Raw genomic sequence first — 144,179 nt, forward strand, 5'->3', positions numbered from 1 at the left:
TTTTCTTTTTGTGGGCTTCCCTGGTGACTCAGTTGGTAAAGAATCTGCCTGCAGTGCAGGAGACCTAGGTTCAATTCCTAGGTTGGGAAGATCCCCTGCAGTAGGAAGTGGCAAACCCACTCCAGAATTCTTGCCTGGAGAATTTCATGGACAGAGAAGCCTTGTGGGCTACAGTCTGTGGGGTCACATAGAGTTGGACACGACTGAGTAACTTACACTTTCACTTTTATTTCCATCTGTAATGAAAAGGTATTTAAATTTTGTACAGTTAATGACTTCAGTTAGTAATTGAAACACTTGTGAAAACTTGAATTTAAGTTTACTATCTTTTCATTATTTACCTTTTGTTTTGTTTTGTTTAAACGTAATATTTTTATGATTGTACCACAATCACCAGAACTTCATTTGATGTCTCAGATATCTTTAATCCATTATTTGGTATGTGATGAATGTTTGGTATAGTTTGTATGTTGCTAATGGCTAATGATATTATCCAACTTTTCAGTGCTTATTGGTTACTTAGATATTACTTTTGTGAAGTGTTTGTACACATGCTCTAATTTTCTGTTGGTTATCTGCTTTTAATAATGGATTTGGGACTTCTCTGGTGGTTCAGTGGCTAAGACTCTGCACTCCCAGTGCAGAGGGCCTGGGTGTGATCCCTGATCAGGGAACTAGATCCCATATGCCGCAACTAAAAGATCCTGCGTGGTGAAAATCAAAGATCCCATGTGCCAAAACTAAAACTCAATGCAGCCAAATAAATAAATATTTAAAAGTAGGCTTGAAAATGTGTCATGTTAATAATCTACAAAACAGAATTGATTATAGCAAAGTTGTATTTTTTAAACTTTTATGTGTTGAATTAAAATTATAAATGGAACATTTTTTAGTTAAGAGAATATATACATATATACATGCACACCCACATACACACACTTTAGCTGTATCATATGTTGACTTTCTTCTGCTAACATTGACATTTTATCAAGGTCTCTGTAACATTTCTCTTAAGCTAACAAATGAGTTCTGTGACTCTTGTTTGCTTATAAAAATGTTAAAATTAAACATAAATGTGAGAGGACTTCCCTGTCACCTCATATTTTGTCTAGTAAAAATGACACAAAGAATATTATACTTTAGAAGCATTAGTATATATTTAATAATTCTAAAAGTATAATTTAGTACAACTTTGCAGACTATTTCAGGTTATCATACATTCAGATAAATTTATCTTCTGTATTTAAACAAAAAACTTTTTTTGTAAATGATCATGGAACATTTTTTAATGTATTTTAGTTTCCTCTGTAATTTAAGTTTATGTCAGTTTTTCTTAAGGTTTAAATAAGAATATACATAAAAATTAAAGTACAAAAATTAATTTCCCCATCTTTAAGTTGAAATATCAGCTCTATTTGTAAATACCTATATTATGCAATATAACTTCTTTGTAGTAATAGCCAAAACAAAACACATATTAGCTCCAGAAACATTAAACCCAGTATGATGAACACAATGTATAAGAAAATAAAAATAAATGGAAACTAATATTTATACCATATTTCATAATGGATATGAAATATCTTTCAGATATCTTTGGAACTATTGATACTTTGTGAGTAATGCTTTTCAACTCCCTATATATAGTTCAAAACCTCTAAAAATACAATTTCATTCCATTATCTTTAAATCTTGTAAATTGTACAGTTCAGTGGAACTGCAAAATTTATTTCACCATACACAAAGTATAATAGTTAATCTATAGTTAATCTGGTCTGACTTAATAACGTGTATGTGTGGATGAGGGAGAAAATAACTCTATTGTTGAAAGTTCAAAAAATGTATGATACATTATTTTTATAGTTCTTTTAAGTAATATTCGGTGTCTATTAGATAAAATTGTGTGTACATTATCATACACACAATGTGTACCTTTCCTCTTTCTTCTTTTATAATTTCAGTGACACAACCTTTGAAGAATATCAACTGTCTGTAGTGACCATCTGACTTATAGGTCAAGATGAAATCCTTTACAGTAAAGAGTTGATATTGATAATAATCATAGCCAGACAATCATATCCAATCAAATCCAGCCTCTGCCTGGAATTTTCTTTGACATACATAGCTCAACTTCTTCCGCATTCTTAGTGAAAACAAACAAGTCCCACAAAATTTTCCATCTGACTCACTACAATAAGCCCACTAGTTTTGTTTTCTTCCTCATCATTTTTATCCCAGTTACATCCATATGGGCCATGACGCTGGTGCATTAGTTCTTAATTACAAACTCACAGTTTCTGAAAGACCCATGACTCCTTATTCTAAGCAGACTACCAAGGTTCTATGGTGATATTTGTGTACCAGATTATCATATGTAAAGCTTCTAGACATCCACTTCCCTCATTCTAACTTAAAGAGCCAGATCAGTTATTATCCCCCCTTTCTGGGCCCTTGTAGTCAATCAGTTTAGTTGCTCAGTCGTGTCTGACTCATGGGGTCTGCAACCCCATGGACTGCAGCATGCCAGGCCTCCCTGTCCATCACCAACTCCTGGAGCTTACTCAAACTCTTGTGCATCGAGTTGGTGATGCCATCCAACCATCTCATCCTCTGTTGTCCTCTTCTCCTCCCACCTTCAATCTTTCCCATCATCAGGGTCTTTTTCAATGAGTCAGTTCTTTGCATCAGGTGGCCAAAGTATTGGAATTTCAGCTTGAACATCAGTCTTTCCAGTGAATAGTCAGGACTGATTTCCTTTAAGATGGACTGGTTGGATCTCCTTGCAGTCCAAGAGTCTCTCAAGAGTCTTCCTCAACAACACAGTCCAAAAGCATCAATTTTTCGGTGCTCAACTTTCTTTGTAGTCCAATTCTCACATCTGTATATGACTACTGGAAAAACCATAGCCTTGACCAGATGGACCTTTGTTGTTTTGTTGGCAAAGTAATGTCTCTGCTTTTTAATATGCTATCTAGGTTAGTCATAGCTTTTCTTCCAAGGAGCAAGCGTCTTTTAATTTCATGGCTGTAGTCACCTTCTGTAGTGATTTTGGAGCCCAAGAAAATAAAGCCTGTCACTGTTTTCACTGTTTCCCTATCTATTTGCCATGAAGAGACTGGATGCCATGGGACTGGATGCCATGATCTCAGTTTTCTGAATGTTGAATTTTAACCCAGCTCAGTTATTATTCTGAATAACATTTCTGAATGTTGAGTTTTAAGCCAGATCAGTTATTATTCCCCCTTTTTTGGCCCTTATAGCATCTTGCCTAATATAACATCTTTTATTATCCCTCTTTGTGCTTCAGACTATGTAGGTGGAAAATGGGACTCACATTCACATCTGATTATCTTTATCTCTCTTTGCTTTTTTCCTTCTCAGCCCTCAGATATCAACACATCAGAAAAGGACTCAATCTCACTCCAACACAATCAGACATAATGAAAAATGTAGATGATACCTACCCCTATACTCACAGGGCAGAACTGACTGAATGGGTAAAATATAACTAAAGTCACCCAAGAAAATGAACCGTGAGCTAATGGTATTTTAATTTATTTTATCTGATAAATATATTACAGAGATTAAGAAACTACCAATATTTGAAGATCACCAATTTAATAATTACATCCTGGAGAAACATGTCTTTGGGTATATTTAAACATATTATATTAGTTAGTATTCATTTACAGTAGAGTAATTACAAATGTTATTACAAATATTATACATGCTAAAACATTGTCTGAAAAGGTAGGTTTGCAAATTTTATTATAAAATGAAATATCCAAGCATGATTATTTTACCAAGAAAACTTATAAAGCAGTCTTAAAAGAAATTTGTATATTTCATATGATGAATGTTATTTATTCAAATAATTATTATTTAGACTAGGAAATTTTAATGAGCATATATATATATATATATATATATATATATATATATATATATATTTACAATTGACCCTTGAACAATTCAGGTTTGACCTGCACAGAACCACTTATAGGTGGATTTTTTTTTTATTAAATACATGCTCCAGTACTATATGATCCATGTTAATTTGAATTTGCAGATGATGAACCACAGATACAGAGGGTCAGCTATAAAGTTATACCCACATTTTTTACTGCTGGGAGGGTCAGATCCCCTATACATGAAGTTACTCAGAGATCAATTAGACTTCTGTATATCTGTGACTATTTCAACGTGCACACATAAGCACACACAGGTATATTCATATTTTCTGTATGCACACCCACGTGTACACACACACACACACACACACACACACACACACACATAGCTTGCTTTTGCAATTTATTTCTTTTAAATGGGCTGAATCAAAAAGCTATTAAGGCACCACAGCATATTTTCCAAACTGACGTATATCACAGGGAACACAAGAAATTTGATTATTCACAAACTGAAGTCTGTACAGTGTCACATGTTTAAGTGCTTGATAAAGTTAGAGTATTTGCTCTTTTTAATTTAAAAATTTTTAATTTAAAATATTGTGTTATTTTCAGGTATACAGCAAAGTGGTTCAGTTTAGCTTATATATATTCAGATTATTTTCTATTATAAGTTAGTATAAGATACTGAATATAGTTCACCCTGTTATACAGTAAATCCTTAGTGATTATTTATTTTATGTATAGTAGTTTGTATCTGTTAACCTCATTTTCCTAATTTGTCCCACCCCACTTCCTTCTCCCTTTGGTAATCATAGGTTCGTTTTCTATATCTGTGAATCTGTTTCTGTTTTGTTTGTAGATCCATTTTTTTAAAATTATTTTTTTAATATTCTACATATGAAATAATATACGGTATTTGTCTTTCTCTGACTTACTACACTTGATATGATATTCTCTAGTTCTATCCATATTACTCTAAATGGCAATATTTCATTCTTTCTTATGGCTGAGTATTATTTCACCACATCCTCTTAGACCAGTTATCTATTGATGGGTACTTGGAGTGTTTCTGTGTCTTGGCTGTTATAAATATTGCTGCTATGACATAGAGAACAGACTTGTTGTTAACAAGGAGAAGGGATTGGGGAAGGATGGATTAGAATTTTAGGATTAGCAGATGCAAACTTTTATATATAGAATGGGTAAACAACAAGGCCCTACTGTACAGGAACTATATTCAATTTCTAAAATAGACTGTATTGAAAAAGAATATGAAACATTTTATGTATGTGTGTGCATATATATATGTGTGTGTATATATGTGTCTATATAACTGAATTTGCTGTATGAAATAGATCAATACAACATTATAAATCAACTATACTTGAGTAAAATAAATTAAAAATAGTACTCCTATGAACTCTGTGATACATTGATCTTTTCAAATTAAGAGGTTTCATCTTTTCTAAATGTATGCCCAGGTGTGGGATTGCTGGATCACATGGTAACTCTATTTTTAGTTTTTTAAGGAAATTCCATACTGAAAGGAAGACATTCTAGTTTTATTGAGATGTATTTGGCTTGTGCCACTGTATAAGTTAAAGGTATACAATATACTATTTTTAATACATACATTATGAAGTGATTAACACAGTAAGTTTAGTGAATATCTGTCATCTCACAGAGATACAAAATTAAAGAAATAGAAAAAGGTTTGCCTTCTGTTGAGAGCTCCTAGGATTTACTCCTTTAACGATGTTTGTATATCACATACATCAGTGTTATTATATTTATTATGTTGCACATTACATCACTAGTTCTTATTTATTCTATAACTGGTAGTTTGTACTTTTTGACTGCCTTCATTGAATTCCCCCTCAGTCCAATTCTTGATTCTGGAAACCACAAATCTGATTAATTTTTCTATGAATTTACTTTGTCTGTATTTGAAGTAAAACTGACCTATCAGCACACAAAGATATTGCATAGTCATTAACTATATTTCCCCACCCTGATGCTGGGAGGGATCGGGGGCAGGAGGAGAAAGGGATGACAGAGGATGAGATGGCTGGATGGCATCACTGACCATGGACATGAGTTTGAGTGGACTCCAGGAGTTGGTGATGGACAGGGAGGCCTGGCATGCTATGATTCATGGGGTCACAAAGAGTTGGACACGACTGAGTGACTAAACTGAACTGAACTGATAGTGTGAGAAAGTAGCTCATTTTATAATTTCACATGTATCTGTCCAGTTTTCCAAAACTGTTTATTTGAAAGGCAGTCTTTTCCCCATTTTATATTCTCTCATCTTTTCTATCATAGATTAATGATCCATACAAGTGTGAATTCATTTTTGGGCTCTCTCTTCTGTTCCATTGATAAATGTATCTGGCTTTGTGCCAGTTCCATACTGTTTTGATTCCTGTATCCTTGTAAGATAGTTTGAAATCAGGTAGTGTGATACCTTCAGATTTGTTCTTCTGTGTCAAGATAGTTTTACTCAACCAGGGTCTCTTGTGTTTCCGTGTAAAATTTAGAACATTTTGTTGAAGTTTTATGAAAAATGTTTTGGTATTTTGATAGGGACTGCAGTGAATCTGTAGACTATCTTGGGTAGTGTGGATATTTTAACACTATCAATTCTTAAGCATGGTGTACCTTTCTATCTGTTTGTGTGATTTTTGGTTTTTTTTGTATGTATCATATTTTTCTGAGTATATATCTTTTACCTCCTTAGATTTATTCTTAGGTATTATTATTTTTGAGTGTGATTATAAGTGGGATTGTTAGTTTCTCTTTCTGGTAGTACTGGCAGAAGTACTTGTCACTTGTTAAGCACAAAATTTATATTTTTCAGTAACATTTCAGAATATCCACATTTAAAATTGAAAAGTAAAATCATTTTATACTTTTCTATAGCTATAATTAAGATACTATTCTTTCTTACAACTTTCTTCTAGAAAATTTTCAGTCATTATTCTTTTATCTAAATATATATGTTGCAGATAAATTAATTCTGAATTTTATTTTGTTTAATAAATATACAAAATTGCATTGGTGATAAAATAGCTTACAGTTAGTAAAATTTAGTCATCACCTGTGATCAGTGACAATATCTTTTTAAATATGACCTATTTATTTCAGTCATTTAATCAAAGACAGATTAACATTTTATGTATAAATAAGTATCCAAATTTAATTTGTCCTGTTAGGTTATTGATAAAATAGAACTATCTAGAATAGAAGTATTTCATATTTTTAAACTGAATATGTAATTAAGAAAGAAAAATGTATATTTATGTGTGTGTTTTTATAGTACCCTGTGAAACTAAACCTATAATTAAATAGTTCTCGTAAATACAGACCTTGAGATTGTCTCGTTTGCATAAAGTTAGGCTTTATGTGTTTTGAAGTGAGGAAACATTTTCATATCAAATAAGCTCCTACATTGGAAAGTCAAATTGTAATTTGTATCCACTGTGCTATTTTGAAGCCACAGAGGAGGAACTCTTAGAGATAAATATTTCTATGATTCTGTAGACAATTTTTTAAAATACTGCATTTGGCTGCACTCAAATATTTGAGGAATTTTGTGAGAAAATGAATGTCTAGTCTGCTTGTTCACATAGAGTATAAAAGGAGGAATTAAACTAGCATGTGGGGATAAAAGGAGAAACATTTTTCTTGCAAGTGGTGAGGAATTTTCAGTGATTAGAAGTAGGCAAGGACTTTATGCCCATTATTCCTGAGAGTCTAATTATCTTTGCTTTGTGTCGAGTTTGTGCCAAAGAGCTTTGAAAACCCCCCTTCTCATATGATTCTGTTAATAATATCAGAAATACTGAGGTTTAAGGATGTCTTGGGTTAAGATGGGACTAGCATAAATAGGGAACTCTAGGTACACAGGCAGTGAGTGCCCTTTGAACATCTTGGAGCTTAATTCTGGCACTTTGATGATGACAATAATTTTACCAAATTTAACATTCAATCCAGACAGTGACACATTTCCTCACGTGTGCTTTGACAGCTAATGGCTATATCTGTAATGGTACCAAAGTGGAAACGCACAAAATAGTTAAGGATAGAAATACTAATTGGGGCATTTTAAAATGAGAATATTATTATTATTATTGAAATCTATAGGCTTCTTTAGCCCCTGACTACACAAGGAAGAGTGAAATGAAATGAGAGGTGTCAATTATGTGTTAGTAAATGACCTTCTCTGATAATTCCATTTCAAATTTGACTTGTGAAATGTTCTAAAAGTCACAGTAAAGAAGTCTCTGAGGACAGAAAGGATACTTTTGTTTGGAGATTCTAACTGAGGAAATAGGTCCTCTTTTAGCTGAAGTGATCATGTCAAATTAAATATTTCATTTTAGGCAAGGAAGCAGACAGAGTCGTGACTGCAGAAGAGGCACTCAGCCAGTCAGATCATTTGAAGCGGTATAATAGATGTCACAGCCAGCTTGTCCTTAGATCACATATGTCAAAGGGTATCTCCATAATTTTAGCTGCTGGACTCACTATAATACCTCTGGCAAATTAAATCAAATGCTCTCACTCTCCGTGTATTCATTTTGAACCAATATGAAAACTGGCGGAGATAACAGAGATAGATTCCACAGAGTCCCATTATAGATGTACCATTAAATGAAAATAATTAAATACTTTCAGTGTCATGCTTCTTATTCTCTCACTTGACTCTCTGCTGATATATTGGGAACTGAGTGCTAGGGTAATTGCGATCATATTTCAAATGAAATAGTTTATTTGAAGCCATGAACTAATTCGATTAAAAACTTTATTTTAAATATATGTTTTCTTTGCATGGGGCATGTTTGTCACCTTGCACTGAGATTTTGTAAGGGAGCAGTAATAAATATCTAGAGCATCTTGGACCTGTATGCTCGGTTTATTTCTTCCAGCCTAAAATTCTGAAGTGTTTACCTTATAATGTGAGTTGTAACAATACCAGTATAGTTTGAATTTCATACAATACCAATATTTAAAAGAAACCAATGCTTTTTAAAATATTGCAGCAATTGGGAAAGTTAAAAAACGGCTACTATTAGGAAACAGGTGAGCATATGACTAAATGTTCATAATGTGTACATATATGCACACTATGTATGTATGTTATTTATTTACATAGTATTTACTTGTTTTAATTGAGAAATCCAACCAGTCTATCCTAAAGGAAATCAGTCCTGAATATTCATTGGAAGGACTGGTGCTGAAGCTGAAACTCCAGTACTCTGGCCGCCTGATGCGAAGAACTGACTCACTAGAAAAGACTCTGATTCTGGGAAAGATTGAAGGCAGGAGGAGAAGGGGACAACAGAGGATGAGGTGGTTGGATGGCATCACCAACTCAATGGACATGAGTTTGAGTGAGCTCTGAGAGCTGGTAATGGACAGGAAAGCCTGGCTTGCTGCAATCCATGGGGTCACAAAGCATCAGACATGACTGAGCTACTGAACTGAACTGGTCAAATTTAAGTGTTCAGTAAATGCTATTGACACCAATAATTATTACCATTACCATTAGTTCATTGAAGTTTCAAATAAGCAATGGAATTTAATTTATTTTCTTCTAGTGAACAGGCATATGAGAAAATTGAGGAAGAAAAATTTAAACAGACTTAAGGAAAGCATCTAATTATTCATAATGCTTAGACCAAAACATAGTTGTTTTTCTGATTCTGATCTCTATGATTTTGTTTTTTTTTTTGCTGTGTTGTACTATGTAAATTCTAAGTGCACTAATATAGGTTATCTCACCAAGCATGATAGGTTTCCTCTAGCTGCATTTAACATATTGTGTGACCTTGAATTTCCCTTAATCATGGACTGCAAGGTCAAATATGTATATATACCAGATTCTCATCTGTGATAGACACAGCTCTTTGTTCCATGTCCATGATCTCTTTCTTTACAAAGAGAGCAGTGTTGTTGTTCAGCATGATATTCAGCCCAGCTTAGAAAAGCCTAATTTTTATCCCAGGACTGTTTTTTCTGGTGGTGAGAGTATAACACCAGAAAGAGAAGAACAAGGAGGAGCAAAAGAAGGAAAGATACACTGAGGAGGACAGGAGCAACACCCTCTCATTCCCCAGATGAACATCTTCTTGGGTAACAATTTATCTGTGCTTGCATTAACATCATAAACACCCTTCACCACCACCACCACCTACATAAATATAGGGAGAAATGGCAGGACTTAAACAGGTAATAAGCAGCTCATAGCCCCATGTTTTGCATGTCTAAGAAAACACCAGCTGTATTTGTTGAACTTGAGTTACCCTACCCAGATTCACTCAAAGGAACTGTCTGCTGTTTGAAGGGATCAAAAGAACAAGTGTGTTTTGGTCAGAGCCTCAGATCAAGGAGATGAGTAAGGGGGTAAAAGGACAAGCAGAAAATGCAGGAAATGAGAGAGTGTAACTCCAGTGAACTGTCTAAAAGTTTCCCTGTAAAGAAACCAGTACTTGAGCATCAACTATACCAAGTGCTCACCAAAGAATTGATGATTTTGAACTGTGGTGTTGGAGGAGACTCTTGAGAGTCCCTTGGACTGCAAGGAGATCCAACTGGTCCATCCTGAAGGAGATCAGTCCTGGGTGTTCATTGGAAGGACTGATGCTGAAGCTGAAACTCCAATACTTCGGCCACCTTCTGTGAAGAGTTGACTCATTGGAAAAGACCCTGATGCTGGGAGGGATTGGGGGTAGGAGGAGAAGGGGACGACAGAGGATGAGATGGCTGGATGGCATCACCGACTCGATGGACATGAGTTTGAGTAAACTCTGGAGTTGGTGATGGACAGGGAGGCCGGGTGTGCTGCGATTCATGGGGTCGCAAAGAGTCGGACACGACCGAGCGACTGAACTGAACTGATACGTAGTGCCTTGAATATCAGTCAGTGTCACTCTGAGAATCAATAGCATGCTAAAGAAAGAATACCACTAAATGGTAGATTAGTGAAGACCTACATACTGTTTTGCTCTTTGCATTCCGACATCTCAGTTTTAGAGAAGGAGTGAAAAAGAGGAGTGAAAAGGAGGTAACTTGAAAGCACTGTGGTTCCCAGCATTCAAGATTCTAGGTCAGGTCATCACAGAAGAATGAAAGAAGGATATGAGCTTCAAATGAAGATGGGAATTGAATTGGACTGAGCTTGAAAAACACAAAATGGCTGGCAAGATACAAAATCTGATCAAGGTACTGTTAGAGTGTTGGACAGGGAGTTTCAGCATAGCATGTACAGAAACAGTGATTGAAGAAAAATAAAAACTACTATGCATAATTTATATAGTTGAAACTGCTAAAATAGAGGCAGAAAAATGTAATTTGAAATTAACTAAACATATAAAAATGATTTAATCATGTCATACCTCCTCACAGAGAGTTTCAGGTAAAACACCATGTATAAGGAACCAAATAATTATTTATTGAATGCAAAGAAGCTGGGAAATAACATCAAGTAAAAACAAAGAGAGAGAAACTAAGAAACTGTGAGACAAGTAAAGGCTAAGGAGTTAAACGATGGCTAAATATAACGTGGTGGATTAGCATGGATCTTTGATGCAAAGCAGAATATTAATGGAAAACTCAGTGGAATCTGAATGAAGAATGGAGTTAGGAAATAGGAATATTCTAATACTCATTTCTTACTTTTGATTAATGTACCTGTTACATTGATGTCAGCAGCATGAGGAAGTGATTGGAGAATAACAAAAATCTCTGTATTATTTTTGAAAGTTTTTAATAAACCTTAAATTATTCTAAAGTTCTAAGTTTATTTTTAAAAACAAAAATTTTAAATGATAAAGAATGAATACAGACAGTTCACAGGAATAAACCAGCAGCAATAGGGAAATGAGATGAACTTCATGAATAAAAACATTTTGGTAGAATTCAAGTAAAAAAAAGTATAAATTAATCATAATTGCAATAACCAAAATAAAATAGAAATTATTTTAAAATATTGCCCATTTCTGTTTGTCAGCAAATTCACATTTGGGAACAGTTTATAAAACACCTGCCTAGTACTTTTGAAAAGGATCAAGTTCATTAAAAACAAGGAAGGTCTTAGAAAGATGGTAATGATAACCCTATATGCAAAACAGAAAAAGAGACACAGGTGTACAGAACAGAATTTTGGACTCTGTGGGAGAAGGCGAGGGTGGGATGTTTCGAGAGAACAACATCGAAACATGTATATTATCTAGGGTGAAACAGATCACCAGCCCAGGTTGGATGCATGAGACAAGTGCTCGGGCCTGGTGCACTGGGAAGACCCAGAGGGATCAGGTGGAGAGGGAGGTGGGAGGGGGGATCGGGATGGGGAATACATGTAAATCCATGGCTAATTCATGTCAATGTATGATAAAAACCACTACAATATTGTAAAGTAATTAGCCTCCAACTAATAAAAATAAATGAAAAAAAAAAAACAAGGAAGGTCTGAGATGAAGAGCCTATAGAGACATGTTGATTCAGTGTAAATAGTATTCCTAGATGGGATATTGGAGCACTACACCATACAGTGAGTAAAAAATTAGGAAATGTTAATAATCATAGGCCAGTTAACAATAGTGTATCAATATTGGTTCAATAGTTCTGATAAATTGCCATAGTAATATATATGATCTTAACAACAGTGGGAACTAGGTGTGGGGAATATGGGAACTCTGTACTATCTTTGCAACTTTTCTGCAAATCTAAACTCTTCTGAAATAAAAATTTATTTTTATAGACACTGATTTGTGGTGGAAGAGGCCACACACACACATGCACACAAACACACATGCATATGTACATACATAGAAACACATTAAACATAGTCATTAAAAAAGATTTAGAAAGAAATATGCTAAATTATTAAACTATCTCTGTGAGAGAAAAGTACAAATTATTATTTTTAATGTTTTCTTAGTGATCTGTAATGACCACAGATTATTGTTATTAAGCTCTTATTAAGTGCAAATATTTCAAGGGACTAAATTAAAATAGAATTAGAAAAGCAAACTTCTGTTAGATCTTTATATGGCCAAGTGGTTGACATTATCAAATAGATTATTCTAAACTAGTGCCCTGAGTGAGAAAAGTAGAGGAGTTAGGAAGAGGAAACAACACATTTTGCACAATGATCTGTATCAGGCAAAACTGCAGATTATATTGCTGCTTAGGAGATTTATCTTAAGTAGTGCAGATTTAGAATGCACTCACTAAGAGTATTTAGTTGTGCCAGAGAGAACATATTTGATTCAATAGCTGAAGGTAGAAGAACCATGTGTATAGTAGGTTTACCTGTAGTACATTCAGAGAGCCAACGTAATATTATGTTCCCAGTCTTCCAGTGTGTAACTAGGATACATACACTTAACATCTAAGAAATCCCTCACATGTGTTACCTGGTTGGGAGATTAATAAGAGTCATAGTAGGAAGAGCCAAATGAAATTCTCTGAAGTTCCAGGTCCCAGCCAAGAGAGTGAATCAAAAGTAGAAATTGAAAGATTGATGCCATCTTCAAAATTTAAAAAGGCAGGAATTGGTACTTCATTGTAGTTTTAGTTGCATTTATCTAATAGTTAGTGATAGTGAACATCTTTTCATGTGCCTGTTGGCCATCTGTATATGCGTGTATAAGTGACTATATCTATATATACATATCTATATATTATATATATGGATCATTTTTCTGTACTCCTGAAGCTATTGTAGCATTGGAAATCAACTATATTTCAATAAAAATATTTTAAATAAATTTTTTTAAACAAGAGATTTGGGAAAAAATAAAAAGATAGGCAGTAGATCCTGTTATTCACTATCTCAGTTACCTATTTGATCCATAGGGGTAGAAGTGAATCATGGTGTTTGTGGACTTTGAAATATCTTGATTGTCAGCACTCAACAGAGCCTCTGGCACTTGGCATTTCTGTCGTTTATCTTTCAAATTAGGTGTTTCTTTTTTTGGTTTGGTTTGGTTTGGTTTTCAGTCTCCAACAATAAGTATGACCAGAAACAATAGACTTTTATGTAGCAAGGAGAGCTGTCCACATTCACTATCATGGCTTTATAAGCCATCTTGATTTCTGCAATAATGTGATTGCTATAATAAAGTAATAACCATAAACTTGATCATCTTGTCATTCACAAAAAAGTACACATAAAAAGTTCACATAATCATGACACTAATTGGATCTGGTGAGTAGGGAGTTACAAGTGCTCTATATGAAAAAGTAAAACAGAAGTATGCTTGATAGTAAAGCACAAAGACTGAGAGACCTATCACATTTATGAATTTTTAAGTATCTAATCATATGAGGCAGAACAGGATATCCTGTTAACATTTGATCATGTTGTAGCCCATACCACTAAGAAAAAACAATCAGTTTTCTGAGACATTTTTGAGATGATGAAAGAAACACTAAGGACATTGGATGAAATATACTGCTCAAAAAAATTGGATGACTAAAGTCTGCAAATTTTGGGTGGACCTAAAGCAAGAGAACTCTTCAGAATCTCCAGGCTGTGCTTAAAGCTACCATCTACTGAAGCCAATAGATACAGATAATGAAATGACAATACAACGCTAGCATGCTAAATAAAGTGCCTGGCAGGTTCCAATAGGATTATCATAGCATAGAAGGGCATGCCTTCACAACAGAGAAGTACTCAATAATTTGAAAGCCATCTTTTGGCATTCTGTTCACCCTGGAAGGAACTGAAAGCCTGTTGACTATAGCATGAGAGGACTTTGTGACTAGAACTACCCCATTATGATATTTGTGTTACAGAAGCAATAAATCAAACAGTCATGTGGACTGTGCAGCAATACAGCACATGACTGAATTGTAATATTCAAGATCAGCCAACACAGATCCAGAGGGCATCAGTTATATGGATCTAGACCAAAATACCTGTCTGTCCCCTACTTCTGTTGAACTCATTCCTCTCATCTTATAAGTACATGTACTCATGCTGGATTTTCTACAATGAAGTGTCAGAAAAAGAGGAGACCTAAACAAAGCCCTGCCACACAACTGTGTTAGCAAAATACTTGGTATTAGCTGCAATCCCTTTCAAGGATCCCTTGAAGGAGAATAGTGAACGGAAATTTTTCCAATACGAAAAGTGAACTTAGATGTTTGTTTTGTTTGAAAAGAGAAGTGACCAAAGCTTTATTATATATATTGTGATTCTAAGATAGAGGAGATCTATCTTCTATAGAGGAGATGGTTGAGTTGGTTGGTCCTTGAACTAAAAGAAACTAAGTCATAATTCCACATTCCAATGCTTGGAGATGATGCATGTAGATGAACATCTTGGGGTATTCACAAAAGGTCCAGATCTTTCTTAGATCTTCAGACTTCATGTTAAGGGTCACCAAAAAACTTATGTGCAGAGGAGACACTAAACAGTCAAATGGAAGAATATTTCTTGTATGTATACCAACTAGTATCTTTGTTTGACCACTCTGGGCTGCTGCAATAAGTTCATGAATACACGGTTATGGTGACATTGTTAGAGGCTGTACATTTGTTCAAAAGAATATAACTCCAATTTCCAAAGCTGCTCTAGCTACTACTGCTGCTGAAGGGCTTATATTCTAGCAGTAGAGACTGACATTTAACAGACACTGACATTTAGTGTCATAATATATGTGCTAATACATACATATGTAATATGTTAATACAAACACACACACACACACACACACACACATATATATATATATATATATATATATATATATATATAATCAATAATGTAAGGTGTTATGGTCCTAGGAAGGATGCACCGTATATGGTCTAACACCCAAGTGATGGAAAGATATTATCTCTTTTTACTTACAGAATTTATATTTTCAATCCTTAAACTTTGCTGTATTAGGTACTGATTTACAAGAAGAGGGCTGTCTACATTGAACACAGGGAAGAGATACATCAATTTTTTTTGAGGTTACTTATTTTTTAATTGGAGGATAATTGCTTTACAATATTGTATTGGTTTCTGCCATACATCGACATGAGTCAGCCATTAGTATAATATGTCCCCTTCCTCTTGAACCTCACTCCCATCTCCACCACCCCCCCACCTCCCACCCCATCCCACCTATTACAGAACACTGGTTTGAGCTTCCTGCATCATACAGCAAATTCCCACCGGCTATCTGTTTTACCTATGGTAATATATATAGGTTTCTGTGCTACTAGCTCAATTTTTCCCACCCTCTCCTTCCCCCACAGAGTCCACAAGTCCATTCTCTATGTCTGTGTCTCCATAGTTCCCTTGCAAATAGATTTATCAGTACCATCTTTCTAGATTCCATGTATATGTGCTAATATATGTTTGTTTTTTTCTCTTTTTGAGTTACTTCACTCTGTATAATAAACTCTGTGTTCATATACCTCACTAGAATTGACTCAAAAGGATTCCTTTTTATGGCTGAGTAATATTCCATTGTATATATATGAACCACAGTTTCTTTATCCATTCATCTGTTGATGGACATCTATGTTGCTTCCAAGTCCTAGCTATTGTAAATAGCACCACTGTGAGCATCAGAGTACATGTGTCTTTTTCAGTTCTGGTTTTCCCAGGACATATGCCCAGTAGTGGGATTGCTAGGTCATATGGTAGTTTTAAATTTGAAGCTGAATATCATTTGGCATTTGGACTAGAAGAAAAATAAAGTCAACATATTGGCAGGGTTGGATCACCCAGATAACTGCAAAGAGCTTTTGTCTCTGTTTCTTTCTCTCCCCCACTGTCTCTCTCTCTATATATATATATTTATGTATACATACCCAAACACACACACATAAATGATATATATATATATATATGTATATAAAACACTAGTAAATATAAGCAAAAAAGGCAAATAAATATATTTAAAAGATTAGAAACAATCTACGTTCTCTTCAATAGGTGATAAATCTGGTTCAGTCTATGTTATGGCACATATGAGATGAGAAATTCTACATAGTTAGACAATTTTAGAAAATTGATCTACATTCTCATAGTGAAAATATAATGGGGTAATATATAATGCATAAAAAAGTGAGATGTATTTTGATCTCTGTAGGAAGTATAGGTTAAAAAGAATATATGTGTTTGTATATGTAGTTACATTTTAGAAAGTTTTAACAGGAAACTAGACAAAGTGATTTTGCATTTTCCTGGAGTGGAGAAGCCCTGTGACCTGGAGCCTGTGGTCTGAAACAGATTGGAGACATACTTCTTGTTGTAGAGTTACAATTTTTTTTTTTTAAGATGCATGAGCTTTATTTGTCACTAAAGCACATAACTCACTCATTCTATATATCAGTAAGAATAATCATTAAAAGCAATTTAGCTTGTTAAACTGTGGGAAAATATATTCAAGGAAAGATTAATAATCCTGATAAAATTTTTAATTAAAGGAAAAATTTGAAGTGATTGGAGTTAACATATATTTCATGATATTTTTCAATCAATTAGAAAATATATAACAAGGTAGATGCTAAAACATGGAAGAGGAAGAGATTAAATTTGGGAAGTAGATGGTGTACACAGGATGTGGTAGACTATGACAGCAATTCATGAAAATACCCATGAGATGAATTCTTTTCACTTCTGCTTTGGAACACAGATAGGCAAACGACTAGCGAGAATTGAGTGAAGAATGTATAACTGGCATTTGGTGACCCTACTCATGAAAAAAGTAGGAGAAATAGAACTGCTAAATCCTTGGACTTCCCTGGTGTTCCAGTGGCTAAAACTCTGTATTCCTAGTGCAGGGGGCTCGGGTTCAATCCCTGCTCAGGAAACTGGATCCCACATGCCTCAGCCAGGAGTTTACATGCCACACCTAAACATTCCCTCATGTCAACTCTTTTAAAAGATCCCACATGCTACAACTAAAGATCCAGTGCAGCCAAATAAATAAATAAATGGATATTTTTAAAAATGGACAAATCACACTGATTTTAGAGTGATCCTGATTACATTTCACCAAAAACGGTGAAATCATAACTGAGCTTCCTCATGTATTAGATAAATGTGATACTCACTCTGTGAGATATTGTGTTTTGTTTTGTCATGTTGTTTGTTTGTTTGTTTTTAATAATGCTGTCCTAACTCAGTTTTGAGGCCCTGGCTAGAGGCTAGTCAGCATCTTGGGCAGCTCACTGATTAAAATCACATCCCAACCTATTCAAATACTGGGTTCCCATATATGGGGCCACTGTGTACCAGTTCTGTTCCCCCTGGGCCAGAATTAGGGCTAAGCCCTGTGTCCTGGAGCCCATAAGATTATCCAAATTAGCCAATCCATAGGAAGCCCACAAAACCTAATTAACTCCACTGGCTACTATACATGAGCTGTTCTAAACAGCTGCAGCTTGCTGTTATCCTCTCCTCTGGGTGCAAGCCCTGGCACCCTTCACTTGTTCAGAGTTGCAAGTAACAAAGAGATCCTTTTCATCTATGTGAGTGTAATAGTCTGATCTCCCACCATCAAAATTATCTTTAAATATTATAAAACACTTTCATAAACGAATCCTGTTCAAAAATTAATAGCTTTAAGCTCCTTTACCTTCCTGGGTACATCTTTAGAAAGTCCCGTATCATAAATATTTTTCATGTCTTTGCATATCTGAACTTAGGGTTTTTTTTAAAGCTAAATTATCCCCAACAAGAAAATATTTTAAATATCAAAACTTTGATTTTTCTCTTTTCCTTAATGATATTTTTGAAATTTAATCACATATAATAAAATAAATATATATATGATTTACAGAAATACATATCTGTAGTACACAAAGATTATAATTTAATTGTACATACCATATGGTTGTGTTTGTTAATATATACAGCATAAGTATACAATAATGCTAAATGTTCAATATAAATTCACCTATCACATGGGGCTTCCCTGGAGTTCCACTGGTTAAGACTTTGTGCTCCCAATGTAGGGAGCACAGGTTGAATCCTTGGTCAGAGAACTGACATCCTGCATGCCACATGATATGGCAAATAATAATAATAATGTATTGCAGTTTGATATTATTTAATTCATTGCTTGTTAAAAAGGAAAAATATCGTTAAATTATTTACAGTGATTTTTCTTCTTTAAGAATCTTTTAATTTTCATGCCTAATGTGTTGTTTTTTACTACTTTTAAAAGTGAATTATTTTCATTCCTTATGAGTGAAGACTCAGAAAAGAATATTTGTTTTATTATGAGAAACTTTTGTAAAGAAAATGCTGACACTTTTCTTTTTTTTTTTTTTTTATTTTTCAGTGGGTTTTGTCATACATTGATATGAATTAGCCATAGAGTTACACGTATTCCCCATCCCGATCCCCCCTCCCACCTCCCTCTCCACCCGATTCCTCTGGGTCTTCCCAGTGCACCAGGCCCGAGCACTTGACTCATGCATCCCACCTGGGCTGGTGATCTGTTTCACCATAGATAATATACATGCTGTTCTTTCGAAACATCCCACCCTCACATTCTCCCACAGAGTTCAAAAGTTTGTTCTGTACTTCTGTGTCTCTTTTTCTGTTTTGCATATAGGGTTATCGTTACCATCTTTCTAAATTCCATATATATGTGTTAGTATGCTGTAATGTTCTTTATCTTTCTGGCTTACTTCACTCTGTATAATGGGCTCCAGTTTCATCCATCTCATTAGAACTGATTCAAATGAATTCTTTTTAATGGCTGAGTAATATTCCATGGTGTATATGTACCACAGCTTCCTTATCCATTCGTTTGCTGATGGGCATCTAGGTTGCTTCCATGTCCTGGCTATTATAAACAGTGCTGCGATGAACATTAGGGTGCACGTGTCTCTTTCAGATCTGGATTCCTCAGTGTGTATGCCCAGAAGTGGTACTGCTGGGTCATATGGCAGTTCTATTTCCAGTTTTTTAAGAAATCTCCACTCTCCGACATAAATCACAACAAGATCTTCTATGACCCACCTCCCAGAATATTGGAAATAAAAGCAAAAATAAACAAATGGGACCTAATGAAAATTAAAAGCTTTTGCACTACAAAGGAAACTATAAGTAAGGTGAAAAGACAGCCCTCAGATTGGGAGAAAATAATAGCAAATGAGGAAACAGACAAAGGATTAATCTCAAAAATATACAGGCAACTCCTGAAGCTCAATTCCAGAAAAATAAATGACCCAATCAAAAAATGGGCCAAAGAACTAAACGGACATTTCTCCAAAGAAGACATACAGATGGCTAACAAACACATGAAAAGATGCTCAACTGACACTTTACTTTTCATATTAAGCTTTCTCCTTTCTACTTTTTTTCATAAAGGTGAACCATTATATAGTAAAAATATCATAACTTTGTAGTGTGGAATCTAGATATTTGCAGTAATGGACAATACTGAGACATTCTAAACAAAAGAATAAAAGCATGTTGGTTATCTATTATACTCATGATAGTCTTTGAATTTTGCAGTACTTTGTCAGATGCAATATTTATATTTAAACAGTAGGTATGCATATCTTTAAATCATTTTTAAATAACAGCAATAATAATGCTACTATGTAGCTACTATGCATAAAAGAATGTTGTTTATAATATGCTATATTGTCTTCAAAACAGGTTCAGAAGGCAAATATTATTTTTCTCTATCACTGTACCTGATAAATATTTACAAAAGAGAGTAGACCCTTACACACCTAGGATTCACTAAATTTACAGGGTTATTCATAAATGTGATAATGAAAATGAAGGAGGAACCAAAAGTTATTAACAGAGATCCTATGTTCATCTTTATTTCACATCCTCCCTAAAATTAGGCTTGCGTGTGACTGAGTCTCTGCCAGTGCCAAGTAGGCAGAGATATGTAAGCATGTTTCCTTTCTGGCCCTTCAGTCACCTCATGTCTTCCCTCCCCAGACATGGTGGCTGAAAGCCACAAGTTCCTAACAGCTGTTAACTCACATGAGGAAGACAACCAACCTAATGCGGGTGAGAAAGTACATTCATTTTATTAAATCATTGAAAGCAAATATTTTATTTATTACACATCTTCTACCCTAGCTAAACCATAACAGTAATAATAGTTGCTGAACAGAGACTGTTTAATATATGTGAGGTTTTGTGCTAGAAGCTACTCTTCCCTCTTCTTGCTAGTTTTACCTTAAAACATCCAGTGGCAACTTTATTTAAAGACCACATGCCCTGAAGAAAGTTCCATTCATTTTCTGCCTCTCTGTATATTCTTCTTTTCACAATGAGAGTGACTTAACTGATGGTAGATAATTCCTTTTTTTAGTTAATTTTGTGTATAGTGTTTGAGAAGGATTAGTGAAGTTTCGCCCCATAAATATTTAGCTTTGTTTCCAGTACCGATTATTGAAAAAAGTTTCCTTTCATCTATGAATTGCCTTAAAACATATGTAGAAAATCATTTGACTATACATTATGGCTCTGTTTCTGGAATAGCTATTCAGTTCTGTTGATCAATAATGTGTATTGTTATGCCAATATCCCATTGTATATATTAAAGTAGTTTCACTAATTGTAGAGTGAGATAATTTAATTATTCTTAGTTCTTTTAAAAAATGCTTCAGCTATTTAACCTCATTTATATTTCCATTTAAATATTATCTATATCTTGGGAATTTCTCCAAGATGCCACTGGTATTTTTTAAATTATATTTAAGCTATAAATCAGGTTTTTGAGAGTTGATATCTTCACAGTTTTGAGTCTTCCAACTCAAGAATATAGTCTATTTATTTATTTAGATGTTTTTGTCTCAGTATTGTGATTTTCATTGTACAGATTTTTAATCTAATTTTTAGCCGTTTTTATGTGTGCATGATATTTTTGATTCTATTGTAATTCTATTGATTCTATTGTAAATCTATTTTTCAATTTTATTTTCCTATTATTATTGCTTTATAAAACATTTGTTGATTTTTGTGTATTTTCTTGTATTCTAAAATCTTACTATTTTTTAAATTAGTTCTAGTATTTATTTTGCAGATTTCTTATAGTTTTCTGATAACAATCATTTAACCTATATCTGGAGATAGTGCACTTCTAGTATTTTTATTTCTTATTTTGCCATAATCCAATGACTAGAACTTCTAGAAAATCATTGACTAGAGTTGGTAAGATTAAGAAGTATTGGTCTATTTCTGATGTCTAGATGAAAGCATTCAACATTTCAGTATTAAGTATTATGTAAGTAGATTTTTTAATTAATTTGTTTTTTATTTGAAGAATAATTGCTTTTCAGAATTCTGTTGGCTTCTGCCAAACATCAACATGACCTAATGTGCTGTGTTCAGGTAAGTAGATTTTTCATACTTGCCATGTAATAAGAAAATTCTCTAGACCAGATTAATGGAGTGTGTAGCCTTTCCCTTCTTCAGGTGATCTTACTAACCCAGGGATCAAACCCAGGTCTCCCACATTGCAAGCAGATTCTTTACCAGCTGAGCCAACAAGGGAAGCCCAAGAATACTTGAGTGAGTAGCCTATCCCTTCTTCATTGCAGATGGGTTCTCTACCAGCCGAGCCAGAAGGGAAACCCAAGAATACTGGAGAGGGTAGCCTTTCCCTTCTCTAGGGTATCTTCCCGACCCAGGAATCAAACCAGGGTCTCCTGCATTGTAGATGGATTCTTTACCAACTGAGCTATCAGGGAAGCCCAAGAAGAAAACAAGTTTCTTTCTATTCTAGTTTTCTGAATATTTTTATAATGAATATATGTTAATTTTTCATGTTAATTTTCACATATATGTGTACATAAGTGATGTACACACAAAAAGATATATATTGCATGTACAAAACATCATACATTTGTGTGTACAAAACAGCAAAGATATATGTTGGGATTTTACTCATTTTCTCTTGAACACATTAAGTGACTTTGCTTTAGGGATTGTTTTCAATACTAGAAGAATTGGTTCTATGTACATATTTTTTTCTTTTCAGCTGTGCACAATGTAATAGGCACATACTCTGTACACTTTTAATATTATTCTCCATCTGTTTCTGAAGTCTAGACAGTAAATAATACAATGAGAAGGTAAATGGAAAACTTATAATGGTCTCTTCCACCTCCCCTCTAAGTTGATTCATTTTGCTCAACTGAAATTTTATGCTCATTGATTAACTCATCTCCCCATTTCTCCCTTTCTCCTACCACTGGCAACCCCCCTTCCACTCTTCAGTTCTGTTTATCTCTGGATTACAATATTTAGTCTATTAAAATTAATATAGTTTAATTTGCATACATTTTTATCTACCAATCTGTAATCTGTTTTCTATTTTTCTCCCATCTGTTCTGAGTTCTACTATTCTTTTCCTGTCTTCATTTCTATTATTTAAATATTTTTTAGGTATCTTTTATTCACCTGTTGGATTTAGTTATTTGTTGCTATTTATTTACCTGTTGCTTTAGTTATTTGTGTTTTTGTATTAATATTTGTCCCAGGTATTACAATATGCTTAGTCTACTTAGAGTTAACTTAAAATTAGACAATTTGTAATCATACAGGCCTGATTTCCAAATTTTTCTCTGATGAGATAGTCATATGCAAAATACAAGATAATACTATGTTTTTTGCAAAATTAGGATAATATAATGTTTGCTTGCACACTTATATTTTAAAGATTTTAGGAGAGAAAGTAATTTTTATATTTATAAATGTTTACACAGATATTTATCATCAGCAAAAAAATTCCCAATTTCTGTGTCTTGTGAACAGTGACCAATTACAATTTTGCAGGACTATCTTTTCAAGGTTGGTAGTATAGAGAAAAAAAGACCAAAACAGTGGTGAATCATGCTTACTGCTCGTTATAAAACATTTGTGTTTCTTAGCTCAGGATTCCTCTCCTTGATCTCAATTTGCTGCATATGCAAACAGCCATAAGACTTGCTGAATAGCCCCACTGGGACTTAAGAGGGCGGAGAACTGATTCAAATGTACTCAGCTACGGTGCTTGACATACTGTGAGTAATAAAGCATTTTATCTCTGACCCAAGAGCACCTGTGTCTTCGGCCAGTCTCCACAGAACTACGGCAGGCTTGTTACCTTAAAAGTGTGACAAGTGTAGTAAATCTCTGATCCTTAACAGTTGTTGACAGTTTTGTCATCAAGAGGAATTGATCCCAGAGATATTGCTTTCTGAAAGTGAAAGGGCAAAGATTCTACATTCCAGATTCAAGGGAAATGAGATTTCCTAGAGTTAAGCCACATTGAACATCACCAGTCATGTGTTGGTAGACTTGGCATCATTTTTTCTCTTTTAGAGGAATTGAAAGAAAAAAAATCCTTCTTAGCCCTAGCCTGCCTCACTCGTTAGCTTGCTCATCATGGTTTCCCCTTGCGTGCATTTGAGTTTGTGGCCTTGTATTCAGCTGGACAATTCCATCCTTCAGCTTACCTTTCAGGTCTCAGCTGAAATGGTGCTGCCTTGGGAAGCCTTCCTTGATCTCCTACACTAGCAAGCTCAGGTCCTCTGCCTGGGTCAGTCATCATCACAGGTATCATTGTAATCACTTGTCATAAATGCTGTCATCCAGATGTTGGGTGATTAGGTAGAGTATCTCCTACAGTCCTATGGGTTAATGAACTAGAGTTGAATTAGAGTATAAAGACTGTACTTTGAGAGGTAAAACTGAATGAGCTTTTCCAAGGACACATCAGTTTTTCAAAAGCCAAACAAGAGATGTTATGATGACCACAGGGCAGCAAGCTCTGCTGTCACAGACAGTGCGTTTTCCCATCCCACAAGGTGATGTGGCTCCTGAATGAACCAAAGAATCCTCAAAACTGAAATAAATAGTGTCAGCAATGATACAGAGTTTGAGTGGGTTAAAATATTATTAATAGAAGTGTGTTTGCTTATTTATGAGTAAGAGCTGCTCAAAACTTAAATTGAATGCAGAATATTGTTGACAGACATGAAGTCACCCTTTCCTTTCACCCACCCAAATTCTCATGTCAGGTGCTTTCTTGAGTGAGTGAAAGTCACTCAGTCATGTCCAACTCTTTGCAACCCCATGGACTATACAGTCCATGGAATTCTCCAGGCCAGAATACTGGGAGTGGGTATCCTATTCCTTCTCCAGGGGATCTTCCCAACCCAGGTATTGAACCCAGGTCTTCCCCATTGCAGGCAGATTCTTTATCAGCTGAGCCACAAAGAAGCTTCTTTCTTAGGGGTAGCATTAAACACTTCCTATCCCCAGAGGAGAGTAAAAGTCATATCCATCTCTTCCACTGACCTGGGAAACTTCAGGGACATGAGAGGTCCAAATTGCTATTACTCTGTTGACACAGGTAGCCAAGTTATCATCCTACCCAGACCCACAAAAGAAGGATCCTCCCATAGTCTATTGATGAAATTTGAGTAAAGTTCACGAAGAGGAAATAAGTTAATATGACCTTATGCTTGGAATCCTTTGGGCAAATCAGTATACTTTTTTTTGTGGCTTCCATGTTTAAATGCATATTAGCAATTGATTTATTAAATAATTGTACTTCCAAATGCCATAAGTACGAAGTGATTCTATCAGACAGAGTCCCATGTACAGAAGTGCTAAGGGAAATATTCCATAGCAGTATTTTAACTCCTCAACTTTTCGGTTGTTTATAACAGGTGGGCAGGATTTAAAGCAAGTGTTTTTACTCTCTAATGTTCAAAGTTTTGGTGGTTGTTTTGTTTCAAAACAAAATCCTCAGTTTCAAAGTTCCTGACTAAGATGTTACAACATTTCTTCCAGGAGAGTGGATGATAAATTCTCACAGCATTTAGGGTTGTATTTATGAAAGAAAGTTTCTTGAGCCTGTTCACAAGATTCAATTCAACTGGCATGCATCAGAAAACAGTTTTCTTTTCAGCCTCATAAAATCAAAATTAGATCCAACAATGTTTTGCACTTTTGGGATCCTGAAGACACTATGCATTCTTCTGCTATTGCTTTTGTTTCTCTGGAGAATGCTGACTAATGCACACCAAATGTGTTGTTCCAGAATTCCATTCTTGCCTAGAAAGTAGTTCTTAGTTATGATGGAGAAGGATCTGGGCATGTTTCACAGTGGTTACTCCTTTTTCTCTGCCAGATACATGAGCAAATATTTCACAGATCCTCATATTAAGAATGTAGTAAAATTCTTAGAAAGAACACCCATAAAAGAATGGGACCCTCAACAGAAGCAACCCTCAGGATGTGTCCACTTTGATACCAGTTCATGCTTAGCCTCCAGGAATTTATCACTATCAGAAATTTATCAGACATTTCCGTGTTCATGCTAATTCATGGCACCAGGGACTTCTATTCCAGACAAACAGATCGTGCCTGCTGTAACACTCTGGATGCTCCTTCTCTTCAGTTTTAAGCCTGGCAACTTGTCCCATGACTTTGTTTCTTTCATAGGCCAAAGAAACATTGTTGACCTTCAGTTTGTCCAGTTTCTTCTTATGAGAACAGGAGTGATGACTTCCAAACCCCTTTGGTGTTGTAGCTGAAACCAGCAGCCCTCGGTGAAGGTTTTACTATAGACATCGTATTTTACAATTATGAATTCTTTGTTTACCTCTCTTTAAAAATAGTTTCTTTTTAGGAGGTCCCCTGGAGTAGAAAATGGCAACCCCCTCCAGTATTCTTCCCTGTAAAATTTCATGGAAGAATAGCCTGAAGGACTACACAGTCCATGGGGTTGCAAGAAGTCAGACATGACTGAGTGCACACACACACTCAGATATTTCTCTCTTTTTAAAAATAGTTTCTTTTTCTGCTAGTATTTCTTTTCATTTCTTCTAAGGGTATTTCCTTTACTTAATTGTGTGAGTGTATATATAGCTGCATTCAAGTTTTTGACTAATGTTTTCAACATGTGGATTATGTCGGTTGATTATGTTTCCCCTGGTCCTGGATGGTCAAGTCATTTCACTTTGTATTCTGGACATTGTGATGTTGTAGACTGTAGACTATGGGTTTTGTTGTGTTCTCTCAGAGGGTGGTAATAACTGTGTTGAGTAGGAACTTAGTAAGGTAAAAATTGCAAACTCTTGTTCATTTGTGGTGGATGGCAGTTCAAATCTTAGTTCAATTTTTTGAGATTTAGTTTGTCAGCATGAATGATATAATATGAGGTTTAGGGTTCAGCTAGTGAACTGGCAAAACTTAAACGGAAAAATTAGAGTTCCCTCTTTCTAGGATGGCTTTCTCAGATTTTTGCTGAAAGGGTTGACCCTTGCTCTGTCAACTGATTTCTTAGGCCAGAATGATGATGGAATCTTTATTGAATTTTCAGCCTTCAAGCCCCTTTTTGCCTCACACCAATCCGTTGGGCCAAAGCTCCCAAATTCAGAAATTCATCTTTGCCTTCTTCCAAGTTTCAACTCCTACATAAAGTGACCTTGCCTTTGTGCAGTTTGTTTTTTATTTTATTTTGTTTTATCAAGAATATATAATTATTCTTCAAAGAGAGATTTCCCCATCCTTTTGAATATGGTACCTTTGACAGTGCAAGATTTATTATTTCAGTTTCATTCATATTATTGTTTATGAGTTGCCAGTATGTTTTTGCCTTTGAATTATCTGGTGGATAATAGATGGTCATGTACATATGTGAGATTTGCACCGTAAAGAAGGGTGAGAGCTGAAGAATTGATGCTTTCAAGTTGTGGTAGTAGAGAAGATCCCTGAGAGTCACTTGACCGCAAGGAGATCAAACCAGTCAATCCTAAAGGAAATCAACACTGACTATTCACTGGAAGGACTGATGCTGAAGTTTAAGCGCCAATACTCCAGCCACCTGATGAGAAGAGCCAGTTCATTGGAAAAGACCCTAATTCTGGGAAAGATTGAGGGTAAAAGGAGGAAGGAATGGCACAAGATGAGACAGCTAGCTAGCATCACTGACTCAATGGACATGAATTTGAGCAAACTCTGGGAGATAATGGAGGATAGAGGAGCGTGGTATGCTGCAGTCCATGGGGTCACAAGGAGTTGGACATAACTCGGTGACTAGACAACCATGACATCTGATAGATACTTGACTTAGAGCTTCAACTTAGAAAAGTGAAACCCTTTTTACTTAAAATCTGGTATTTATGCAAAAGGTTTTCCATGCCTACTTGGAAGTATTTTTATAATTAAAATTCATTGTCTTTACATTTATTGATAAATGTCAGTTACATTTTTATTGTAAACTGTTGTCATCACTGTCATACTATATACTTGTATTTTTCATTGAGGTACTATTACCTCAAGTGGTAAAAGTTGATATGTTACTCTTTGCATTGTTGTATGACAGTCTGCAAAAAAAAAAAAAAAAAAAAAAAAAAATGAGCCAGTAACTATAATACAAAAATTTTAACTAGGTTGGTGTCACCTAATCAGGAGGAGGAAGAAATGAGATGTATCTGAAAAGTGATGGCTTATATTGCTTCAGTTTGAGCACTACAGGAAATATATATTCAGAGCATACTTTTGAAAAAAAAGTTGATACCATTCTTTGAAGGTATTATAAGAAATATCTCTTCCTGCATTAAAAATAAAACAGAGTTAGGAGATAGTCAATATAAAATTTAATTTCTTTCAGATTTTGAATTATGATCATTCTGACCTCAGTAAGTAATTCTGTACATACTTAATTTTATGATTGAATCTAACAATTCATAGGGGTCAAACTCTGCATCAAAATATTAGGACTATAAAAATTCAAGCTGTTCATATATTGACTAATAAAGAATATGGATTAAAGTCACAGTTACTGCACATTTTATAACTGTGCTTATAGCGGTTACCTGCAATGAATCAGTGGCATGTCCTCTAGGAAATAATGTTATCATTCAGTCGCTAAGTTGCATCCAGCTCTGTGACACCATGGACTGCAGCATATCAGGCTTTGCTGTCTTTTACTATCTCCCAGAGTTTTCTCAAATTCATGTCCATTGAGTCAGAGATATCATCCAACCATCTCATCCTCTATTGGCCCTTCTCTTCCTGCCCTCAGTCTTTCCCAGTATCAGAATCTTTTCCAGGGAGTCTGCTCTTCACATCAGGTGGCCAAAGTATTGGAGCTTCAGCTTCAGTGTTAGTCCTTTCCATGAATATTCAGGGCTGATTTCCTTTAGGATGGACTGGTTTGATCTCCTTGTTGTCCAACAGACTCAGTCTTCTCCAGCATCACAGTTCAGAAACATCAATTCTTTAGTGCTCATCCTTCCTTATGGTCTAACTCTCACATCCATATGTTACTATTGGAAAAACTGTAGCTTTGACTATATGGACCTTTGTTGGCAAAGTGATATCTCTGATTTTTTTAATATGTTGTCTGGGTTTGTCATAGGTTTCCATCCAAGGTGCAAGTGTCTTTTAATTTTGTGGCTGTAGTCACTGTCTGCAGTGGTTTTGGAGGCCAAGAAAATAAAATCTGCTGTTTCCATTTTTTCCCCATCTGTTTGCCATGAAGGGACCAGATGCTGTGATTTTAGTTTTTTGAATATTGAGTTTAATACAGCTTTTTCACTCTCCTCTTTCATTAGCTCCTCTTCACTCTCTGACATTAGGATGGTATCATCAATATGTCTGAGGTTGTTGATATTTCTCCTGGCAGCTTGATTCCAGCTTGTGATTCATCCAGCCCAGCATTTCACATGATGCACTCTGCATATAAGTTAAATAAGCAGCGTGACATTATACAGCCTTGACGTACTTCTTTCTCAATTTTATTGAAATTTCATTTCTATATAATTATAGAAATAATTGTTGGCTACATCAAAAGTTGATCATTTAACTAAAATAAATTTTGTTAATATAACTATAATATTACATTTTTGTATTGCCAATATTGGATTTCCCTTCTTCCTTGCTTTAGATTTGTTTTCATAGTGCAAAGATTTTTACTTATACATTTTATCTATTTTTCCTAATTTTAAAATAAATAATTATTGTCCACATGAGTAGAAACAAGTAAAGAACATTCTTATCAGGTGGGGATTTCTATGCACTTGTTGTTGTTGTTTAGTTGCTAAGTCATGTCTGAATCTGTAACCCCATGGACTACAGCACACCAGGCTCCTCTGGCCTCCACTCTCTCTCAGAGTTTGCTCAAATTCGTGTCCATTGAGTCAGAGATGAAAGCTAACCATATCATATGTGGCCCCCTTTTCCTTTTGCCTTCAATCTTTCCCAGCATCAGGATCTTTTCCAATGAGTTGTCTCTTCACATCAAGTGATCAGAGTATTGGAGCTTCAGCGTCAGCCTTAATCCTTCCAGTCTGGACTGATTTCCTTTAGAATTGACTGGTTTGATCTCCTTGCTGTCCAAGAGACTCTCAAGAGTCTTCTCCAGCAGCAGGGTTTGAAAACATCAATTATTTTGCACTCAGCCTTCCTTATGGTCCAGCTCATATGAACTGTACAACTTTAAATCATATCCCAAAGCTATATAGATAGAAAAAGCTGTTTGAAAATATACCAACAAATTCTTAAATTGAGTGATACACCAAAAAAGGCATATTAGTTGTGAAAGAGACAGTTTTGAAAGGGAAAAAAAAGAAAAGTAACGCGCGATATATTATTTCAGAGACTGCTGCTGTTCTTCTTACTCTAACGTTTTGTATCTAATGGTTTGATTATGCACCCATTGTTACATTATACAGCTACTCTTCCAGTTGATAATTGAAATCATGTTAACTGAACACGAAAACAGAAATGTAACTTCTCCTTTCTGATATATTAATGCTTGTAATGAAAAACAGTGTCCATATACTATGAAAAGATTTTTCACTCTGGAAAAAAGGTATAGTTTTAAAAATCCATAACATTTTAAATTGAAAATTGAATTGCTTCTGCATAGTTCATTATAAAATACCACCATACTGATCTTCATACTTTATTTTATTTTAATTCAGTTCAAGATATTTGTAAGATAGATTTTAGAATCCATTTAAAGATATTTCTATGAATAACTGTCATTTAAAAAAAATCCAACAACGTGGTAGATGCAAATGTATTTTTTTCAATTTTTATTGCAGTTATAATTAATTTTGAGATGAGATGATTGATTGCCTATTTGTGGATTTTTTTCTTATCAGCTAGCTATTAAGTAACATACAGACCCTAATTATGTCATTTTGTTGATTAAGCCATTTGTAAATACTACTTGATTCAAATACAGGTAAATTACCATCTTTTCTTTGATCAATAACAACCATTTCAAAGGTTAACGGGCATTGTATATATACAGATTTATTAAGTTCTTCATAGTATCTCAGCCAAAAAAAGTACTAATAATATTTTACCATATAAAATTTAATTTTTATCCAAGATCTTAAAATATTGTGTCAGTAAATTGCTAGGAATTCCTACATCTTTAACAGTTTCTGGTGAAGACCATTTTCATCAAGTAAAGGACATCAGATTGTTTCTGTTGCCATCTATGGCAAGTAGTGGGCTGAATCTGATAAAAGTTAGTAGTCCTATTTCTGTGAGCTCCTTGCAGCTTGTTCTCAGTATCAGATACTTATAGTGCTGACATTTCAAAAGCACAGATGGTGCAGAGGAAGTCCTCAGACGTCACCAGAGGGCGGTTTTCAAATCTCTGTCACCGGTTTAAAGAACTACAGCTTTAAAGAAACAAAACTTTTCACTAAGCTTCTGTTTGTAACTCAAAATAAGTTACCTTCCAAAACACCAAAGTCACAAATGCGCTGTGCTCTGCTCAGTCGTGTCCGACTCTTCGCGACCCCAGTGGACTGTAGCCCGCCAGGCTCCTCTGTTCATGGGGATTTTCCAGGCAAGAATACTGGAGTGGGTAACCTTTCCCTTCTCCTGGGGATCCTCCCAACCCAGGAATTGAAGCGGAGTCTTCTGCATTGCAAGTGGATTCTTTTACCGTCTGAGTTACCAGGGGAACCCAAGTCATAAATATTCTACCTTAATTTGTATAATAGCTACACCATATACTTACTGTGATTCAGTGAAAATACTTAAAATTTAAATGATTGTACCAATATATAGATATTTTCTGTAGGAAGATTTATATTTCCTTCCATGGCTAGAGGGCTTTCCAAGTGGTGCTAGTGGTAAAGAAACTGCATGCCAATGCAGGAGAGGTAAGACAGATGGGTTTGATACCTGAATCGGGAAGATCCCCTGGAGGAAGACATGGCAACCCACTCCATTACTCTTGCCTGGAGTATCTCATGGACAGAGGAGCCTGGTGGGCTACAGTCCATAGGGTCTGGGTCACAAAGAGTTGGATATGACTGAAGTGACTTAGCATGCACCATGGCAAGATAATTTTGTAACTCCCCATCATGAGCGTTTCACTATAATAATACTTTGCATTCGTGGTAGAAGTTTACCTATTAGATTTTATTAGCGCTTCCCTGGTAGCTCATCTGGTAAAAAATCCACCTGCAACACAGGAGACCGTGGTAAGGAATTCCTGGGTAAGGAATATACCATGGAGAAAGGATAGGCTCCCCACTCAAGTAGGCTTCCCTGATAGCTCAGTTGGTAAAGAATCTGCCTGCAGTACAGGAGACCCTGGTTCAATTCCTGTGTTGGGAAGATGCCCTGGAGAAGGAAAGGCTACCCACTTCAGTATTCTTGGGCTTCCCTTGTGGCTCAGCTGGTAAAGAATCCATCTGCAGTGCAAGAGACCTGTGTTTGATCCCTGGGTTGGGAACATCCCCTGGAGAAGGGAAAGGCTATCCAATCCACTCCAGTATTCAGGCCTGGAGAATTCCATGGACTATATAGTCCATGGGGTTGCAAAAAGTTTGACACAAGTGAGCGACTTTCACTTACACTTTCACCCACTCCAGTACTCATTCTTGGGATTCCCTGGTGACTCAGACATCAGAGAATCTGCCTGCAATGCAGGAGGCCTGAGTTCTATCCCTGGGTTGGGAAGATCACTTGGAGGAGGGCATGACAACCCACTCCAGTATTCTGGCCTGGAGATTTCCATGGACTGTATGGTCCACGGTGTCACAAAGATTCGGACATGACTGCCAGACTTTCACTTCACTAAGAATTTTCAGTTCTTTTATGTTTTCTTTTTTAAAGGCTACTGTGCCTAGTTTAGTGTTGGGCATATGAATGGTACAAAAGACATAGTCACTGAATGTATGAATCAATGAATATTTGATGAATTAAGAGATTAAAATTTTGTATATTAATGAGAAGGAAAAAGTATAGGAAACAGATTTAACTAGAACTAAAACAAACAAATAAACATGAAAATCAGAGAAGTAACTGAAGTCTTCTGTTTCTCTTATCAGTGTGATTAGTCTTTCATTAAAATAAAAATTACAAACTTTGTTTATAATTATAGGAAAGAACATGCACAGAAATCATAGAAAAATATTATACCGTCTTACTACACTGCATTATATTAAACAGATATTTCTGTTTTTTTCAAAAATTAAACATGTCTAATAATGCTCATTTCCAAATCAATACTATTTGTTAAAAGTAAATACATTTATATAGGCACATATCATATGTTATCACTTACATGTGGAAAGTAAAATAGGATACAAGTGAACTTACAAAACAGAAACAGAGTCACAGACATAGAAAACAAACTTAGGATTATTGAAAGGGGAAAAGGAGTGGCGGAGAGATTTAAAGAGTTTGGGATGAGCAGATACAAACTGTATAAAATAGGTAAAACAACAAAGTCCTACTGTGTAGGGCAGGGAAGTATATTCAACATTCCATAACAAAACACAACAGAAAAGAATATGAAAAAGATTTTGTACACAAATAACTAACGACTTTGCTGTATCCTAGAAACTAACATGATATTGTCAATCAACTATACCTCTATTTTAAAAAGTGTTAAGATCCAACTCTTCCAGGCATTTTCGCAATAGTTTTTATATTATCCCTGTGTTTGGAGGCAGTTCCCCATACAGCTATATGATTTATGTGTATCTTTTAAAGAAGTATACATTCTATAAAACAGCAGTAAATCACTAAATAGCTTCTAATATATTATTATTTCAGGAGAGAAAAACTTTTAAAGTTAATAAGTTCAAAATCATTGCACCATTTATTTTAACTATTAGTGTTAAAACCATATGGTACTGTATTGTTCTGATAATTAATTCTGTACTGAAAAATAATAATTATATAAACAAAAGTAGTTTCTTAGCTCTATGTTAAATTTCACCTTTAATTAAGATGATATTTTTAGAATGATAGATGTGTAGTATTCAATATTTAAATCATACAGTAAAATATATGGAAGAATACGATCATTCTGTGAAATTCGACCTTCAGAAATAATCATGTTTGACATTGTGATGAGCTTTATTCCAGATATCACTACATGTATTTGCATAATACCCTTTTTCATGTATTTTCATAGCTGAGATAATAATAATGTGTTTGTATAAATGTGTATATTTGTATTCATATATGCATAAATAATCATTTAAAGATTATCTAATCATATTATTTATTAACAGAGGCAATGGTTTGTATATATTTACATAACTAGTCTTCTCTTCTTGACTATTCAAGATGTCTTCAAATTTTTACTATTATAATAAAAGATTTGGAGAAATTATTTTCACACAAATACTTTTTTCACATTACAGCCATATGTACCAAGAAAACTTAGAAGTAGAATTGGTTAATCAAAGATAATAAATATTTTACACTAGATAATTAAAACTAACATTCAAAAAAGTTGTATAAAACTGTGCTATAACAAAAGTAATGACATTCTGTTGGCTATGGATTTCTTTCCAAAACCAAACTATCTCATTTTATTTAAAGCTTTAATTTTGTCCTTTAGTAAAATTTTATTCCATTACAGATTTTAGATATGTCTTGTTTTATTTACTCTAATATAATTTTTTTCAGCCAATGAAATATATCTTCTACTTGTGTTATTCGTGTTGTGCTCAGGTGCTAAGCTGTGTCCCACTGTTTCAGACCCCGTGGGCTATAGCCTATCAGGCTCCTCTGTCCATGGGATTTCCCAGGCAAGAATACTGGAGTGGGATGCCATTTCCTTCTCCAGGGCATTTTCCTGACTCAGGGACTGAACCTGGATCTCCTGCATTGGCAGGTGAATCTTTACCAGTAAGCTGCCAGGGAAGCCCGCAAATAGTGTAAATAGGAATCTTGCAAAGAGAGAAGGAAGAGAACATCTTTGTCATCAGAATAACTTCTCAGCACATTTACTGTTATTAGAGCATGCTGAACATTACGGACTAATTTGTACTCTGCTTCTAGACTATGTTTATAGAGCTATCCCATCTTGCTTTAACAAAGCTTTTATATTTATGTTAGGTATGTTAAAATCTATTTAATTTTCTATGCTTCAGATGAAATAGTAACGCATGCTAAAAATATGTATAATGAGAGAGTTGATGAGATACAAAAGGCTTACTAAAGACATTTAAACTCATAGTTGTCAATAAATCTCTGAATGTCTTGTAAATTCTCTCTTGGCTTAAGAAAGGTTAATAAACTCAGACTTTAAAATATTGGAAGGACAACCTAAGTAATTATTTTATGAGACTTACTTCAACCCCAGGTAATGGTATAGAAAATATAATAAGGTAATTGATCTTTTGGAAGAAGGAACTGATAAATTGAATGAAAAGTTGTCAGCACATGTTTCTAAGACACAGTTGCAAACTAATGAAATAAATCAATTTAAACAGAGTAATTGATAGGTTGACAAGGACAGTGCGCCATGTTTAATGTAACAAGGTTAAAATCAAACTGTACACGCTGTTCTGTTGCCTGCCTCTTTCAACAAACAGTGCATCATGAGCATCATTCAAAATGAATTTCTATGAAAGAAATTATGAGGAAATTACCTTAATTACAGGAAGTGCACTGATTCTATCATAAGTTTCCTGTAATATATCTTTTTCCTCTGGATATTTCTAATTATATATTTTTTCTTATTTTTTCTCAGCTTTCTGAAAGTCTAAACTCCTGGTCTATGTATTTCATAATACTTTCAATAAAACTTCCTTTTACCATATATCCCAGTTTTACAAAGCACAAAATATTATGCATTATCCCATTATAGGGCAAACAGCTTTTTTTTTTTTTTTTTTCCTGTCTGTATACAGGACCAAGAGCAAATCAGAATTTGCTAATACCAGAAATACAGTTTTGGTAAACTGATGGGATGGGTAGATTTTGGGTCACTCCACTCTATTAAACTGTATTAAAAGAGCTCTTTGTAAAACAACAAAAACCTACTTATATATATTAAGCATTATAGTTGTCCTAAAATTGCCAACTGAGAGAAAAAAATATGAAGACCTAGTAACACATTTAAAAGTGAACTTTTTTCTTTCTAAATTTTGGTCATTACAATTGTCATTTATTTCAACTCAAGCTTTCTTTTAAGTCATTAAAATGCTAATATATCCTTGTTCTCTATATAGTTAGCTGTAAGCTTTTTGATAAATAAAACTAATATTCCAGAGAATACCCTCAACTCTGCATTCACTCATTCATTCATTTAAAAAAAACCTTCTAGCTCTCAAGCACAGTTTTTTGAAATATCAGATAGGAATGTTAAGTGGAGCTAACATTCTAGTTGCCAGAGCTAGTCAATAAACTAATAAAAAATTTAATTTCAAAGACTAATATGACAGAATAAAAATATAAATAATAATAGATTATGTGCCTATTTTTATAAGAGTAATCCAGGGAGGCAGTTGCATTGAGCAGACACTGAATTAAGTTGAAAACAAGTTAGGGAGCAGCTTACTTCTGGCATGAATAACAGCAAAAACAAACTTACTACTATGGTAATTAATTTGTTATTAATAATGAGAAGCAAAGATATAAGACCTCTAAAGTAGTGAGTTGAGAGTAAAAAGTACAGTTGGAAATGATTTAGTGGAGTAGACTTGGTCAAGTTAACATATATAGATTTATAGTTTTAGTGTTGTTATTTTTAATGAGAGCAAGAATTTGGATTTTGTTTTGATGTGATTAAGAGTTTGTATGGTAATCATGTGTTTTGATTTATGGTCATATAAATATAAGTCTAATACTGCCAATAATATGTGGAAACATACTGTGATAGAGAATGATGACTATCATTTTGGATACTGTTATCATAATCCAGTGAGATCAGTTTGGATACATTAAGAAGATATAACCCAGAAGATTTCTTTATGTACCTAAGTGAGTATGAAAGAAGAATAAAGATCAACGTCAAAAATCACAACAAAATTTTATTGGCACAATGTGCATTTAAGTGACATTTACTGAGGAGAGTACCATTTACAAAAGATTTAACAGGGGAGGTAATCAACAAATATTTATTTACATGACATTTGAACTTTTTCTAGTCCATCGATAGACTTTTTTTAATAAACCTTTTTAAAAGGTTTTTTTTTTTAAATAATTTTATTTATCTATTTATTTTACTTTTGGTTGTACCAGGTCTTTGTCGCTTTGTGCAGGATTTCTCAAGTTGTGGCTAGTGGGGCCTACTCTTCATTCATTATGTAACTACAGATTTTCAGGGGCTGGAAATCATGCTTTCCCTTCTCCCTATGAACCCAAAATCTACCTATATAAAGAACTCTTTCGTTTATTAGTGGTATTAGAAGAATTTTATTCCCTTATCAGATATCTAGCATCCTTTGAGATAATTTAAACCACTAGAAGCATCTCGAAACCTTGGACAGTGTTTCCATTGCAGTTTCTCCACAGTTGGTTAATCTACTTATTGATTTTCTGTAGTTCCCTTTGTGAGTCCACGACTTCCCTAGAAATGCTCTGTAGACCTGTTTGATGGGTATCTAATGCCTTATTTGTTTATTCAGACTCATCATAATAGGCAGATACAATGTAAACTCTCAATTAGATGGAAAGAGCAGGTAAGAAGTTCTCTTCAAATCTTCACTCTCAGGATGGTGTGTATTTGAATAGGGGAAATAAATAGAATAAAAGATAATAAAAATAATATGTATTTATAGTAATATTTGAGAAATTTCCCATTCATATATAAAAATGTGCCTCTTTGTCTTTTTATCTACATTGTCTCGGCACAAAGTTGGTTTCAGTTATAATTTAAGTCCTCTAGTAACCTTTAGGGCTTCCCTGTTGACTCAGGCAGTACGAATCTGCCTGAAATGTGGGAGACATGGATTCGATCCCTGGGGTGGGAAGATCCCCTGGTGGAGGGTATAGTAACCTCCTCCAGTATTCTTGCCTGGAGAATCCCCACGGACAGAGGAGCCTGGTGGGCTACAGTCCATGGGGTTACAAAGAGTTGGACATGACCGAGCAACTAAGCACAGCAGAGTCACCTTCAGGATGATGAATTAAGAATATATGCAGTTTATTACAGATCCTCACCCCTGTACCCTGAACTGGATTTGAGTAAGCACTACATTCTCAAAAAAAAAAAAAAAAAAACTTTGCAGTAATATGGAGTAAATGGTAGTATTCTAACCAACCCCCCCATAGATGACAGATGTATCCCACTGGTTGTTTTTGTTGTTCAGGTGCAAAGTAGTGTCTGATTCTTTGCCACCCTATGAATTGCAGCACACCAGGCTTCCCTGTGCTTCATTATCTCCCTGAGATTGCTCAAACTCATGTCCATAGAGTTTGTGATGCCATCCAGCCATCTCATCCTCTGTCACCCCCTTCTCCTCTTGCCCTCCATCTTTCCCAGCATCAGGGTCTTTTCTAATGAGTTAGCTCTTCGAATCAAAGTACTGGAGCTTCAGCTTCAGCATCAGTCCTTCCAGGGAATATTCAGGGTTGATTTCCTTTAGAATTGACTGGTTTGATCTCCCTGATGTCCAAGGGACTCTCAGTGTTCTCCAGCACCACAGTTTGAAAGCATCAGTCCGTCTGCCCTCAGTCTTCTTCCCACTGGTAGAATAAATAAAATCTGTTACAAAGTTCTGACTAGTTCTTGGTTAGAATTTGGTTTGAATAATTCACCAGATAACTATGTTGGATTATCTAAATAAAGAAACTGAGATTTACTGATTTCGAGGTATTTTCCAGGATACAATTAGGCAGAGCTTGAAACTTGCATGACTGATTAATATATAAGGTGGCCCATTGAAATAAAGAATTTTCTATTTAATAAAGCAGTCATATTTTGTGATAACCAATTATGAATTTATTTTCCAGCATTTCATCTATGTATAAAATAATTGATTTAAATATTGCTACATAGAGAATAATTTTATAATGCACTTATTAAGTTAGATGCATTTATTATTTGTATAGGCTTTTTTATTTTTGGAAAAGAAAATTTAGTTATTTTAACAGAACACATTTACATTTCCCTATTAATTTTGTGTAGAACTTAATAAATTAACTTTTCTTTATTGTGTGGAGTTGGGTATTTAAATAATTTGTATTTTAGTGTGACTTGCCTCCTTGTTTTATGTCCTGTTAATATGGTGTTGTAAATCTAAAAAGGATTTATTTTTCTAACATAGTTTCTGGAATATGCTGTTTCCACATACCATAATTCTAACCATGTGAATTTACCATGACAAATCTTTTTAACATTCCTAACAATACTGTAAGTAATGGATCATGACAAAAATATGCTTCTAAGGAAATGCTAACTTTCTCGCATAAGTATATAATAAGGATCTTCTTTTTCAATGAGTTCTTTTATCACTTTTAAAGAAAGTAAAATTGCTAGTTACTCAGTCATGTCCAACTCTTTGCAATCCCATGGACCATGTAGCCCACCCGGCTCCTCTGACTTTGGAGTTCTCCAGGCAAGGATACTGGAGTGGGTTGCCATGGCCTTTTCGAGGAGATATTCCTGAGCCAGGGATCAAACCCAGGTTTCCTGCATTGAAGGCAGACTCTTTATCATATGAGCCACCAGGGAATTCCCAGCACTCATAAGGGTGTTTATAATGGTTCGATTCATTTGAATAATGACAGACTTAAAAGCCAATGATATGGGAAAATGGCACTGAAACATGTAAGTTATCATATGTGAAATGAATCGCCAGTCCAGGTTCGATGCATGAGACAGGGTGCTCAGGGCTGGCGCACTGGGATGACCCTGGGGGATGGGATGGGGAAGGAGGTGGGAGGGAGGGTCAGGATGGGGAACACATGTACACCCATGGAGGATTCAAGTCAATGTACGGCAAAACCAATACAATATTGTAAGTAAAACAAATAAATAAATTTAAAAGAAAAAGAATACAATGATATTTTTTCTTCTAAAAGAACTCAAGTAAGTACTCTAACCAGTTCCTTTTATCTATAGACAAAAAGTCTTTTACAACTTTTTTTTTCACCAAAAGCAATGCTTCATGTGATATCAAACATTTCAGTTCATGTTGATAGTGGATTGAATTAAATATTATTGTATTTAGAAATAATTATAAGGATGTGACATATAGAGAAGTTAAAGAAATGTAAGAAGAAACACCTTAGGATCAAAGTCAGTATTTCTAATACGAATATTTTCTAATGGAATATGGATTGTGTGATTAGCCTGTAATCCTCATTTTACCCTATAGAGTAGACATCTTTGTTGGCAAGGCAGATGATTGAACTCATTAACAACCTGGCCGGAGTTGGGGCAGGGGGGATGTGGGGGAAACAGTGGAAAACTCCCAAGTCAGTTTTTACATAAAACATATAATAAGATTAGAAATGGGGAAAATACTTATGAATGCTGCTTTTGCCCTCCTGGCATTTTCCCATACTCCAAACAGCTTTGTGCATTCCCAGGTTGAAACCATAACTATGACTAGAAGGACCTTTGTTGGCAAAGTAATGTCTTTGCTTTTTATATGCTCTTTAGGTTGGTCATAACTTTTCTTCAAAGGAGTAAGTGTCCTTTAATTTCATGGCTGCAATCACCATCTGCAGTGATTTTGGAGCCCAGAAAAATTAAGTCAGCCTCTGTTTCCCCATCTATCTGCCATGAAGTAATGGGACCAGATGCCATGATCTTAGTTTTCTGAATGTTGAGCCTTAAGCCAACATTATCACTCTCCTCTTCCACTTTCATCAAGAGGCTCTTTAGTTCTTCTTCACTTTCTGCCATAAGGGTGGTGTCATATGAATATCTGAGGTTATTGATATTTCTCCTGGCAATCTTGATTCCAGCTTGTGCTTCATCCAGCCCAACGTTTCTCATGATATACTCTGCATATAAGTTAAATAAGCAGGGTGACAATATACAGCCTTGATGTACTCCTTTTTCTATTTGGAACCAGTCTGTTGTTCCATGTCCAGTTCTAACTGTTGCTTCCTGACATGCATATAGGTTTCTCAAGAGGCAGGTCAGGTGGTCTGGTATTCCCAAATTTTTCAGAATTTTCCACAGTTTATTGTGATCCACACAGTCAAAGGCTTTGGCATAGTCAGTAAAGCAAAAATAGATGTTTTTCTGGAACACTCTTGCTTTTTTGAAGATTCAGTAGATGTTGGCAATTTGATATCTGGTTCCTCTGCCTTTTCTAAAACCATCTTGAACATCTGGAAGTTCACAGTTCAGGTATTGTTGAAGCCTGACTTGGAGAATTTTGAGCATTACTTGCTAGAGTGTGAGATGAATGCAATTGTATGGTAGTTTGAGCATTCTTTGGCATTGCCTTTCTTTGGAATTGAATGAAAAGACACCTTTTCCAGTCTTATGACCACTGCTGAGTTTTCCAAATTTGCTGGCATATTGAGTACAGCACTTTCACAGCATCATCTTTTAGGATTTGAAGTAAATCAACTGGAATTCCATCACCTCCACTAGCTTTGTTTTTAGTAATGTTTCTTAAGGCCCACTTGACTTCCCATTCCAGGATGTCTGGCTCTAGGTGAGTGATCACACCATCGTGATCCAGAACTTAAGAAGCAGCAAAAATTCAAGTTTTGCTTGTAAACAAATTAACTTTCACAAACAATAATAATAATCTTGGAATTAAGAAAACTAAATATGGTTATTTAACCCTATAAATTGCAAATAGTTGAATTTCCAGTTTAAAAGATAGCTAGACATTCAAACAAGAAACATGAAATATTAGGGGAAAAAAGAAACTCACGTCCAAAAATGAAAAGCATGTTAGATTAGCAAGCAATTGCTGTAAAACAAGATCAGTCCTTTAAGGAACAACATGATTATAATGAGTGGAAGCTGAACAATAGACACGCTAAAATGAAAAACTGACTGGATAGAGAAATTTGATAGAGAAAATGGGTAGAGATATTCACTGGATTGAGAAATTTGAATAATGTAAGAAAGTATGGCTGATTCATGTCAATGTATGACAAAACCCACTGAAATGTTGTAAAGTGATTGGCCTCCAACTAATAAAATAATATTTAAAAAAATAAAAAAAGAAAAAAAGAAAAAAAAAATATAAAAAAAAAAAAAAAAAAAAAAAAGAAAGTATCAGTTGAAAGTATGAATTGAGAAATCAGTGATCTGAAGGCATACTAACAAGAAATTATGTAGCAAGATTAAAAATACATAGACAAGAAACATATAATACTCGTGGTTAATAAAAATGGAACAGGTCTATAGATGCTTCAGGCAACAAAAATTAAGAATATATTATGATAAATAGCATATCTGATAAATTTGTCAGATCACGTGAAGTAAGTTTCTAGAAAAATAAAATCACCAAATTGCCCCATGAAAAAGAAAAAATAAATAAATATCTTGTTTTTCAAAATTATTTTATAAATGATTTTACATTTATGAATAATGTATAGTTTTATTATAACTATTTACAATTTTATTTATATTTGTATTGTAAGAATATAATGTAACTATTTGAATTCATAAATTTATAAATCATAAGTCATCATTTTTATAAATAATATAAATTATTAAATTATTGCATTAAATATATTTTATGTGTCTATTTTAAACTATTTTCAGAAGATGTGATTGTTGCCTAAAATATTCATAAATATCAGCATTATAATGAATAAAAGTATGACAGTCATGAAATTGCTGTACAAAATTTGCTTATATTTTTGACATTCTGGAAAGAGACATAAATAATATTTTAGATTGATGCAATTTAGAGTAACAAGTATGGATTATCTATATATAAATTTTAACAATGATGTACAGCAGCTCTATGGAAAATGTAAAATTCTAACAGATGTATCAAAGAAAATATAACTAATGTATTTATTATAGCATACTAATGATCTTACCACTAAATATAGCAATATCAATTGCTATCAATTATTTGATAGTGTCATTGAATCTAAGCCAATAGATAAAAATTTTCATGGAAATCAGCAAACATCTTCCAACATATATGTTGTTATAAGATTGGATTCTCTTTTGAAATATCCAGATAGATTAGAAAATTGTAAAGCTTTAGTTGTATGAGTATGGTTTCTAGTATAGGGATAGAAAAAGCTATATATATACATACACACAGACACACACAGACACACACACATATATATATATAATTTCTTTAGAAACTATTGGATAACTTGGGTTACATAAATTTCACACCTTTGGTTCTTTTTTTTTTTTTTTTTCTTTTTTTTTGTAACTCTGAAAATTATTGGCCATCTATAGCAGGCTGTCTTCAGAAATCCTGTATGAGCCAGTTCAGATTGAATCTTAATTCCTGATAGTTGTTAAAACTAAATCAAGTTAAAAAATTAAGTCCACATTTAGGAAATATCTTTTACCTTCATGCATACAAACTAATATAAATAGAAAGACATTCTCATAGAGTTGTTCCTTGACTTTCAAGACTTATATTTGAAAGAATGCTCTTCCTTACAAAGTGAATATATGGTGTGGCAACACCATGTTAATAAAATGGAGTTGTTTCAAAGTTTACATTTTTTAAAATGCAGACCACTTTGTTATGCTCTCTCTTTTACCTAGTTTTACAAGATTAACAGTATCTAAGACATGATAGGCTTAGAATTTTTTTTTTTAATTTTTCAGTGGGTTTTGTCATACATTGATATGAATCAGCCATAGAGTTACATGTATTCCCCATCCCGATCCCCCCTCCCACCTCCCTCTCCACCCGATTCCTCTGGGTCTTCCCAGCCCACCAGGCCTGAGCACTTGACTCATGCCTCCCACCTGGGCTGGTGGTCTGTTTCACCATAGATAATATACATGCTGTTCTTTTGAAACATCCCACCCTCACCTTCTCCCACAGAGTTCAAAAGTTTGTTCTGTACTTCTGCGTCTCTTCTTCTGCCCTGCATATAGGGCCATCGTTACCATCTTTCTAAATTCCGTATATATGTGTTAGTATACTGCAATGTTCTTTATCTTTCTGGCTTACTTCACTCTGTATAATGGGCTCCAGTTTCATCCATCTCATTAGAACTGATTCAAATGAATTCTTTTTAACGGCTGACAGTAATATTCCATGGTGTATATGTACCACAGCTTCCGTATCCGTTCATCTGCTAATGGGCATCTAGGTTGCTTCCATGTCCTGGCTATTATAAACAGTGCTGCGATGAACATTGGGGTGCACGTGTCTCTTTCAGATCTGGATTCCACAGTGTGTATGCCCAGGAGTGGGATTGCTGGGTCATATGGCAGTTCTACTTCCAGTTTTTTAAGAAATCTCCACACTGTTTTCCATAGTGGCTGTACTAGTTTGCATCCCTTTTCACCACACCCTCTCCAGCATTTATTGCTTGTAGACTTTTGGATAGCAGCCATCCTGACTGGCGTGTAATGGTACCTCATTGTGGTTTTGATTTGCATTTCGCTAATAATGAGTGATGTGGAGCATCTTTTCATGTGTTTGTTAGCCATCTGTATGTCTTCTTTGGAGAAATGTCTGTTTAGTTCTTTGGCCCATTTTTTGATTGGGTCATTTATTTTTCTGGAATTGAGCTTCAGGAGTTGCTTGTATATTTTTGAGATTAATCCTTTGTCTGTTTCCTCATTTGCTATTATTTTCTCCCAATCTGAGGGCTGTCTTTTCACCTTACTTATAGTTTCCTTTGTTGTGCAAAAGCTTTTAATTTTCATTAGGTCCCATTTGTTTATTTTTGCTTTTATTTCCAATATTCTGGGAGGTGGGTCATAGAAGATCTTGCTGTGATTTATGTCAGAGAGTGTTTTGCCTATGTTCTCCGCTAGGAGTTTTATAGTTTCTGGTCTTACATTTAGATCTTTAATCCATTTTGAGTTTATTTTTGTGTATGGTGTTAGAAAGTATTCTAGTTTCATTCTTTTGCAAGTGGTTAACCAGTTTTCCCAGCACCAATGAATATAGTAAAGTTGCAGGATATAAAATTAACACACAGAAATCCCTTGCATTCCTATATACTAACAATGAAAAAACAGAAAGAGAAATTAAGGAAACAATACCATTCACCATTGCAACAAAAAGAATAAAATACTTAGGAGTATATCTACCTAAAGAAACAAAAGACCTATACACAGAAAACTATAAAACATTGATGAAAGAAATCAAAGAGGACACAAACAGATGGAGAAACATACCGTGTTCATGGATTGGAAGAATCAATATTGTCAAAATGGCTATTCTACCCAAAGCAATCTATAGATTCAATGCAATCCCTATCAAGCTACCAACGGTATTTTTCACAGAACTAGAACAAATAATTTCACAATTTGTATGGAAATACAAAAAACCTCGAATAGCCAAAGTAATCTTGAGAAAGAAGAATGGAACTGGAGGAATCAACCTGCCTGACTTCAGACTCTACTACAAAGCCACAGTCATCAAGACAGTATGGTACTGGCACAAAGACAGAAAAATAGATCAATGGAACAGAATAGAAAGCCCAGAGATAAATCCACAATCCTATGGACACCTTATCTTTGACAAAGGAGGCAAGGATATACAATGGAAAAAAGACAATTGCTTAGAATTTTTAATTCTATCTGAGATCATTCGCAATCAGTAGTTTTAGAATATAGTCCTCTTATTAAATGAATTATTGTGTCTGATTTTATATAAGAATGAAATATAGCCATTTGCAGCAACATGTAGGGACCCCTTAGAGAGCATCATACTAAGTAAAATAAACCAGATAACTACAATCATATAATATACCTTTATGTGGAATCTAAAAAATAGTGAAAATGAACTTATAAATAAAACAGAAACAGTCCCACAGACTAGGAAACAAACAAGGTTTATAAAGGGGAAAGGTGGGGAGGGATAAATTAGTAGGAGTTTGGGCTAAACGTATACACACTACTATATTTAAAATAGATAACCAACAAGGACCTACTGTATGACACAGACATATACTGAATATTTTTATAGTAACTTATATGGTAGCGCAGTGGTGAAGAATCTGCCTGCCAAGATCTGGGTTTGATCCCTGAGTCAGAAAGTTCCCTCAAGGAGGGAATGGCAGCCCACTCCAGTATTCTTGCCTGGAAGTTCCCATGGACAAGGGAGTCTGGTGGGCTGCAGTCCATGGGGTTGCAAAGAGTTGGACATGACTCGGTGACTGAACACCAGCACGTATGGAAAAAGAATCTGAAAAATAAAATATGCATATGTATTCATATATATAAAACTTTGCTCTACACTTGAAGCTAAAACAACATTGTAAATCAACTATACATCAATCACTTTTTTAAAATTTTGAACAAATCTATGTAAAAATAGAAATTGAAAATATAGGAGATACACATACTGACTTGAAGGCACATGATACTGAACTGTAAGACATCACTTGATTATTTTCCCTCATTTTTCTCCTTTTCTTTATAGATTTGAAAAAAATAGCAAAAACGGAAACAGATAAAATGTTTTAAGTTAGACTAGCAGGAATCAGGGTATCAATAAGATAGAGCCATGCCAGTTTAAGAAGAAAAAAAATTTTACTGAAGAAAAAGATCTCATTTATAATTCTTCTAAGAGTTAAGTGGAAGACGCCTCTTGGCTTTGGATATTTGGTTGTGGGGAAAGGTGGATGCATCATCGATAATTTTTATGGTTCATTAAAATTAAGTCATCCATATTATCCTCTCTCTGTTGGTTGCACTTAGAAACAGTGAGGTACAGGAAAGAACTCACTTTTACAGATTATAGATTACAGACTACTTCTGCTTATTTCTATATTTTTTTCCTTTTGATCTCTGCACTAATTTCTTCAGATACTTTACAGCAGCACATGTTTGGAAAAAAACTTTCTAATGAATTGTTGAGCTAGTCAAGAGTAGGGGTTTTCAAAAGTGTACACTAAGACTAAATGATCTATCTAGATTGTACAACATCCTTTTGTATGACAAAATACTTTTACTTGTTGTCATTATAGCACAGTTATTATCAATTACATAGATATATGATTTTAGTTAAATAAATATTACTTCGGCCTAATAGACCCTGATGCTGGGAAAGATTGAGGGCAGGAGAAGAAGGGGATGACAGAGGATGAGATGGTTGGATGGCATCACCGACTCAATGGACATGAGTTTGGGTGGACTCTGGGAGTTGGTGACGGACAGGGAGCCTGGCGTGCTGCGGATCATGAGGTCGCAAAGAGTTGGACATGACTGAGTGACTGAACTGAACTGACTGGGGCCTGATATATTATCTTACTAACATTTTTATACCAAAAATAATTTTGACACGCTGAAGTATCTTTTTAATAGAATGAGTAAAGTAAGAAAGCATTTTATTATATATCACCTTCAAGAAAGTATTGTAATTTTTCATTTTTATGTGTTTAGCCTTATAAAGGGTTATGTGATGACATAAACTTCTTTGACTGAAATCTAATTCCAGTTTACACTTAGTACATAACATATCTCAGATATATAGCAGCATAGAGTATGTGACAACTTTTCTCTTCTTATTTAAACAAAATTGTGTCAAATATTGACATCCAAAATACAGGTATGAATTTATCTAAAGGTAATGATGCCATCTTCTACTTCAGTGTATAATCTTTCCTTTTTGCTTTCTTTAAATAGCTTCATAGTTCTCTGATTATTAATCACAGAATTTTGATTATCAATCATAGAATTGAGCAAAAATAACTAGGCTCAAAGTTTTACGTGTCACTGGACGTGACATCTCTCTGTTTCATCAATTAAACCTTTGTGGTGATATCTAACAAGCATGCTGTAAATTGCACATTTAATCAATTCACTAGATTTACACAACCTGAACACCCTAGTGTAACCAGCAACCCTATCAATAAATAAATCTCTACTAGCAACATGTTGTACACTTCCTGCTCCATCTTGGTCACTAAGCACTCCCTCAAGAGTATCATTATTAACTTGTAACATCACAAAATAGTATTACTTGTTATTATATTTTATGTTGAGAAAATAATTTCTTATTTATGTCTGACTTCTCTCACTCAACATTATGTTTGGGGGATTGATCTATATTCTTGTATGTAGATTAAGCCGTTCATTCTCACTGCTATATAGTTTTTTGTGTGACTGTATCTGTTTATTTATCCTTTTAATGTTGATAAGTATTGAATATTTTCCAATCTTTGATTATTTTATTAGAATTTTGTGAGCATTCTTGTACACACTTTTGTTAAATATTTAACTGCTCTTCTCTAGATTGTCTGCTAAGTACAGGAATTACTGGGTTATAGAGAACACATATATTCAGTGATAATAGCCATACCTAAATAATTTCTCAAGGTCATAGTAGCAATTTTACATGTCTGCTGGCAGTATATGAGAGTTCTGGTAGGTTCACATTACTGGCAAACCCTTGACATTTTCATTTTTAGCTTGCTTTCATGGCCCTTAAATAGCTTTGCCAACCCTTTCTTCTTTGGTTTATTTTCCTTCTCACTTTACATGTGTTTCAGTTAATACAGATTCAACCATAAAATAAATCCCGAGGCATAAAAATATATTTCTAGCTAGGTCAATTAAAAAACCCACAGTTGATACCCAAGTGCCTCCTGAATCATTCAACATACATGAAATTTCTCAAGATTTTAAGAAATAATCTCTCTAGGTTTTCCCTTGTTTTTCTTTAACTATTTGTTGAATACTCTACACATCTGATTTTTATTTTAGTTTTATTTTTTACATCTTCAAAAAACAAGTGAAAAAGTATTTTCTCGTCTTAATTATTTATAACTACAGCTCTCTTGCCAATATTACTGCCTTTGCTGTTATTCAAATTTTATTGTCTGTCATCTCATTTCTTTCAATACATGTCACTTTTTCACTTTGAATTCAACTCCCAACTTGTTTTCTAGATATCTCTTGTAAAATGCAGTTTGTTCATAGAACTATCATAATGTTGTCCTTTTATTTTTTCCCTTCTTACAATCAAAGAAAAAGTTACTTATCCTGGCAAGCAAGATATTTTGTGCTCAGGCCTAAGATTTGCAGGCCTATCTCCTTGGAAATAGCATTGAATTGTAGAAATAATAAGTGTTCTTTTTAGATGAACATAATTCTTGAAAAGTTATCAGGTCATCAAAGTCTTTGATTTTCTTTGTTCTACTTTGTGTAAGATTTTTATGCCTACCTATTTCAGAATAAAGTTTTATAAGGATTAAATTAAATGATTTATCATGTGAAAGACCATAATAGCCTAATTCATAATAGGCACTTAAAATATGCAATTAGCTTCTGACATTTCATCAAGCATGTGCTTATTTCCTGCCATATCAGGATACATTCATAACACTGAGTAGATAATGTTTTTAATTTTTCTGTGTCATTGCTCTTGTTATCCCTCCCATCTTCCCTGCACATACTTCCTAACTTTACAAGGATGAGAAGGCTGGCAAATTCATATTCTTTGATCGAACAATGGTTCATTGTCATTTCTTTTGTGATTGTTTTCTTTATACCTGTGGTCTTTGTTCCATGCATCATGGTTCACATTCCATTTTCTACATAACTAGCAGCTTCTAGTTCAAAGCTATATCCAAAGTAAAACACATAAATAAATAATAACACTAGTCAATTAATTCCTACAAAATTGCATACCAATGTGTGTTATGTGTTCAGGATATTAATTGCTTAGTGATTCACAACATTTCATTGATTGACTGACCTAGTGAAAAACAAATGGGGGGCTTATGAAAAAATTGAACATTTAGAAACAAAAAGGTGGGGGAGCTTCCCAGGTGGCGCAGTGATAAAGAATCTGCCTGCCAGTGCAGGTGATATAGTAGATGAGGGTTTAGTCCCTGGGTCGGAAGATCCTCTGGAGAAGGAATAGGCAACCCACTTCAGTATTCTTGCCTGGAAAATTCCATGTACAGAGGAGCTACTGGGCTACAGTCCTTGGGATGATAAAGGGTAGGACACGAGTGAGCACACAGGTGCAAGGCGCAATTTGGAAAATGTGTTGTCATATTATTTGATATTAAAATGTTTTTGTTTGCCTCTGGAATCTAATGCTTTTTTCTTAAATCCATAATAATTATCATTGGCCATATGCTCAAAGCAACAATTCCATTCAATTCTTGAATCATGATTGAAAGTTAATTTAATTTGGTGTGTTAATTCATTGGGGCAAGAATTTATTGAGGATCCATTTACTCAGTGTAGGAGTATCAAGCAGGAGAAGGCAATGGCACCCCACTCCAGTACTCTTGCCTGGAAAATCCCATGGACAGAGGAGCCTGGTTGGCTGCAGTCCATGGGGTCGCGGAGTCGTACACGACTGAGCGACTTCACTTTCACTTTTCACTTTCGTGGACTGGAGAAGGAAATGGCAACCCACTCCAGTGTTCTTGCCTGGAGAATCCCAGGGACGGGGGAGCCTGGTGGGCTGCCGTCTATGGGGTCGCACAGAGTCGGACACGACTGAAGCGACTTAGCAGCAGCAGCAGCAGCAGTATCAAGCAATGAAAGGCATATTACTTAGTTTTGAATGCAGCATCTCACATACCTTTCTGATTAGTGTGATAATAAATTTGGTTCTTGAATGTTTAAATTATGGAGTATTTTGTTCATTGGATTCTATCTCTGATTTAATATTGAAAGTGATATGAAAGTCATAAATACTCTATTGGATCTTGTAGTTTTTCACACTAAATATGTATATATCTGAAAATATTTTAAGATCATTTCTTTAACTAGCACTTTTATTTTTACTTAAAGCCTAACCAGAAACAATTTAATTACATTCAAATATCACCAGATTTGGTTTTCAGAAATTGCATGCCCTATATCCCAAAATAAACAGAGAGTTAAGCAGAAAGTATTACTCATGTCTGAAATATTCATGAGGCAATGGGACATTTCTTGTGAACTATGGATATAGGAGATTTTAAAGAGAATACATACCAGCAGAATTGTAATGTACTTTTCAAATATCTCATTTCTTATGTCAGTTACTACCTTCAGGTTTAGCCAAAGGGATTTCCAAATCAGAGATCTGAGTCTGACACTTAAGTTAAAGTCACTATTCAAAATACCATTTCAGATCACATTAGGGATTTGATAATCCTCAAGAATATCAAGTTTATATATGCTTTGTGTTCATCTGAATTCAGTTGAAAAAATTCAGATTTCAATAGAAAATATCTGATGAGAAAAATGACAGCCATTCACTTTGATTCCATTAGTGATTGTAAGTACTTATTCTATTATAGTTAATTTTTGTGCAGGCTTCGATTTGAGCATAAATATTTTGCTATTACTGCATGCACTTAAAATAATCATCTTGTGCTGTTCTCCTTTATATATCCACTGATTTATTTTTTTCTTTTTGTCGATAGTAGCATATTAAATATGAAGTAAATGTTTTTTCTAGAGATTATAAATGAAATTCCATTCTTTTAAGTTGTATTCAGAATCCCAAACAAAATCCACTTTGTTGCTGTATAACTACTGTGCATGTTTGTCCAGTTTTTTCTCTACATTGAAAAAATATTTTAAAATTTATTGTTTTATGCAATAAAAATTTGTAAAGTGACAGTTCTAAAATATTTGATTGTTATCATTACAAGGAAGTGGTACTATCTTTGAAGCTGTTCAAGAAAATTCTGAGATTTGTTTTATAAACCAAGTTATCTTTTCTATATATTTTGTTGGTTTGGCAAAGATAACTTTCAGAGCAAAATAATCTGTATATTTTTGTTGTTTTGTTGTTCAATTGATAAAGTGTGTCCGACCCTTTGCAACCCAAAGGACTGCAGACAAGGTCCACTTGTCTTTCACTGCCTACCAGAAATTTTTCAGATTCATGTTCTTAAAAGAAATGGCATAGCAATCATAGTCACCAAAAGAGTTTGAAATGCATTACTAGGATGCAATCTCAAAAATGATAGAATGATCTCTGTTAGTTTTCAAGGCAGACCATTCAATATCACACTAATCCAAGTCTATGCCCTGACCAGTAATGCTGAAGAAGCTGAAGTTGAATGGTTCTATGAAGACCTACAAGAGCTTCTAGAAATAACACCCCCAAATATGTCCTTTTCATTATAGGGGACTGGAATCCAAAAGTAGGAAGTCAAGAAACACCTGAAGCAACATGCAAATTTGGCCTTGGAGTACAAAAGGAAGAAGGTCAAAGACTAACAGAGTTTTGCCAAGAGAATGCACTGGTCATAGCAAACACCCTCTTCCTGCAACACAAGACAACACCAGATGGTCAGCATCAAAATTAAATTGATACATTCTTTGCAGTCAAAGATAGAGAAGCTCTATACAGTCAGCAAAAACAAAGCCAGGTGGTGACTGGCTCAGATCAAGAACTCTTTATTGTGAAATTCAGACTTAAATTGAAGAAAGTAGGGAAAACCACTAGACCATTCAGGTATGACCTAAATCAAATCCCTTATGATTATACAGTGGAAGTGAGAAATAGATTCAAGGGATTAGATCTGATAGACAGAGTGCCTGATGAACTATGGATGGAGGTTCATGACATTGTACAGGAGGCAGGGATCAAGCCCATCCCCAAGAAAAAGAAATGCAAAATGGGAAAATGGCTGTCTGAGGAGGCCCTACAAATAGCTGAGAAAAGAAGAGAAGCTAAAGACAAAGGAGAAAGGGAAAGATACATCCACTTGAATGCAGAGTTCCAAAGAATAGCAAGTAGAGATAAGAAAGCCTTTTGTAGTGATCAATGCAAAGAAGTAGAGGAAAACAATAGGATGGGAAAGACTAGGGATTTCTTTTAGAAAATTAGAGATACCAAGGGAACATTTCATGCAAAGATGGGCACAATAAAGGACAGAAACAGTGTAGACCTAACAGAAATAGAAGATATTAAGAAGAGGTGGTAAGAATACATAAAAAAAACTATACAAAAAAGGTCTAATGACTCAGATAACCACGATCGTGTGATCACTCACCCACAAGCCAGACATCCTGCAATGGAAAGTCAACTGGGCCTTAGGAAGCATCACTACAAACAAAGCTAGAGGAGGTGATGGAATTCCAGTTGAACTATTTCAAATCCTAAAAGATGATGCTCTGAAAGTGCTGCACTCAATATGTCAGCAAATTAGGAAAACTCAGCAGTGGCTACAGGACTGGAAAAAGTCTGTTTTCATTCCAATCCCAAAGAGAGGCAATGCCAAAGATTCAAACTACTGCACAATTGCCCTTATCTCACACGCTAGCAAGTAATGCTCAAAATTCTCCAAGTCAGGTTTCAACAGTACATGACCTGTGAGCTTCCAGATGTTCAAGCTGGATTTAGAAAAGGCAGAGGAACCAGAGATCAAATTGCCAACATCCACTGGATCATCGAAAACGCAGGACAGTTCCAGGAAAACATCTATTTGACTATGCCAAAGCCTTTGACTGTGTGGATCACAACAAAATTTGGAAAATTCTTAGAGGGATGGAAATACCAGGCAATCTGACCTACCTCCTGAGAAATCTGTATGCAGGTCTAGAAGCATAGTTAGAACTGGACATGGAACAAGACTGGTTCCAAGTGAGGAAAGGAGTGAGTCAAAGCTGTATATTGTCATCCTGCTTATTTAGCTTATATGCAGAGTACATCATGGAAAATGCCAGGCTGGATGAAGCACAAGCTGAAATCAAGTCTGCTGAGAGAAGTATCAATAACCTCAGATATGCAGATGACACCACCCTTATGGCAGAAAGCGAAGAAGAACTAAAGAGCCCCTTGATGAAAGTGAAAGAGAGTGAAAAAGTTGACTTAAAGCTCAACATTCAGAAAGCTAAGATCATGGCATCTGGTCTCATCACTTCATGGCAATAAATGGAAAAAAATGGAAGCAGTGGCAGACTTAATTTTTCTGGGCTCCAAAATCACTGCAGATGGTGATTGCAGTAATGAAATTAAAAGACGCTTGCTCCTTGCAAGAAAAGCTGTAACCAACTTAGACAGCATATTAAAAAGCAGAGACATTAAGTTGCTAACAAAGGTCCATCTAGTCGAAGCTATGGTTTTTCTAGTAGTCATGTATGGATATGAGAGTTGGACTATAAAGAAATCTGAGCACCAAAGAATTGATGCTTTTGAACTGCATTGTAGGAAAAGACTCTTGAGAGTCCTTTGGACAAGGACGTCAAACCAGTCAATTCTAAGGAAAATCAGTCCTGAACATTCATTGGAAAGACTGATTCTGAAGCTGAAACTCCAGTACTTTGACCACCTGATGCGAAGAATTGACTCATTTGAAGAGACCCTGATGCTGGGAAACATTGAAGGCAGGAGGATAAAGGAACAGCATAGGATGAGATGATTGGATGGCATCACCACTCAATGGACATGAATTTGAGTAATCTTTGGGAGTTGGTGATGGACAAGGAAGCCTGGAGTGCTGCAGTCTATGGGGTCACAGAGAGTCAGACACGACTGAGTGACTGAACTGAACTGAACTGATGTCCATTGAGTCAGTGATGCTTCTAACCATCTCATCCTCTGCTGCCCCCTTCTTTTGCCTTCAATCTTCCCCAACATCAGGTTCTTTTCCACTGAGTTGGCTCTTCACATCAGTTAGCCAGAGTATCAGAACTTCAGCTTCAGCACCAGTCCTTCTAATCGGTATTCAGGGTTGATTTCCTTTAGGATTGATTGTTTGATGTCTTGCAGTCCAAGGAACTCTCAAGAATCTTCTCCGGCACAGTTTCCAAGTATCAGTTCTTCAGTTCTCAGGCTTCTTTATGATCCAACTCTCACATCTGTACACGGCTCCTGGAAAAACCATAGCTTTAACTATGTGGACCTTTGTTGGCAAAGTGATATGTCTGCTTTTAAATTTTATTTTATATTTAATTGGAGGATAATTATAATATTGTTATGGTTTCTACCATACATCAACATGAATCAACCATACATATACATATATTCCCTCTTTCTTAAACTTCCCTCCCTCCTCCCTCCCCATTTCATCTGTCTAGACTGTCTAGGTTTGTCTTAAATTTCCTTCCAGGGAGGAAGTGTCTTTTATTTTCATGGCTGCAGTCATTGCTCACAGTAATTTTGAAGTCCAAGAAAATAAAAACTGTCACTGCTTCCACTTTTTCCCCTTTTATTTGCCATGAAGTGATGGCACCAGATGACATGATCTTAGTTTTTTGAATCTTAAATTGTAAGCACCTTTTTCACTTTCCTCTTTCACCCTCATCAAGAGACTCTTTGTGAAACCCAAATGAGTACCAAAGCAGAAACTTCATGCAAATTAGCATTGGGTTTTATTAGAGTCACAACTGGAGGATGGGGCATGGGATACAGTACAGCGTTAGTAGGCATTTCCATATTTATTGAACCTGGTCTTATTAGACATAGTGAGCATACCACAATTAGAGAGTAGCCCCCACTGTCCACAACTAGAGAAAGTCAGTGGGCAGCAGCAAAGGCTCAGCACAACCAAAAATTAATTAGCTAATTAATCTTTAAAAAGAGACCTACATGAGAAAATGTACAAGTATATGACACTTAATGAAATGCAACTATGGAAGTATGGATTTGCTAGAAAAAGGATATTTGAGAAAAAATGAAGAACCTGGGTGTTAGTCCTTCATAGTCAGATAGAAGAAACGTTGCCATTAAGGAGAAAAAAATGAAAGTGCTCTTCACAGCAAGGGGAAAGTATAGGCTTCTCCTAGCACCTGTAATTATTCTCAAAATTAAGGGAACTGTGTAACTAAGTACTAACTGATCTTACATGTATCTCTTATTAAGGTAGTGCTTTCTTTTTGACATCAAAAACTGTTTTTTAAAAGATTTTCTTGTAGGAAAATAGAAGGGTTTGCCAGAATTAGCCTCCTACATTTTCCCAAAGTGTGTACTGAAAGTCACTCAGTTGTGTCCAACTCTTTGCCACCCCATGGACTGTAGCCAGCCAGGCTCCTCTGTCCTTGGAATTCTCCAGGCTAGAATACTAGAGTGGGTAGCCCTTCTGTTCTCCAGGGGATCTTCTCAACCCAGAGATTGAACCCAGGTCTCCTGCACTGCAGGTGGATTCTCTACCATCTGAGCCCATCTACCGAAGAAGTCCACATTTCCCCAAAGATAATGTTTATTATTCTTCCATTCTGTTAAAAATTATCTTAGACTGCAAAAGTAATGGTTTGTTTTTTTCATTTATTATTTATTCATTTTTATTTTTAATGGATTTCTAAGAATAAGAAAGATTATTTGTAGTGTTTACTTACAACATAGGCTTAAATATTCTAGAAGTAATACTTCAACTATTACAAAGGATTATATATTTATAATCATCATTACTTACTTTTATCAATTGTTAATACATATCATCTATATTTTATAGCATGTACTAGAAATAATTTCAGGTGTTTTTGAGAATACCAAAGCTAGTCTTCAGCCCAGAATATAATCTCTGGCTGTTTTTTTTTTCTTTTTCAGCAATACCTTCCTTTGCAAGAATAAATGTTCTCTATTTTCAAAAATTATAGATCTTTGACTTTTTTAAAATTTATTTATTGCTGTATTGAAAACTGTATGAGTACTCTGTGGCTCAAAGCAACAATTTTATTTTGTTTATCAGTTTACGATGAGGAACTTAAAAAAGACCCAGAGGGATCGGGTAGAGAGGGAGGTGGGAGGGGGGATTGGAATGGGGAATACATGTAAATCCATGGCTGATTCATGTCAATGTATGACAAAAACCACTACAATATTGTTTAGTAATTAGCCTCCAACTAATAAAAATAAATGAAAAAAAATGACTTCACTTGACAATTCTGTTTGGCCTCAGCTTGGGAGGTTGACGAAGGCTGGAGAAGATGGCTCTCACTCTTGCGGCTAGAAAAACTGACTGTCAGCTCAAAGCACAGCTGAGAAATTCAAGGGCCTTGTCACTGAAATTCATAAACTTTCTCAAAGAATGGAGGCTGTTTTTAAACACATAGAATGTATAGGTTGCCACTCTCTTATGTCCTGGGCCTGAATCTTGGCAAGAGAATTATTTCTTTCGTGTTTTATTGATCAGAGTAGATTTAGAACCCACTCAGATTCAAAGGAAGGGGTTACACAGATCCTACAGCTAACGGAATGTTAGTGATCTGTCCCCCATCATATGGATTGTATGTGGATGAGAACCAAATTAATTGTTGCATCAGTTTGACTTCAAAAAAAGTTGTGCTGCCAGGCATAAGAATGTTAGAAAGATCAGCAGAGAAAATACTGAACATGTCTGCCTTGCAACACTTTACTCTTTAAGTTGCCCTATTGATATCAATCACTGGCAGTTCCCTTGATAAAACTTTTCCTGTTTTTCCCCTTTTGGTGAGCCTTAGAACACTTTGAAAATACATTAGAGCAGGGAGATTGAGAGAGAAAAATCAGTGCTCCTGAGGAATATCAGGATACAAGAAAAGAATTATCTTTCTTTTATTACCTAGAAGATTAACAACAGAATTCTGAGAATAAATCAGACTTTTGACCGACATCCTGAGCAGACTTAGTGAAACCATGCCTGGATTTCTGACTCATACAAATAATAAATATTAATTATTATAAGTCACTAGATCCATGGTAGTTTATTACATAAACAAGGATAACTGACATAATGATATATTTTAATAAATAGTAGCTATTATTTTTAATTTAGGTCAATACGCCTCTATTTTTTTTGTTGTTGTTGTTGTTCATATACTGTGTCCCATTTGAGAAATTACTGGCTGTTCCAAGATCCTAGAGATTTTTTCTCTATACTATTTTCTAGAAGATGAGTTATTTTACTTTTTGCAATCTATTTAGTGTGGGCTTGGTGTATGGTATATGGTAGCTTTCATGGTTTACTCTTCTTCATGAAACTATTTAATTAATCTAATGCCATGATTTTAAAAGACTGAACATTTTGCACTGCTTTGCAGGGCCACATTTTCAGTGTATGAAAATCCATTTATATCTGGGTCTCTTTAGTATCTTGAATATATTCTATGGGTTTAGCTATCTATCTTTGTGCCTATAACCCTGACTAATTGCAGTAGCTTTATATTAATTATAAATTAATACACAGTGAACTCTGTTCTTGAAAATAGTCTTACTTCTTTACTGTTCATGCCTCTGTAGGTTTTAATATAATTTTATTAATTTCCATATGTATACACACTCGCACAGAAACACACACACACTGATTGCAGTTGGACTACATCGGTTTGAAGAATTCGTGTCCAAACTAATTCTAGTTGTTATCAAAATCCCTTTCTTTGCAGCTGCATAACTGAGATTCTTACTCTTTGCTGACTATCTCTTTAAGGCTTTTCTCTAGTCCTAAAGGGCTTCTGCAGTTTCTTGCAACATTAACTTCTTCAGCATGCCTACTCTCTTCCTTAAGCCAGCAGGAATGATTTATCTACATTGCTAAAATAGTGTCTCGTGTAAAATGTTACATAATCCTGGAAGTAACATCTCAACTCTACTGCCACGTAGTGCAAGCTAATCCCAGGGTAATATCCCTTCCACTTTGATATATTTCTTGGTGAAAACCAAGTCACATTCCCATATATAAGTGGGCAGAGTCATACTGAGCCATGTACACCAGAAAGTAGCATAACCATTGGGAATCACCGAAGAATCAGTCCATCGCAAGGCGTAGAAAATGAAAGTGCAAACTCTAGAGAATAAGTGAAGTTTGCATGTGTTATCCTTGACAAGGACTTTATATCTAGAATATATAAAGAATACGTATAAATGCATGACAGAAAGAAAGAGAACCTAAGAATGTAACACAGACATAGAACAGAGACATCACAAAAAGCGAAATGAAATATAAATATATGAAAATCACTCAATGTATTATTGACAAAGTGAAAATAAAGTCACATTAAAAATTCACTGTATAAAACAAAATGACTAAAAATATAATTGTTAAGTATATGAAATAATTAGAATGTACAAACCCGGATGATTGGAATAAAAATTTGTATAACTGCTTTTAATTACATAACTGATCACAAGAGCCTCCACTCATAGGTATATACTCAACAATAATCTGTATATAAATATATTAAAAGTCATGTCGATATGCATTAGTCATATTTTTGGTCCTATATAACTTGAAACTATATAGTCAAATATATTTCAAGAGTAATTTAGATAAATTCATTACATTATATTTCTAAAATATAATTTAAATAACACTGGACATTAGTAGAATACTGCCACATATGATAGTATAGCATTGACAAAACATGAAGGAAGTGAAAAAATAGAACACTAGATTATTCTATTCACATAATGTTCAAAAGGTTGCAAATGAATCCATGAAGTACAATTAAAAATTAAGTTGGGAAAAGTAGGATTCTATAGTCTTGGAATTAATGCTTAATTTTTGTGGTGGCTACATAGTTGTATTAACTTTTAACAATTCACTGAACTTTTCGCATAAGATTTGTACATCCTTCTCTACATTCGTCATACTTTAATAAAAAGATTTTTTAAAGAAGTGAGAGTTCTTGGAACTGATATAAATATATGTAATTTGCTTTGGAAATTAAGCTTAATTAATAATTATTCTAAAAATTAATAGCCATGAGGTTGACAGTTCCTCTATTTTAAAAACTTTTTTCCCCCATGAAATTTTAACAGAAAGTTTTCAGTGGGCGTTTGAAAACTTCTTTTTATAACTAGAGCCACAATTGCAAAGTACTATTAAAATGTATTAATTTTAATATCAGAGTCTTGAGATGTATATTAATTCATAAAATTATTTGTTTATTCATAAATTCAAGAAGACAAATAGAAAACTTAACTAATGCATTTTGCCATTCAAAACTAACACATATTAAATTTTTTACCATGAATTTTATATGCACTGTCTTAATTAATCCTCATGGAAACACTGTCAATTAGATGTTATTATTATTATCCACATTAGATGTAAAGCTTAGAGGAATTCAATAACTTGCCCAAAGTTACAGAATTTGGGACTACAACTGTTCTTTGAACTCAGGCTCTCTGATGCTACACCAGTGATGTTAATCAGTTTACAATTTCCTGAGATTGCAAATGTTACTGATTTAATAGTCTTCACATTAGGTTTTTTCCTAGATTTGTGGGAGATTCTGAAATATACAAGAATATTTTAAAATTAATCTTCAAATAATATTTTCTGTTCTTAAATATTTTATTAAAAGTAATAACTAATGCAAGAGAGAAAGTAGTATATATAAAATCAGCCATACACATGGCACTATGAAGATGGCCTAATTTCATTTGGATGGCTTATGTAAGTCCAAATTTTAAACCAAATCCCAAGCCCTTTTGCTGCATTTTCCAACATTAGGCGAGGTAAAGGGAACTGGAAGTGTTTGGAAAGTTAGATACCAATAATAGATAAACACTTTCCATTATTTTTGACAGTAATAGAAAAGAAATTGGCAAAACCATTAGTTGATTCAAAAGAGGTTATGGTAGGCAGAATAATGCATCCTCTTTTTACCCCCATAGCCACCAAAAGATGTCCATGGAACCTATGAATATGTTACATTACGTGGCCAAAGGACTCTTCAGGTGTAACCAAGTCCATGGACTTAGATGAAGAGATTATCATGGATTGTCCAGAGGGAGGAGTCCAGTCTAATCACATGAGTACTTAAAAGTAGAGAATCTTTTCCTGATTCTAGTCCAGAGACATATAATGATGGAAAAGGGGGCAGAGATATGGCAGCATGAGAACTTGATACCTTGTTGGTAATTTTGAAACATAGGTGATTTGCAGAAGGAGTACAGAAAGGTCTATGAGGATGAGGGTGGTCTCCAACCACCAAAAACAGAAACAGAAACCTCAGTCCTATACCACATATAACTGAATTTTGCCAACACATGAATGAGCTTGGAATTTGTGTTTCTTCTAGAACCTCCAGGAAATAACACAGCGCTGTCAATCCCTTGATTTTAGCCTTTTGGGATCTGCATGAGACTTCTGGCCTCCAGAACTTTAAAGGTAAAAGATTTGTGTTACTTCTGATGCAGTGTGTGGGGAAATTTGTTATTGTGGCAGTATAAAATGAATATAGTATATTAGGCAATATATTTTCTAAGCAGTAAGCCTCATATAAGGAATCAGTGAAGTTCTTAGGGACATATACAGGATTGTGAGGTGGGAAAAGTTGGACTTGGATTTATGAAGGTCATGGCAGGGTGGCTGAAAATTCTTCCAAAGGGGGGAAAAAAAAAGAATTCCACCATTCACTCAAATCCCACTTCCAATTGTATCCCTTGAATAGTAACAGGACTAACTAGACTAAAAGCCAAAATTTTAGCAGCAGTACACAAAATGACTTGCTTCACTTTTCTATATTATTTGCACAATGTTTTAAATAATAGTTAAACATTACAAAAAGGTTATTAGGAGAAATGTTACTTCTAATTAACTTATTCCTCTTGATATCATGTCAGGTAGATATTCTCTATCTAAAAGTAAAGGTTTCTTTAAAAATTAATTTATTTAATTGGAGTCTAGTTACTTTACAATATTGTAGTGGTTTTTGCCATACATTGGCATAAATCAGCCATGGGTGTACATGTGTTCCCCATCCTGAACGCCCCTCCCACCTCCCTCCCCATCCCATCCCTCAGGGTCATCCCAGTGCACAAGCCCTGAGCACCCGGTCTCATGCATTGAACTAAGGCTAGAAATCTATTCCACATGTGATAATATACATGTTTCAATGCTATTCTCTCAAATCATCCCACCCTCACCTTCTCCCACAGAGTTCAAAAGTCTGTTCTTTACATCTGTGTCTCTTTTGCTGTCTCACATGTAGGGTCATCGTTACCATCTTTCTAAATTCCATATATATGCATTGATATACTGTATTGGTGTTTTTATTTCTGACTTACTTCACTCTGTATAATAGGCTCCAGCTTCATCCACCTCATTAGAATTGATTCAAATGTGTTCCATTTAATAGCTGAGTAATATTCCATTGTGTATATGTACCACAGCTTTCTTATCCATTTGTCTGCCAGTGGGCATCTAGGTTGCTTCCATGTCCTGGATATTGTAAACAGTGCTGCGATGAACATTGGGGTACATGTGTCTCTTTCAGATCTGGATTCCACAGTGTGTATGCCCAGCAGTAGGGTTGCTGGGTCGTATGGCAGTTCTATTTCCAGTTTTTAAAGGAATCTGCACACTGTTCTCCATAGTGGCTGTACTAGTTTGCATTCCCACCAACAGTGTAAGAGGGTTCCCTTTTCTCTGCACCCTCTCCAGCATTTATTGTTTGCAGACTTTTTGATAGCAACCATTCTAAGTGGCGTGATATGGTACCTCATTGTGGTTTTGATTTGCATTTCTCTGATAATGAGTTATGTTGAGCATCTTTTCATGTGTTTGTTAGCCATCTGTATGTTAAAAGTAAAGTTTTATAAAGCCATGCTACTTTGCATGGACTGTAGTGAAATATGCATGGGATATATTTGTTAAAATAGCAAATGCTACTTTTAATTCTCTATCTTCAAGTTGTTAAAAAAAAAAAAAACTTTTCTCCATTGTATATCATCTGTATCTGTACACCTACTTTTATTTTGGTTACATCTTCTTCTTCACCCAAAGAATAACCTAATTTAGATAGTATTTTTTTTAATTAACAGAATGTTAGAATGTAGGATTCATCCCAAATCCCAAATGAAAAGACACAATTACAAATCAAGATATAAAAATGAAATAATTAGAGTTTTAGGTTTAAAAAGAAAAGAATTATACTCAAATAAGTACATAAAAATTTTGAAACCAGTTGGCATTCACTATTAAAAACAGTCAATCATTTTGTTTGACAATAAATGATATATAATACTAAACTGGTATAGGCAAGAAATAGCATGTAGTTTGAAAACTGTTAGAAATAATACACAAAATATTTAATATAAGTGTTTTGGCCAAGAGTAATTTCTTGGTTTAGGCATGTGGCCATTCAGGTGGCTAAAGTATAATGGTGAGCATGATGGAAATAAGTGTTGCCCTTAAAGAATAAAGAAGGATATGTATGTATGTATGTGTATATATGTATATATATATATATATAATTCAATATGCACGATAAGAGAAATGTGGTGACATAGGGACAGTTTCATAAACTCAAAAATAAATCTTCAAAGTGGCCTTCAAGGAAGGTTTGAAAACGATGAGTATAACTTATCCAGGTGAGGAACAGCATTCACAAACAGACAGAGATCACACAATTTATGGCACTAAGTGAGCAGTAAAAGATACTCAGAACAGCCAGTGTTTACCTTTTACAACTGTATAGCGATCATCATTAAATATTTGTGTTTCAGAATGGTCTTGTGGGCAGTGTTGTGTGTGTGTGTTAATCATTCAGTCATGTCTGACTCTTTGTGACCCCATGGACTGTAGCCTGACAAGTTCCTCTGTCCATGGAATTCTCCAAGAATACTGGAGTGGGTTTCCATTTCCTTCTACAGTGGGCAGTGTTAAAGAATTTAGATTTTATTCTGGAATGAAATATTAAACTGTAAGAGGCACTGAGCAACACAGTGATGTAGTGAAAATAGCTGTTAAGAATATCACTTTAGACAATGTGGAAAATCAACTGGAGAAAGGAAAGATTGGAATCTGCTAAAATGGATAAGAGAGACTATAATGTCTGAAATGAATGTATTGAAAGAAAGAATAAATAACTGCAGTTTCTTGAGTAAAGTTTAGGAGAGTGATACAAGGACCTGATTAACTGGATGTGAGGGAGATGGCTGGAATCAAGATTTCCGGAAGAAATATCAATAACCTCAGATGCGCAAATGACATCACCTTTATGGCAGAAAGTGAAGAACTAAAGATCATTGATGAAAGTCAAAGAGGAGTGAAAAAGTTGGCTTAAAACATCATTCAGAAAACTAAGATCATGGCATCCTGTCCCATCACTTCATGGCAAATAAATGGGGAAACAATGGAAACAGTGACAGACTTTATTTTGGGGGGCTCCAAAATCACTGCAGATGGTGACTGTATCCTTGAAATGAAAAGACACTTGCTCCTTGGAAGAAAAGCTATAACCAACCTATACAGCATATTAAAAAGCAGAGACATTACTTTGTTAACAAAGGTCCATCTAGTCAAGGCTATGGATTTTCCAGTGGTCACGTATGGATGTGAGAGTTGGACTATAAAGAAAGCTGAGTTCCAAAGAATTGATGCTTTTGAACTGTGGTGTTGGAGAAGACTCTTGAGAGTCCCTTGGACTACAAGGAGATCCAACCAGTCCATTCTAAAGGAGATCAGTCCTGGGTGTTCATTGGAAGGACTAATGTTTCAACTGAAATTCCAATACTTTGGCCACCTGACACGAAGATCTGACTCATTGGAAAAGACTCTGATGCTGGGAAAAGTTGAAGGCGAGAGGAGAAGGGGACAACAGAGGATGAGATGGTTGGATGGCATCACCAACTCAATGGACATGGGTTTGGGTGGACTCCAGGAGTTGGTGATGGACAGGGAGGCCCGGCGTGCTGTAGTCCATGGGGGTGCAGAGTCGGACATAACTGAGGGCCTGCACTGAACTGAGGGAGATAGGATCATCAGAATCATATAAAAGCACTCAAGTTTTTCTTTTGTTTGTTTTGTTAACCTTAGAAATAGCTACTTGGCCTTAAGTACTGTTTTGTAGATATACTAACTATATCTTTCATATCTCTTCAATTTTTCTCACCTCTCTCTCTGTGGTAAGATCCAGTTTAGTTTTGAATACTAATATTTATCAGATAATTTTATGATATGTTCTCAATATCATTTATATCTTTAGAGAATTAGTCATCTTTCTACAGAAATCTCAATTAAAAATACTACTCTAATATAACTGCACTGGTGCAAAAATGTAGTGGAAATGTAATTTTAATATTAAGCAGGAAAAATATTTCAAACAAAGTTTAAGCTGGCTTTTGATATTTTAAATGACTCTTTCATCCCCATCTCTTAAATATGCCCCCAAATACGTTGGCACCGTGGATTTTTTTTTCATTCTGTATAAGTTTTAATTAGTAATTTAGTTAACTACTATATACACACATTAATAATTAACAAATGCATTTTGGCTTTTTAGAATATCAGAATATTATAATTAAAATTTTAATCTGCTTTTAACTACTTGTCCTTATCTATTTTATGTATGTAAAATTGCAGTGTGTGTGTATGTGTGTATGTTACTTCTGTCTCTCCTGTATATATATTTGCCCATACTTATATTTGTAAATGTATATATATATGTGTGTGTATATATATATATATGTTTGCCTGTTTTTATTTAATCTCCCAAAAGGAAAAGAAAACATCATTTTACATGAGTGATATCATAATTTGATACATTGATTTATTTCTAAAATATCCCTAATAATCTGTATATATGACTGCATGTATTTTCATCAGATATTTAAATGGATATCTACTATTTTGTACTGTAAATATATTACATTATATTGTAATATATGTTGTACATTATAATGATTTATCTTGAAGTTTGCAGTTTATCTTTTAACTCAAATATAGATCTTGGATTATATTATTGGCCATGTTAGTGAGAAACATGGAGAAAAAGTAACTTGAAGTATAGAGAAATTATTGTTGATATTATTATCTTCTGCATTTTATTCCATACTGTTTAGTAACAAACTTATTTCCCTAAAACATCTTGGGAATTATTATTCATCCTAGTGCCAGATATTAACAAGAGACTAGAGTGATACACATTGAAAAAATTGTCAGGAGTCTCCTAGTTCATCTGAAAAGAAGCTATGAGAACATTAGTTCTCAGAATTTAGATAGATTGTGTTCTTTAGTAATCACTCTTTCTTAGTGTTATAAGAAAACCTATGTTGAAGGAAATTAATATTGCCAAGATTTTTCCCTCCTATTCAAACATTTATTTACCCAAACTCTATGTTTCCAGAGTCTAAATCTTTCAGGAATTAATTTGCCCCTCCATTCCACAGACTGAATTAAAGAAATACTCCCTCAGGGGCAAAGACATTTATTAGAAATTTCAGCAGCAATGGATTTTGATGTTCACGTATTAGCAATGTGACCTTTAATAACTGGTTCAAGAGAAGAACTTATGATTGATTCAGTAGGAGTTAACATTATTGTAATTGATTTATTGATTCAATAAGTACCCCTATGCAACTGCCATAAACAGCACTCATTACCATTAATCTGAGATAATTCTTGAGTTCATGTGAATTATTGAAAAAACATCTGTGGTGTAGGTTGAAAACACGTAAAGCACTGCATTTCAGATCTTATTTCTAGGGTGATTTATGAAAAGTTTCATTGAATTTGGTCCATGAAATAAAAATACAAATGTTAATTAGTCTAAAGATGTTCTATCCCAGAAGATTCCCATATTAAAGAATAGTTTGGACTCTCAAATTAGAATAAGACAAATGAAGGTGTTGTCTCTACAAACTCTCTACAATGTAAGAGTCTTTAGACTCATATATTCAATGAGGTGGTGTCACTGGGCTATAAAATTAATAGATTCTGAGGGCAATTATGCATGTTCACAATTTGTTCATGAGCTTATATAGAAAGATATTTTTACAGAAAGAATTTTGGTGTACAAATAAGATGCATGTTTATACAAAAAACTTACAAGTATATACAAAGGGGTGAAGAGACAGTAGAGTCAAAAGTGTTAACCACTCAACTTGAATACTTAAAATAATGAAAACTATAGAGTCAAAAATTACTTCAGATATCCTCAATTGGAAAATTAGAGAGAGTATGTTATCACCTTTCTGGTGAAAAAGTTGTACTTGAATTAAATATTTGGATATTAAGACTTCTATATCAAGAACCAATTCAATAAAGTTTCATTGAGACCCAAGTATAGATTTTGAGGAAAAATTTTTCTTCCAACATATAAATAAGCTATAATATATTGAGACTCCGCATCCTGTTTGCTATGCTTTGTCTTAATTGTAAAAGTAATTATGGTTTAGGAGCTATAATTAATTTAATTCTGCTTGCCCAGAACTTCTTGATCTGTGGTAAGTCTACCCCCATTTAAATCACTTTAGATTAAATTTTGGTCTATTCTTTTGAAAACTAAGGAAAAATAACCAATTCTATCTTCTTACAAATCCCTGCAATAAGGAAGTTAGAGGTTACATTTTTGTTTTGTTTTGTTTTCTTTTTGATGTGGCATGAGTACTTCAATTAAAGATCCTTTCATTTGAATATAATTCATCATTTTAAGGAGCTAAGGTTCCTTAGTATAATGAAAGCACTTTAACTTATGAAGCTTATTTTTCAGTCTGTCTTGCTGAGGACTGGACAGAGAAATGAATAAAATGTACATTCAAAATAACTAATTTCTTCAGCTATATAATTGTGCCAAGATAACCATGGTGATTTTTATAACATAATTGCTGCTAAGGGTTTTGAGAGGAATCTCCCACCTTCTTTTCATCCTACTCATATGGTTCTTTTCAATTCTGTTAGCAAGTTAGCAAAAATCAGATGGACACAAACCTGATGTTCTGAAGAAAACATTTCAAAAGACTAGAGGTTTTGCTGTTTCATCTGGGAGATGTCGCGTTTACCCTTTTCTGGTGATCTCTGACTGCATTTGGACTGTCAAGATAGTGGTAGAAGCCAGGAACATCTTTACCATCTGTGCTTGGCATGTGTGTTACAGAGACTGCCAGAGGACAAACAGCTTCTTTTAGCATGCACCTCATGTGCCGTTTTTCCTCCCTTTTAACTCTCCATGAGGTTACAGTGCAGATGACTTGGCAGGAGAGTAGTGGGCCAATGGAGATATAAGTGTACAAAAATCAATAAATCTCCATTTTAGAGAAAGTATTTACTATCTGGATACTTCTAGGTATCATCCATTTACTAAACTTCATACATTTACCTAAATCCTACACTGTGGTTTGGCAAAAATGTTCTCTTCTAAATTGCCATGAATAAAACTCATGCATAAGAAAGAACAGTTTAAAGCCTAACTCAGAAAAAAAGAAACTTCAAATACTGTGGTTTCAACAATTTTAATAAATATGAGTACTGAATCAGAGGGGCTCATTTTATTATACAATTTTGCTTTAGTGGGTAATTTTCTAGTGTCCTACGCTATTGATAATGTATATGGAAAAAGTGAACAGAAGAGGAAAAAAGTTAGATAAACACTAGGTAAGAATGAATATACAGGAATGTACATAAAAAAGCCTACAGTCTAAATATTTTTTGGCTAAGATGCATATATTCAAACCAAAACATTCACATATGTACATACAACATACTGCACTCACAACGTTGTATCTGATAGTTATAACTGATTCAAGTGCTAACTGTATATCTCTGAACCAGTCCATGCACTCTATGATGGGAAGAGCTTTTTGTGTGAAATTATTACTGAAACATGCCTTAGAGTTTTTTGAATGCTTTATATTCTATATAAATATTTGTGAATTAATGCACATCTAATAACTGTTCTCTAGTAGCTAACAATGGACTCAAGGAAATACATATATAAATAAACTAGACGCAAGCACCTTTTGCGATCTATCAAAAGCAAAAAAGTTCCTATTACATTTTTAAAAGATATAAAATCATATACTTGAGGTAATAAGAAAATAGTATTTTTTATGTAATTAAAATGCATCAGAAAAATAAAATAGAAAATATTGGGAGTCTCTTGTATCCTGAAGAAATTAGAAACCTAACTGGTGCCTTAAGTATAGTTCAAGGGACTAGAGAGAAAAACTATAGTAAGAAGCTAAGGTAATATATCATCCTTAGCATGTGGAATTAGGAATTGTTTATAATCCAAGAAGAAAAGAAGGGAAGTAATGAATCAGTAGTTTAAATGGGGAAATTTAAAATATATGAGTAGTACTTAAGACTGTGTGTGTGTGTGCACGTTGTGTGTGTGTGTGTGTGTGTGTGTGTAAGAAAAATTGGGGGAGGGATGTGAAGGTGCTGGATACAGGTAGCTTCACTGCAAGAAACTAAGGCATTGGTAATGAGGATTTGAACTATAGTGGAGTCTCCTGGAACAAGGGGCAGGGCAGAGAAATTCAGTTTTGTAGCTAGAATAATGCTGTACTCATTTGAGGTGTGTCTTTCTTCGTCTAGGAACATCTCTAAGCATTCATACACTACCAAAAATTTTGAATAACTTTGGAGATAAGAGTAAATTTTAAAAAAGAAAAAAATTCAAAATCCTTTTAAAGCATCTTATCTTCTTTCCCATGTATCATAGCACATATTTCTCTGTTCACACTTCCTTCTTTTCTTTCTTCACAGCTGTCAGACCATATTTTTCAAAAAAGAGGAAAAAAAATTTAAAGGTACATAACTTTTGGAAAGTACAGTGTTTTTACAATTCTCAACGTTTTGTCTGATGAAAAGAAACTACCATCTCCAATTTGTAACCCTAGAATTTTTGTAAACTAATTTTTATATTAAAAATACATAGGAGCAACTCAAAATCGATGGATATATAAAAGAAAAAATGTGACAAGTGTAATATAATCTCCCATACTTTGACCACCTGATGCAAAGAGCAAACTCTTTGGAAAAGAAGCCGATGCTGGGAAATAGTGAAGGCAGGAGAAGGGGACCACAGAGGATGGCTGGATGGCATCACTGAATCAATGGACATGAATTTGAGCAAGCTCAGGGAGATAGTAAAGGACAGGGAAACATGGTGTGTTGCAGTCCAGGGGTCGCAGAGCCGGACATGACAGAGCTGTTCAGAGACTGAACAACAAAAACAAATAATGTAATCATTTGATTGTCTATGTTACTTCACTTCAATATCGAATATGAGCTACCAAAATTATTAATTGTGATGCCAGGAGTTCTAATGAGTTGTATTTTATAATTCATATAAAGTCACTGACAGTTCAGAGCATATACTGAGTGTTTAGTAAATGTTGGCTATTTTAACTTCTTGAATTCAATCTGAAATTGTTAGAGTCAATCCTTTGATGTTTGTTATCCTTTAGTCACTAAGTCGTATTTGACACTTTGCAACCCCATGGACTGCAGCGTGCCAGACTTCCCTGTCATTCACTATCTCCTGGAGTTTACTGAAACTCATGTCCATTGAGTCAGTGATGTTATCTTACCGTAACATCCTCTGCTGCCCCCTTCTCCTCCTGCCCTCAATCTTTCCCAGCATCAGAATCTTTTCCAGTGAGTGGGCTCTTCACATCAGGTGGCCTAAGTATTGGAGCTTCAGCTTCACCATCAGTCTTTCCAGTGAATATTCAGGGTTGATTTCCTTTACAATTGATGGATTTAATCTCCTTTTTCTCCAAGGGACTCTCAAAAGCCTTCTCTAGTACCACAATTCAAAAGCAACACGTTTTCAGTGCTGCCTTCTTTATGGTTCAACTCTCACATCCGTCATGACTACTGGAATAAACATATCTTTGACTACGCAGACCTCTGTCAACAAAGTGATATCTCTTTTTAACACATTGTCTAGGTTTGTTATAACTTTCCTTCCAGGGATCAAGTGTCTTTTAATTTCATGGCTGAAGTCACCATCTACAGTGATTTGAAGCCCAAGAAAATAAAATCTGTTACTTTTTTCATCATTTCCTCTTTTCCATTGTTTCCCCTTATAGTTGTCTTGACGTGATGGGACCAGATGCCATGATCTTAATTTTTGAATGTTGAGGTTTAAGCCAACTTTTTCACTCTCTTCTTTCATCTTCATCAAGAGGCTCTTTAAATCCTCTTCACTTTCTGCCATTTAAGTGGTATCATCGGCATATCTGAGGTTATTAGTATTTCTCCAAGCAATCTTGATTCCTAACTTGTGCAGCATTTTGTATAATGTAATTTGCATAGAAGTTAAATAAGCTGGGTGGCAATATACAGCTTTGACATACTCCTTTCCCAATTTTGAACCAGTCCATTCTTCCATGTCCAGTTCTGACTATTGCTTCTTGACCTGCATACAGGTTTCTTAGGAGACAGGTAAGGTGGTCTGGTATTCCCATCTCTTGAAGAATTTTCCACAGTTTATTGGGATCCACACAGTTAAAGGCTTTAGCATAGTCAGTGAAGCAGAATTAGATGTTTTTCTGAAATTCCCTTGTTTTCCCTATGATCCAATGAATGTTGGCAATGTTGAACTCTGGTTTTCATCTCTGGCAATTTGATCTCTGGTTCTTCTGATTCTTCTTCCAACTCTTTGTGATCCCATAGACTGTGGCCCACCATACTCCTCTATCTATGAAATTTTCCAGGTAGGATTACTGAAGTGGATAGCCATTCACTTCTCCAGTGGATCTTCCCAACCCAGGAATCAAACCCAGGTCTCCTTCATTGCAGGCGAATTCTATATGAGCCATAGGGAAGCTGTCTTCTTGACTAGGTTTGTCCCAGCATGAAAGTAGATAACTCTGTGTTCTTCCCCCTCCAATTTATTTGGTCTAATAATCCTGGAGATATTTCCCTAAGAATTTTAAACTTTATTAGTAAAATATTCAAATTGAAATACCCATAGACCAATTTTATAAGACAAAACACAGGGCAGTTGCATTAGGAAAACTCAAAAGAGATACTGGCTATGAAAGCATTTTCACAGGCAATGACAGAACTAGATGAGATTGCCAGATGAAGTACAGCTATAGGCAGGCACAACCCACACACAGGTGTGCATGCACAAAGGGGAAAGAGAGAATGACCGATGAGGAGCAGAGAGAAGAGTGAAAGTCTGAAAATAAATAGTTTTGAGGAAAAAGAAATATGAAGCAAATGAGGAGTATTATGATCAAAAGACAGAAAAGCATGGTGGTTGAGGAACCTGAAGTAAAAAGAAGTTATCATGACAGATGCTACAAAGAATGCTTGGGAAAATGGATACACTGAGGGAAATTTCACTGGATTCTTCCGCTATTATAGGAAGGTGTCAAACCAGGTTCCTATAAGTTAATGTAATAGAAGAAGTGAGCTGTCGATTGTCCCTATCATTTAGAGAAGTTTGGAAACATAAATAAAGGGAACAGTTCCACAGAGGTTTGAGTTCCAAGACACAAGATTTAAGCACACAGACCTTGCATGACTGACCACTCATGAGAAAGTAATGGAGGGGAGTGAGCCATACATAGATGAACTTTTCAACTACTTGGCCTTCAGGGTATTTCCACCTTGCTATTCAGTTGCCAAGCTGTTTGACTCTTTGCAACCCAGTAAACTGCAGCATGGCAGGCTTCCCTGTCCTTCACTGTTTCCTGGAGTTTGCTCGGATTCAGGTCCATTGAGCTCATCAAACCATCTCATCCTCTGTTGCTCTCTTGTCCTCTTGCCCTCAGTCTTTCCCAGCATCAGAGTCTTTTTCAGGGAGTCAGTGCCTCACATCAGGTGGCCAAAGCATTAGAGCTTTAGCTTCAGCCCTTCCAATGAATGAATATTCAGAGCTGATTTCCTTTAATACTGTATAATTCTTTGCAATAAGGAAATAAGGTAGAAGTGTAACTATAAAGCAAGTTCAAAGGCAGTGACATTATCTTGAGATGTGTGCATTCCAGAAATACTTACTATAGAACTACGTTGAGTCAGATCTTATTCAAGAAACTGGATAGAGAGTCAAACAATATGAGGAGTACACAGGACTTAGTGGAAATTCTATCACAGTCAGGAGGGTGTGCCAGAAAATAAAGCGGTAAAATGACAAATTCAGAACATAGTTTGGCTATTAATATGTGATATGAAACATATGAAAAGAAAAATATGACAAAGAGAGATTTGGATTAGTAGAATCCTACTTTTATTTAGGTATTTAAGAATTACTCTTCTGGAATGGTGCCACTGCCTGGAGATTTGCGCTGAGAAAGGAAATAGCAGTGCTAACATGTAGGGAAGAATCTTCACATGCAGTGACCCTAAACTTGGTGTTTTGAGAAATAGAATATAAGTTAGTACACTGGATCATCACAAGTAAAAGAGAAATTGATATAAAATGGGTGTAGCACTGATTGAACTATTAAAGAGAGGAGATAAGGAGATGTCTTTAAAGGTGCGAGTGATGAGAAAAATGCTAGGTATTTCAAGTAGAGATTGGCCTAAAAATTATAAGAGGCATTTAGCTGTCTGATGCTGAAGTGTTTCTGAGGTAGAGATCAGGGATTTAAACATCAGTACTTAATATAGTAAGCTCCTATTCCCATTAATATAGGAAGCAGTCTTCTGAGGAAGAGGGAAATAAAGAGATCGATTATAGAGAAAGGGAGAGTCAAGTAAATTTGGATCTGTTTTTAAGAAAATGAAATGCACTAGAAAATTAAAAAAAAAAAAAGTTGTATATTTTCCAGTCATTAATTAGGATTAAATCATACATTAAACATGCATTTATTAAGCACTCTCTCCCTATGAGAAGGGTTTCCCAGGTACTGGAGTGCTAAAGAATCAGCCTGTCAGTACAGAAGTTGCAAAAGACATGGATTTGATCTCTGGGTTGGGAAGATCCCCTGGAGAAGGAAATGACAATCCACTCCAATATTCTTGCCTGGAAAATCCCATGGACAGAGGTTCCTGGCAGGCTAGAGTCCATGAGGTTGCAGAGTTGGACACATCAGAGTAACTGAGCAAGTGCACACATCTATTCAAATAAGAACAAGGCACTAGGAATATGAAGAGCAAGTTAATGTGACCCCTGACACATGTAGTTCATGCTTGGGTAAGATAGCACAATCAGGATGACTGTGAGTTTGTAGGAGATCCCATCAACATAAATTTATAAGTTTATCCAGTTAAGTCACAATCACATAAACAACAATAAAAATCTTCATTTTATTCTCTTCCATTAATGACAAAATATTTAGTGTGTGCACTCTGGAATTTCTCATTAATAACACTGTGGAGAGTAATGCATAACCATGAATTGGCCTCAGGCCTGTAATTTGCTCTGTTGACAAGCATAGAAATTGATAATGTAGAGCAAATCATAAACATTATCTTGAATTAATGCAGCTGCTTGCTGTTATCCACAATTATCTGTATTCAGTTCCTTCATTCAGACCTATTAAAATATGTAGATTATGAGGAGTTTCCTTTAATCTCTAATGTCTATATGTGTCATGCTAATAAAGATAGATCAATGTATGGGTAGATGTATAGGATTGATTCTGAACTATATTTTACAAAATTCAACAATAATCTTTGTCAGCTAACATAAAGTGATAACAAATGTCTAATGCTTTTGGGCAAAGGTATATTATTGTTTATCCTTGGCTGGGTCAATAGTAAATTGTTAGCCACCTTCTAAGTTCTCCTAATTAACTTGTTGAATTAAATAGTATGCAATAAAGATGGTGATATTTCTGTTTCAATCCATCATTACAGTTTTGGCTTCCACTATTTAATTTATTAAATTATTTAAGTAGTTTGAAATCTTGAAAATGGGCCTACACAGTATACACATTTCCAACTAATTATGTCCCAAATAATCTTTCCCAAACATTATTTTTTGTATTGCCAGATGGCTGCTTACCATCTGTTTATCCAAAACTATAAAGGTATAAGAAATAAAATATATTTTAAACTTAGTAAAAGGCAATTAGTCTTTTGCCAAAGTTTAAAAATCTTTTAACACCAGAATTTTCTTTTTCAGTAATTCCAGTTTTCATTTGGACACCAAGATGTTTATATAAGGAGGCACTTCAAGTTTGTCATCTACAAAACCTGATTAACATACTCTTTTATCCCCAAAATATAAAATGTATTTAAAAATCTAGATATCTCATCTGTATATCCTTTCTCTGTCAGAGCTCTCATTAGCTAAACAGCAAATGCAGACACAAATCTAAATGTTATTTTTATTTTTCCTTTATTACATCTCATTCAGCCAATCAGTTGTCAGGGAGATTAAATAAAATTTAAAAATATTCTCTCAAATTCCTTTTATGCAAGCCTCAACCCTTTTTGAATCTTGGTAAAAGCAAACTATTCTCTGTCATTTTCAGCACTGGTCTCATCTATTTGATTATTAGACTGATCTTACTAAAGAAGATTTAATTCTTGATTTAATAATACTAAATTTTGCTTGTAACTTCTAGAGTCCACAATTCCCTCAAGCATTAAGTCCAAAATTTGCTACATATGTTTGTGTTACTTTGGAAACTAACTGTTTTGCATTTTCACAGTTGCTTCTAATAAGACCAGTTTTGGAGAATTGATTTTCTTTATTATGAGATTTTTTTTTTCCCCTTTCTGGTGATTTATAGTATGGTCTGTGGACCATATACATGAGGATCTCATTGGGGTCAGTTTGTTAAAAATAATGATTGCATTAAATTCTTATCACTGTTATAATAAATTACATAAACTTAGTGGATTCAGTTCAGTTCACTTCAGTCACTCAGTCGTGTCTGACTCTTTGTGGCCCCATGGACTGCAGCACACCAGGCCTCCCTGTCCCTCACCCACTCCCGGAGTTTACCCAAACTCATGTCCGTTGAGTCGGTGATGCCATCCAACCATCTCATCCTCTGTCGTCCGCTTTTCCTCCTGCCTTCGATCTTTCCCAGCATCAGGGTCTTTTTCAGTGAGTCAGTTCTTCACATCAGGCAGCCAAAGTATTAGAGTTTCAGCTTCAACATTAGTCCTTCCAATGATCACTCAGGACTGATCTCCTTTAGGATGGACTGTTTTGATCTTGTAGTGCAAGGGACTCTCAAGAGTCTTCTCCAACACCACAGTTCCAAAGAATCAATTTTTCGGCACTCAGCTTTCTTTATAGTACAACTCTCACATCCATACATGATGACTGGAAAAACCATAGCCTTGACTAGACGGCTTTGTTGGCAAAGTAATGTCTCTGCTTTTAATATGCTGTGTAGGTTGGTCATAACTTTCCTTCCAAGGAGTAAGCATCTTTTAATTTCATGGCTGCAGTCACCATCTGCAGTATTTGGAGCCCCCCAAAATAAAATGTGCCACTGTTTCCACTTTTCCCCTTCAATTTACCATGAAGTGATGGGACTGCATGCCATGATCTTAGTTTTCTGAATGTTGAGTTTTAAGCCAACTTTTTCACTATCCTCTTTCACTTTCATCAAGAGGCTCTTTAGTTCTTCTTCACTTTCTGCCATAAGCGTGGTGTCATCTGCGTATCTGAGGTTATTGATATTTCTCCCAGCAATCTTGATTCACGCTTGTGCTTCTTCCAGCCCAGCGTTTCTCATAATGTACTCTGCATATAAGTTAAATAAGCACGGTGACAATATACAGGCTTGACCTACTCCTTTTCCTATTTGGAACCAGTCTTGTTCCATGTCCAGTTCTAACTGTTGCTTCCTGACCTGCATACAGATTTCTCAAGAGGCAGGTCAGGTAGTCTGGTATTCCTATCTCTTTAAAAATTTTCCAGTTTGTTGTGATCTGAACAAAGACTTTGGCATTGTCAATAAAGTAGAAGTAGATGTTTTTCTGGAACTCTCTTGCTGTTTCAATGATCCAACAGATGTTGGCAATTTGATCTCTGGTTCCTTTGCCTTTTCTAAATCCAGCTTGAACATCTGGAAGTTCAGGGTTCATGTACTGTTGAAGCCTGACTTGGAGAATTTTGAGTATTACTTTGCTAGCGTGTGAGACGTGTGCAATTGTGGTGGTAATTTAAACATTCTTTGGCATTGCCTTTCTTTTGGAATTGGAATGAAAACTGGCCTTTTCCAGCCCTGTGGCCATTGCTGAGTTTTCCAAATATTCTAGCAAATTGAGAGCAACAGTTTCACAACATCATCTTTTAGGATTTGAAATAGCTCAACTGGAACTCCATCACCTCCACTAGCTTTGCTCATAGTGATGCTTCCTAAGGCCAACTTTACTTCACATTCCAGGATGTCTGGCTCTAGTTGAGTGATCATACCATCGTGATTATCTGAGTTGTGAAGATCTTTTTTGTATAGTTCTTCTCTGTATTCTTACCACCTCTTCTTAGCATCTTCTGCTTCTGTTAGGTCCATACCATTTCTGTCATTTATTGTGCCCATCTTTGCATGAAATTTTCCCTTGGTGTCTCTAATTTCCTTGAAGTGGTCTCTAGTCCTTCCCATTCTATTTTTTCCCTCTATTTCTTTGCACTGATCACTGAAGAAAGCTTTCTTATCTTCCTTACTCTTCTTTGGAACTCTGCGTTCAAATGGATGTATCTTTTCTCTTCTCCTTTGGATTAACCCCACATAAATCTAATATCTTATAATTCTGGAGTTAAGATTTCTAAAATCAATATTTTGGCAGGGTTGCATTCCTTCTGGAGGTTCTAGAGCTTATACTTTTGCCTTTTTCATCTTCTAGAGGTCATCTACATTCTTTATCTCCTCTTTTTTCATCTTCAGATCCAGTAGTGTAAAAACCCCTAGCCTCACCCTTCACTCACGTCACTCACATTTTTTCCTTTCATCATCAAGTCACTCTTTTCTGACTCTGCTCTTCCTGTTCATCTTTTTTAAGGACTTTTATGGACACAGAGTCCATCAGGAATATCTAGAACAATTTTCCAAACTTAAGATTCTTAAACCAGTTACATCTGCAAAGTCCTTTTGACAGGGAACACAATCACTGATTTCAAGCAGTAGGATAAAGACATCTTTCGGGAGCCATGGTTCTGATTTAAAATATATTATAAAACTCCAGTGATCAAAACAGTATGGTACCAGCATAAGAATAAACATAGGGACCAATGGAACAAAATAGCACAGAAATAAACTTAAAAATATACTGATAGAATCAACTGACCCTTGACAAGAGTGCCAGGAATTCACAATGTGAAATAGACAGCCTCTTTGATAGATAGTGTTGAGGAAACTGGGTATCTTATACAAAAAAATGAAATTGGACAATTATCATATAACATTCACAGAAATCAACTCAAAATGGATAAAAGACAAAAGAGTAAAGCCTGAAACAATAAAATGCTTAGAAGAAAACCAGGGAAATAGTTTCTAGATCCTGGACTTGGCAGTGATTTCTTGGATACGACACCAAATCACAAACAACAGAAGTTAAAATAGACACCTGAGGCTATGTCAAACTAAAACCTTTCTGCACAGAAAAGGATCAACTACAACTACAACAACAAAATACTTAAAAACAGCCTACTGAATGAAACTCATGTGCACTGTTGATGGGAATGCACTTGCATTCAGTTTATGTAAGTTTAATCTGTAGGATGAAGTAAAACAATGCTAAAAAAAAAAAATCCAGATTTAAAAAAAGAAAAAAAAAAAAAGAATGGAAATGATTTCAGATCAGAGAAGGTTTTAAAAACAATGTCTAAACCAGGAATATTTGAAAGGAAAGATCAACCATTACAGGTTGGGAAAGCCTTACTATAGTAAGTCTTAATTTCCACTCCGTAAGATACTGGTATTTTCATACCTTCTATAAATATCTCAAAAGATTATCTTGAAACCTCAATTAAAATGAACAATAGGAAACTGATAGCAAATAATGTGGTTAAGATCATAGACCCCCTAATCAAGGTAACTGGATTTGAAATTTGGCTCTGTCTCTTCCTAGACGTAAGAATTTGTCCTTGTTGCTTGATACATTTATACCTGTGTCTTGTCTGTTAAATGAGGTAATGAGTGAGCCTATCTCAAAGGCAATTGGTAAAGGTTAAATATTCTAAGCAGATGTAAAACTCTTACAGAAATGTCTCACAAATACTAAACTTTTAAAAAATATCTTAACACAATTTTTTATCATGATCCTGTTCTTTGTTTATTTTTGGATTAAATTGAGTACTAGAAATAAAATTTTATTTTGTATAATATTTTATAAGTGAAATTTAATGTTATTTAAACCACAATTAATACAGTATGCTAAAATTTTCATTTAAAAAAATATTATTTAATAGTTGTTAGGGAATTATTTTACTTTAATGTCTTCTTTCTATGGGGAACTAAATTCCTCTGGTATGAATGATTATTTGAACTTAAGAAATAACAACTATATAGAGTTACAATATACAAAATTGCAAGTCTAAACAACAAAAAATAATAAGCTAGCTAAATTACCCATTTGAGGAAACTTGTTCAAAATTTAGAAACATATCATCTATAAAGCACAATGCTACATTTAAAATGCTAAAGTCCCATCATTGTGCTCAATGTATTACAATCAAGAAACTATTAAAATCTCCTCATTAGTTGCTACCACATTGCTGATTAAATGAATTATGGATAATTCCCTAAAAAACTGATAAAAGATTATTCCAATTCCCAAACAGGGAAGCATTTGGTGAGAAATGTAGCTTTTTAGGTTTCCATGATTAATTGCCTAAAATTTTTATATTTATTGAAATATCAAATTTGTCTTATGATTTTGTCAGTATATATTTGTTTAAGAGGACTGAACAGATCTTTAAAATATCTTAAGTTAGAGATTATCCCACTTATCTATTGTTACATAAACAAACAGCCCTGAATTCAATGGCTTAAAGAACTGACATTTGTTTTACTTATGAATATGCAAGTTGAGGAAAATTCTGCAGGGATGGCTGCTTAAATGTCTCCTGGATTTCCTCAAAATATGTTGACCAGGATTCAAGGGCAACCATCCCAATGCATAAATGTAAGTAAATATAAAGGACCCAGGAATTGCTCAGATAGAACGCACTGTAGTTAAGAAAAGACTGAAGAAATGTACCTAAGTATAAACAACAAATATGGGCATCCCAGGTGGCTCAGTGGGTAAAGAATCTGCCCACAATGCAGGAGACTCAGGAGACACAAGTTCAATCCTGGGGTCAGGAAGGTCCCCTGGAAAAGACCATAGTAACCCACTCCAGTACTCTTGTCTGGATAATCCCATGGACATAGGAATTTGGCAGGCTTCAGTCCATAGGGTCACAAAGAGTTGTACATGACTGAAGCAACTTAGCACGCACAAACAAATATGTTTTATATAAAGGAAAAGGTTTTTCAGAGGATGAATGAAAAGCTCAGATGATTGAGCCAAGAACTATGGAGCATCTTTCCCCAGTACATTCCCAGTATGGCTGTGATATAATTAAATAAAGGGCAAAATGTGTCTGACTGGATTTCAGGGCTCCCAAATCACTGCAGACGTTGACTACAGCCATGAAATTAAAACACTTGCTCCTTGGAAGGAAAGCTAGGACAAACCCAGACAATATATTCAAAAACAGAGACATCACTTTGCCAATAAAAGTCCCTAGTCAAAGCTATGCTTCTTCCAGTATTCATGTACAGATGTGAGAGTTGGGCTTTAAAGAAGGCTGAGCACTGCAGAATTGATGCTTTCAAATTGTGGTGCTAGAGAAGACTCTTGCAGTCCAAGAAGATCAAACAAGTCAATCTAAAAGGAAATCAACCCTGAATATTCACTGGAAGGACTGATGCTGAAGCTCAAACATTTTGGCCATGTGATGCAAAGTGCCAGGTCATTAGAAAAGATGCTGGGAAAGATTAAAGGCAAAAGAAAAAGAGTGTGGCAGAGGATGAGATGGTTAGATGGCATCACCAACTCAATGGACATGAATTTGAGCAAACTCCAGGAGACAGTGACGGACAGTGTAGCCTGGGGTGCTGCAGCCTACGGAGTCGCAAAGAATTGGACACAAATTTCCCGCTGAACAACAGAGTCACTGTTGTGTTCTTCCCTTTTATGGGGGGAGTATGCAGAGCAGTTATCTTTAATCTAGCCCATCAGTGTATGGTTATGCATGTTTGTGTGTATGAGCACTCGTGTAAAAATACTAGAGTTTTTAAATCACAGATGAGAGAGTGAAGAAGGCTACTCAAAAAGCCATGCTGAAAACCACAGTTCTGTGCTGAGAAAACATTCAGGTGTGGATCTGACTTAAATTACAAGGCCCTTAAACCTCTAAGCTGGGCCTTATAATGTCACAAGATAAACCTTTAATGGATTTGGGAAGAGTGTATTCTGCATGTAAGCAGAATGTTAACTTTTTATGACCAGTGAGGGAGCTATGGCAAATTCAGTTTTTGAAAATCAATGTAAGAGTGTCTCCTGTTGTGTATAGTGTATCTGCTCTGACACTTTCTTGTGAAAAGGTGGAATCTATTCTGCTTTTTAGTTTGGTTCGCCATTTGTAACTTTTTCAATGTGAAGAATGTGGTATAAGTCAGATCATGTGATTTTCTATTCAAAGCCCTACAACTGATACAGACCACCACCACTTGCCCTGATGATGGGCCTGGAGAGTCCTAACAAGTGTTCACACTGTTTTCCTGGGTGTGAAGAAAGAACCAACTGTCACTGTTTTTTTTTTTTTTTCCCCCAGAGGCAACTCTGTTCACACTCACCAAATTGAATTCATGGAGCCATTGGCTTCTCTAGGGTCTGTCTAGATGGTCTATGCAAGGCCACATGGAAGCCCTAGAAGTGAACTTCGACCAAATGGGAAGCTGGAAAGAACTGGCAGATTATTTGATATTCCTCTTCTCTCATGATGGTTTATTCTGGCTGTGTGTGTGTGTGTGTGTGTGTGTGTGTGTGTGTGTGTGTGTATGTATTCTCATACCTCTTCTATGGAGACATTTCAAATGGACTCAGAGCTTTTGAGTTCCTGAAAAGCTATGTCCCCTTCAGTAACATCACTTATTTTCTATTTGTTCTACCTTAGTTCTTGTTTTGGGCTTCCCACATAGTGCAGTGGTAAAGAATCTACCTGCAAGAGTTGCAAGACAATGGGGCAAGACAGTCTTTTGAATAAATGGTGCTGGGAAAACTGGACAGCTATGTGTAAAAGAATGAAATTAGAACACTTCCTAACACCATAAACAAAGACAAACTCAAAATGGATTAAAGACCTAAATGCCAGACCAGAAACTATAAAACTCTTAGAGGAAAACATAGGCAGAACACTCAATGACAGAAATCAAAGCAAGATCCTCTATGACCCACCTTCTAGAGTAACAGAAATAAAAACAAAAGTAAATGAGTGGTACCTGATTAAACTTAAAAGATTTTGCACAGCAAAGGAAAGTATAAACAAGGTGAAAGGACCCTCAGAAAGGGAGAAAATAATAGCAAATGAAACAACTGACAAAGGATTAATTTCCAAAATATACAAGCAGCAACTCAATTCCAGGAAAGCAAACAACCTAAACAAAAAGTGGGAAAAAGACCTAAACAGACATTTCTCCAATAAGATACACAGATAGCTAACAAACACATGAGAAAATGCTCACCATCATTCATTATTAGAGAAATGCAAATCAAAACTATAATGTGATATCACTTCACACCAGTCAGAAGGGCCATCATCAAAAAGTCTATAAACAATAAATGCTGGAGAGAATGTGGAGAAAAGGGAATGTTCTTGCACTGTTGGTGGGAATGTAAATTGATACAGTCACTGTGGAAGATGGTATGGAGATTCCTTAAAAAACTAGGAATAAAACCACCATATGACCCAGCAGTTCCACTCCTAGGCATATACCCTGAGTAAACCAAAATTGAAAAAGACACATATATCCCATTGTTCACTGCAGCAATATTTATAATAACTAGAACATGGAAGCAACTTAGATGCCCATCAACTGATGAATGGATAAAGAAGTTGTGGTACATATACACAGTGGAATATTACTCAGCCATAAAAAGGAACACATTTGAGTCAGCTCTGATAAGGTGGATGAACCTAGAGCCTATTATGTAGAGTGAAGTAAGTCGGAAAGATAAATATCAGATACTAACACCTACATATGGAATTTAGAAAAAATGGTACTGAAGAATTTATTTGCAAGGCAACAGTGGAGAAACAGACATATGGAATAGACTTATGGACATGGGGAGAGGGAAGGAGAGGGTGAGATGTGTGGAGAGAGTAACATGAAAATTTACATTACCATATGTAAAATAGATAGCGAACTTGAATTGGCTGTTTGTCTCAGGAAACTCAAACAGGGTCTGTGTATCAGCCTAGAAGGTTGGGATGTGGAAGGAGTTGGGAGGGAGGTTCAAAAGGAAGGGGATATATGTATACTTGTGGCTGATTCACATTGAGATTTGGCAAAAAAACAACAAAATTCTGTAAAGCAATTATCTTTCAATAAAAAAATTAATTAATTTAAAAAAAAGAATCTGCCTGTAACAGATGCAGTTTGATTCCTGGGTTGGGAAGCTCCCCTGGAGTAGGAAATGACAACCCACTCTAGTATTCTTTCCTGGAAAATTCCATGAACAGAGTCTGGTGGGCTACATCCCATGAGGTTGCAGAGTCAGACCCAACTGAACTCACACACACACACACACACACATGCATATACACATATCTTGCTTTACTTCCCTGTTTCTCACTCTTATTTTCTGTATTTGCAGCACCCCAAGAAATTGTTAACTTATAAAATTTTGGGTTCAGTATATAGTTCCTAGGGAATCCAGACTAAAGGAACATTTTTGTCTTTAAAAGGGTAAAGTTTGATTGTATGCATGTGTGTGTTTATGTTGTGTGTTGTGTGGGTATACATGCTTATATAAAAAGTGAAAGCATTCATTGTTCAGTCATATCTGACTCTTTGCAACCCTACAGACTATAGCCCACCAGGCTCCTCTGCCCATAGAGTTCTTCAGGAAAAATACTGGCATGGGTTGCCAAGGTGAAGTGGTAGTTAAATCAGGAAATATTGACCTGAAATCAAACTACTTTGGTCCTAATTGCTACACTGTCTTTTAGAATCTATGTGACCTCTTGACCCAGATTTTTTTTTTATAAAAGGATGATAGTTTCAGTTATTGATCATCTACGTTAACACATCTTTAGATGAGAAAATTCTTTAGAGACATGTAGAAAACTGACTGTAATATAATAAGATCTTAGCAATTTTAGTAATTTTTTTTACTATTATTATATCATTATCATTATGAAAGCATTATATTCTACACAGTCTTCCAATACAGCAGTAAAATTGATGAGATTATTTTTAGAACACTTTTCAAAACTAATGATATCTTGATAATGTGCATTTTATTAGATTAGTCATGAGCTAAATTCATACACACATATATATGTTAACCTACTTGAAATTACATAATATAGCTAATATTTTTAATACTTTGCTTTTGTGTATCATAGTACTCATGGGTTTATTAAACTATATGAATCATAATTGATGATAGTCATATTTAGCTGTACATTTAGTCAATGCTGCTGATTTAGCTTCAAAATCATATTTCGTTTCTAATAATCTCAACTCAGCTTTTTTTCTAGATGTAATGTGAAAATCCAAAACTAAATTATTTTTGACTTACTAATGGTATTCTTTATTGTGGTACTTTTCCTCTATGGCCTTGTTTTAAAAACCACTTATCAATTTTTATAGAGTTTTCATATATTTGGTATCTTAGTATTCATTTTACATCCTTGTTTCAGTCAGCTTAAATAATGCTGCAATAAATGTCCCTATGATATAAAAGTATCTTATAAAACAAGATTTTATTTCTTAATCAAGTTGCATGTCTGTTGTGTTCCAGACTGACTCTGTTCCATGTGTGTTCACTATGAGAATTAGTTTAAAAGATTAGTCTCAATTTGGTCTAAATTTGTTCTTTTGATGAAGCGAAAATAACTTGGCAATACCACAGATTGACACATTTAGTTGAATAAAGTTACATGGCCACCTCTCTGTTCAATAGGAAAGGAATGTACACTCCTCGTTGTTATTAAGTCGCTAAGTCGTGTCAGACTCTTTGTGACCCCAGCACACCAGGGTTCCCTGTTCTTCACTATCTCCTGGAGTTTGCTCAAACTCATGTCCATTGAATCAATGATGCTATTGAACCATCTCATCTTCTGTCACCTCCTTCTCCTCCTGCCCTCAATCTTTCCCAGCATTAGGGTCTTTTCTGGTGAGTCAGCAGTTCGCATCAGGTGGCCAAAGTATTGGAGCCTCAGCTTCAGCATCAGTCCTTCTAATGAATATTCAGAGTTGATTTCCTTTAGGATTGACTGGTTTGATCTCTTTGCTGTCCCAAAGACTCCCAAGAGTCTTCTCGAGCACCACAGTTCAAAATCATCAGTTCTTTAGTGCTCAGCCTTATTTTTAGGAAGTATGCCATTTCTCTGAGCTAAGATATTTCTATCTTCCTAATATTATAGATGAAATTTCAGAAGTTGGATCTCTCTGATTAAGGAATTCACTCAGCTCAGCCTCCTAATCAGGTGAATCCAATGAAGATTTCTGCATCTCAAGTTGTAGCTCTCAGGGAAGTGTGAAAACTCTCTCAAGATGACCATAAGCTCCTCCTTCACCAATTAGAAATCAGGTTTTGTAGCTACTCCTCAGTGCCACCAAGTGGGAAAGAAATGGAAATGCCACCTACTGTATGATATTAGACCGTAACAAAGATGTTAAGAGTCTGAAATCTGTGCTGCTAAAACCTTGGCAGCAACAAATTTAAGGAAATTAACCTATGCAGTACACAGGCTACACCTAATCACTAGGTTCAGGTACTTACTATCTGAATCTATCCAAGGTGCACAGCTCATCAAAGGAATGCAGCTTGTCACCCAAGGTACAGAAAGCTTCAGCAAAAACTATTCACTTCATTTTTTTTTCTGTATTATGCTTAAGAAAATCACTCAGCCATGTCTGATACTTCTGGCCCTAGGCCATTTTACCTTGTTAACAGGCTCTCCAACTAGGACAGAAGGACAGAAAATGTGTCTTTCAGTGGTTAAGCCTGTAAGTTGTGTCTTGGGTGAGAGGAAGAAAAAAAAAAGAAAAGTACATGTGATAATGGGATCAGTGGAGCATCAACAAATAAACCCCATATACATTATCATTCATTTAATTTCTTCACTTGTACTTTCAGACCCTTTTTTAACCACCCTTCCAATATTAAGGATATAAAGCTGCCTTTGCCAGAGAAAATAGTCACAGAAGGATGAAACAACAAATCATTCATCATTTTGGCAAAACTTTCAGAGCAGCCAAAAATCAGTCTTAATTCAGGTACCAGAGTACAGATGTCTGTATTGGATAACTCAGTAGATTTATCATCGCCAAAATCATCCAGGGTTCTCCTACTCAGCTAAGTGATTAACTGGCAAGGCAGGTGATTTCCTGACTTATTAAATACTGGACTGCAACCCTGGAGATGTGTCAAATTTGTGACAAAAGAAAAAGATTGGATCATAAAAATAGATGAAGAACCAAACAGGAAGTATTTCATGGTATGCCAATATAGAGGATAGCCACACAAAAGAACATACTTCACTGTGTTGTTGCTGTTCAGTCGTGTCTGACTCTTTACAACCCCATGGACTGCAGCATGCCAGGCTTCGCTGTCCTTCAATCTGCAGTTTGTTCAAACTCATGTCCATTTAGTTGGTAATGTCATCCAGTCATCTCATCCTCTGTTGTCCCCTTCTCCTCTTACCCTCAATCTTCCCCAGGATCCAGGTCACTGTACATCTTAGCAGATGTCAGCTTTGGACAGAATATCATGTCAAGCTAGACTCTTCCCATTCTGACTATCACATAAGATGATCTAATAGAAAAAACACACACAAAAAAATTAAAAATAAATTAAAAAACGGTGGCATATTCTGGGGCTTCCCTGGTAGCTCAACTGGTAAAGAATCTGCCTGCAATTCAGGAGACCCTGGTTCGATTCCTGGGTTGTAAATGTCTGCTGAAGAAGGGATAGGGTACCCACTCCAGTATTCTGTCCTGCTCAAAGGCTATATGGTCAAGAAAAAAAAAAAAGATATCAGCATGAAATCTGCATCCTGCATTTATTGTAATGTTTAGATTTGATAGAGTGTTAGTATATTAACTATCTGCTTGCTAAACCAAAGAAGGAAATATAGTTATTAAATTTGTCATATATACATTAAAACAAGCAAAAAGATTCTATAAAGAATCAAATTTCTCAGTAGGCCAAAAATGCTATTGTTATTCTCTCCCTCCAGAAGAAGGAAAAAAAAATGTATGTTCTGTGTAACTAGACAAAAAATTCATGTAGTCTATTAAATAGAATGAACATTACACAATCTGGGCAATTTTGACATAATGTTTAAAATTGATTTAAAACACCAAATTTGTACAAGTGGATTTAAAAAGGTGAATTTATTAGGCTCTCATCTTCTCACAATGGGAAGACTCATATAAAACCTACAGCAAAATGGCTCTACAAGAGCATTATTGCTTAGCAATAATGCACAACCATGCACTAATTTATTCTTTAATTCATTCAGCATTAATTGTGGTATAAAATATATAAAGATTTAAAAAAAAAAAAAAAAAAAAAAAAAAAAAAAAAAAAAATATATAAAGATTTATGCTGCAAATAAAAGTATACATAACCATAAGCTAGAAAGGTGCTCTCTTTTAAAGATGAGCCTTTGAATGCATATGTCTAGTAGAAAAAATTTATGATACTTTGTCCTATGTGTCAGGATGAAAATATGAAAAATTTTTATAGAGCCTGTGGCTAGGTACTCAGTCTAGGAATGAGGGAAAGATATTTGACAGAGTAATCAATTTATTACTGTGTTCTGTGTGTTTAACTTAGTTTTTTTGCAGTTTAGATAATTTGGTTTCATTTATATTATGTAATATATGTTGTTTTTATTAGGTATTTGTATTTTCCTCATATTCTGTCATTTTCACCTGCTCATATGTTAACAAAATTGCCTATAAATTTTATGCTTTATTAAAAATTTTATATGTGATAAAATATTTTTAAAGGAAACAGATATAATCTAATTCACCTCTTTCACTATCACATGGCTGCTTTCATTCACTAAATGTTTCCCTTGAGATATGAATGGAAATAATATATGAAGGTATATGAAGATATGAAGGTGAATGGACAGGTCTTGAACTGGATGACAAAGGAAGACTAGAAAGAGCTACTTGGTGAAATCAGGAAAATTTTTACAATATGTGTAACATATGAGTTGAGTCTTAAAGATTAGTAAAAAATAATTTCCAGATGACAAATGTGAAGAGTGTCTCAGGAAAGTAAAGTTGTGCAATACAATGAAAAATTATGTTTTCACCATAATCCCATTTTTCTTATGTATGACAATGTTTTGACAAAGCTTTTTATTCAATACCTTATGATACTCTAGGGCACAGACAGACCCTATTAGCAAAGCTATCACTCACATCTGTCTACACTGAGGTAATGCTAACACTATACTATCTTTTAAAGATTTAATACATCTCAAAGAGAAATAACTTTTAAACGGTAGTCGTTCAAAATAATATATTCATTTATTGCTACAAGGTGGACTGGTGGCTTCCTGAAATGATAACAAAAAAGCAAATCTAGGCTGTTGAGTATATGACATTAAAGGAAAGTAAAAGTATTAGCCTTGTCCAACTCTTTGTGACCCCATGGACACTTTCAGACTTCTCTGTCCATGGAATTCTCCAGGCAAGAATAATAGAGTGAGTGGCCATTCCCTTCTCCAGGGGAGCTTCCTGACCCAGGGATTGAACCTGGGTCTCCTGTACTGCAGGCAAATTCTTTACCATTTGAGCCACAGGGGATTGTATTTAACTACACATAAATCAGCCTTACTTGTAAAAACAATACAGATGTCAACAAAATAGCACTCCTAGGTTCTAGAGAATATTTTATACCTTTTTGTGTGGAATTCAGCATCAAGTAAATATTATTTAAAAATGTGTATGACATTTTCAACCATAGAAGAAAATGCTGCACATTCTGAATGAAAAATAGCTTTAGTATTATTAATATATGTTTAAATTTCAATATTCTCCATTATGAAAATTATTTTCACCTACTTTAGTATGCAAAACCAATTCTTTATCTTTCAAAATCAATACTTTATCTTTCAATAACACATTTCTATTTTAAATGATTTCATATGGTTTTAAATGATTTTGTATGATTTTATAAACAAAAACAGCATTCAATTTTATGGAAGAAGAAAAATATCTGTGGTCACATGCATGGATCCATTTTGTCACAGAGTTACTCTTTAAGTTATTCTGCATGTTACTTAAAGTTACTCTTACTTTAAGTTAACACCTTTAAGCTACTATCCTTCCTCTTTTACTTTCCAGTCTGCACATTCAACTGTACTTGGAAAAAATAATTTATTGGACGAGTTTGTAAGAAACTTTTCTTTAAATTGATTATTAAGAGAGTGTCTGTTTTTTTTGTAAATATTTCAATTGATTCAACATGTCAGTCCCCTTATTTCCTAGCATACTACAACTCTTTCACTTTTGTATCCTCTGTTTTTAAGTCCTGTTATTTTATATATCATCCAATTGATCCTCCAGAGCAATAAGGAAGAAATCCATTCTACTAAATCCACAGCAACAATATTAGCTTGTTTGTTTTTGGCTTTTTTTTTTTTTCTGAGTGTAGATTTAAGTTACTTGCATAAAATGAGTCTAGGGATGCCATACTTTGTGTGGTTTATAATTTGATGATGATGTTGGCAAAGCCTTCACCTCTCTTTTTCTATTCCATTTATGTGTCTCAGTGAGGTCGGTTCTCTGTGCTGAACTTTAGCATATATCCATGCAAATTGGCGTTATCTAAATAGAATATATTTGCCGAATGTTTTTATCCTTTAACCATATTGTATGGCAACTGTCCTGTGTGTAATAGTCATGCACAATTTTACTGCGCCTCTGATATTACTTTTTTGATAAATCAGTTACTGTTCACATACTAAAAATGGCCAATAAGTTTTCTTTTAAATATTCACCTCTTTCTCTTTTCCCATGTTACGAATTATCCTACAAGTCATGCAGAAGCTTTAATCGTTACTACAGATAATTGTTTGGTATTAAATAAATCACATACATGTCCGCTTTGCTCTCAGAACTCGGCATGTAATAGGGCTAAGCAATCCGTAATTAAATACTGTATGAATATTAAGATATTTTTATAAACTTGTTTTTAATACATACCTTGAAAATCCAATTTAACATTAATGGTTCTCAGCATTTGGGAACAAACTTAACATATGTTGCAATTTTTATTTTTGTCAGAACATAAATATATTATCTTTGCATTAGCATTTAGCTGTTGTTAGCCAGCCAATCTATTGATATCTCTATGAAATCCTATTTTTTTCTTTTATTTTCATACTTTTTTAAAAAGTCCTAAAATTTGTAAATGACTTTATTAATATTTAAATTACATTAATAAAATATATCTAATAAAGTCATTTTCTTATGTGTGATAATTATAACGAGTCCTGTCAAGAATATATTTTTTTTAATGTAGCATGTTGATTTGCTTAATGTTGATGTTTGACACTTTTCAACAGTTCAGAAATACATATATATATATATATATATATATATATATATATATACTCTCATATGCATGTATATATTTATATATGTATGCATACATGAAAATATATCTCTGTATTCATAATATGTAAATACTTTAAATAAATGTGACAAGACGTCAGCAAGTAAATTTGTGTTGTGGGTCTGTTGGTGTTCCTATTGTCACTCTTTTAAACTTTCTCTATATCTAAAATATTTCATAACAGCAAAATCCAGTGTTTTCTTACTTCTTTCGATACATCACCACTGTCCATTTGAGTCGGACACGACTGAGCGACTGAACTGAATTGACTGACTGTCCATTTTATTTTTATGTATGTCTCTTCACTTTTCCTTTTTATTCTCTTTAGTGACTGCTTCAAAAATTAAGAAAAATATCATACTGTGATCTATCTTGTTTTGGAGGTACCTTCAGTTTTATGGAGAATATTGTGAATAATCTTCCACAATTCTAGGAAAGAGTATGGTGTGTCTATATTTCCAGGCTCTCCTGTAACCATACCTTCCCTCAAAAAGTTATGATACAAAAAAAAAAATTGCTTTCATTTACTTTACTGTCATTTTGCTACTTGGAATGCTTATTTCTATTTTTGCCTCATTAAATATCAATTAAGAAATTTAGGTTTGGTTGCCTTTTCCAGAGTAGCTTCCCAGATAGTCTCAGATGTAAACAAATAACACATTGTGAATTATTTTATTAACCATTTTGAGGTTTGCTTTATGACTGATAATATGCTGCTCTTCATGATAAATGTTCAATAGGTATAGACTTATTTTTCAGTTTGTGCTTTCAAGGTATTTTTACTTGAGGGTCTTTAATCTGACATTCCAGCCTATCTTGAACTTATCATACCAAAGTTTTCTTTCTTCATTAGCGATCACAGTAATTGTTTTGCAGTGTTGTCTAATATGAATAAAGCTGTGTGAACAGTTGTACATAAGTTTTTACATGTACTTGTTTTTATATTTCTTGGGTAAACTATCTTTAATTTTGGAAGAAGTTCCCAAAATGTTTTCCACAGTGACTAAAATTTTACACTCCCACTTGAAATGTATAAAATTTTCTTCACAGCCTCATCAAATCAGTTTAGTGAGTGTTTTATGGTAACTCAGTTTTTTTTCCCATTATCTTGATGACTAGTAAAGTAGTAATGTTAACAATTTTGTTTACTTTCCGTATTTGATATATCTTCTGAACAGTTCAGTTCAATTCAGTCGTGTCCGACTCTTTGTGACCCCCATGGACTGCAACATGCCAGGCCTCCCTGTCCATCACCAACTCCCGGAGTTTGCTCCAACTTATGTCCATCGAGTCGGTGATGCCATCTCATCCTCTGTTGTCCCTGCTCCTCCCACCTTCAATCTTTCCCAGCATTAGGGTCTTTACAAATGAGTCAGCTCTTCGCATCAGGTGGCGAAAGTATTGGAGTTTCAGCTTCAACATCAGTCCTTCCAATGAACATTCAGGGCTGATTTCCTTTAGGATGGACTGGTTGGATCTCCTTGCAATCCAACGGACTCTCAAAAGTCTTCTCCAACACCACAAAGCATCAATTCTTCAGCACTCAGCTTTCTTTATAGTCCAACTCTCACATCCATACATGATTACAGGAAAAACCATAGACTTGACTAGACAGACCTTTGTTGGCAAAGTAATGTCTCTGCTTTTTAATATGCTGTCTAGGTTGGTCATAACTTTTCTTCCAAAGATTAAGTTTCTTTTTATTTCAAGGGTGCAGTCACCATCTGCAGTGATTTTGGAGCCCCCCAAAATAAAGTCTACCACTGTTTCCACTGTTTGCCCATCTATTTGCCATGAAGCAATGGGCCCAGAAGACATAATCTTTGTTTTCTGAATGTTGAGCTTTAAGTCAACTTTTTCACTCTCTTCTTTCTCTTTCATCAAGAGGCTCTTAAATTTTTCTTCACTTTCTGCCATAAGGATGATGTCATCTGCATATCTGAGTTTGTTGATATTTTTCCCAGCAATCTTGATTTCAGCTTGTACTTCATCCAGCCCAGGGTTTCCATGATGTACTCTGCATATAAGTTGAATAAGCAGGGTGAATATATACAGCCTTGACATATCCTTTTCCTATTTGGAACCAGTCTTGTTCCATGTCCAGTTCTAATTATTGCTTCCTGATCTGCATACAGATTTCTCAAGAGGCAGGTCAGGTGGTCTGGTATTCCTGTCTCTTTCAGAATTTTCCACAGTTATTGTGATCCACACAGTCAAAGGCTTTGGCATAGTCAATAAAGCAAAAGTAGATGTTCTTCTGGAACTCTCTTGCTTTTTTGATGATCCAGCAGATGTTGGCAATTTGATCTCTGGTTCCTTTGCCTCTTCTAAAACTAGTTTGAACATTTGGACATTCACGGTTCACGCATTGCTGAAGCCTGGCTTGGAGAATTTTGAGCATTACTTTACAAGCATGTGGGATGAGTGCAATTGTGCAGTAGTTTGAGCATTCTTTGGCCTTTCCTTTCTTTTGGATTGGAATGAAAACTGACCTTTTCCAGTCCTGTGGCCACTGCTGAGTTTTCCAAATTTGCTGGCATGTTGAGTGCAGCACTTTCACAGCATCATCTTTTAGGATTTGAAATAGCTCAACTGGAATTCCATCACCTCCACTAGCTTTGTTCGTAGTGATGCTTTCTAAGGCCCACATGACTTCACATTCCAGGATGTCTGGCTCTAGGTGAGTGATCACACCATCATGATTGTCTAGGTCATTTTTGTGAAGATGATTTTTGTACAGTTTTGTACAATGATTGTGAAGATAATTTTTGTACAGTTCTTCTGTGTATTCGTGCCACCTCTTCTTAATATCTTCTGCTTCTGTTGGGTCCATACCATTTCTGTCATTTATTGTGCCCATCTTTGCATGAAATGTTCCCTTGGTATCTCTAATTTTCTTGAAGAGATCTCTAATCTTTCCCATTCTATTGTTTTTCTCTATTTCTTCGCACTGAAAAAGGTTTTCTTATCTCTCCTTGCTGTTCTTTGGAACTCTGCATTCAACTGGGTATATCTTTCCTTTTCTCCTTTGCTTTTTGCTTCTCTTCTTTTCATAACTATTTATAAGGCCTTCTCAGGCAGCCATTTTGCTTTTTTGCATTTCTTTTTCTTGGGGATGGTATTGATAACTACCTCCTGTCCACTGTCACAAACCTCCGTCCATAATTCATCAGGCACTCTATCTGATCTAGTCCATTAAGTCTATTTCTCACTTCCACTGTATAATCGTTGGGGATTTGATTTAGGTCATACCTAAATGGTCCAATGATTTTCCCTACTTTCTTCAATTTAAGTCTGAATTTGGCAATAAGGAGTTCATGATCTGAGCCACAGCTCCCAGCCTTGTTTTTGCTGACTGTATATAGCTTCTCCATCTTTGACTGCAAAGAATATAATCGATCTGATTTTGATTTTGACCATCTGGTGATGTCAATTTGTAGAGTCTTCTCTTGTGTTGTTAGAAGAGGGTGTTTGCTATGACCAGTGCATTCTCTTGGCAAAACTCTACTAGCCTTTGCCCTGCTTCATTCTGTACTCCAAGGCCAAGTTTGCCTGTTACTCCAGGTGTTTTTTGACTTCCTTCTTTTGCATTCCAGTCCCCTATAAAGAAAAGGACATCTTTTTTGGGTGTTAGTTCTAGAAGGTCTTGTAGGTCTTCATAGAACTGTTCAACTTCACCTTCTTCAGCATTACTAGTGGGGGCATAGACTTGTATTACCATGATATTGAATGGTTTGCCTTTGAAATGAACAGATTTCATTTTGTCATTTTTTAGACTGCATTCAACTACTGAATTTTGGACTCTTTTGTTGACTGATGTCTACTCCAGTTCTTGCTTTCTAAATAGTTTAAACATGTTATCTAACATATTGACTTTTCTCCTCTATAAGGATCCCATGTGGACTTTAATCATTCATATAATTAGACATGGAATTTTATCATAGATGTATATTCCTCTGATTTTCTACAGTGTCATTTCATTACCCATGGAGAAACTTTTCCTTGGATTCTTCAGTATCCCTGCATGGTCCATATATTCTGAGTAAAGAAAACTGATATGTTTTCATAAAGAAAGAGAATATCTCTGTCTTTACATCTGCAGAACTGTAAACACTTAGAAGACTTGTTTACATTTGTATTGTTTTATTGTACCATGGGCTTAACTGTGTCTGACTCTTCGTGACCCACTGGACTGTATTCCTACTGGTTCCTCTGCCCCTGGGATTTTCTAGGCAGGCATACAGGAGTGGGTTGCCATTTCCCCCCCACCCCAGGAGATCTTCCTGACCCAGGGATCAAATCTGTGTCTCCACTGGGAAAGTCTTTGTCTGTTCTTCTCCAGAGGATAGGATAGGCAGATATATAAGCAACCAATATTTGTATCACACTTTTTAATTTCCTCTTCTGTGGTCCAAACTGAATGTATGTGTATGTGATAGTCTGGCTATCAGGTGGGGAAACTGGGGTGTGGTGAATCAACTCAAGACCCTGCTCTGGCTGGTTTTGTTCATATTTGTTTTCTTTTGATTTTCTTGTTTTGTCCTTTGATCCAGAGGTGCAGTGTTTTTCTCAGTGTATGTTATAAAAGTGGCAGACTAACTTGTCAGAGTAGTCGACAGAGCGGCATGTACTCAGGATGAGTTGCCAGGGCCCAGTCCTATCAGGCCAGGAAGTGAATAATTGGGAAGAAAGTGCTCCTTGGGCTTCTCCGTGTTCCTAGATGTCTCGCACACTCTGGGCAAAGGGAGATGATGAGCTGTACTAAAGAGAGGACTCTGCTTACCCCCAGAACTACTTACTTGCCCTTCAAAATTATGAAAAACTAGGAATGTCTCCCAACCCTTCCCAAAGAGAGATTTTTTATATTATGGAAGCAAAGGTAAGGTTCCTCTCTTTATGTTTCCAGAAGGGAGAGGGACAGATATGCCCGCAGACCCCAGGTAAGATTGGAATCTCTTACTTTGGGGCTCTCTTCTCTCCCTCTCCTCTCTCTTCTGTGCCCAGACCCACCACATGTGCAGGAGAACCTCTGGTGCTCTCTACGCTACTCTGTGGAAATTGGAGTGTGGGGAAATAATGCAAACTCCTGTGCTGTCTCCTGTGTGCCTTAAGGAGCAAATGTCTGCTTTCTCAGCAGAAACATCAGACCTCTTTATGAGAGAAGTCAAAAAGCAACTATCTATATCTGTGTTTATGTGTGTGCATGTATAAGCATGTGTTTGTACATGTAATTATGTATGTTAACAGAATTCAGGCCAATCTCAGAATGTACCCATTATATTTGGGTTTCTTGAAATTATATTCTAAAGCTAAGCATTAAAACATGCCCAGATAAATATGTTTATATTCCTTACAAATACTGTTTTTCTAAAATCCTTTCACAAGAAAAGTGTCACTGTATATCACTATAATATTCATCTAACATTCATTTAGTCAATATTCTCCATTTAAAATTCAAATAAATTTGTCCACATTGATTATTATCACAGACCAGAAAAACATACAGTAAAAATCGGAAATATGATAGTAATAAGAAATCTACCCAAAGAACACTAATTATTTCAGATTAAGTCTAATTCCTTGAATGAGTTTTATTTAATAACTATAATACTTTCATACTTAAATTTGTAGTTTAGATTCTTCTTGATGTGCCATTCAGAACCTTTAAAATTCCTGTAAAAATTGAATGTATCATTATTTATTTTCTTGTACCAATCATTGTAATTAAGACTTTAATATGTTATTTGACATACAATTACTTTTTGCCATTTTCTCAATTATATCTCTTCTATTCACTGCTCAAGGTCAACCTGATTGCTGCAGGAACTCTTTTGCTTTGTTTTAATTGAAGTCATTAAAAATAAGGAAAATAAAGATAAAGGTTATTGAGCTTCAAGAAATAATTTTGCCAAATGTACTGAAAGTATATTATATGGCATAGTTATTTAAGATTTTTTAGCAAGATATTTTATATGATAAAATGATGTGATGGCAAAGCAGTTTAGTAAGTTCAGAGATATTCAAGAAGTCTCATTACATTTAGGTATAAATATAATTGTTGTCATATAAAAATATCAGCTGCCATGTCCAATTTTTTCAAAAATAATTTAAATACTGTTGCAGAAAACAGTTTAGCAGTTTGTTAAGAACATGAACATGTAACTGCCACATGACACAATCTTTTCATTCTTGGCTGTTTAACTCAGGGAAAAAAACACCAAAATCTTAAGTTCACACAAATACCTACACATGAATATTCATAGCACTTTTATTCATTGAAGCTAAAAACCATTATATGTCTTATTGTCTTTCGACAAGTGAATGACTAAAGGAACTGGGGTACATCCATACTCTGGAACACTACTCAGCAATGAGGAGGTAACGAATTATTGTTATATACACCAACACGGATAACTCTAGGGGACTTGTACTAAGTGAAAAATGTTCATTTTAAAAGGTTACCCTCTGTATAACTCCATTCCCATAAAATATTTGAAATTATAGTATAAATAGTTGTCTAGGAAATTAATTTGACAATTTTAAAGAAGGGTGATTTTTTTTTAAGAATTTTTCAAAGCTGTTACTGCTCATGTAAATCTGAAGTAGTATAGGCATAACAGTGATATAGTAAATAGTTCTGAGAGTAATTGCAGCCAAAAAGGCCTCCATATTAATAGCACAGTCATGATAATCACACTTATATTCAAGAGACTTATGTCTTAGTATACCTACTGTTGTTTTTGTTTTAGCCACTAAATCATGTCAACTCCCTTGCAACTCCACGGACTGTAGATCACCAGGCTCCTCTGTCCATGAGATTTCCCAGGAAAGAATACTAGAGTGAGTTGCCATTTCCTTCTCCAAGTATACCTATATTAAGTAATAATCACCTGTATTTCATAAAATTAATTTTCATTTGTTAAATATAAATCTTATAATTCAGTATTAACAAATATCCTGTTATGATTTTAAATACAATAATTGCATTCCTTTTCCACTTCTGTCCTTCTGATGATTAAGATTTTCTGAGAGACCTTCCCTGAATGTTTCCAAAGGACAGATGGGAAACATGTTGGCTCTTCTTGCTTACACAATTTCCTATTGAGTGTGAAATTACCAGGAACATCCTAAACAATTATGCCTGATTATCAGTGGAACTTCATCACAAAGAAGCTTTAATGCTGATGGGAAATTACCTGATTTAGGGAGTTCCAGAATAACAATATATCCTCTAATTTAATTTTAACAGCATCAGCTTCCTGGTCTCGAAAGTATAATCGTAATTTTTAAAAAATTATTTCTGATTGGATAATATGTTTGAAAATTAGCAAGATGTCTTATTACTCCTAAATCTTGATGGAAACACACTGAATTAAACAATAAGAACATCTCAAAAATACTAGAATAAAAAATTTATTGTTCAGTGTTACTATCAGACTAGATTTGGGGATGGTCCATAGTGAAATACTAGTCTTTGGAGCTAGATTTTATTAAGGGGCATTTGGGAATAAAAGATAGAAACAAATTATTTACCATTTGCCCCATCAAAGGTAGAGTGTATTGTCACTCCCCTTGAATCTGGGTGGACCTGAGATTTGTCTCAAGAGCAGAATTTGGCAAAAGAGAGCCTGCTTAAACCTTGAAGTTAGGCTTTAAGAAATCTTCAGCTTCCACTTTTGCAAGTTTGAAATCCTCCTTCCAATGTCAGAGAAGCTCAGACTGCATTGAGAGAACAAGGGCCTCTGGTCAACTGCCGTATCTCATTTCCAAGCCAATGACTAGCATCACCGGCCAGCTGCGTGCAGAAGTCATCTTGAACATTTCCAACACAGCTGAGTCTCTGGATGCCTGCAGCCTCATTAGACATCACATGTAGCAGAAGAATTGCCCAACTGGGCCCAATTAACCTACAAAGTTATTCATAAATAATAAATGGTTCTGTTTTAGCCCTCTGAATTTTGGGGTGGATTGTTATACAGCAACATAACAGATAACTCAGATAACTGAAACAGGAGGAAATAGATTTTCTAAATTCCAGTAGCTCCTTTTGCATAATTAGAGACACACTTGATCAATTTGGATCACATAATTTCATAGTAGGCAAAAGGTAGGAGAAATCGAGAATATAAAATAAGCAGTGTATCCCCTCATAAAATACCAGCACATCACCTCTTCTGGTGAGATTAGAGCAAAGGAAAGATAAAGTTGGGAAGAGGCAAGCAAAAGAGGACTTTTTGAAAAACCAGAATACGTTCAGCAGCTAGTGCTCCTTTTTCCTTAACATCATACATAGGGCAACAGAATGGCACGATGGAAAGAGATTTCTACAGGACTGGGAAACTGTGCTGTTTTCCAAGAGACCAAAATGTGTCTGCATGAACCTGTGGGGTATCAGAGAAGCTAAGGGAGAAGATAAACAGTCCCAGAGTCATAATGGAGCCTACAGAAAGCTGAACCTCATCGTCAAGTACTCTGGATGAAAGAAGAGCAGATACCAGTGCATATACAAAGTTAGATGGAACTGTAATTATCACCAACAGATTCAATTAAGACATAGCATAAAATTCATAGAAGTAAGGATGGCAAGGTATGTCATGATCAGAGAGGCTCTGGAGAAAAAGATATGAATAGGAATAGCCCTTCATCTTAAAATTGTTATCATGAAGATATATAAATATCCTTTATACATAGACTATTCCAAGTGGAAAATTCTTGTAAAGACTATTCATGAGATTGTCTAAGAGACTGAACTTACCTTAAAGAGATCCTATTGATTTGATAGATATATGGATGCCTTATGATAAGCCTTTTCTACACCTCCTCTCTATTTGAGAATGCCTAAGAAATTGAACCCAGAATAATAGAGCTGTTCCACAGTATTGGATTTGCATAACTACTGGTAGATCCTTGAGGGCTTATTAGTTTCTACCCCAGCCTAATGGCAGAAAAGGCAGTGAGCTTCTAGTATCATCCTTTCTCATGTTGAATTTGTTCACCCCTGATGAAGTGCACTAGGTGATTAACATAAAACACCTAGGAAGACAACCACGAACTTTGTACATTCTATTGCTTATATAGTTTTTCTTACATCATTGAACTGCTTGTCATCCAATTTGCAGTAAGTCAGAGCAAAACCAACTTACTCTAGGTATGAATCATCATTCTCTCTAATCTTTGAAAGCAGGTGATTTTTTTTTTTCCCGTAAGTTTTCACTGAACTGCCCTTTTATTTGTCAGGTTTAAGTACTCCTTGCAGCTGAATGAATTGGAAACTCCTTTAAAAAATTAAAGAAAATGAAAAATATTACATTTTTTTCAATGTCTGACTTATTCCATTTGATCTTAATTCTTATAGTTTAAGCATGAAAATAATGTATGTTTCTACAAAATACTCTTTAATTGAAAACTGCATGAAACTTACATTATAATATAGATGGTGCAAGAGCATAAAGCATGCAAGTTTAAAGATCATGAGCTAAAGTTCATAATGCCAGAGTTCAGTTTCAGACTACTACATTTTAGAGTTTTGATTATGTTTTTCTTTTTTCTTCTATGTAAATCAAGGTAAAAATGCCTACATTGCCACTTAATGGTGAATGGTGTCATTTGAATGAAATAACTAATAAGCAGCTTTGGGAGAATTTTAGTGAGGGTACAGAGCAAGAATCCAGACATCTAAATGTGGATGAAGCTGGGAGACATGAAGAGGGATGGATGATAGTGAGAGGTTGTAGAGAGGGTCTTTAGTAATCAAACGTTGCAAGGTAAAATGAAGTTTAAAGAAGACATTAGTAGTTGAATCATGGAGGAGAAAGGCAGAACCATCAGTAAACAAATTCACAATTATGGCAGATTATTGATGAGGTATTTTAAAGAGAAATCTATCCAGGATATCTTAAATTTGCACTGGAGAGACAAGTTTCTTCATTTCATTATTCCCCTGAAAAGCCACAAAATAAAGATTACTGAAGTAACAAAATCTAAGTATGTCTTTTACATATAACTGATGAATCAAATTACAAAAATTCAGTATCTTCAGAGCACAAAATATATAAATTATAAATGATTTGTCAACTTATGTTGCCTCTGATTCAAAACCTAGTTTTAGTTTAAATTTAAAATCTTGTTATGTACTTTGAATTGCTGATTTAACTTTAAAAATGAATACTAAAACTGTAAAATGATTTATTAACAGAATTTCTGATTTGAATACAACCCCTCAGTCACCATCATTTACCTTCACAAAAGCAACAAGGAGAATGACAAAAGGAAAGAGAAAAAGTTTACATTTTGTTTGCGGTAGAACTAGAAGACAGAATCAAAAACTCCAGTTTTTAGTAGAGGTTGTTAGAAAGAGCCAAGATATGTAGAATCTAAAGAGAAAGAAGCAGAGAAAATGTGATAGAGTATTAAAAGGTTCCAAGGGTAAGGGGTTTTAAAAAGGGCTAGAAAATATACTTTATGAAGGTAAAGACTAGTCATGAAATGATTAAAGAAAACCATGCTCTTTTTGAAATAAGTTAAAAAGTGACATGAACTTGAACTCTGTCAGAACTTCCCTAGGACATACTTTGGTTAGAACTGAGGGTACAAGTTTCTACAATATGTCGCAGACAAGGCACTCAGAGAAACCAATCTGGTTAAGGCTGTAATTTGGGGGAAAAAATATACCTTTCAGTTATCGACACTGAAAGCTTGACCTAGCTCCTTGTCTTTATAATTATCTCAAACGACCTTCAAATAGATGCTCTGGAAAAATCTATTTCATTCTCTAATTAATAACAAAATAAAATAAATTAGGATGTTTAGATACAATAATACTGTAAGGAAATATAGAAAAGTGTCACACTAAGACAGCAGAAAGACATACAAGAACATTTTTTAAATATTTCCCCAAAATATTTGAATTTTGTTGAAATAGATTGCTACTTATTCAAAGAAGTTAATGATGTAATGTTCTCTATGAAGGATGGTCACAGAATAAAACTACATAGATACAGAGGAGAATTAGTGAGAAAGGAGAATCAATGTGGGAAAACTGATTTAAGTGGAAGTTGAAGGGAAAAAAAATTTCTCCAAGACTATATCAAAAGAGCAAGAAATAATACAACTATGGAAAGACCTTGAGAGGCGTGAAGATATAGAAAAGAATAGCGATCTTTTTAAAAACTAAGTGGAGAAGATGAAATTTTAAAATATGATTAGAGAGAAGTTTCACTTCAGTCATCAGGGAACTAGTTTGCTAATGAGGAATCTAGTTGTAAAGAAATGGGGGGTGGGGAGTCAGATAAGAAGTTTCAGAAGACACAGATGAAAAAAAATGCTGAAGAAGGAAAAGAACAATAAGAAAAATGAGGACAAGAAGTAAGAGGAGGTAGAGGAATATCAGGAGAACTAGAAGAATCAAAAGAAGGAGGCAGACAACAGCAACAACAGAGAGCACACTAGCAAAGTATTAAAATTATCTCTACTGATGTTCATGCTGAATATATTGCACTCAGAGGAACAAGTAAATACGAAAGAGAAATCATTGATCAGAAGTAACATGAAAGTGAAAAGCACAGAGGGTGGTCAGATGTGAACATCAGACAACCATGATTCAAAGATTTGAGAACAATGTTAGAGAATGAAAGATTATTTAAAGATTAAAATGGATATTTTCAAATAGAAATTAAAAATTATATGAATGGATAAACAGAAACTGAAGACCCAAAAAAGTCTGTCAGTAGAATAAACATAAAGAAAATAACTCTTAGAAACGTGACAGGAAAGTGAAAGTGAAAGTTGGTCGCTCACTCCTGTCTGACTCTTTGCGAACAATCCATGGAATTATCCAGGCCAGAATACTGGAGTGGGTAGCTGTTCCCTTCTCCAGGAGATCTTCCCAGTCCGGAATCAAACCCAGGTCTCCCACTTTGCAGGCAGATTCGTTACCCGCTGAGCCACAAAGGAAGCCCAAGAATACTGGGGTGAGTAGCCTATCCAGTCTCTAGGGGATCCTGTATTGTAGACAGATTCTTTATCAACTGAGCTATCAGGGAAGCCCAACAAGTAGGTGGTGCAATACTAAGACAATGAAAAGGTCTTATAGGAGTCAGAAGATATAAAAGGAGAAAAGTTCAATGAAGGAATATGTAAAAAGATAATTAACAGTTTAACAGAAGCAATATTAGTCATTCCTGCAAATCTGGTAGGTAAACATTTCAAAATTTCAATGACTTATTGCAGCGATTCTATATTTCTCTATGTCATGGGCCTGGTAGGTCTGCTATGGTTCAGCTGATCTTAGCAGCACTTACCAGCTGAACAAGTCTGAACTTCACACTTCCAGTCAGGTAAGGCTGACTCTGTGTCTTCATTCTAGATCAGCGTCAGAAATGACAACAGCTACCTGGAGCATGCTCTTCCTAATGTAGGTCACAAGAGATCAACCCAAATCATACAAGCACAGTTAAAGGCTCACTTTCAGTCTTACAAACTGACATCGATTGGCCCAAACACACCCAGTACTAAGTAGATGGAAAAGCATATCCTGCCTAGTTGGACAGAAGTATAGTCACATGTTAAAGGTCATGGGAGTATATTTCTCTACATGGATCAAATAACAGAGAATAATTTTCTAAGCTACTTATAATGAAAACTGTTAAAGAATGAAATTATGTCTTAAATATACTAAAAGAACATACTTTTCAATTTACATTTGTATGGCTCTAAAAACCCTTAAGAATATTGTGCCATGAACTTGAAGATATTATTGCAGATATAGATCAGGCAACTAAGTAAAAACTAGGATGCTGTATTCTCCCCATTAGAATACTGATTTTGATTCAAAATCAGTATTCTAATGGGTAGAATATATATATATATATATATATATATATATATATATAAAACTGGATATATTTTTGACATAATGTGGGAATGAAAGTGAATAAGCAGATGTGAATATTTCAACCCTAAAAATGACAAAAAGTGGTGAAGAGCAAATAACGGAGGAACTATAAATTTTGTGGTGGTCCACTTTGCAATAATTAAATGTGAAAAAAATGTTAAAACTGACAAATAAAGCAGCAGTATATATTACCATATACAGCAGTGAAAACAAAAGCAAGAAAAATAGTATTGACAAAACAGGTGACAGAGGAAAATGTAAGAGTCCTCAGTGATAATTATAAATTTTGCTTAAATAAACATAACGTTAAAAGTACCATACAACTCTATAACATTACTAAGTAGTGGGAAAAATAAAAACCATTCTGCAAAACCAAAGAAAAAGAAAAATTCACAGAGAGAATTGAAAGAAAAAAACAATAAAGAAGACAAAAACATCATAAAATGCTGATTTTCCTTGATTTATGATGGGGTCTCATCTAGATGAACCCACCAAAGGTTGTCAATATCATAAATGGAAAATCCATTTAATACACCTAATCACAGAACATCATAGTTTAGGATAGCCTACCCTAAAGGAGATGAGAACATTTACATCAACCTAGAGTTAGGCAAATATTATTTTGTTAATAAGTGTTGTGTATCTCATGTAATTTATTGAATGTTGTACTGAAAGTTAAAAAAACAGTGATGAAAGGGTTCAGAATGGTTGTAAGTAAGTGTATCACTTGATTAGCCTCATGATTGCAAGGCTGCCTGGGAACCATGGTGACTGCTCCTGCCCAGCATCACACAAGAATTGTACTGCATATCAGTAACCTCGGAAAGATCAAAACCCAAAATTTGAAGCAGAATTTCTACTGAATGTGTATTGCTTTTACACTATCATAAACTCAGAAAACTTAAAGTCAAAACATCTTTAAGTCAGTGACCATCTGTGATATAATACAGCCCAACACAAACATCATTCCAGGTGGTGCTAGTAAAGAACCCGCCTGCCTATGCAGGAGATAAGAGGTGGGAGTTTGATCCCTGAGTTGGGAAGATTCCCTGGAGGAGAGAATCGCAACCCACTCCAGTATTCTTGCCTGGAGAATCCACATGAACAAAGGAACCTGGTACGCTACAACCATAGGGTCACACAAAGTCAGACATGACTGAAGCATCTTAGCATGCACATGCAATCATATATGATATTAATAAATACAAATGAGTTAATCTCATTCTTTATCAGCTGAGCCACAAAGGAAACCCATCTCAATAAAGGAGCCATTTAAATCACACAGCAGTATCAGCTAGCTCTTCTACAAACAATGTTACCTTTCCTATAGACCTAGCAGGTGTGGCTGACACCTCACAGAGTAACCTCAGAAACCCTGTTCTTCAGACAATAAATGAGTATTGGCAATACATCCTCTTTATAGGGCTTCCCTGGTGGCTCAGACGGTAAAGAATTCTCCTGCAATGTGGGAGACCTGGATTCGATCCCTGGGTTGGGAAAATCCCCTGGAGGAAGGCATGGCAACTGACTGCATTATTCTTGCCTGGAAAATCCCCATGGACAGAAGAGCCTGGTAGGTTACAGTCCATGGGGTCACAAAGGGTCTGACTTGATTGAGTGACTAAGCACACAGCATGTCCTCTTTATAAGTGGTGCTGAAGCAGTCATTAAATTGTCCAGTTATTCCTATTTGCTAATAGCTTTGTTTACTACATCATGGAAACTATATTTGTTGTCCAAAATTAAAAAATTTTTAAAAACAGTATGTTCTAACACACCCTAATGAAAATAGTTTCCTTAGAGGTTCATGAAATATATTTCAGCTGCTTCAGTAAAGAGATGTGGATGCATAGACCTCCAATAAACATAAAAACAAAAAAGAGACATTTTAATTTCTTGAAATGGGATTAAATATTTTATGTACAGAATATATTTTTTTACTTGATCAATGACCTAAGCATATAATGAGAGCAGAATTTCCATGTCTAAAAATTAATATGCTTAGTATTCTATGGTCTTACACAAGATGGAATCAAGATTGCCAAGAGAAATAGGAATAACCTCAGGTATGTAGACACTTTATGAAGAAAGCAAAGAGGAACTAAAGAGCCTCTTCATGAAAGTGAAAGAGGAGAGTGAAAAAGCTGCCTTAAAACTCAACATTCAGAAAATGAAGATCATGGCATGCAGTACCATCACTTCATAGCAAATAGATGGGGAAACAATGGATACAATGACAGATTTATTTTCTTGAACTCCAAAATCACTGCAGATGGTGACTGCAGCCATGAAATTAAAAGACACTTGCTCCTTGGAAGAAAAGCTATGAATAACCTACACAGCATGTTAAAAAGCAAAGACATTAATTTGCCTACAAAAGGTTGTATAGTCAAAGCTATAGTTTTTCCAATAGTCATGTATGAATGTGAGAGTTGGACCATAAAGAAGGCTGAGTGCCCCAGAATTGATGCTTTTGAAGTATGGTGTTGGAGAAGACTCTTGAGAGTCTCTTGGACACCAAGGAGATCAAACCAATTAATCCTAAAGGAAATCGACCCTGAATATTCATTGGAAGGACTGATGCTGAAGTTGAATATACAATACTTTGGCCACCTGCTGTGAAGAGCTGACTCATTGGAAGAGACCTTGACACTGAGAATGATTGAAGGCAGGAGGAGAAGATGATGACAGATGAAGAGATGGTTGGATAGCATCAATGACTCAATGGACATGAGCTTGAGCAAAGTCAGGGAGATGGTGAAGGACAGGGAAACCTGGTGTGCTGCAGCCCATGGGGTTACAAAGAGTAGGACATGACTGAGCAACTGAACAACAAACCAAAAATCTAGACAGTGAAATAGATTTAATGCTACAACACCTTGATTATTTCCACACTATAAAATTCCAAAGACAGATATTGGCAAGTTTCAGAGAAATTGCCATAAGGAATTAGAAAGTTCTTGTCTCTGAGAAGGAAGTGCAAATGAGAACACATAGAACTGAGAGGTGTCTTTTCTCTTATAAGTCTTTGAGAACTAAGGGATATGTACAAATATGTATTACATAAAAATAAAAATGAGCTAAAGTTTTAATAAAGACAAAAGCTTAAAATGTTTTATTCTTCCTAATTTGATCTCTGACACATACTTGAATTAGCATTTTGGCTTCTCACCTCTTAGTTATATGAACATAGGCATAATTTATTGTCTCTGTGGCTCAATTATCTTAATTATACCATCACAATAATAACAGTGCCTACCTCAGAGGACCTCATGCTTGAGTTAATATAAGTAAGTGATTTTGGCTTTGTTCTGCATGTAATTAAGTTCTCAATAATTGTTAAAAATCTAATTGTTGATGTTGATAATTACATATTCATGTATTCCTCTTATAGTTTCTAGAGAAAAAAAGATTCACCTTGAAGATCGCCACATCCTTCTATAGAACAATCCTGATTTTCATATGAAAGTGGTATTTTAAAGGGTGGTTAATACATCTGTGTAACAATAGACACAATTAGACCAGTATTGTTAAGAGATAGGTAGTAAGAGGAAACTGAATTATCATCAGGTCTTGTTCCTGGAGTAGGATATCAAAAGCAAGGAACATACTCAGTTTAAAAAGAAGTACTTCTGTTTTATTTATTGTTTTGGTTAAAAAAAAAAACACAGAATGTAAAGGTTGACAATATATTTTAAAAAATATAGTGAAAAATCATGAAAGAAAGTTGACACTTTTTCAAAAGGTGTGTTATTAAAGTGTTGAGTGGGAGCTGATTTAGTGCTACTCCTACACTCCTTGAAAGTTGATACATCAGTTCTCTAAGTTAATGTAAGAAACCTAAATCAATACTGTATTCTTAAAAATTCCAGGTTAAGTTAATATACAGCTAATTAAGCTACTGCTCTATAAATGTTATAGGTATAGAGTAGTATTGAAGTCCTAGGCTTCACAAAAAAAGTCCTCATTATTTGATTAGTCATATTTAGATATTTTTGTTGCAATATTTGAGAGCAGTAAAAATCTGCTTTACATGGAAAGGAAATTTTTACTTGAGTTTGCAATATGAAAGCAAGCTAAAAGCAAGCAATGGTACATGGCTTCTGAAATAAGAAGATTCACGTTAATCACTATAGTGACAAAAGTCTAACTATGCGCCATTGAAACAATTAGCATAGCAAAAGTAGAATAAAGTATACATTGCAATTATTCTTGTAGAAATGACATAGTATAGTGTCCAGTTTAGGGTGTTGCTGCTAATGTTGTATATAATATATACAATTAACATTGGTTTAAGCTCAGTTGAAACTGTTTTATGAGAAAATTCTTGTTTTACTCAACTTTTTGTCTCACACAAGTTCATAAAGTAATAAGATCTATAATTTTAGATTTCAGTATTTCTCTATGTCTAGGTATTTATAGTATGACTAAGAATTACCATGTATTTTGATAAGGCTAAGAGTTATTGTGATACAGCTTTAATTTCTAATAATGTTTTATTGTTATTTCCTGTGGTGATAATGGGCCAAACTGAATGATTAAATTGTAATTCACTTCAAGAACAGTCTACAAAATGTTAGAAGCTTACTTTCTTTGTAAAAATAGGAAAATGATAACTCTAATCTGATTAAAGATGGACTCATATAGTTAGAAGTGGATAACCTTAAAAAAAATAAAAGAAGTGAATAAACTTAGAAATACCTTATATTATAACTTAAGGAGGTTGAACTCTTCCAATATGTACTAAAAGATAAACAGAAATACCTAAAACTTTCATCCTCATATGTTGACAGATTAATCTTTAATAAAATATTTGGAAAATGGGGTTAAGTCTTCTTATCAACAAACTGAAAAAAAGAATGTAATTACAATTTATTGAATATAGTCCATATACAGTGGAAGAAGAACTAAAGAGCCACTTGATGAAAGTAAAAGATGAGAGTGGAAAAGTTGGCTTAAAACTCAACATAAACAAAACTAAGATCATGGCATCTGATCCCATCACTTCATGGAAAATAGATGGGGGAACAGTGACAGACTTTATTTTGGGGGGCTCCAAAATCACTGAAGATGGTGACTGCAGCCATGAAATTAAAAGACCCTTGCTCCTTGGAAGAAATGTTATGAACAACATAGACAGCATATTTAAAAAGCAGAGACATTACTTTGTCAACAAAGGTCCATCTAGTCAAAGCTATGGTTTTTCCAGTAGCCATGTATGGATGTAAGAGTTGGACTATAAAGAAAACTGAGTGCCGAAAAGTTGATGCTTTTGAACTGTGGTGTTGGAGAAGACTCTTGAGAGTCCCTTGGACTGCAAGGAGATCCAATCAGTCCATCCTAAAGGAAATCAGTCCTGAATATTCATTGGAAGGACTGATCCTGAAGCTGAAGCTCCAATACTTTGGCCCCTTGATGTGAAGAACTGACTCAATGGAAAAGACCCTGATACTGGGAAAGATTGAAAGGCAGGACAAGAAGAGGATGGCAGAGGATGAGATGGTTGGATGGCATCACCGACTCGATGGACATGGGTTTGTGTAAACCCTGGGAGTTGGTGATGGACAGGTAGGCCTGGCATGCTGCAGTCCATGGGGTCACAAAAAGTCGGACACGACTGAGCAACTGAACTGAACAGTAGCTTCCTAGGTGGTTCAGTAGTAAAGAACCTGCCTGCTAATGCAAGAGATGCAGGTTTGATCCCTGAGTCAGGAAGATCCCCTGGAGTAGGAAATAACAACCCACTCCTATATTCCTGTCTGGAAAATTCCATAGACAGAGGTGTCCGGTGGGCTACATATAGTCCATAGTGTCACAAAGAGTCAGACACAACTGAGTGACTAAGCATGCATGTATATATATAGTATAGACAAAGACTAGAGCAGTCATCATATGGTATTAATAATGTTAAAAGAATGTCATTTTAAAGACTTCTAGGAAAAAGAGGCCGTAAGTTCTGTTATCGGGATCTTCAGTTCGCCTGTCTTTGTTCCTTCAATGACTGAAAATGTGAAGTATTTCATTCTTACAGTCTTAATCTGACAGGTAGTGCTTAGGAACCTTCCTCCATATTTCAGTTCAGTTCAGTTTAGTCACTCAGTCGTGTCTGACTCTCTGTGGCCCCATGAATCACAGCATGCCAGGCCTCCCTGTCCATCACCAATTTCCAGAGTTTACTCATCATGTCCATCGAGTCAGTGATGCCATCCAGCCATCTCATCCTCTGCCGTCCCCTTCTCCTCCTGCCCCCAATCCCTCCCAGCAGCAGGGACTTTTCCAATGAGTAAACTCTTCACATTAGGTGGCCAAAGTATTGGAGTTTCAGCTTCAGTATCAGCCCTTCCAATGGACACCCAGGACTGATCTCCTTTAGGATGGACTGGTTGGATCTCCTTGCAGCCCAAAGGACTCTCAAGAGTCTTCTCTAACACCACAGTTCAAAAGCATCAATTCTTCAGAGTTCAGCTTTCTTCACAATCCAACTCTCACATCCATACATGACCACTGGAAAAACCATAGCCTTGACTAGATGGACCTTTGTTGGCAAAGTAATGTCTCTGTTTTTTAATATGCTATCTAGGTTGGTCATAACTTTCCTTCCAAGGAGTAAGCGTCTTTTAATTTCATGACTGCAGTCACCATCTGCAGTGATCTTGGAGCCCAAAATAATAAAGTCTGACACTGCTTCCACTGTTTCCCCATCTGTTTGCCATGAAGTGATGGGACCAGATGCCATGATCTTAGTTTTCTGAATGTTGAGCTTTAAGCCAACATTTTCACTCTCCTCTTTCACTTTCAAGAGGCTTTTTAGTTCCTCTGCACTTTCTGTCATAAGGGTGGTGTCATCTGCTTATCAGAGGTTATTGATATTTCTCCCAGCAATCTTGATTCCAGTTATGCTTCTTCCAGCCCAGCTTTTCTCATGATGTACTCTGCATATAAGTTAAATAAGCAGAGTGACAATATACAGCCTTGACGTACTCCTTTTCCTATTTGGAAACAGTCTGTTATTCCATGTCCAGTTCTAACTGTTGCTTTCTGACCTGCACACAGGTTCCTCAAGAGGTGGGTCAGGTGGTCTGGTATTCCCATCTCTTTCAGAATGTTCCACAGTTTATTGTGATCCACACAGTCAAAGGCTTTGGCATAGTCAATAAAGCAGAAATGGATGTTTTTCTGGAACTCTCTTGCTTTTTCGATGATCCAGCGGATATTGGCAACTTGATCTCTGGCTCCTGTGCCTTTTCTAAAACCAGCTTGAACATCTGGAAGTTCATGGTTCATGTATTGCTGAGGTCTGACTTGGAGAATTTTGAGCATTACTAGCGTGTGAGATGAGTTCAACTGTGCAGTAGTTGGAGCATTCTTTGTCATTGCCTTTCTTTGGTATTGGAATGACAGCTGACCTTTTCCAGGGCTGTGGCCACTGCTGAGTTTTCCAAATTTGCTGGCATATTGAGTGCAGCACTTTCACAGCATCATCTTTCAGGATTTGAAATAGCTCAACTGGAATTCCATCACCTCCACTAGCTTTGTTTGTAGTGATGCTTTCTAAGGCCCACCTGACTTCACATTCCAGGATGTCTGACTCTAGGTGACTAATCACACCATCGTGATTATCTGGGTCGTGAAGATCTTTTTTGTACAGCTATTCTGTGTATTCTGCATGTTTAGTACTTTAAAATTAAACACATGTAGTTAGCTATTGAATTCTGTATTGTAAAAGTTCAAACACTTGCACTTCTTTTATATTAACTCTGAATACTTAAACATTATATTAGATCATATATGAAGAGACTGTGTAGATGTATATAACAAATATATTTTTCTCTGAATAAAGAAGTCGATCTTGAGGTTAAATTTATCTTTAAGTGTCAACTGGGGACTTCCCTCGTGGTCCAATGGTTAATACTCCATGCTCCCAATGCAGGGAGCATGGGTTCAATTCTGGTCAAAGGTCTAAGATCCCACCTGTTGCACACAGCCAAAAAGTTTTAAAAAAGAATCTACATGGATTTAGTGTAATGATGTCTTCCCAAAGCTTCCTAGAAGAGAAGAATCACAGGAATAATGAGTACATTATTCTGAAAATGAGCTAGGTCATCTAGAGTAAAACTATATGCTGTGCTTATCTGTGTCTGACTGTTTGCGACCAACATGGACTGTAGCCTGCCAAGCTCCTCTGTCCCTGGGACTCTCCAGGGCAGAATACTGGAATATATTGCCATGCCTTCCTCCAGGAGAGCTTCCCAACCCAGGGATAGAACACAGGTCTCCCGCATTGCAGGTAGATTCTTCCCTGACTGGGCCCCCAGGGAAGCCCAAGAACACTGGAGTGGGTAGCCTGTGCTTTCCCCAGGGGATCTTTCTTTCAGGAATCTAACAGGGGTCTCCTGCATTGCAGGTGGATTGTTTACCAACTGAGATACCAGGGAAGCCCTTATTTTTTTTGAAATATTATCACTGTATTAGAATACATGGATGTGACAGAACTGCAAAGTACTTACCATTTCAAATGATCTAGCAACAATAAAGGGAAAGATCTGATCATTGATAGTGTGTTACTGCTATGAAAATTGAAATAACCTGGACTGGAGTTTTTAATTGCTACACTTTTTATATGTGCTTAGAAGTTCCAAGAGGGCTGTGGCTCCTTTCCTCAGGAACATAGGCACTACTGTTGTTACAGACAGGGTGTTTTGAATAAATTAGCAATTTCCAGGATTGATCTTCTTTGTTAAATCATTAGCCTAAGTGCAAAACTTACCTCAGTAAAGGTGTTGTTAAGACAGATTAGCATTTTCACGTTGGTATTAGTTTTTTTTTTAATAAGGGAGAGATAAATAGGAGATTTCAAGTACAAATACCTGAGTAATCAGAAAAGAAAGCCAATTAAATATTTAGTCTGCACATCTGATTAAATTTTCAAACTGCCCAAGGGATGATTCAGTAATTTTGCTGTCCTAGGAAGTTTAAGTAATCTCTTATAGAAACTTCTATGGACTTTAGTTAGGGCTTCCCTGGTAGCTCAGACAGTAAAACATCCACCTGCAATGCAGGAGACCTGGGTTCAATCCCTGGGTTGGGAAGATCCCCTGGAAAAGGAAGTGGCAATCCACTCCAGTATTATGGCCTGGAAAATTCTATGGACAAAGGAGCCTGGTGGGCTATAGTCCCCAAGGTCCCAAAGAGTTGGACACAACTAAGCGACTAATACACACATGGACTTTAGTTAACTATAATCTGGACCTTAAGATAGTGAAATTACTCTTAATCCATTAATCCATTTGTTTTAAGCAAGGCCAGTGAGCATACCAAGATATTGATTATAGTTCAAGTAGAGTTCCATGAATAGAAAAAACAATGTGTTACAAAATGTTTCATATTAATTATTCTTTCAAATCAAAAAATAAAAATAAAAAATTCAGAATGAATTAAACTAATTTTAAATTGGCAGCACCGACTCGATGGGCATAAGTTTGAGTAAACTCCGGGAGTTGGTGATGGACAGGGAGGCCTGGCGTGCTGCAATTCATGGGGTCGCAAAGAGTCTGACATGACTGAGCAACTGAACTGAACTGAACTTAAATAAGAACCATGCACGCATGCTTAGTCACTTCAGTTATGTCCGACTCTCTGTGACCCCATGGACCATGGCCCGCCAGACTCCTCTGTCCATGGGATTCTCCAGGCAAGAATACTGGAGGGGGTTTCCATTTCCTTCTCCAGTGATAAAGTATGAATGAGTGAAGTGAGGTCGCTCAGTTGGTCTCCGACGCTTTGCGACCCCAAGGACTGTAGCCTACCAGGCATCTCAGCCCATGAAATTTTCCAGGCAAGAGTACTGGAGTGGGTTACCATTTCCTTCTCCAAAATAAGAACCATAAATAGAACCAATTTTCATATCTTGCCTCTAAAATTTTCTTTGCCTTGTCTGTATTTTCCTTTATTGCAAACCTACTTTCGCCACATGACAGTTTAGATACTCTTGGACTGAATTCCTCTTGCCTCCAGGCTTGAGCAATACCCAAAAAAGTGGAATGTGTCCCCTTTATCAGGTTCTCCAGAGATACATCTGTCCACAGTGAGACCCTTTTTCTGTCAGATGTTACTGATTATTCCCTCATGTCTGTTCAATTTTCCCTCCAGAGATTGTGTTTATCTCTGCTTGCTGCCTCCTTTACTTTAAAAATCCCTTTTCTGTTTGCATTAAATGCAAAGAAAGGAAGAAAAGAATTTGAACAACTATGATAGTAAATATCTTAGAAAATTTTAAACTTCTTTGTAAAGCAATTTATAAATATATCAATAAATGCCTATTTCCAAATTTGAATACAATTTCTCACACTAGGATTTTACACTATGGTATTATGATATTTTAATATATATGACTATTGCTTTCAGTTTGGGATAAAATGTGATTAGGTATTTTACATTCACTACCTACCACTGGGAGAGTTCTTCAAGTTTTGAATTTGTATTCATATGATTATTTTTCAAGTAGGGAGAGTTTCCCAGGGTCATGCAGATAATTAAGAACTGAACCAAAATTTAAGCTTAGATTTGTCTAAATTATTGCTTATTCTTTTCCTAACTTTGTGATTATATTATGCTTTACTTAAAGGACTGAGTCAATAAATCTATGGGTATATTTCATAATAATGTTTTCTATGCTATGAAAAATTAGAAAAGTTAAACATTGAATATTATGCAAATGAAATGATGAATTTTTAAATATTACAGTTAAAATTATACACACACACAGTATAGAAATATTGAAACCATTTATGCCATAGTAAAAGTGAAAATACTATTAGCTTTATTCTACAGACTATACAGATCATAAAATAAACAAATTTGCCCATGTGAAAAGCTGCCAATAGTTGGTACATATAGAAAAAAATTAAACCAGTATTGTGAGGGAAGGGACTTATTTTTCAAGATTGACAATTTGGATGTCAGCCTTTATGCAAAGCTTCATGGAAACCAGCCAGACCTGACTACTTAAGTAATGAAACCTAGTAGAGGTTTGAAGTAAAGAATCAACTCACCCTCCCACCATGTCATAGAAGATATAATCTAAAACTTAGACTTTTTTTCTTGGATTACATTACAAGAGAGGCTAGGCCTTCCCCAACCATGAATGTTGATCTTCTGTCCTGCCACTGACATGACACATCATGCCAGAAATAACAAGACTTGGACTATTACCCTCCAGACATGTCATGGGAAGAGCTAACTCTGCCCATCCATGAAGGAAGTGATGGTACCAATCACCATCTACTCATCTTCTTGATTCCTTTAAAATCTTACTTTTGATAAAGATAGAGGAGGCTCTAATGGTCCCCTAGTCATGCATCTTAAAAGTTACTTAGTCCAAAAGTCAGAGTAACTCTCCAGGAATCTGATAGAGATTTCTGCTAGATTTTTTGGACTCCTTAAGATGTAATGGGGAATGGGAAACTCATACCCCTGCTAGTGTTTATTCTAGTGCTATATGGCAAACAGATGGAAAAACAATGGAAATAGTGAAAGACTTTATTTTGGGGGGCTCCAAGCTCACTGCAGATGGTGACTGCAGCCATGAAATTAAAAGACCCTTGCTCCTTGGGAGAAGAGCTATGACCAAACTAGACAACATATTAAAAATCTGAGACACTACTTTGCCAACAGATGTCTGTCTAGTCAAAGCTACGGTTTTTTCCAGTGGTCACATATGGATGTGAGAGTTGGACTATAAGGAAAGCTGAGTGCCAAAGAACTGATGCTTTTAAACTGTGGTCCTGGAGAAGACTCTTGAGAGTCCCTTAGAGGGCAAGGAGATCCAGCCAGTCCATCCTAAAGGAAATCAGTCCTGAATATTCATTAGAAGGACTGATCCTGAAGTTGAAGCTCCAATACTTTGGCCACCTGATGTGAAGAACTGACTCATTGGAAAATACCCTGATGCTGGGTAAGATTGAAGGCAGGAGGAGAAGGGGATGACAGAGGATGAGATGGTTGGATGGCATCACTGACTCAATGGACATGATTTGAGTAAGCTCTGGGAGTTAGTGATGGACAGGGAAGCCTGGCATACTGTAGTCCATGGGGTCAGAAAGAGTTGAACACGACTGAGCTACTGAACTGAACTGAACTGAACTGAACTGAACTGAACCCTGGTCTAATTATTCTGTCTCTTGCCAATAAACTCAAGGAGAATTGAAGCTATGCTAAGGCCAACTTGTTGCAAATAGTTAAACCTAAAAATCCCTTTTCTTCTTACTGAGGTTATAGTCTAGTATAGATGGAAACAAGTTTGTACAGAGAAACTCATAATGCAATGGAGCCTATTTTAGGGGAAATTGACCCAGGAAAGACTTCTCTGAAAAGCTGAGGCTGCATATCAGATAGTGTGGATATATGTGTTCTAATATAGATGTAAAGAAAGACAATTCTCTTGGCAATCTAGAGAATGTTTTTCAGAGGAGAAGACTAATGGCAAAAGTGGATAATATAATGTGTTATTTGACATGTCTAGGTAAGAACTGACAAAGTTTGGTACTAGGGGAGTGTGGTTTTAATGGTGTCTAGGAATAATCAATCTGATTGCAGTATTGACCATCTGGTGGTGTCCATGTATAGAGTCTTCTCTTGTGTTGTTGGAAGAGGGTGTTTGCTATGACCAGTACGTTCTCTTGAAACAACTCTGTTAGCCTATGACCTGCTTTGTTTTGTACTCCAAGTCCAAATTTGCCTGTTACTCCAGGTATTTCTTGACTTCCTACTTTTGCATTCCAGTCCCCCATAATGAAAAGGACATCTTTTTTGGGTGTTAGTTCTAGAAGGTCTTGTAGATCTTCATAGAACCATTCAACTTGAGCTTCCTCAGCATTACTGATCGGGGCATAGACTTGGATTACCATGATATTGAATGGTTTGCCTTGGAAACGAACAGAGATCATTCTGTCGTTTTTGAGATTGCATCCAAGTACTGCATTTCGGACTCTTTTGTTGCCTATGATGGCTACTCCATTTCTTCTAAGGTATTCTTGCCCACAGTAGTAGATATAATTGTCATCTGAGTTAATTCACCCATTCCAGTCCCGTTTAGTTCTCTGATTCCTAAAATGTCAGTGTTCACTCTTGCCATCTCCTTAATGCTCTTTTAGCTTTCATCAAAAAGCTACTAAACATAACCTAATGGCCAAAAGGAAAAAGTTGGAGAGAATCATGAAAATAATCATCTTTGCACCTAGAATTTTATGGACTGAAGCACAAATACAGATGAGGGACATCCCAAGATTAATATTTTGATGAGAAAGAGCTTGACAACTAGAGCATCATTCAACATCTGATACTGATAATGAGTAGAACCTTGTGGGGCTCCTGGTCACAGAAGCCCTCTTGTGTCCCTCTGTTATTGATTACAACCTCCATGAACTTCTCTGAGTTCCAGCTGGACACGTTTAAAAAGAAAAGGGAGGGGAACGGGAAACAATGGAGGAACAGTTTAAAACACAAAAACAAAAACACAGTGCAGTCTTGGGGCAGTCCTGGTTTCCCCTCATGAGATATACATTACAATATCTTTGAGCTGTTTTACAAATACTGAAACCCTCATCAAGTGGGAGAAGTTAAAGGCATACTGCTCATAAGCACTAGACCCCAATATCCAGTTGGAACCGGAAGGTTGATGATGCTGACTCCCACCTACCTCAGTACTAACCAACCAGAAGAATGTCCATGAGCTAATCATACCCTCTTGGAACCATTGCTATAAAACTCCTCACTACCCGCTCCAGGTCTGGACACACAGTTTTGAGACCATGAGTCTGCTGCAGCCCCCTGTGCCTGGAAAGCTATTCTTTCCTACTTTAACTGAAGTTCTGTGTCCAAGATTTAATTCAGTGATGGGGTATTGGCTTCAATACTAATTTCCTCTCATGGATAAACAAGAAATAATTTAAAAAAGGAAAAATCAGTGCTATCAGTGTTGTGCCTTGCCATAAGAAATGATAAATTTAATATTTATACAAATAAATTATATAACATTTTATAGATGAAAATTTATGTAAATAAAACATAAATTTGGCCCTTACCTTTGAATAGTCTTTATCAAATCTCATATTTTAATATTAGTTTACATGTAATGTTATTGGAACCTGAAAGAGCACATGTCATTTTACTGATTATAATATGAACTGTTTTCCAAATATCTGTCAATTGTATTAGGAACACTGTAAGTATGGACATGGCAGTCAAACTAAAAGTTTTTTTTCAAACTGATCTCCAAAATACACTGATATTAAATCCAATATTGAATCTTGGTATCAGTCTCCATATTTGAAATTCTACTTTCTTGTAATATAATTCTTAATAATTTAAACATAAATAATTTCCCTGTTTTTATTTTCTATCATATACTTTCAGCATGAAATGCGGTATTTTATTCTGCAAGGCTATTTGCTTTACCACTGTTTATTATCTAGCTCTCTCTTCCAGAGTGTCACACTTAATTTTCTCGGTCATGTTTGCTGTCTTCACTGTTCATTTTATTATTTTCCTAAAATTCTGACTTCTCAGACACTTGACAAAAATGATTAATTTTCTTTTCACTTACTCAGTAGACACATTAATTTCTTATTTATGAAATAAACAGTTCAAAATTTTAAATCTATTTTTTCTTTCTTTTCCAAGAGAATTGTAGAAGTTGTTTTTAACACTTCAGTACTGTCCTCTCTAAAATGCAAAAGAATAATGACTCAAGTATTGTTAGGAGGATTAGAAGTAATTTATAATAATATACTCAGCAAAATGCCTGGCTAAAGAGAAAGTGCTCAACAACTGCTTGTCTTGTATTGTTTTCTTTAAGATGCTCTTTAACTTTTGAAGCCACTCACAGTTTTATTGCCATTTGAAGCAAATTTAATAATGTAGGTATATGATAAAAGATTCCACTTTAACAGCTGTCTTCATTTTAAACACAACTAATTGCCAAAGATCATGAATAATACTGCTAGTCAGAAAGCAGTTTATTAATGCTGTTGTATGCATGCCACAGGGCCAGAAAGATATTTATGCATTCAGTGTTGGGAAGACAACTGTGAAGATTGCTGAAAGAATCCTATTGAAGTTAGTGTTTCCTTTTAAGGCAAACTAATTATGCCCAAGGAATAAGCATCTTTAAAACACACTTTTTAAGGAAACGTTTGTTATTTTGAATGCAAGAACCAATGTACCTTATGCTTTTTTTTTTAATATTTAAAAAATTTAAAGAAATAATTATACAGTTTATCATGTTTTAAAAAATGGAACATTTGGTTGGATAAAGCTTTAAAGCTTTATTCAGAAGCTTTAAAATAATGAGTTTCAAAATAGAACAAACACAATGATTTTAAACAAGTGTAACTGTGATTCAATCTCAAAATTTATCTCGCTTGATTGGTATAATATAATTTTTTCTTAGTCTCTTCTGTGCAAAATAGCTTTTCATTCTTAAAACATTTCAAATTCAAAGCACAGTGAAAAACTCCTCCTTTGACCTTCAAATTCTAGGAATCATCCAAACTAAATACAAAAAAACTGAATTCTTAGAATTTATAAATGAAATTACTGGAACAATATTGTTTGAACTATAAACTAATCATAGTTTATAGGGACATGTTTTATCATGATGGTTTGGTATATCTTAATATATATATCAAAATAATAATTTAAGTCAGTTTGCTTACCAGAATTGATGTATATTTAAGGTTTTGAATTATACAAAATGTGAATGACTTTATCTTTTGAAAGTTGTCTAGATTGACTTATTTCAGTTTTTAGCATTTTTAAAGACATTATTACAGAGTTTGTTGTGATATTCATTTTGAGGTTATATATTTGAAGAAAGGGAGAAGAAAATCTAGAATCTATTTACAAATCAGTGATATGATTCTTTACTTGATACAAGTTAAGTATTTATTTTTTTTACTGTGTTTCTAAGTATTCTTAATATTTCCATTTCTATTTGCATATCCAGTCCCTTAAATCTCTCCCACTATGACTTCTAATCATAGTGATCAGATGTTGATGTGGTGAGTTATTCAATAACTGCTGTTTTCTCACTGACTGATTCTAAAAGCACATTTTTTATTTTCACTTTTGTGTGTATTTTACTTTGTAAGTTATCATCATTGAAATATAATTTACATAACATAAAACACACTCATTTTAATTGTAGAGTTCCATGTATTTTGACAAGTGCATTTGATAAACACCATTTAACCATCAGAAGAATGAAGACATTTCATCACCACAAAACGTTGTTTTTGCAATTTCTCACATCTTTAGCCCTGGGCAACCATGTATCTGTTCTTCATCACTGTAGAATAATTTCAAATATTCTAAAACTTCATATAAATGGAATAAATCAGTATGTGCTACTTTATATCAGGATTCTTTGATTTAGCATTATGTTGAGATTCAATTAATGTATCTGTCATTTGTTTTTTTAATAGCTTAGTAGTACATCATATTATAAATATATGAAAATGTGTTTATTAATTGCTGGATATTTGATTTTCTATTTCCCAATCTGGAGTTATCAATTATAAAAAAATACATTTCAGATGCAGAGTACCTATTTTGGTATTTTCTTTTCTCATCAGTTTAAGGATTCTCAATATATTCTGGATACAAGTAATTTTGAGAGCAATTTTTGAAGAAGATTCTAATTTTGAGAAAGTCCATGTAATATTTTGAATAACTTACCACACAGACTGTGAGAAAATACTGATAATACATATCTGGAAAAGATGCTTGTTTCATATAAAAAATCCTTACAAATCAATTATAAGGAGCCCATAAACCAAATACCTAATACATGCTTATGTGTGTGTGTGTGTGTATGACATGTCATGGTGTTTGCTTATATTAAGATGTCTAAATTTCTCTCCTGTGTAGTATTCTAGAAGGTACATAATTTTAGATTTTACATTTATAGCTATGAATAATTTTAAATTAATGTTTGTGTATTATATGAGACAATTGATACTCATTTCCCATATGAATATTAATTTGATTTAGTCATTTTATTAAAAACTCTTATACTGACTTGTCTGTGAATTATCAATTGACCATATATTATGAGTCTATTTCTGGATCCTTTATCTACTCCCATTGATTTATATCACTGTCTTGAGTAGTGGAACTTCATCATAAATCTTTAAATTCAGTAATGTAATGATTCCTTTGCTTTCTAAAATGTTGTTTCTATTAAGAAACATTGTTTCTTAAGATTTAACTCCTCTCATTGTTTCTATTAAGATTTAACACATAAATTTTAGAATCTGTTTGTCAGTCTCCACAGTTGCTTTGAGGTGGATAGTATTGTCACCTTAAAAATATTTTATCTTGCAGAAGACTTCTAGAATGGTGACACAAGAAGCTTCATGGAACCTCTATCCAGAAGGAAAATTATAACATGTGAATGCAATACTTCTCTGTCCATGGCATTCTCCAGTCCAGAATACTGGAGTGGGTAACCTACTCCTTCTTCAAGGGAGGGGATCTCCCCAACCATGGAATCAAACCAGGGTCTCCTGCATTGTAGGCAGATTCTTTACTAACTGAGCTATCTGGGAAGCCCACAAACAAATTAGAATCTCTGAAAATTGTCCTATGGTCATACAGCAGGTGAAGAAATGTTTATTCAGGAAAAATCTGCTAAATATGAATGAGCTCAAACAGTGTCTATATCCTTTGAGCCAAAATTTGTTCCTTTCCTTTACAGCTCAGCATGACAAATCTCTTCTCTGGTCAATGCAGGCAAGAACAAAGGCTTCACTCTCTATCCAGGTATTTATTCTTGGGCTACATGATTTCCCTGAGAGAGATAGGCACTAACATTTCTCATCTCCATCTCACTTTGAATTTCAGAATCTCTGTTCCAGGCAAGAATAGCCAAGAGTTCCACATCTCACTTCCTCCACCCAGCCCACACTTTTCAAGTGAAAGCTCTACTCCAGACATTATAGGCCAATAAAAAAGCAGTGACAATTGTCCTATCACCATCTCAGTTGTAAGCTGGAGGTCTCATACCAGTGTGGAAAAGTAAAGAAAATCAGAGGCTACTGTTACCATCCAGTCTTCCTTTTATAAAGCAGGAACATTAATAACAGAAATGAGCCAACTGTTCTCATTCTCCTCTTGGAATGAGAAGTTCTGTCCAGAAAGAGATGCATGCATAAGAAACATGAGTTCCTAACTTATAAGAAAATTGAGGTTATTTAGAATAGATTATTGAGAAATTCTGGCTTCCCTGATACCTCAGCTGGTAAAGAATCACCTGCAATGCTGGAGACCCCAGTTAGATTCCTGGGTCAGGAAGACTCCCTGGAGAAGGGATAGGCTCTCTACTCCGGTATTCATGGGCTTCCCTAGTGGCTCAGACGATACAGAATCTGACTGCAATGTGGGAGAACTGGGTTCAATCACCAGATTGGGAAGATCCCCTGGAGAAGGGCATGGTAACCCATTCCAGTAATCTTGCCTGGAGAATCCCCATGGACAGAGGAACCTGGAGGGCTACAGTCCATTAGGTCGCAAAGAATTGGACATGACTGAGCAACTAAGGACGGCACATGGCACATTGAGAAATTCAGGCTGTTGAAAACAATGGATATTTTTTTGATAAACAATCAAAAGGAGGCTTTGTAGACACGAGAGCGACAAGTTCAACCACAGACCTTCAGGAAACTTGAGAAACAAGCACAGAAGGAGATACCTAAGAGGAGCCCTTCCCTGGGGTCAAAAACAAACAAACAAACAAACAAAAAAATGACATACCTAAGAGGAGCCCTTTGCTGGGGTCAGGAAAAAAAAAAGAAGATATAAAATTTACCCATGCAAAGAGGTATGAACTGTGCTAAAACCACTGTCATCCCAGGATAACAGTGTGCACCCAAGGTTGTACCTTCTGAGGAAAGACAACAAGGCTGGACATTCTGGAGGATTCACTGGAATAATCCAGCCAAGAAAGTAAAACAAAACACCACACACTCACACAGCAACAGTAATAGGCCAAAGCTGTTACAAAGAGGTGTCTAGAAAGGCCGATTGTCAATACAATGTTATGACAAATGCCACATAAGTGGAAAGTGTGAGCCATACACAAGAAAAAAAGCAGACAATAGTAAAGGCCATTCTTTGACAGAGTCCATGTGTCAAACTTAGCAGAAAAATAAATACCTCAAATAAATAAGCTTAACAAACCAAAATGATCCGTATTTTAAAAAGTAAAAAAAAAAATAAGATGATATGTAATCAAATAAACCATATTAATTATGACATAAACACTACAAAAATAAATCATACTAAAGCTCTGGAATGTAAAATACCAAAAGGAATGAAAAAAAAAGAAAATGTATATTAAAGATTCTAAACAGTAGAACTGAGCTAGCAGAAGAATCAGCAAACTTGAAAAGAGACCTGTAGAAATTATAAACCTAAGAACAAAGAGAAAAAAAAAAGTAAAATGAACAGAGCCTTAAAAAAATGTGAGACTTCATTAAGAACAGTAGCATAAGTATAATCGAAGTTCCAGGGGGAAGAAGAAAGTAAAAGGAACTTAAAATTTTCAAAGATGTAATGGTTGAAAACTTTGTAAATATGATGTAAAATATTAACACCCAGGTCAATGATCCTCAAGAATGGCAAAGAGATCCATATTGAGATGTATCACAGAAATAAAATGTTGAAAGAGATTAAAGAGAAAATCTTGAACACATCAAGTAAAAATATGACTGATCACATACAAGGGAACCAAATAACTGACTTTTCATTGTAAAGAATGGAGGATAGAAGGTTGCGAGTTGATATGTACAAGGTGTCAAAAATAGTCAACTAAAAGTCTTAAATCCAGAATCATTTATATTTCAGAAATGAATGAAAAATAAAGACATCTTCAGAATTTGTTGCCAGCTGATCTGACTCAGAAAAAATACTGAGCAATGTTCCTCAGGATAAATAAACTGCTCTAATACCTGAAATCAATTCCATAAGAAGGAAAAGAAAAAAAAAAAACACTAATGTAGGCAATTATGAAATTTTAAGACAGTGTAAATGTTGTATTTCTTTTCTTAATTATTTAAAAAGCAACTGTATAAAACATTATGTAAATAATTATATTGGGTTTCTAACATATAGATGCTCATCTACCATTGTTGTCAAACAATAAAAAAGCAGAAAGAAGGTGGATTTGAACAAAGCTGTTGGAGTAAGGAAATGACAACAGATGGTGACTCAGCCACATGGGAAGCAATCAAGAAAAACAAGGAGAGAAAATAAGAAAGTAGGTAAAACAAATTTTCCTTTCTAATTTGAGTGGGTTTAGTAACAAAAAGTTATGTAAAATAATAGTTTTAATAATATGGTTAGCACCTTAACTTCCTTGATTTTGACTTCTGTATCTATTAAGAAAATCTCAGCGCTGCTCAATTCACTGTCTGCAAACTGTAATTTACAGAGGTCTTCCAACAAGAGTGATTATAGAAAATATTTTGATTACCCCCTCATTGATATCAGTAATTAAATTACCTTTTACCAATGTGAAAAGAGTTATTTCATCTATTTTATCCAAATTTTACTATTGTTATTGCTGTATATGATAGTGAGACAGAGTGTGGTCTTGATAATTCTATAATGGGTAGAAGCAAAAGAATTTCTCATGCTCAAATTTTGTTGCACAAGGGTGTTTTATATCTTTGCCCAAATATAAATTCTCATCATGTTCATATGTAGAAAAAGTACTCTAAGTTTTCTTTCCAAATATCCTTCACTCAAAATAGTGATAAATATCAAATATAGTAGGAGGATAAGTGATACTACAATTGATTTTTAAAGTTATCATGTGTTTGGGGCTTGCATGGTTCCTGAAATATAATTCTCATAAAACATTTAACCTCAATGCACCTGGAGTTATTGCTACATTTTGAACATTTAAGTTGAAATATATGGGATAGAAATAAATTTTTTTACAATTAGGGAAAATGCCCATATACAAGAAGCAAGAACAAGTTAAAATATTCATGATTAGATGAGTCATAAATGTTTCTTTTTTCAACTGTGGTAAAAAAAATACATGCACATTCACAAACATACAATACTCTCACTCATTGACACTCTATGCCAAAAAATTTAATAAATACTTCTCAGTCCTCAGCATAACTATCATCATTTTCCTGTTTGCTCAGTGATGTTAGCTGACTGATTATGACTCTATCAACACATTTTACTGTCAATTTGGAACATTTCTTTAATAATAGTGATTTTTCAAACAAAGTCATCTGCATTTCTTTCTATCAGGCTGCATACTTTACAAGAATTATATTATTTTTGCATTTAAACAATAGCAGGGTTTCACATGAGATTTTATGAAATTTAAACTAATATTAAAAAAGTAACATATGTATTGTAATGCATTAATTAATAATCAATCAATTCCAAAATAGTTCTGTATAAAATAATTATACTTTAAAAGTTGAGATTAAAACAAAATTTAATTATAATATATAACCCAGATCTTCTTTTGTGCCTGTATATATATAAGCAGTGAAATAGAATTTTAGTTATATTTGCAAGGCAAGTATGACTATTCACAGTTTATAATGTCTCTGATATAACTATTTAAACATTAATGTTTTCAAAAGAAATCTTTATTTAAAGTAAAAATAATAACGTATTGGTATATATGGTGGTGGTTCAAACAGTAAAGAATCTACCTACAATGCAGGAGACCTGGGTTCCAACCCTGGATAGGGAAGATATCCTGGAGAAGAGAATGGCTACCCACTCCACTATTCTTGTCTGGAGAATTCCATGGACTGTATAGTCCATGGGGTCACAGAGTATTGGACACAATTGAGAGACTAACATTTTCACTTCTTTCATATATTATACATGCCGGGAGAAATATCAATAACCTCAGATATGCAGATGACACTACCTTTATGGCAGAAAGTGAAGACGAACTAAAGAGTCTCTTGATGAAAGTGAAAGGAGAGTGAAGAAGTAAAGCTCAACATTCAGAAAACTAACATCATGGCATCTGGTCCCATCACTTCATGACAAATAGATAGGGAAACAGTTGAAACAGTGGCTGACTTTATTTTTCAAGGCTCCAAAATCACTGCAGATGGTTATTGTAGTCATGAAGTTAAAAGACGCTTACTCCATGGAAGGAAAAGCTATGACCAATCTAGACAGCATATTAAAAAACAGAGACATTACTTTGTCAACAAAGATCCCTATAGTCAAGGCTATGGTTTCTCCAGTGGTCATGTATGGATGTGAGAGTTGGACTATAAAGAAAGCTGAGCACCAAATAATTGATGCTTTTGAACTGTGGTGTTGGAGAAGACTCTTGAGAGTCCCTTGGACTGCAAGGAGATTCACCAGTCCATCCTAAAGGAGATCAGTCCTGGGTGTTCATTGGAAGGACTGATGTTGAAGCTGAAACTCTAATACTTTGGCCACCTGATGCGAACAGCTGACTCATTTGAAAAGACCCTGATGCTGTGAAAGATTGAGGGCAGGAGGAGAAGGGGACGACAGAGCATGAGATGGTTGGATGGCATCACTGACTCAATGGACATGGGTTTGGGTGGACTCCGGGAGTTGCTGATGGACAGGGAGGACTGGCGTGCTGTGGTTCATGGTGTTGCAGAGTCAGACACGACCGAGCGACTGAACTGACTGGCTAACTGACTGATACACACACACACACACACACACACACACATATATGTATATATATACATATATATGTGTATATATATATATATATATATATATATATGCATATATCACTCACTTAGTTCAGTCTCATGTCCAACTCTTTCTAAACCCATGGACTGCAGCACACCAGGCTTCCCTGCCCATCACCTACTCCCAGAGCCCGCTCAAACTCATATCTATCGAGTGCTTGATGCCATCCAACCATCTCACCCTCTCTTGTCCCCTTCTCCTCCTGCCCTGAATCTTTCCCAGCATCAGGGTCTTTTCATGAGTCAGCTCTTCACATCAGATGGCAAAATTATTGGAGCTTCAGCTTCTGCATCAGTCCTTCCAATGAACATCCAGGACTGATTTCCTTTAGGATGTACTGGTTGGATCTTCTTGCAGTCAAAGGGACTCTCAAGAGTCTTCTCCAACACCACAGTTCCAAAGCATCAATTCTTCAGCACTCAGCTTTCTTTATAGTCCAGTTCTCACATCCATACATAACTACTGGAGAAACCATAGCTTTGACTAGGTGGACCTTTGTTGGCAAAGTAATGTTTCTGCTTTTTAATATACTGTCTAGGTTGGTCATGGCTTTTCTTCCAAGGAGCAGGTTTCTTTTAATTTCATGGCTGCAATCACCATCTGCAGTGATTTTGGAGTCCAAGAAAATAGAGTCTGTCACTGTTTCCATTGTTTCCCCATCTATTTGCCATGAAGTGATGGGACCAATTGCCATGATGTTAGTTTTTTGAATGTTGAGTTTTAAGCCAACTTCTTCACTCTCCTCTTTCACTTTCATCAAGAGGCTCTTTAGTTCTTCTTCACTTTTTGCCATAAGTGTGGTGTCATCTGCATATCTCAGGTTATTGATATTTCTCCTGGCAATCTGGATTCCAGTGTGTGCTTCATCCATCCTGGCATTTTGCACGATGTATGCTGCATATAAGTTAAAGAAGCAAGACGACAATATACAGCCTTGACTTACTCCTTTCACTATTAGAAACTAGTCTGTTGTTCCATGTCCAGTTCTCACTGTCGCTTCTTGAGCTGCATACTGATTTCTTAGGACACAGCTCAGGTGGTCTGCTATTCCCATCTCTTGAAGAATTTTACAGTGTTGTGATTCACAGAATCAAAAGCTTTGGTGTAGTCAATAAAGCATAAGTAGATGTTTTTCTGGAACTCTCTTGCTTTTTCAATGATCCAATGGATGTTGGCAATTTGCTCTCCGGTTCCTCTGCCTTTTCTAAATCCAGCTTGGACATCTGGAAGTTCATGGTTCACATACTGTTGAAGCTTGGCATGGAGCATTTTGAGCATTACTTTGCTAGTGTGTGAGATGAGTACAGTTGTGTGGTAGTTTGAACTTTCCTTGCATTGCCTTTCTTAGGGATTGGAATGAAAACTGACCTTTTCCAGTCCTGTGGCCACGGCTGAGTTTTCAAATTTACTGGCATATTGAGTGCAGCACTTTCACAGCATCATCTTTTAGGATTTGAAATAGCTCAACTGGAATTCCATCACCTCCACTAGCTTTGTTCACAGTGATGCTTCCTAAGGCCCACTTGACTTCACATTCCAGGATGTCTGGCTCTAGGTGAGTGATCACACCGTCGTGGTAATGGGTCATGAGGATCTTTTTTGTATTTGCAGTTAGTTCTCAGGAAATACATTCAAAATGAATAAAAGCTGAATATCCTTTTTGTATCCCAAAACAAAAATAGTATCTCATTTGTACAGGGTCTAGGCTTAAAATTTCCACTCACACAGGTAAAAATCCAAGGAGGAAAAACTTAATTAAAGGCCATTAGCTTCCGTATGTTGTCTGATATATGGGTGTAAGACCTACTAAAAGTTCCAATAGCCACTGTATGAGAAAGCAAAAAAATTACCAGTTGGCAAATCAGAGTAAATGCTCCATTTGTTGAAAACACTACTATTACAGAGTAGTGGGGAGGAAAATGGTGCTTTTGGTGGCCAAGTAACAATATGGTTGTGGAAGAAATAGAAGTAAAAATATCAAAGGGAGAAAGTACTGACATATTTTATCAATGTGACTTATGTGAAACCATTATTTACTTTTATGACAACTAGGTGTACTTGACTGCAATGAAGTACTCTTTTAAATCCTGTTCTTATATTAAATGACCAGCAGTAATCAAAGTCTATCAAGATGAGAGTACTGAGCAATTCCTTTGAAAGAGATATGGGAGAAAAAGTTGAACTTGTATCAACTTCATATGTATGGAGGAAATATTGGAAGAATGGGTTATTCACATCTTCTTTCAACTGCATTACTTCCAGTCAATGGTCTCAAACAATAAAAGGTAAATCTTCCTTATGGAGGGAAAATTTATGATATATTCTAAGACTGATTATGAAAGTTAGGAAGTGATATGCACTGAGGTGAAAGTCAGTCATGTAGGAAAGTTAGATGTTGACACAGATTTAGTAATAAAATGGTCATGTGACCCAACCCTACACAGAACTCAAATAATTACTTTGGAAGAAGAAAACAGGCAGAAAGAGTCTGAGAGGTTCATTAGCCAAATAACTGTGAGAGAAGGAAAGGGAAATTGAGAGGGAAAGAGGAAAATTTATTAACAAGAATAGGTTTATTTCTGGAAAGAATATTGTACAGAGTTCAAAAGGTTAGAACAGTAGAAGACTCGTTTGATTTCTTAACTATCAAGTTCAGTCACTCTGTTGTGTCTGACTCTTGTGACCCCATGGACGGCAGCACACCAGGCTTCCCTGTCCATCACCAACTCCCAGAGCCTGCTCAAACTCATGTCCATCAAGTCAGTGATGCTATCCAACCATCTCATCCTCTGTCATGCCCTTCTGCTCCTGCCTTCAATATTTCACAGCATCAGGGTCTTTTCCAATGAGTCAGTTCTTCACATCAAGGGGCCAAAGTGTTGGCGCTTCAGCTTCTGCATCAGTCCTTCCAATGAATATTCAGGACTGACTTCCTTTAGGATGGACTGGTTGGATCTCCTTGCAGTCCAAGGGACTCTCAAGAGTCTTCTCCAACACCACAGTTCAAAAGCATCAATTCTTTGGTGCTCAGCTTTCTTTATAGTCCAGCTCTCACATCCATACATGACCACTGGGAAAACCATAGCTTTGACTAGAGGACCTTTGTTGGCAAAGCAATGTCTCTGCTTTTGGACATGCTGTCTGGTTGGCCACAGCTTTTCTTCCAAGGAGCAAGTGTCTTTTAATTTCATGGCTGTAGTCACCATCTGCAGTGATTTTGGAGCCCAAGAAAATAAAGTCTGCCACCGTTTCCATTGTTTCCCCATCTATTTGCCATGAAATGATGGGACCAAATGTTGTAATGTTAGTTTTTTGAATGTTGAGTTTTAAGCCAACTTTTTTACTCTCCTCTCTCATTTTCATCAAGATGCTCTTTAGTTCTTCTTCACTTCCTGCCATAAGGGTGGTGAAAAACTGCATATCTAAGCTTATTGATATTTCCCCCAGCAATCTTGATTCCATCTTGTGCTTCATCCTGCCCAGCATTTTGCATGACATATTCTGCATAGAAGTTAAATAAACAGGGTGACAATGTATAGCCTTGACGTATTCCTTTCCCAATTTGGAACCAGTACACAATGAGAAGCAAATTTCTACCATGCACTTAAGTAGAAATTTCCTGGATCAATTTTTTTTGTGCGTGTTACAAAAATGGTTTTCATGATATACTCACTAGACATTTGGAGGATAATGAAAAGTGGTATGGATATGGGAGATGAGCACAAAGTAAGTGGCTTATTCTTCATGTATGTATGACAGACCCTTGACGGCTTTTGATTTTTTTCTTCTCTGCACAGAAATCTGTTAAGAAGAGTTAGCCCACTCAATATCCACAAGAATATGATGTAAGCAAATGTGGAACTGGGCAAGACACATACTTTGAGTGCTTTGCTGAACTAGTAACTGCTGTGTTGGTAGAGTAATGGTTCAAGAAGTTACAGGCCTTTGTCATCAGCATTTATAGCAGTGGTCCTCAACCTTTTGTTACCAGGGACAGATTTGGGGGGAAGACAATTTTTCCACGGGCCAGGGGAGGAAATGGTTCTGGGCTGATTGAAGTGCATTACATTTATTGTGCACTGTATTTCTAATCTTATGCTACCACTGATCTCACAGGAGGTACCACCGGTCCACATCCCAGAGTTTGGGGACCCCAGATTTATAGTACTATTTCCTGAAGTGATAACATTTTCAACCATTATATTGCCAGGGACACCCTTACCTTACAATTTTAAAATCTCACTCTCTTCAGAATACACCCGTTAACTAGTAATTTCATCCTCTGTGCCTCAGCTTTTTAAAATTCCTAATATAAACTGATTTAAAAGAGAACTGCTTAGCTTTGGGCACATGTTCACCTTACCTTAACAAAGATCTGTATTGTTAAACCATATTAAATGCGGCCAAGAATTGTAAAGGCACTGTGTGAATATTTTATGCTGATGTTCATCAGCTTTCTCTTTAATCTAGGAAACTAGATAAGAGTTGTTAATTTACTAATTGGAGAGGATTATAAATTTGCTCACAGGGGAACACTTGGAATGAAGAAGGAAACATCAAAAAGCGAAGGTTTAAACAGATGTGAAAATGTGAAAAGTTCAGTGCTCTACAGTGCAGAGAAATAAAATATTGAAAATGGACAGAAAATTTGGTGAGTATAGTGTTCCTGGAAAAGAATGACATAGTGGTTCCTGTTCTCTGGGGACCTAATTATGAGCTCTTCTGTACAGTGCACGTCAAATATTGACAGACAGGGTGTTTGTATTTGCTTCTTAATTAAACACTCTCCTCTCACACCCCTGAAAATGTTTATCAAAGATATCTTGCTACTCTAACAAGCATAATGTGAAGCCACATGTTGGGAGGCAAAAAAGTTTAGAAAATAAACTAGAGTTTAAGTTTCTTCACAGACTGAAAAAAAGAAACTTTCTGTAACTTTCAAGGAAAAAAAAACTCTTCATTTATCTGTCTAGATTTTCTGTCACGTTTTTTAAAATATTTCCCATACTGTACATAAAAATCAATCATATATTTCTGAGCTCCTGGAATTGCATCTACGGTGGTAACTTTTATCAAAAATTGTAATCTTGGTATAAGTCTTATGATAACAAATTTTACTCTTCAGTTTCTTTGATGAATGATTTTAATTCAATTTCCATGCCAATGTTCCTAAATATTTTAAATGTATGTGGCACATGAAAGTAAACAGGAAATGGACAATTTTCTAATTGTGTCAAATCCATTCTAGTAATAATACCATGCCTAGGGAATGTTTTAAAGGGAGTACCACTAATAACCCATGAAAAATTCTGTAATGTCTTGAGTCTATGAAGGATTAAATGGCAAGGAATAGGGATATCGACAATAGAAATAATTTCAGGAGTGTGTTTGATTTTCAGACAAGTTACTTTCCATCAGTAACTTTGCTATAGACATGTTAAGGAATATCATTTAACTCTCATGTAAGTAACAAATAATATATTTATACCTTGATTTTATATAGTCCAGAATGTGAAAAGTCTATTAGACTATAAAGCAGTGTTCTTAAAGTTTCCATTAATACTTAGAGCTAGCCTTTAGTGGAGAAAGATCTCTCACAAAAGCACAATGAGCAGAACAATCATTCTTCCTAGTTTCTTCCAAACATATTAAGCACTGTTTGATTGGTTTGAAAGAGATCTGATTGTTTCTATGGATGCTATTGATTTACCCATACCAGTCTAACTAGGATTTAATTTTTAACAAATATTTATTTAGCTTTGTATATTCCTTATATTCTACTTCCCTCTGCATTTCTCTTGTTTGTTAGCATTTAATTATTTAATTTGGCCTAAGAATGTGCATCACTTATGTCATCTGCTTAACTATTTGAGCAGGTTTCTGCAGGATTATTTTGTTTTTGTTTTTAAATCACAAAATGTTTTAAGTTATAAAATATAATGATATTTAAGAGCTATAAAACATTAATGGTTTTCTAAGAAGTAGGCTAAAATATTGATAAAGGTTCTCAGAATATAAATCATTTTGAACTAGACAATAGAAGAATATATTTATAGATTTTCTTGGGTGGAGGAAGTCATAATAGAGCCATATATCCCCTACTGTCAAAGCCTACATTTCAGGTGACTGAAGAATGTTCACCAACTTATCACATGTTCTAAAGAAAAGACAGAACCCAAGTCTATGGAAAAGTTAAATCATTTCAACTAGCGAAGACTGCAAATGTCTTTCCAGGGTAGTTTATTGTGGTGACATTTGGCTGAAATGGGGCCATTGTGATCCAAACACACTCTCAAATGTGAGTAAAATTTTTCCTTTTAATTTAACATGTTTTCAGCCTTTTCATACTGAAAATAAAAGGCCAAATTTTCCTAATTCTCTACTAGGTGGACTTAATTTTAAGGATGTGATTCTCTGAATGTAAGTTATTCTTCTAATGTAAAGATAGAAGTAGAATCACAGAAATACCATGGTAAATGGTCTTTGAGAGGTCATCAAATTTATCAGCCTCTTAACCAATCTGGGTGCATATTTATCTACATTCTTTTAAGTAAAACAACTCTAGAGAAGAATATTACATAAGCACAAAAAAACCCAAAAGACCAATCCCTGAGAATTTTCTGTAAGTATTCTTTTTAAACCACTTTAAGCCTTTTAGATCTGAAAATGTTTTCACCAGGACTCTCATTAGAAAACAGAAAGCAAAAATATACAAAAAATAGTTTCATTTTCTCTCTCCTTCTCTCTTTCTCTCTCACATACACACTCACTCACAAGCTAACTTCTTTCTAAGATGTATTCTGATATTTTCCCTTTATTTTCTTTGACCTCCACTTTGTTTGTTTTTTCTTCTCTCATTAATTAGATATAGTAACAGTACAGTTTGAAAATTGCCTCTTTAATCCAAGGATAGTAATTTGGTAACTTTTTGAGACAAATAATCTCTTTGTCTGTCTATCTATCTCTATTTACATCTCAAATAGTGAATTTTTCTATGCCAGTGTTAGTCTTTACAGCTAACTTGGTTATGTTTAATGCAAAATGCTCATGCATAATGTGCCTGACATCCAGAAATGAAAGGGACTTCTTTTTATATATTTCTTCAGTACATGTTGCTTAAGGATGACTTTGAAGAAAATCATTGAACGAGGTTGATGTTGAGTGTGTCTTTAACCTCAAAATGCATATACTATATATTGGTATATTGTTTTCTCTTTTATAAATCTGTGTCATCATTCTTGATTAATCCAGAATTTGACTATTACTTTAAAATCAAGAAAATAATTAAAGGCTGACATATTTTAAGTGGTATGTCTGTACACATTTGCTTTAACCTACACATTTTGTTAAAATTGTCAGAGTTAAAAGAGAGATATAAATAAGACAAATGCAGGATGTTTTGATTGAATGCTTATCATTTGATAGCACACAATTAAAATAAATTATGTCCTTAAAAGTGTTATGTTCTTTTGGAAATGATACCACAGTAGAATGATTCAAGCACTTGAAGAATATTTATACAGCAGGCTGTAAAGTTTTTACTTTTTATGTTTCCTTCTTCTCTTTGCCTTATGTTTAGTATTTAAGAATGATTTGTATTTTGGCTTAGATTAAAATATTACCTTATTTTTGAGAGTAGAGAGTAAATTAACCAATTAGAAATCCCTGTCCTACATGTCCTAGAAGAATAACAACCTTATTTGAAGAATATAATGCATTTGAATTGACTTGAATATGATTAAATGTAACTGCACCGTATGTTTTCCCTTTGAAAACACCTTACAGAAAGAAAAATATGTGACAGAAAAAAGTTTGAGCTTGAAATGTGATTTGCAAGTCCATAGTGCAATTTACTCAAAGAAAAAATTACCAACAGTGATTTAGAAATGAACTATTTATGCCATTTCTCAGAAATTATTTAACTTACAAGTTTATCAAAATTATATTTAGAGTGTTCACTTTCTTTTATATAAGTTCACTTCCTAAAATAGTGCAAATGTACAAAAATATTTCCAAATTCTTGCAAAATAAAAATTAATTGAAGAATTAAGTTTGAGTTTTCCTATTAAGGTGATTAATTTAGCCATTTTCTCCTGGATAGTTGCTCCAAAAAGAACAGGAAATAATTTGAACTTTTAATGCTTGTAAGCATGTGATGTTTTGATGTTTAAACACGTTTCTTCAGGTGTAATAGTCTACTTTCCATCCATGAAGCTCTTTGGGGCACTCTTCCTAGCCTCTTTGTGGATCCAACATCAGTACTATTTGCCAGACGTTGGGTGAGAAGAGTCCTACCACTGCCTGTTGAGGAGCAAGCTAGGGAGATGCGGGCTTCTTTCCTCCAGTGTCGCCCTCTGCCCCACACAGCTGGACCTGTGTCCTTGCAGGTTCCTAGGACTGCCTGATCTTTATGCACTTGTCAAACTAGGGCTGTGTCTGTGATCCCTGTTCTCTGAATATCTCTTCATCTTTTTATTCTACCAGATGCCTTATTTTATATTGCGTCTGAACTATGTGCGGGGAGGAAGTGAAAATAAATCTAGGAATACAATTTTAATAGACCAAATTTTAATAAATGTTATTATTTTCTTATTTTGTGAAGATAAAAACTCAGTTATGAAGTATTACCATTTTCTTTATGTAATTTTTTATAATTGTTGCTCGATTTTTTATTTGTTGTTGTCCAGTTGTATCTGGCTTTTTGTGACCCCATGGATTGCAACATGCCAGGCTTTCCTGTCCTTCACTGTCTCCTGGAGCTTGCTCAAACTCATGTCCATTGAGTTGGTGATGCCATCCAACCATCTCATCCTCTGTTGTCTCTTTCTCCTCCTGCTTTCTATCTTTCCCAGCATCAGGGTTTTTTCCCAATGAATCTGCTCTTTGCATCAGGTGGCCAAAGTATTGGAGCTTCAGATTCAGCACCCATCAATATTCAAGGTTTATTTTCTTTCGGATTGACTGGTTTAATCTCCTTGAAGTCCGAGGGACTCTCAAGAGTCTTCTCTAACACTACAGTTCAAAAGCATCAATTCTTCAGTGCTCAGCTTTCTTTATGGCCCAACTCTCACATCCATACATGACTGCTGGAAAAAACATAGCTTTGACTAGACAGATCTTTGTTGGCAAAGCAATGTCTTTGTTTTTGAGTATGCTGTCTAGGTTGGTCATAGCTTTTCTTCCAAGCAGCAGCTGTCTTAATTTCATGGCTGCCGCCACCATCTGCAGTAATTTTGGAGCCCAAGAAAATAAAGTCTGCCACTGTTTCCATTATTTCCCCATTTATTTTCCTTGAAGTGATGGGACTGGATGCCAGGATCTTAGTTTTTTGAATGTTGAGTTTTAAGCCAGCTTTTTAACTCTCCTCTTTCACCTTCATGAAGAGGCTATTTATTTCCTCTTCACTTTCTGCCATAAGGATGGTGTCATCTGCATATCTGAGGTTATTGATATTTCTTCTGGCAGTCTTGATTCCAACTGGCCCTTCATCCAGCCCAGCATTTTGCATGATGTACTCTGCATATAAGTTAAATAAGCAGGGTGACAATATACAGCCCTGATGGACTCTTTTCTCATTTTGGAACCAGTGGATCCAGTATCCACTATCCACAGACTGGTTCCATGTCTGGTTCTAACAGTTGTGTCTTGACCTGCATACTGGTGTCTCAGGAATCAGTTAAGATGGTCTGGTATTCCTATCTCTAAGAATTTTCCCATTTGTGTGATCCACACAGTCAAAGGCTTTAGCATAGTCAATGTCGTGGTTCATGCCCGGGTTGGAAAAGAATTTCCAGACATGAGACAGAATGAGAGGGAAATAAAATTTATTAGAATGGGAAACGCTGTTAGAACAATGGGCCAGTTCAAGGGAGAACCAACACTGAACAGGGGTCCTCAGCCCACTTTTATACCCAGGGTACAAGGAGTGGGACAGGGGTCTTGCAGGTCATTTGCTGATTGAATGAGGCACATATACTGGGTGGGGGGGGGGTGGGGCAGAGTAAGGCAAATACCTTCTCTCTATGGGGTAGGAGGGGAGACAGGCTATACCATTCAGGAGGACCTGAAATCTGTTAATAATTACAACATGGGGGAGGGAAGGGCGATAAGGGTCTAGTTTCTCCGTTCCTGCTTTCCAAGACCCTCCTTGGTCTTCTCTGCTCTTTTGTCCTTGAGTCACCACAGTCAATGAAGTCAAATTTTTATTATTATTGAAGATAATCTGCTATGATTTCCTCTCATTTGCCATTTTTATTTGCAAAGTCTTTATGTGTTTTTGCCTTCTAACAAATCTTTTAATGTCTAGTTTGAGCCCCGCTGTTTTCTGTGCTGCTTGCTTCAGCCTCTTTGATCCCCCGTTTTCTAGTCTCCTGTAGCTCTCGCTGATTAATTTTGTGTTACTGTCTTTCACTACATGCTGTTATTAGCTAAGGTAAGAATCATTTTAAAAATGTCAGTCTGAAATATAATGAAATTGTTTTTTACATTTTCTTTTACTGTGAATGTTTTTCCTCTTCTCAGATGTTTCACTGTTACTGCTGCTAAATGTTGTGGCTCGCTGTCATGAGCCTTTAATTAGGAAAGTTCCCCCAAAGCTAATATTAGTCAACATTAGAGCACATGGTGCTTCTTGAACTATGGCATCAAAAGAAATTAATAATTTACCCTGAATGGCATATCTAGTCATCTTTGAGCAGGAAATTTCTAGTTTTATTGCTCTCTGTGTGAATTGTGGCAATGAACTACTAAATCATGGTCACCTCAGGTTATGTGTCTTTTTTTTTCTTTTCCTTCTTTAGAACAACACATTAAGCAACTCAATTCAAATTATGTGTCATTCTAATTGGAACTGGAGAGCAATTAACTTTTGTGTGGCAAAATGTCAAGCACATTTTTTTTTTACTCATCAAAAGGAATTTGTCAAGAGGAGTCTATGGCTTTATATAAATTACAATTGTTGCTATTAATTTGGTCTCTGTTTCAATTAGCTTTTGAACTGCTTTAACTATGGGAAGGATAGCAACTAGGAAATACAATAAATGATACTTTGTTTTGTCTCCTGACAAGATATCATTTCTTAATAGTCAGGGTACTGTAAGTTCCAGTTCAAATAAACAGATTTTCCCTGTTGTATAAAAATAGAAAAATATAAAATACTAAACTTGTATATATCTTTCTTACTTTAGCACCAGTTTTCCCAAGTTTATATTAGTGAAAACCATTATGTTTATTCCTTATTTCATAAAATAGCACAAGTCTAATACCCAAAGAATTCAATAACAGACAGGAAATTGCAAAAGCGCAATCCACATTATCTTCCTTCACGTTCATATTTTAATATACTCTCTAGCTCCATGTAAATTATTCGCAAAAGTAATCTTCCTTTTTAAAAAACTGTAGCTCTTTTTGTCCTTTCCTTTTCTTTCTTTCCCTGTCCATTTTTCTTCCACAATGTTATAGAAAAAACCTTTGAATTTCTGAATTTTAGTGACAAACTGGAGAAATATGTAAACTAATAAACCCAAATATTTGTAGGATCTCTTTAAACAGAATCCAAAAGTGGATAAACTTTTGTTCAGTAATTCATGCTCTAGTATGTCATATTTTGGAAATCATCTAGATATTCAATGAACAGCCATCATTTAGTTTATCTCAAAGTAACCCTAAAGTTTTAAATTACCAAAATGATTTTGGAAACTATTTTTAACTAGGCATAACAGAAAGCATAATTACTGTTGAAAATTCATTTATAAGCTTCTAGTTATATGATTTTAGCATACTTGTTGACAGTTTTGTTTAGATCATTCACGATACTTTGTGACATTAAATAGTTAGCCATCATTGTTTTTCTTGCTAGCATTCTATAATAAATAACTTGAGCTTATTCGACTTTTAGTAAATCTAGGTAGAGTTAAAATTGTATGTCTGCATTAGTTTTAGTGCTAATAATGCTAAATATATCCCTGTTTTAAATCAACCATTGAATAAACAAACAAACAGCTAGATGTACTGAGAATTATCCTAGATTACGTGAACTTGAAAAACACATGGATTAGTCTCTGTATTTCTGAGAACATACTTAATTTATATCATTTAATTTTCTTTTGGTGTTTCCTCAGTGGCACCAGTGGTAAAGAATCCGCCTGCCAATGTAGGAGACACAAGAGTTGTGGATTCAAACCCTGGGTTGGGAAGATCCCTTGGAGTTGGAAATGGCAACCCACTCCAGTGTAGTTTCCAGTATAGAAAATTCCATGGACAAGAGGAGCCTAGCAGGCTACAGTCCACAGGGTCTCAACGAGTCAGACACAACTAAGCATGCATGTATAGAGTTTTATTTAAGTCAATTAAATATAGTTTTTGTAAGCAATACTATTTGTTGGCAGAAAAATATTATACATCACTGCATATATGCAGAGAGATACACCACCTTATAACTGATACAGAGATCTTTTGTTTTTGTTTTTCAATAACATATGAAAGAATAGTTGGATTCAAATTGCACTTTTGCAATCAGAATAAGGTTAACTATTCAGATGTCTTAAATATTTTACTAATGTCTGTGGAGTAGACTTTCAAGATTTTTTGTTTGTTTATCTCATTTCCAATTGGCCTTCCTCGCACTGGCTCCCCCTTTTCTTTTTTTTATAAAATTACCAGGGTTTGGGGGTTTCCTCAGTGCAAAGAATACAGCCAGTGGTGCAGGAACCATAGGAGACCCAGGTTGAATCCCTGGGTCCGGAAGATCCCCTGGAGGAGGGCATGGCAACCCATCTCAGTACTCTTGTCTGAGAATCCTCATGGACAGAGGAGCTTGGTGGGCTACAGTCCACTGGGTCACAAAGAGTTTGACAAGCCTGAGGCCGACTTAGCATGCATGTAGACACTGGGGTTTCTAAAGAAGACTGGGTAGAACCAATACATCACAAAGGCACAGAGAAAGAATGCAAATTCTGCCAATAAGTACTTCAGTTTCCTAAGGCCAGAATGTTTACAATACCCACAAGCCTTTTGCGATAAATAGGGGAGGGGCAAATAGGGCAAATAGGGCAAATAGGGATTGGGCAAAAGAAGAGTTGGGTTTTTTGTTTTTTTTTTTTTCTGTTCTTGTTAAGACTCAGTTGGAAAGATAAGTTGTGGCCACTAAAAACAAAAAGTGTATAAAGTGAGAGTTGTGCCTTAGGTTTTATTTGAGACAGAGTGAGAAATGAAGTTCAGGAGACATTGTTTCAGATAGCTCTGAGAAAGTGCTCCAAAGAAGTAGAAGGGAAAGTCAGTATATATGTGATTTTTGGTGAAGTGGGGGTGGGGGACATACAATCAAGCACGCCTCGGAATCTATCTTGGCTGAGCAATGCAGGAGCAAGCAGGAAAGCCAAGCCCCTGAGTTAGAGGGACTGGCCAGAGACAACCTGGAAACTAACCCCGTTACTGTGAAACCTGACACTGAGAACCACGTGGTAAGGCCGTCCTCCTCTGTTACCTTACCTTGGGCTCTCCACCCAGGCCCTTCCCAATAAAGTCTTGCTTTATCAGCATCTGTGTCTCCTTGGACAATTACTTCCCGAGTGTTAGACAGAAGCCCTGGAAGGTGTTCCCCTAGCTGCTAGTCTCATGAATGTTTTTACTAGGCATGAGGAGCAGGTGTCACCATTTATGATTTAGTACTTTTTTAGATATGAGGAAATGCAAGAATCAGGCTCATATAAGCTTCTCCTGAAAATATCTGTTTATCTGAAAGCCTATTCAGCCAGTTTTCTGAGAGCACTGACAATTCCTGATTTCTACTCTGAACTCCCTTCAGGGTATGTTGACAGTCAGAGATCACAGCAGCTTATGATTTAAATCCTCAAAGAGGCAGATGGCAAATGCCAATTTTTAGTTGACAGTTGTACAGGTTAATCCTCAATTTGTAGGAAAGCATTTTATTTTCTCAAAAAATAGGGTTGCATCTTGAATGATATCAAGGGGTGACCAAGCCTTCAAGTACACTGTTATTGTGGAACCAGATTCATTTGCCTGACAATATGGAGCTAGCCAAACCCTGAGACACATAGCTTTGCAGCAGAGGGAAATTTTATTCAGGAGGCAGCCAAGACGGAAGACAGAGAACAAATCCTGAAGGTAGGAGTGAAAGGTGTATATAAGGTGCAATTAAGGTGTGGGGATCATGGAGAAAGGTAACTGAAGATGTAGAAAAGGTAAGGTAATCATCATTACATACAGGTGCAGCTAACCTGCATGCTTCTTCATGGGGCACATGTTCAGAAATTGTGAGTTACCATGTTCTGAGGGTGGAGTTTCTGCCCTCTGACTTCAAATAATCATGGATCAGACATTCGCACATGCCCAGTTGGAGGATCATGGTTCCAATTAGTCTTAACCAGCTTGAGCTAGAACTGGATACAGCTGGCTCCAAATTCCTCGGGGTTTAGGGGGTGGTAGGTGGAATAAAAACACTCAGCCACATATCTTATTGTGTGGCTACGTGGTACTAGGAAGATGTGCAAGTTTTTGTAAAAACAAAGTGAGCTTGATCTGTGAAGGCATCTTATGATCTATTATTTAGTAATGACTAACTGATGACCACCCTCAGTTTCATTATCTTTAGCTTACTTCTTTATATCAGGGAGAATATGTTCAACTAAGTTAGACATCAAACAATCTCCAGGTTCTAGATTGAGAGTTGTTTGCCTTTGGAATGGTTCCGGTCCCTCAGATGCATAGTTTCATTTTAGCTTAGAGGAGAAAGCCTAAAAATAGTTCCTTCTAGGCTCTAAATATCAGCTTTCAATATGACCAACTTCTGACCACAGAGTTACTTAAAAAAATCGTTTCAGCTGTCTCATGAAGTTTCAGCCAGGATACTTAAAAACAAACAAACAAAAAAAATATTCCTGACTGCCCTGAACAACCACTTGAACTCAAGAGACTGCAAAAGACAACACCCGCTCAAGCTTCAGAGTTACTTCCAAAAATATCCAAAAGCAGGACACACAGACAGTTCCCCTGACAGCTGGCAGAGTCAGGAGAACCCTAACTGTAAGTAGAACACGATCCCCATTTCTGCTAGGCTGTGGTTTGAGGCCTCCAACCTGACGGTGGCGCTGCCTGCGTGTACATTCGGGAGCAGAGCTCCTGCATGCTCTGAGAGGCGGAGAGTCAAGCCAAGTTTGTAAGATGCAAAATGAGACACACAAGAAGGAAGTAGCTGCCCCTGGGAAAAGGGCGATCAACAACCCATGGGCAGCTCAAAACCATGTTTTCACCAGAGTCTGGATTGGAAAGATAAGGACAGTGTAAAATTATACCTTCCTTTCTCAACCAGACAATACAGAGGTCTGGAGAGCTGACCCAGGTAAGAGTTCTCATTCTCTGCTGGCTTCTGCTTGTTTTCCCCAGAATCCCATCTGCAGGCTCCGGGGCAAGGGGGTTTAAAGTAAAGTATGTAGCTCTGGTATCAACTAGAATTTGGTATGATTTTCCATTAAACTTTAGTTTCCCTCTGGCTGTTTAAGAGGACAACTGGAAACAGTTTACCGGAGAATCCCTTTTGAGTCTCAACCCTGAGAGGGACCCAAACGGGTTTCATCCCTTTTGAATAGATGTGGGGTGATCAAACTGGTGTGGAAGGATTTGACAAAGCTGTCTAGGACGATATATATATAATTTTTTTTTCATGTTCTGGTTGGTTGCAAATGAAACGTGAATTTCTGGGTCAGTGTTTTGATGATGGACTCCTAGGAGTGTTCAGTGGGGAGGCTCAAGCTGTTGCTTTAGGTTACTGGCTTTGGAGCTATTGCACTTGTAAGCCCACTGACTTGGTGGACTCTGGTTTATGGTTTTGTGGTTTCTTCACTGTTCTTATAGAACAGTGGTCCCCAATCTTTTTGTCACCACGGACTGGTTTTCTGGAAGACAGTTTTTCCACGGAACAGGGAAATGGAGGAGGGATAGTTTTGGGATGATTCAAGTGCATTGCATTTATTATGCACTTTATGTTGTTGTTATTACACCAGATATTAGATCCCAGAGGTCGGGGATCCCTGTTATACAGGATTAGTGAGTATTCAGGTAGAAAGGGGTGGAGGAGAGTACCAAGAGTCACATCAGTCTTACAGTGTTTTGTTTTAGGTACCTCTTGTTAGCCTTTTGTACTGAATCGTTTAATGAAACTGTTTTGGAATCTTGAAACCTTTGGGAAGCTCCTGTGTGGTGGTTAAAATATATATTCTATTCCGTTTGATTGGTTTGGGAGCGCTTGCATTCAGGTGCGCCTTTTCAATGAATGATTGTGTATAATTGGAATGTTCTCCATAATGGCTATTATAATTCTAAGTTGTCTCACTAAGATTTGCCAGTTTTGTAGTTACTTCAGCTTCTGGGACCACAGTTCTTAGGCATACGTGCTCAGTTTTTGATATTTAAAGACCTCTTCTTTTGGGCTAAAACTTGGGTATTTTGGAGCTAATTTATTACAAAGAGCGATGTGCTGCTGGATAGGGGATTTTGTGGTGTTTTACCATGTATCTCATTTCATGGAAATTTTCCTGAGATTGGCAGGTGACCTAGAGTCAATCTAACCCCTTCTGTGACCAACTTATCCAGCGTGCGCATCTTAGAGTGAGGTGGCAATTTCTCTAACAACTTTTTTTGCATACCCACCAAGATTATGCATACCTTCCAAGATTTGCATCAGAGCAATCAATCTATGATTCCTTTCAAGAAATGATTTAAGTGACATATGCTCTAATGGCTTTTAAATAGTGTGATGTGTGCCTACTTAGATTTTGATAACCAAAACAGCCAGAATTTCTCATCTTTATTTATTTCCTAAATCCCCATGTGGCTTGTGTTGTGGATTATGTTGAGGCTTTATGAGTGTCCTTGCAACCACCACCTATTGTGGACCTCCAATAAAACTATACCAGACGCTTTCCTTTCTGGGGATGATATATATAATGTATATTTAAACAAAGTGTGTTGGAACTGGAGAGCTGGATGCGAGAGAGTGGAGCTCAAACCTGAGAGTGACTTGCCCAGATCCCTCAGTAACAAGGAGAGGGAGAGTGAACTCAGAGGGCACCTGGCTCTGTCTCCTTGTCTCAGACTGTGAGCACACAGCTTTCATCCCATTCCTCGCCTCATTCTCAACAACCTAAAATTGATGAGAGAAAACAAAGACATAGTTAACACTTTATGAAGTAGTTTCCTTTCAAAGAGTTTCAAAATGGGCAGAGACTAGGATGCTTTTGTAGGATAAAGAATCGAAAACAAGAAAGTAAAAAATAAAAATATCTGATTAACTGGGGCCACATAGTCAGCACCATTTGAAGTGAGACGCCCAGAACTGGCTTGATGTTTAGAGCATTACTGAATGGATATAGTGTGTTTCTGACCAAATTGAGCATTTCCAGGGACTTAAAAGTCATAATTTTCAGTTTGTTAAATGTAGCACCCTGGACAGCATCAACTCCATCTTGGGTTTAGAAAGTTATTTCAGCATAATTGATAATCTGAAGAGATGCTTGAATATATGCATATGAAAAATGGAATAAGTAGCTTTGTTACATGGGTGTACAAATAACATAGCTGTGGATGATTTATATAATGATGATCTATATTCATTATAGAGAGACCAAAGTCAGAAAATGCTCCAATTCTATGTTAAATATTCTTTCACATTTCTAATAAAACCTTTCATGATTTTAATGTTGTTAGAAAAAAATGTGTTTTACACAATAAGTCTGACTTAATTTATGTTCAATTATAATTATACCTGCTGTGGTCCATTAAATAAACCTGCTGTGACATAATTTTATCCACTTATTTTTTTTAAATGTATGGAAAATAATTCTATTCATTTATTCATTCAGTGACCATATATTTATCAACATCTGTGGGGACATTACCTGGAATGGTGAGCAGTTAACCA

This window comes from Muntiacus reevesi, chromosome 11 (assembly GCF_963930625.1).
Source record: "Muntiacus reevesi chromosome 11, mMunRee1.1, whole genome shotgun sequence".
Classification (NCBI taxonomy): domain Eukaryota; kingdom Metazoa; phylum Chordata; class Mammalia; order Artiodactyla; family Cervidae; genus Muntiacus; species Muntiacus reevesi.